The sequence below is a fragment of the Rhododendron vialii genome, chromosome 1a (genome assembly GCF_030253575.1).
Source record: "Rhododendron vialii isolate Sample 1 chromosome 1a, ASM3025357v1".
NCBI classification, from domain to species: Eukaryota; Viridiplantae; Streptophyta; class Magnoliopsida; order Ericales; family Ericaceae; genus Rhododendron; species Rhododendron vialii.
The window spans coordinates 45,652,444-45,778,000 of NC_080557.1; the positions used below are offsets into that span (position 1 = coordinate 45,652,444).

Here is a 125,557-nt window from a genome sequence, read left to right on the forward strand (position 1 = left end):
AAATTTGGTATAAGTTTTTGGATAAGGAGTAGATGGGGTTTTGGGTTATTTTTACTCAAATTTGAGTTTGAGTCAAGATTTGAGTAAAGAATGGAGATGCTCTTACAAACTTACACGCATACATTGAGATAAAAAGTGTTTACTGTGAACCCCAAGGGATTAGCTAAGCCATGTTCGCGTGTGGAACGACTATGGAAAGGACTGTAGGAATTAGTTCAAAGTGCGTATAAGCAGACAACTCGCATTACCCCAGAGCGTTACCCCAAGGAAAAAAGTGTCTAGTGTTTGTGAGAATCACCTTTCATGTTTGCATTCACGTTGACGTTAGATACGGAGAAATTATTATTTAAAGCTTCTATGTATAAATATTGATACACATTAGTAACATGAGGCATCCTTAACTCGAAGTAATTTGTCAATTTAGCTATGTATATCTGCGAATCACATAGTATATAAATAATAACAGAGCATATCATTTATGTATGCCTGTCTTTGTTTTGTGACGACATATAAAACTTCATGAAATTGTCCAGACAAAACTAACACAGCTCTTCATCAGAATGAACAAAACAAAAAAGAATTGAAATATTAGTATTTAGATGAATCATAACTGGTAAATCTTATGTCTGAAGCCGGGTTAAAGAAACAGCTACCATCTAACTCAAGGATCAGCCTTGAGTTCTTCGATAAGTCTCAACTCCTCGGCCCGCATTTTCAGCTCCAAAGATGCAGTGACATGCTCATTCACAGAGGCAAACCAGTTATCCTCCTAGGTCCTGTGTTTGCTAGAGTACGACTGGCAGATTGTTCGAGCAATTGTCAGAACGTAAAGTCCACAGTCGTATCCATTCGATTTGTGGCGTCGGGCACTCTAAGAAGCAAGGTTCAGCAGAAGGGGGACCCCGCCGATTTGGTTGGCTCTCTCTTGTCCTTCCATTTGGATTCGATGTGCCCATAAAACCCTTTAAAGCCTCAAATAGCTTCATGGCATTTAAGTTATTAACTCCTTCCACTTATCAAAAAAAAGTTATTAACTCCTTCCATGCTGTCATGATGTGATGCATTCGTGTTTCCTACCATAAGCCATCATACTCGGTGCCGCTCTCAGCCCCACCAAGATCATCGTTATCGTTAACTGTAAAAACTACAGTTTGACGTCTTCAGCACAGGCTTTGACACCGACGGTGGGACTAGTAGGATGTCTTCAGAGTCAAACAAGGAAGTCAGGTAACTGAAGTAGAATCCGAAAATCTGATCATCAGATAACAAGGTCCTTCCAAAAGGTCCAAATCCGTCCTCCTCAGAACAAAATCCTTGTAAGTAAGAACCTCTTCGTTGTCCTTGAGAGATGGGTCTACATGTAGATCAAATTACATATAAACAAATCGTAGATGCACAGAAACAAATAATGCTTCAAATAGTTCACCATTTCAGACATGCACGTAAACATTGTTAAGCTTAATCCATTCAAAAGAAAAGGAGTATGTGAATAAAAGAGCTGCATCAACTTACTGGATGGGGAAAACTAAAAAAAAAGTACAGTAACAAACGAGCAGCTCCAGCCCCAGTGTTGGAAAAAGAGAATTGACGATAACTTTGTTTTATATTGATGTTGTATTATTGTAACTTGTAACTCTAGCATGCCTATCAACTTGGTAACAGCATCTCCAATAGCCTCGTCGGAACCACCATCCTCGTCGGATTTATAGGTTTTGACGAGAAAAGGGTCTAAAAAGGGGAACCAACAGCCTCGTCGGAACCCTCGTCTCTTCCCCATTTGTTACAGTAACTCGTCATTGCCAATGAGCCACTGTAGCACTAGCTCTCTCTCTCTCTCTCTCTCAATGCCACTAGATCTGTGCCGTGAATCACTGCGTCGTCATCGCCCTCGCCGTTGTTGGCTCCGGCGAAGGTAAGCACAGATTTCCGGCGAGGTTTGTGATTGTATGCGTTTTGCGATTTTCTACGGGTTTTATGATTGTATGGTTGAATCAGCAAATTTTGTGATCTGTGATCGTATGGCTTGCACCAGTAATTTTGATAGGTTCTTCGGTGGGTTAAGTGATTGTGGGTTTGATTTTTGACTTTTTCGTTGGGTTTCTCGACTTCTGTGGGTTTGGTTTTGCAGACATTATTGTAGGTTTAGTTTTGTGTTATCTGTTTTTTTTTTTTTTTTTCAGAAAAGGTTTTTTGATATGGATAAGCATTTGCTTAGGCCGTTGGAAGAGATATGTATTTTGTAACTAGTTAAAGTAGAATTTTGGTGTTTCCGGTAGGCTATTTGCTTAGAATCATGTTGAGGCTATTGGAGATGCTCTAACCAAAAAACCTAAACTAATAAAGGAAGAAACATAGATATTAACCTAGTCTAAACAAAAAACACAAAATTGAAAAATAACATAACTAACAATAGCAACATCAACAAAAAGGAACAGTACGGTGGATGAAAATAATTCTTTCCCTTTTCAACACGATTGTATCATATTCTTCAAAAAAATCCTCTAGTCTTCTTTTAGGGCTACCAAAAAGGGATTTACAAATTACGCCTCAATCCAATCTAGATGAGATTTTAAGGGCCCAAAAATCCTCTGGTCTCAAGCCGAAGGGGATGATTATACGCGGAAGTCAAGGATTCTCAAGCTCAAATAAAAACGAACAGCAATTCAGTTTCTAAGGCCTTTTTCTGTAAAGATGTTACCGAAACGGTCCTTGTTCAAAGAAATGACACGATTGGTAAAAGAGGAAGCACTGGAGAAGAAAATTTGGGTTTTATCCATGCAGCACTCATCGACCAGAGTCATGGGTCAGAGAACCATATAGATTCAAATCTAAAGGGCCTAGTAGAACTGGCGTGAGAATTTCCAAAGGTATCCAAGCAAATGGGACAGTAATCCGAGTGATTGACAATATTTTCAAATTGGGATATGTATCATGTATCGTTTTTTTCATTTTATGAATTGTATCGAGATAAAAGTTAACAACAATTAATATAAAAGTTAAAAACAGTTATACCGAATAACACACTAAAAAGCTATTGCATATTTGAAAAAGTGGTTTTCAGGATGAAAATTTCTTAAGTTTCCCAAGTGGGGTATATTATAGGAGGTGTTATAGTGTCTTGACCAAGGGAAGAGGAGAAGAGAAGAGTCCTTATCTAATTGATGCACAACATGATATTTTCTCTATTTTAGCCCTAATGGATTGAGGTTGGGTTTAGAATGTGTTTGAATTCCGCTTTTTAAAATAAGGTCTGATTCTTAGGTCAATAAGTAATCGTAGGATTTTTATACAAAAATAATACGAGGTGGGACACATATAGTTTTTTTAGGGGATGATCGGAATGGTACAATACGTACCCTGTATCGTAGGCTTTTAACAATCATGCTAGTGAACACGAGGTAAACTAAGAACCCTAGTATTGGTGTACAGTTGTTGCCACAAAGGATTGCACCAAACCCTATCCAGCCGTTCTTTGATCAAGCCTCCCGTTGGCCGTTGTCCTCAAATTGGTCCATGTAAAACGGGGACCAGAGAACCCAAGATCCATCATATTACAGCCACAGGGGTTAAGACAGTCATTTAATTTACGAGCTCGAGAGTTTAGACTTCACCTCTCAATTCATTAGCCTAAGAACCACGTAAATTAATCATATACAGTGGTTAGACTTCACCTCTCTGTGTTGATCAGCCAATCCCCCAAGAGTCGAACTTACACCTACCTCCAGGATGAGAGCAAACTCCATGGCCAGTAAACAACCCTGGTGGTTGGGCAGTGGCTGCTGTACTGTATGCGCAGCTTAGGAATGGTCACATGAACACCCAATTTTTTATTTTGTTTAGAATACATGTAAAATTTATGAGCTAGCCTTCCTTTGAACACTTAACCAAAAATGAACACTCAATTCCACTCAATTCTAATAATCTTGAACACTCAGCCCAAAAATAAAGTCAGAGACATGGCATACACGTTTGATGTACAGAGGGAGTATATTTTGTTGTACTATGTATATAGATGCACTTTTATTTGAGAAGGTATATCCATATACTTCCTCCCTTCTATATTGACGGTTTCATACTCTCTCTCTCGCCATTTTTCAAATAAAAAAATCAATTATTTCCATGTATAATTTTTTGAATTTTTTCGCACGATTTTTCGTGATGGACTCTCAATATAGAATAAGGTGAGTAACATTCTAAGGGAGGTATCCAAAAGAATATTCCTTTTCTTGCCATCTCAACCCTTCATTTTCACATATTCAATGGTCTAAAATTATCCCTCCCACGACCTAACTACTCTGTATGTTTAATGGCAAAGTCATTCCTCCATATGTAAGCAATGAAAGCACTTTTTGGTAGGGCTGTAAACGAATCGAAAAGCTCGCAAGTTCGGCTCGGTTCTTGAGCTATTTAGAAGCCTACACGGGAAAAAAAGAGAGGTGTTAAAATGTTCAAGAAAATAAAAATGGAAGGTTATAGAAAGAGGGAAGTCCCCAAGCTACTAAAAGACTACAAAAAATGTAAAAAAGTTCAAGAAAGAAAAGGAAGCTTACTAAATGAGGGACAAAGAAGGGGGGAGAGTGTAGCAGTACAATTATTTTGACGCGTCTATAAATAGTACTTTGCCTCTTTCTTTTCTTTCCCACAAAAAATGCCCCCAATTCCTCTTCAAGGTGTGTTTCTTCTTCTCCTTTTCATCAGCCGCCTTTTCCTTTGCAGTAGCCTTTTTTCTCATACTTACTCATCTTCAGTATATAAGTTGAGAGTTACTCCTCCATTAGACCAAGTCTAATGGTTTGGCCATTTTGGCTTGAGCCATTTCCATTAAATGGCCATGAATAGTGTTATTTGGCCCAAAAAAAATAACAATGGTAGGGTTAATGGTGCATTGCCATTTGCAGGGTCATTTTTTTCAACAATTTCCCTTATATTATTTTCCTAATTAACTTTCACCAACTACGTGCCTCCATCTGCCCTTCTCCATCTATTGGGAAATTTGCTTGTTGAAGATCTGGGTCGTCTATTGTCAAGATGAACGGCCTGATGGGCCGCTCGACACCATTGCCAAGCGAGGTGCTTAGTAGTATCCTGGTCCTTTTTTGAGACATTCACTGTACATGGAAGGAGAAGTCAGACCAATAATAAATAAAGCCAGAGACAGACAAGACATTCATTTAGTGTACATGCACATAGGCGCATGTGAATAGATTTTGCAACTTTGCACATAGGCGCATGCATGTGACTAGGTTCTGCAACTTCAATTGTTGTTTGTAGAAATAAAGATGGAAGTTCAAAAGAATAGGATCCGGATCCTCTATGAGTATTTTCCTGTGAGACTTTTAATGTGGAGGTGCCAGCACATCAATGAGGAGATTCAAGGGCTGACAACAGCTCCTCCTCCTTGTTTTATGAAATGACACAGTTTCAGCTATTAATTGTCCGGAGGAGAGAAACCTTCAGTCTATCTTCTCCGTTACCTACAAATAGGAAATTTTCTTCTTTCCTATTCTACAGTTCTGTTGGCCCTCAATAGAGAGAAATCCCCAAAACCGCTTTCATCTTCTTCTTCTACATTTCATTCTCCTCGGCAAACGCCCCCATCAAAATCCTTCATTTATTCAGTTTCTTTTCAAATTAAAATTAGGGTTGTTGTTGTTCTTTCATTTTCCAATAATACAAACAAAAACTTCCAAATCATTAGTAAATCAAGTGAAGCAATGAAGTTGAAGAAGCAATTGGACATCGCAGTCTGATTCCTGATGTCCACCATCACCAGTATAATGGGTTTTGCAAATAAGATATTGTGTTTGTTTGTTGAGACAAAATATAAAAAAAGAAAACTGCAAGAACACACATGGAAAGCATGATAGTGTCACGAATTTTCCGGCTGAGGGGGAACGATTTTTTAGACTAAGAGGGAACAAGTTTATCGCAGTGGAATGGGCTGGCAATGGGAACTGGAAGACGTTGAACGGAGAAGATGACGGATTGTGGGTTTGTACCATTTTCTCTTTGTGATTTAGCCACTAAACGACGTCATCTGGTTACACAAGGAGAAGGAGCTGTTGTGAGCTCTTGAATGTCCTCATTACACAAGGAGAAGGAGCTGTTGTGAGCCCCCTTGGATGTCCTTATTAATGTGCTCACAAAATCTTCACAGAAAAAATCCTCATAGAAGATCCGGATCCGAATAGGATACTCCTACTCCAAAAGTGTGTTTACTCATTTGAGGAAATATTTGGTAGGTGACGTACCCATCTACAAGGTATTAACCTAACAATAAAGTATTACGTATGGCCAGCCAGAAAAAGTCTAGATGTATGAGGGAAAAATATTCAGCCAGAAAAAGTCTAGAGGTATAAGGGAAAAATATTCTATGCTGCTGGAGCATTGTTCCACCAGTTACAATAGTTTGTGGGTGTCGGGCATCTGTATGTAGTTAAAAGAGATCCGGGGATACTGCTAAACACCCATGTCAAACGGTGCCAAGCGGCATCCCCCATTTCAAGGGTGTTCGGACAAATAAGCCAAAGTGGCTTATTTTTTGTCCTTATTCAAGTTTTTTTTCATGACGAGAGGAATCTAAAAAGTATAAAATTTTGATCGAAATCCAATATTTTTTGAATAAAGACGAAAAAAGTGACTTATTGACTTATTTTTGTTTTTATGTGGGTTTGTTTGGCTTATTTTTTGCAGGAAAGCCAATGGCTTTTTTAGCCGAACAAGCCCTTAAAAGAGTGATCATATTTCTGCTACAGTACTCATTCATTTTGAATAATGGTAGTTCATTAAGATCAAAAGCCTTGACATGACTCGAATAGCATGACTCGAAAAGAAAATAAAAGGTTTGTGCACACAATTTATCAATCTTTATGCATTAATTTAAGTATATCAATTGCTTTTTAAAATTCTAAACAAGTCTAAAATTTTGCAGGGGAGTGCTATTTTTCTATCTGAAACATGATTTTGTAATGAATAATTATTGTGGAATACAAAATTGGTGCTTTTGAATTTTCCGTCAATTCTGTTGCAAAAGAATTCCCAGATTGAACTTGTAGGTACGACTTTAAATGAACCGAATAGCTTGCGAGTTCAGCTCGAAGCTCGAGTTTTCGGCTCATTCCACAAAAGCTCAGCTTGTTAAGAGAGACTCGTCTAGTAAATAACTAAGTTTGGCTCGAATCAAACTCGAGCTCAAATTTTTAACTTGTTTAGTAAACAAGCTAAGCTCGAACTCGACAAAGCTCGATTCGTTTACAACCCTACTAGTAGAATTCTTGATGGAATTCATTTACTACTCCCTACCAGTCCTTATGCTTGGTCGTTGGCCATTAAATGGGCATCAGAACCCACTGGTCGTGGGTTCGAGGATTGGTGAAATGTTGCTGTCATTTACTACATCATTCGTCCCATAATGTTCGTTCGGTCTACAAAATTATAACTTAAAAATGATACTACATTTTTTGCAAATTCGAAAGAATTTCAACAATTTACTAGATAACTCAAATATTTTTTTCCGAATGAAATGCATTATTTTCGAGTCATTGGTTCGCGGACCGGACAAATATATTTTGGGAGGGGGAGTATCATCTTCTTACCGTCTTACGAGGCCAAAACTATTCTAGAATTCGAGAAGGGAAAATGACAGCTAATGACGTGTTTTGATAGAAGTGAAGTAGGGTCGGTAGATATAGGCTTCTCTTTTATTGAATAACAATTAATACCCGCCAAAATTCTTAACAAGTATTAATTATCAAAACACGTCCCTGACCGTCATTTTCCCATTCAAGAAGTATGCAGATGGCAATCCCATCTCAACTCATTGAGGGACCAAAGATGTAATTAATTCTCAATTCACAGGACCAAACACTAAACAGGGGCCTTGGTGCAAACCTTGGGAGCTACTCCAAGTAATTTGGTGCAAACCTTGGGAGCTACTCCAAATAATTCAGTTTTGCTCCATGGTCCCCACAGAGTCGCAGACACAGCAATTATAAACCCACTCATCCCACACCACTCACTCTGCTCAGCCCGCTTCTCTACATAATAAAACTCAAGTTCAGGGCAAGAGGGCCAGATTACTGCATTTCTCTCTTTCGTTCTTGCATTTCATTGTTCCGAACACTCCCTCTTCACAATGAGTAAGCAGCAGCAAACGGATTTCTTGGGGCTGTATTGATCAGTCCTCCCTATATATACTATTAAAAGTTTGATGGTATCTGTTTGTAACATCCCAGAAAGTTCTCTTATTTTTATTTCAGTTGATTGATTGTTTTCTTTTTTGTTATTAACTTGCAAGTGAGAGGGGGCCGGCTACAAGGCGGAGTCGGTAGATAAAAAAAAAGCAACAGAGTTCATCGTCGGGTTCAAGGGCCCTTCCAGCAGTAACTTTTTCGTTTGAAACCTTGAAATTGTAAAATATTTTTTTCGTGTCTCAATTTTGTTACATTTTTTTATTTTTTATTTTTCCTGGTTTAGAGGTTACTGTGATACGTACAAATGGAGGATTCAAGTGGAATTGCCTGAGTATCTTTATCAGGCAAAGGGCCCCCGTTGTGTTTTTCAAAGACTCCATTTATCGTCTAAATATTGATGAGCAGTAAACACCTATAGTATTAGAGACAACACTATTTGTTAAACGAAAATTAACGTCTAATGCATTTATAGTATTGTTTCTCATACTAAAAGTTTTACTGCTTATCGATATTTAGACTATAAATGGAGTCTTTGAAAAACACAACGGGAGCCTTCATAGAATACTCACCATGCAATTTCACTTGCACCCTCCATTTGATAATTGTAAATGGAGTGTTTGAAAAACACAATAGGAAACCTTTTTGTAATTGCAAACGTCTTGACAAATCTTTTTGTGTACAGTACACATCCGCAGGTAACCGTATCATTAAATTCATGCACATTGGGTTGGTTGTAGAAGTTCATTTGTGTACAGATCATGATGTTTCATGAATATTTTATCGTGACTTGAATTCTTTCATGAAATGAGCAGGCGTCATTTCAAGGCATCAGCTACCTTTAATTTTAGTATTTAATTTTATAATCAGATGTTCGGGTTAGCGTGCGCATACTTCAACTAATTTCGAAGACATAGAATTAACGATCGAGCAAACCTCCAGTGGCCCAAAAAGTTCAAAATATATTGGTTTTTGTGAAACTTGAACTTGGGACTTCTTATGAACAAGCTCTTTAGTCGCGTTGTTATTTTCACTTGGCCAAACATTTTGTAGCTACCTTGATTTTCTTTCAACTCAAAATTGGGAATTCCGGGGTACCTTATTGTGAATGTGTACAAGTGTTTGTGTATTTATTTTATGTGTACTAAACTTATTGAAATTGGATAGTTAAAGTGGTAATTCCATATTCAATCATTCTACAATCACGAACACTTAGAGCAGCTCTAGTCTTCACCCATTTTTTTCTTCATATTTGAGTTAAATTTTGAGTAAAAACTCATTTTGAATGAACACATCTCTATTCATCAAGCCCAAATTCCCTACACCCAAACCCAAATCCCCTAGGGCTCCCTTTTCAAACATTTGCACTAGCTTCGAAGCCCTCATTGAAGCCCCACAGACCCGACCGCCACTTAAGACCCCATTGACGACGCCTCACCACCACTGAAACCCTCACCGTCTCTCTCTCCCCTTCTTCACAGCTCAAACCCCAAACGCTGGGGAGGCTCTGCAACTCTGGCGAAGCTCGGCACCAGCTCCGACGAAGTTTGCAACTCCGTCAAAGCTTTACACTGTTTCCGGCGAAGCTCTGTGATCGGCTCCTTCACAGTTCATACCAAGTACAACTCTCTCTCTCTCTAACTAGCCGTTGGAAATGGGTCGAGGCAAAAATTATCCCAGATTTGGAGGAAAGAATGGGTAAAACCCAAAAATAGGAAGGATTTGGGTCATGATTGGAGATGAGTTTATGAGGTTTTTGCCCAAATTTTAAATCTAGGAAATGATTTGAGTCAAGACTGGAGATTCTCTTAGAGCATCTCCAATCCAATACTCCATTTTTTTTCCTTCATTTCTTCATTTGAGAGTATTAAAATAATATATTTTATTGCAAAAGTGATTTTGAAGGAAATCTAACTCCAACCCAATACTCTATTTCTACTTTTATTTCTTTAAAAACTCATCCCAAATCTCAAACTTTCCCACTTTCCTTCCAAAACTCAATTTTTCATTTTTCTAACTTCATTAAAAAAAATACTCAATATGGGTTTTATTTTGAAGATATTGTACATATCTTTTGATTGGTACCAATTTTATAAAGGATTAGTGTATCAAAACTAAATTGATGAACAAAATGGGATTTGGTGAGGGTGAATAGTGAAATGGAGGAGATCCTCCATTTTTTTCTCCATCCTCCATATTTAGAGTACCAAACTTGATCCTCTCAAATGGAGGAGAAAATAGAGAATGGGTTGAAATAGTATTTCCTCCAAAAATGATCCTCTCAAATGGAGAAATAGAGAAATGAAAGATGCATTGGAGATGCTCTTACCCACACATTTATACCAACTCACTCACGTTTACATTGAGACTCACACGCATTACACCTCTATTGCGTGTGAGCACCTGAAAACGTGAGTGTGTGTAAAGTATTTGTGTGGTTGAATAACAATTGGTCCATATTTTACCCTTTTAACAGGTGGCGTTTCCTGATCTTCCCTTCTAATGTTTCTTCTTCTTTTTTTTTTTTATCAGACCTCTAATGTTTCTCGATCTGTACCAAAAACAACACACCTTCTTCTTCGACGGACTCCTCAAGCTCTGCACTTTCCACTTCCTAGCTACAGATTTTGTTCACCTCAGTACTTCTGAGTTCTTTTGCTTCAAACTCCTTCTGGGTATCTCGGCTTCTCCCTCCCCTTCACCTCTTTCGATATATCTCGTACTGCAATTTAGGGCTCTCTCTTTCTCTCACGTTTCTTTGACATGGGTTTGGACTTCCAAGGGAATAGACCACTTTTTTGTCTGGTATTTGGATCCAATCGGGTGAGTCTTGGATTTGGGTTTAATTTGTTCTCTCTTTTATGAATTTGTGTACTTATAGTCTTATAATCTTAAGGATCAATAGTAGTCGCCAATTTTTCGTACTAGAAAGATTAGGGTGAATTAGCTTACATGGGTTGTTGGGTTGGTGTTGCTTTCTGTTACTTTGATCAGGAGTCTTGCCAATTTGGATTCTTTCAAGCTTTGGGGAATATCCAATTAACAAACTGTTGAAAAGTTGGGTTGTTAGGTTAGTGTTGCTTTGGGTTGTTTCCATTCTTGCTCTCTTTCTGTTGTAAGTTCCCCAGTTTCGTGCACTTTTGGGTGCAATAGTTACACTTGGTTCATATCTCCCAATACCAAAGTTAAAAGACTTTTTGTCCTTTCTATGCTTGCATTGCGAAATTTCTGTACTGATGGATAGCAGGCCTACAATGCTTGGCCCTAAGGGCCTAATAAAGAAACACGAATTCGTAAGAACTATTATCCAATGTCTCTACTCTTTAGACTATAAGAAATCAGCTGTTTCTTTGGAACTGGAGTCCGGTATTTCATGCAAATCTATGGACTTTGGATTGCTTGAATCCCACATTCTGAATGGGAATTGGGATGCTTGCATTGACGCCCTTTACGGGCTTAACGAGTTAACAGATGAAACAAGAGATTCGGCTTTGTTTCTTGTGTGTAGACAAAGATTGTTGGAGTGTTTGATTCACGGGGATGATTCCTCGGCACTATCAGTGCTAAGGAAACAGGTTTCTGCATTACACATGGGAAGAGAGAAGGTGCACGACCTTGCTTTTGGACTGTTTTCGCTAAAGGAGATGGGATTGGGTAAGGTTGATGGCGAGGTTATTATTGAACTCAGGAAGAAGTTGTTGAGTGAAATGGAAAAATTGCTTCCACCTCCTTTGACACTTCCAGAAAGAAGATTGGAACATCTGGTGGAAATGGCTGTTAGTGGTCAAATTGATTCATGCATGTACCATAACTTAGTTGATCCGGTACCACTCTACGAGGATCATCGATGCGGTCGAGATCAGATTCCTACAGAAACCACCCAGGTGAAATTCATAGCTAACTATGTTATGAATAGAAACTCCTGCTTTACCTTTCAAAGCTTCCCATACATCTGTTATTTTGATATCCATACATACACTGTGTTGATATGGATTTAAGGACATGCTTAAAACGTATACGAATTGTGTACAACTTAGTTTTATTGGATTTGTAGGATCAGTGCTTGGAGTGTTTGCAATCCAAGCTGCTGTTTGCATATCTTTAGATTGAAAGGACAAATCCTTAATGTGCCTAATCAGCCATCCTGCCAGATTCATGGTTTCCAAATAGGCTTTTTGTACTATGATTTTGAAGATGATGATAACTCTTAATTCTGTTGACTGTCAGCTTGGTAGGAAAGGCTGGCGACTTACTTTTCTACTAAACTTGGTTGTTGATGGCTGTTCTGTTTAACATGGAGAGCATGCCTGTCATGTGTGAGCAACTCTGCTTTGCGTTTGGTCCTCCTCTAATTTATCTATTTTTGAACTCTACATTTCCATGTGTTTGGTTCTTCAAATTCATGTGTTCTAAGTTCCTCACGTTATACAAACCAAAACAATTAGGTTAGGAGTGGGATGGAGAGTTTTAGATCCTGTGCTTGCGAGGTATCTAGTGTCGACTGGAGAAATTACGGTCTTATGTGCAGTTGTGAACTGCTTATGGTATACTGCTTGTAATTTTTTGGAACTGTTCCTTCTCGTACTCCAATTAAGTTCTTGTTGTCAGGGGTTGCATACAGTTAGGGATTCAAGTTTCATGGATTTGAATTTGAATGGGGTGTTACTGTTGTAAATCCTAGGAAATACGTGTATTGAATTGATAATGGAAGTTTTGTTTCTTTTGCTATCCTGCTTTTAGTTATACATCCTACTCCTGGATACATTGTTCCAGATCTTGACTGACCATAAGAACGAAGTTTGGTTCGTCCAGTTTTCCAACAACGGGGAATACTTGGCGTCGTCATCAAGTGATTGCACAGCCATCATATGGAAGGTACTATTTGATCACACCTTTCGGCTATGTGCATAAGAACTGTGAAACAAGTTTTGTGTGATTACTTTTGTGGTTTCCTGTGATAAGACTGTTATTTATAACAGTTGATCATGTATGTTACTTGTACTCCAGGCGTTTTTTGGCAATGGAAAATGTTCTCTATTAGGATCTGGTAAAAAATTCACCTCTTTTTTCTAGGTGGATAGGATAGAATTAATGAAAATATGCAGTAGAAACACCAAAAAGCTAGTCCTCTTAAGATCTCAATACAGCAGTTTTTTTCCATCATGAAAAACTCAATTACCTCTCTCTGAGGTGAAGAATCTGATTCAATTATCGTGGGTTTGTTGTAAACCTAAACCATCAAAAGTTTTGTCTGAATTCTTTGTTTAAGATTCTCTTACTTACTCTGAGGTTGATGAAATCTTTTATGCTTCATTAGTTTTTACTGATTTCCATTTTGCATTAGTTTTGTTTTTCATTTTTTTTGAACATGTTTTGTTTTCATTTGCTGTATTACTATATGTATGTGTACATAACTGATAACCATCTAAAGTTTCTGATCATTATAAATACATATTATCTTTGCATATATGGAGTTTCTGAATACTTTGTTTGAATTGATTCTAAATATATTGATTACTCTGGCTTGGGCATCAATACATTAGCGTCCTGTATGCATCACTTTAGTGAGAGAAGCGCCTATAAATATCAAATGCTGAGAACCCCTATGTTTAAAGGTAAATTAATCGCACTTAACTAACTAGGATGAAATATTGGATAATGCTCATGATGTGGTACATTTATGAAATGCCAGTTGCACAGTCATATTATTCCATAGAGCATTGGGTTGGACATTTCTATTCAAGTTTAATTGCAGACCATATCATGACTCCTATTCTCTTAACCCATTCAATTTCTACGATTACAAAGCAGATTGAGCATTTATTTATTGTGCTTAACATATTGTTACATGCATTACAACTTTTTGGTGATATCCTCAATTTGAGCCAGTGTCTGGGCTGAAGATCCATTCTGGAACATCTGTTTTGTGCCTCTTATACAAGGCTTAGCCTGTATTTTGAGTTGTGAAGTGGACTCTTTGTTGTTGACTGTCTGAGCTTAGAATTGGGTTCACCCTTTTGAGAGATTTATTGGCGTATTCATTCATTTTATGTGTTGACATACGCCACTTATAGGAGACTGACAGTTGCTCCATATTTTTCATTACTCTTTTCGCTTGTTCAGGAAGTAAAAACTTCTTAACCAAGCACTCTGGGAAGTTGGACACTTAATCTTTTAGTGGCTTGAGTGGCTCCAATTGCCAATTCAGGTGAGGTGTGAATGTTCAGCTTGATAACTCGGACTGATAGGTTCCACATGTGGAGAAATTTAGTGATGCTTGAATTTTTTTTTCATTGCATTATACCTAAGTCCGAGTCTCCCACATGATTTGCCAAAACATAATGTTTATGACCTCAAGTAACCGTGATTGTTAGTTGTTTTAATGTTTTAACCATGCGTACGAATTAGAAGTAGGCATCTTTCGGAATTATATCATCCTTAATCGGAAGCATGATCAAATTCAATGGAGCTGGGTTTAGACCTACTCCTATCTAATACCCATCAAGTAAATCAGAAATGGCTGGATTTATTAACTCACTGGTTTTTGACTAAACCACTCAAAGCGGTTTGTGGTCTAACCATCATGGGATATCAATGGTTTTTTGTTAAGTGGATCAACTTTCTTTTGGAAGGTTAGATTTCAATTTCTTATTAATATGCATGCACACATTGGAATCGAGTGTTGGGCTCGTGCTTTGTACAACTTATCTGCTTTTCCACTTTTGGAACCGCATCTTTTTTCGATAAGTCAGCACCTCAAGATCTCTGCATTTTTTTTGTTCAAGGTGCTGGAAGATGGTAAGTTGACGTTGAAACACACACTACGGAGCCACCACAACGCAGTGTCTTTTGTTTCATGGAGCCCTGATGACACAATGTTGCTCACATGCGGAAACGTGGAAGTCCTGAAATTATGGGACGTGGAATCAGGTACATGCAAGCACACCTTTGGGGGCCATGGGTTCATGGTTAGCTCATGTGCCTGGTTCCCTGATTCAAAGCGACTCGTCTGTGGAAGCTCCGACGCAGAAAAGGGCATCTACATGTGGGACCGTGAGGGTAATGAGATCAAGGCATGGAAAGGGACCCGGATGCCAAAGGTTTTGGATCTTGCCGTGACACCAGATGGAGAAAATCTCATCAGCATATTTTTTGACAAGGAAATTCGGATACTAAATGTGACCACGAATACTGAGCGAGTCATCTCCGAGAAACACGCTATCACGTCCCTTTCCGTATCTGGGGATAGTAAGTTCCTCATAGTTAACCTTAGCAGCCAAGAGATCCACATGTGGGATGTTGATGGGAAATGGGTGGAACCCTTGAAGTATACCGGCCACAAGCAAGAAAAGTATGTTATCCGGTCCTGCTTTGGTGGGTTGAATAGCACATTTATTGCCAGCGGCAGTGAGAATTCACAGGTGATTTCCAAAATCCCCGCTCCCCAACCTGTTTGGTTACATCTTTCAGATTCAGTTTTGCAGAAAGTTCATTTTTACTTTAACAGATTCTGAAACATGATTTTCAGAAATCATTTTTCCTGAATACTACGACGTTGTAAATACGATGAGTGATTTTTAAAGTAGAAATGTTACTCAAAATGAATCCAAGCCCATAATGTTGCTTCTTGGCAGGTCTACATCTGGAACCGACGAAGCCCTACTCCGATTGAGGTCCTATCGGGCCACAAAATGACCGTGAACTGTGTGAGCTGGAACCGTAAGAGGCCTCATATGTTAGCATCGGCGAGCGATGATCAAACCATCCGTATATGGGGACCAAGCTTTTCAAAGAAGATGGCATGAGAGAAAAGGAAATGGAAATGCCATTCTTACGCTTTGTATATACTTTTTCTTCCCTCTTATTTTCCTTCTTTCGGTAAATTTGTAAATATGTGGCTTCCGGTTTGTTTATAGATTCCAAATTTTGAAACCTCTCTCCTTTGTAAATCACTGGTTTTTCCCACTCTCTCCCCCTCTGTAAGTTGGCCTATTTTTTGAAGTCTGAGGTAGTGTTTCCAGAAAATCTTACACTCAAATAAGCTTTGAGCAAGCATGTTTAACTTTCTGGATTTTGAGCCACTGCTAACATGCACATGATTTGTGGAGAGTACTATGCCAATTTCAATAGCTGTAGTGATCCAGTTTATCCTTACTCTCTTCGTCCCTGCACATAATGGTGGGTGGTGGGAACTCGACGGCATGTTGTTTTGGAATAATGGTGGGCGGGGGGACTTAACGGCAGCATTTTTGTTTAGAGGATATAGAAGCCGGATATGGACTACACCTGGATATAGAAAGCCTCAAACTGTCGTAAGAATCACTCTTTTTTTGGGTCTCCGATGTCAATTGAAGCGTTGCATGGAAGTCAATCCAAGCAAACCAGATTCTTCTTCCTTGATTCTACCTAGTTAAAATTGCTACTAAAATCGTATTTTTAAAAAAAAAAAAAATTGGCTAGTTATTTGGTGAGTTACTGTAGCATGTTAAAGAAGCTAGCCTTTTTGTTGAGGCTGTCGGAGTTTCATTTTTGTCTACTGGTCGTCTAAGTACCTAAAAGAAAGTCGTTTTAGCTGTCTCTTGGTTGGATTAATAATGTGATTGTTGTTGAATTTTGAAGTACTCGGAAGCGCACGAATCGTACCGATAGTATAATTCTGCAAGAGCAAGGTCGACCCCATAGGAACTTGTGATTGTTTCTAGTCTAGGAAAACTAAATAAGCCTAAATTGATTGAACCTTAACCTAGTTGATAAAATTTGTGATTTGTTTTATGGAACTAAAATTAAAGCAAACAATAAAAATAAGTAAACAATGACTAAATTATGAGAAAATTAAAGTTTCTTTAAAGGAAAACAAAATCTTTTCTGATTTTGCTTCCGTAATAATGTCAACCACTACCCAATAAAGAATAATAGTCAATAGATTTCCTGATTGTATAATATAATTAGGTACTGTATATATGACTGTGATCAAACACTAGTATTTTTAGTCCCACCACAAACGTGCAGTCCGTCCAAATATTAGCTGCCTTCATATTTTCTACCAATATTATTACTAATTTCGTCGGCCCGAATGCTTCGCATGAGTTTTTCTTAATTATTTTTTCAAAGAAAAATCCAACTCTAGGATTTCCTAGTATTCAATCAGGCCACAACCGACCCTCCACTTCTTGAGTTAATTTGATCGGCCAACCATGGATAATCCCGCAGGCTCAAATTATGGGCTCGACGTATGGATCACCTTAACACTATTCACGAATCAATGACCGGAGTATTTATCATGATCATTTTTCTTCTTGCATGTTAACAATCCAACGTAAATGAACAAAACAATAATAACCATAGCTAAATATGCACAATTAAGAACCGACGACACACGCGTCAATAATTTGTGCTTATCAATGACCGTCTTTTTCGTTGTGAAAAATAAAAAATAAAAAGTCATTTTAGCCAGGCCGTTAGAGCTTAAGTTTGTTCTCACCATTGCCATTAAATCAACTCAAGTGTGAGTCTCACACGAGATCGAATTCTGTCACCTCTTTGGACGGCTGCTTAACAGATGGGTTGATGCTTGACCCAAAGTGCAACAATTCGAAATGCGTCGGCAAAACTGGTACAAAATTATAGGGGTGAAAAATGTGATTTGACATTTTTAAGCTCCAATTATTTTGACAAAATGACCAAAAAGCATAATAGAGTCCCATTGGCTACTCTCATCTCTCTCTCTCTCTCTCTCTCTCTCTCTCTCTCTCTCCCTGGGTTGTGGTTTGCAGTCTCATCTCATATCAATGGCTACTCAAGGTCAGGTCATCACGTGCAAAGGTATTACTCCTCCTCCACATCTCTCCGCATAGATTACACGCATTTCATCAATCTATTCAATCTCTGCTTGCAATCACACCCTAAAGTTGGATATACTTGTGATTTTTTACTATTTGGTTACGATTGCAATGGAAAAGCTGCGGTTGCTTGGGAACCGAATAAGCCGCTGGTGATTGAAGACGTCCAGGTGGCGCCGCCGCAAGCCGGCGAAGTCCGAATCCAGATCTTGTTCACTGCGCTCTGTCACACCGATGCTTATACTTGGAGTGGCAAGGTATGTTTGTTTAGGCTGCGTTTGGGATCCCTCAAAATTCCTGTTTTTTGGGTTTTTGGAGAAAGATGTGGAGATAAAAGAAACGGGCCAGCATATTCATGGCCAATACGTTGTTGTGACATAAGTAAGCAGTTATTATTGTATATAACCTCGCTAATTGATCTTTACGGTGCTTCCTCCATCGGTTACTTTTGCTGAAATAGACGTGACAACAGATTTTCCGCGGTGTTTTAGTGGAGAAAGACTGGTATTAGCGAGCTATCATAGAGGCAGATCAAAATAGTTGTACTTATATAGAAGTTATTATCCCTTGAATTTATGCAGAACAATTCTTTTTCACACTCTTTGGGCTGAGTGTGATCTCATTTATGGATGTAATTGCATGAGAATGACCCGCTCCTGCCTTGTACAATACTGTCCACTTTGGCCGCCCAAGCTCCATGGACTTCCCACTAGCCAGTAGGTCACCAATCCCAGCATTGCTGCACGCTTAACTGTGAAGTTCCAATGAGCTTTGACGCCCTCACGGTTTTAAAAGGCCTTGTACAAAATAGGGGCATCATCTGTTATATATAATACTGAACTTTGCATTCACCAAGCGATGTGAGACCCGTGACCACCCATCCAGACGTCTATACTCTCCTCCGGATAGCCAAGCCCCAACCTGGCTATGGGGCGTCGCAACATATCTTATATCTTTAGTCTATTGGATGATTATTGCACAAATTAGGAATTATTTGTGTATGGAGTTTGGAATACGAAGTCAATGTTGTTATCAGTCTCTCTGGAAATAACTTTATTAATTAGAGAGAGGGGATCTTAATTCATGGCATGTGTTGTCTTTTGGGAATTGTGCTGCATCCATTGGCTGCATTGAGCTAGCGTTTGTTTAGTTTGGGGCACCCCAAAAGAGCTCCTACAGCGCTAGGCCGAGGGTTGCTGTGGGTTTAACAAGATGTTTGGGGGTGATCCGTGATCCACTTTTGTAGGGGTTTCAGTCAGATGGCATTAGAGAATAGGGATGGAGAAGGGGGAACTTGACCAAGAACTGATAGAATGAATGGTATGCTGGTAGTGTTGTGGTAGTTTTATGGCTACTGAATATTTTTAGTGATCACAATGCGAAGAAGAATATATGCATTCTGGTCAATTTCCACCTAACATGTGTGTTTGCGTACATCTTTAATTCTAGTGCCTGTCGTCCCTCCCTTCTTTTTATCTGGTTCAGATCTGTAGGATTTTATCTTTTCCATTTGCTTCTAAATTGTCAATTTGGTAGTCTGAGATGGGAAATAAATATCACAGGATCCTGAGGGTCTTTTTCCATGTATTCTTGGTCATGAAGCTGCTGGGTATGTACTTGACGTATCTCACTTCAGATTTTTGAAATAGTGGTGTCTTTGGTACTTGATGTTTAGTATATGGTTGAAATCTTTTGATAACAGGATTGTAGAGAGTGTTGGTGAAGGTGTAACTGAAGTTCAGCCTGGAGACCATGTCATACCTTGCTACCAAGCAGAATGCAAGGAGTGTAAGTTCTGTAAATCCGGAAAGACAAACCTTTGTGGCAAAGTTAGGGGTGCCACTGGAGTTGGAGTCATGATGACTGATCGCAAGAGTCGTTTCTCAGTCAATGGAACTCCCATTTATCATTTTATGGGAACTTCAACATTCAGTCAGTATACTGTTGTCCATGATGTTAGTGTTGCAAAGATTGATCTAAAAGCCCCATTGGACAAAGTTTGCCTTCTTGGTTGTGGTGTTCCGACAGGTAAACAACTGTTTTGCTTTTGAATGTAATGGTTTTATTGGTAGTGTCAAGTGTGTCATTGTTTTAGTTGATTAAGTGGATTTCTATATATTATTGTGTAACTTGTTGGAGCTTAACATGACTCAAAATAAAGTCCAAGTTAGTAGTAGTAGTGTACATGGTTCTTTATACTCTCAAGATCACCCATGTAGACTTTCATTGTGGGGAGTGCTACAATATCTCCAGCCTCACACCCTCGCGAGAGATCAAGCACTAGAGTCCCCGTGGTATTTCACGGGTCATTCATAGTCACCATGATATTTCACGGTCTTTTCCTTGGTGGCCACACAAAGTCCCAACCCTACTCGATCGTGTGCATGTGTTGCTCCAATATCATCTGTAAGTAACGTGTTGAAGCCTAATCAGATGGCCCAATCTGTTTAAGCCCGAGTTACTTGTAGTATTTTACATGGTTCCTTACATTCCTAATATCACCCATGTAGACTTTCGATGTGGGACAGAGTTTATTATAGGTTTTAATTCTTGTAGGGTTATTTTTTGAATGTTGTCTATAGAAAAATGTATGCCCCACTTTACTATTAACTGCATGGTAATGGTTTGTCTCCTGTCTTAAGTTGATAGGCTCATAGTTAAATAGCCTTTCTCGTGCCTATGACGGTAAACTGAAAATCGAATGCCAGGAGATTACTGAAAAGTGATTCATAACAATTTGGTTCGTCTATTCTATTTCCTGCTAAGTTTATGAAGAACAAGTCTATTAGCTGAAGCACCAACCATGACAGAGTATGAGCATTTTTTCCGTTGCAATATTTTACTTGTTTGTTGGTGCTTATGTGAATGGAAGAATTCTAAAAAACTTGGTTTTGCGGAAGATAATGGCATACTGTTGTCTCTTGTGGAGGACTGGAGGTGATAGAAAAATTGATATTAGTCAGATTTCACTCAAGACAAGAAAATTTTTCTGGTGGTATGTCTTTTGCTGATATATTGTCCTAGACAAAGTAGAGTGTGCGTTAAGCATTGATTGGTCAATGTGACAATGTGTCTGTTGGCGTTCTGTCTTTGTTTATATTGTCTTCTCCATTGATATCCACCGAGTTTTGGGGCTTGATTTTGTCAAGACAAAATCTGATGATTACTTCACGTCGTACTTTCTTATGCAGAAATGTGAAAACAATGATTTGTTTTGTTTATCCGTTGTGTTCCATTTCAACTGCTTTTCATGTTCCTAATGCCTCTACTTTTTTGAGTCTTTTGATTCCTAATTTAAGTTCCACCATTCACTTCTTGTAAATGTTTTGTTTCTGTTTAGTTGGATTTGTTACCTATTTTGTTGTTTCTCAGGCCTTGGAGCAGTTTGGAACACTGCAAAAGTAGAACCCGGTTCCATTGTTGCTGTTTTTGGTCTTGGGACCGTCGGTCTTGCAGTTAGTACTTTGACCTAACCATCTAGTCATATGTTCCTATACTGGCTAATTGTACTTATATGACAAAAAGTAATACTTATATCACTTCATAGGTGGCAGAGGGTGCAAAAGCAGCTGGTGCTTCACGTGTTATTGGTGTCGATATTGACAGAAAAAAGTTTGATGTTGGTATGGCTCCACCTCCATCTCTACTTCCACATGGTTTTTTGATGTTGACATTTAAGATTGGAGTGATCCATGACAATATATCTATGTTGTCGTCAAAACAAATCCTTTGTGCTAAACCTACAGACTACAGTCATATTGTTGTTGGGACTTGGGGGGCTCTACTCACATTGCTGCTGAAATTCAAGATCAGTTGATCTCCTTGTATGGAATATCTGGCAATTGATGCCTAGCAAGGGAAAAAGAGAAATGGGAAGGAGTTTGGTCATAATGTTAGTACCGCTCTGTTGAGGATTATTGTGCTTGTGTTATCATATGTTACTGTGAATGAGTATAATATCATCTAATGGACACACCCTTGCCATTTCAGAGAGAGGGTATTTACACAATCAACTTCTTGTGTTAATTTGCTTTCATCACTTAGAGTCTGAAACGGACCATTTGGACCAATAACCAAATAGCTGATGTTAGTGGGTCAGCTGAATATCAAGTCAATCCTATGAAAAGGAACATTATATTAGGGTTGGTAATGGCGGGTGGTGGTCAAACATGTGTGCCTGAGGGTCAGCTGAATACCAGGACAGTCCTATGGAAAGGAATGGTATATCATGGTTGTTCTTTGCAGGTTGGTGGTCAAACACGTGTTCATCTTGCTCACTGTCGTGGAATATTGTGATTTGCAGCTAAGAATTTCGGAGTCACGGAATTTGTGAATCCAAAAGAGCATGACAAACCAATACAGCAGGTTATTGTTGACCTTACGGATGGTGGCGTTGACTACAGTTTTGAGTGCATTGGAAATGTCTCTGTAATGAGATCTGCCTTGGAGTGTTGTCACAAGGTAAGTTGTCCTGAATTGGTGACTCTTGTCGCAATTTCACATTGCTGCAGCCACAAACAGATCTGATTTTGTCAAAACAAACTTCAGGGATGGGGTACCTCTGTTATTGTGGGCGTTGCTGCTTCCGGTCAAGAGATAAGCACTCGTCCTTTCCAGTTGGTGACTGGCCGTGTTTGGAAAGGAACAGCATTTGGTGGTTTCAAGAGCCGTTCACAGGTGCCTTGGCTTGTGGAGAAGTACATGAAGAAGGTAAGAAAGTGCGCACATTTAGACTAAAAGGAAAAAAAAAAAAAAAAGGAATCCGCACATCGGGTGTGTTTGGAACATGGGGAAAGGAAAATAAAATACTCTTTTTCCTTCTTTTGCTTGATTCCTAATGTGAAAAGAAGGGAAAATTCAAACCACATGAGATGTAAAATAACGTTCCTTCTTGTTTTCCTTGCTGTTTTTCCCCTTCTTTTTGACTTTAAAACCAAACAAGGTTAAGTGAATTTTCCTCAACTTCCCTTTCTCTTTTGTGCGTAACCACACAAAAGAAAATAATACACATTCGTTTCCAAATCCAACATTATGTACAATTTCAGTTTTTGCCTTAAACTAATTTATGCTGTTACTGAAATCTCTTTGTTCATATGACAGGAAATCAAGGTGGACGAATACATCACCCACAACTTGGCTCTTGAAGAGATCAACAAAGCATTTGATTTGATGCATGAAGGGGGTTGTCTTCGCTGCGTCCTGAAGGTGCAAGCATAAGATGATCCATGCAGTCCTACCACCTATCAGAATCCATAATCCCTGGAATCGCCTTTTGTTGTGGAAAATCAATTTCTATATGCTTTCTGTAAGCATGGTTGGGGATGGTTTTCCAGAATTCATCGTTTGCATCACTAGTAGGATTATGTGTTACAGTATCTATTTGTGCTTATATTTAGCAACTACGGGCTCTGTGCGTATGATGTTACTGGAAGGATTTTGCTTTGGGTGATCTGCATTCAAACATAAGTTTGATTTGAGTTTTTTCTAATGTAATTTTTGAGTGTTTCAAATCGTTGGTAAACAACATATCTCAACTTGAAATGCATCAAGGTTCAAAATTGAAATTGAATAGTCCAAAGATTCGAGCCCGTTCCAGAACGTGAAAAAAGTCCTTATTTTTTAAGAAGGCAATTTCAAGCTCAAATATTATGGACTTATTGAAATTTAAAAATATGCAATATGGATCTTGTTTTAAAGAACTCATCGAGATTTTTTATACGATGCAAAAAAAATTGAAAATATATTTTTCATTTACATTATTTTTGAGTTTGAAAATGTGAAATAAGCTACTTATTTTTGAAGAATGTGGACATGGTGGACCGTCCCCTCAACAATTTTAAAAAATGCTATTATCACATGAAATCTTTTAATTTACCCTCAAACTATATCTGTCCGCCACCACTAGTTTTTTTATTTTTTTTTCATGATTTATTTTGTTGTATCCTAACTCTTTAGTCATCTGACTCTGTTTATAAAGAAGTTCAAAACTAAATTTACTAGAATAATTGAAATATCTAGAAACTCAGGGTGTGAATTGAAAAAGAAATCTAAATTACATACTTTGGCTAGCATCAACTACAAACTCTATTTTTATCATAACAAAATTTATTTTTCCAACAAGAAAAGCAAGATGGCAACGAAGATCAAATGGAGTGACTTGTTCTTAGCACAGGTTTCGATCTTGGGACATCTATACATCACTTAAAATCGAAGATATTTGTTGTATTCTATGTGCATATGAGAAATATAGTTTATTACATAATTTTAGCAAGCTATTTTGATATTTTAAATCGAAACTGTTCATAGTATAGTTCATTGTTCCATTTTGTTTTTGGTATCTTTAAAATTCTAGCTCCGTCCCAAATTTATCACATAACCGATGCAATTCTTTCCGTGCTTATAAACGATTGAACAATTTCATGAATCAATCAAGTCCTCAAGTTGGTTTCACAACCCCGAGCCATGAACTAAAAAAGTAGAACCGGCTAGGCATTATCCCATATAACCGTGGAGAGATCTCGGGCCTGTGGAAGCAACCAGAAGCTCTCAAAGTTGCTACTCAATAAATGAGGGCCAGTGTTAGGTTCAGCCTACCTCACTCTTTTTTGTATTCTGGCCCAATTTCAAAAACCCAGATCCTTAACTTACTAGGCGGGGGTATCAGCTGGGTTAGGGGTGGGAATTTCCGACACGAAGTTAGCAGGTCTGGATCAGTTATTTTTTACACGAAACACGAATATGGCACGACACGATGAGGCCTGCACTCGTCCTTTCTTGTTGATTACTGGCCGTGTTTGGAAAGGAACTGTGTTTGGTGGTTTCAAGAGCCGTTCACAGGTGCCTTGGCTTGTGGAGAAGTACATGAAAGGGTAAATCAACTCACTACTCATGTTTACTAATTGAAATTTGCTAAATGAACAATTTGATTTCGTGCATAAATTAGGGTTCAAGTAAATAAAAATTTCGCAGAATTGTAGATGAATCTACGAAAGTCAAAAACAATTTGTTTGTGTAAGTCCCAAACTCACATTGATATAGTACAAGTGCCTAGGCCCTGGGGGACACCGCATATGTACCAAAACAAAACGCCAAACAGCCCTGAACAAGCCTATCATTTCTTCCTGTCTTTCTCCCACTGTTTGTGCTCAATCTTTTCTGATTCTGTCAAAGAAAATCCCAGAGTTTCTTCTTAACCCACATTGACATTTCTTCATCGACGCCTAATCTATAGATCCTGACTCCATGTCACAATATGTACCGAGTATGTCATTTCTGAGTTCTCTCTATTCATTTAACAGGAAATCAAGATCGATGAATACATCACTCATAATTCGACTCTCGAAGAGATCAACAAAGCGTTCGATTTGCTGCATCAAGCCAGTTGTCTCCGCTGTGTGCACAAGATGCACGCGTGAGATGATTGGTCCTACCGCGCCTGTCTTGGTACGTAATCGCCGAGTTGCTTTTTTTTGTATGGGAGCCTTTCTTTTTTTCTTTTTGGGTGCTGGAAAAAGTAAAGTGCATGTTTATAGGAGTAGCTGAGAACTTGGGGGTGGTTTGTATATCCAGTCTCTGCATATCCTTTGAAAGGATTTTGTACATGCAACTGGTTCTATGTTAAATATAAGACGAATCCTCCCTGATGTATCTGAATATTCACACAAACACGTCCTTGAAGCCACACAAGCAGACGACAAAATATACCAAGAAAACCATGTCCAGTTGGCCGAAAACAATTCCTCAGTAACTCTAATTTCTGCCACTAGAAGAAGAAACTGCCAATTCCAGTTCTATTTCCAACTGTAAACATCAGCTACTAGCAACAAATTTGTTGGCTAAAAACAAGGTACTGCCGAAAAGTTACTACATGGGTTCTCCTACTCTTTGAGAATAACTAAATCAAAGCATTGGATATACCTCAAGAAAAAGAACTCGTCAGAGTTGATTAGCCTGGAATAAGTGGAAAGAGACTGACATTTGGGTCTTCATCGATTACATTACATGAAAAGCACTGGTGCTGCACATCCACGAAATGCAAATTTGTGCGCCTTACGAGAACATGTAGAGGTGAACCCTAATCATGTAAAGAAGGGATTGCATCTCAACTCTTTACTGAGCAAAAAAGTAGGGTTGCGAGCTTTGCATGCATCAGACATTTCCAGGAGGTCTAGAAATCAAGGAAGAAACCCGTATCTACAGGAGCAGGTTCAGGAGAGTATAAATTCAATCCAGAAGGCTCCGAAACTTCGAGAGCCCCCAAGGAAGGCTGATACTCCAGCATCCAACCGTCAACTAGGAAATCCAGTGAGCCTGGATTTGTCTTTACAGGAATTTGGGGATCAAACTCTCCACTTAGGACTTGGGAATTATCTGGCAAATATTGTTTGTTACTCTGGCCTGTATGGGGGATCGAACTTGTATCAACCTCTGAAAACTCTTGATCCAGAGCACCAAAATCCTCATTCACTTGTTGGAAACTAACTTGCATATCATTTACGGCAGGAATGGGCTGACTATACACTTGTGTTTGAGAAGGCACGGAATTCACAAAGACGCTGGACATGTTTTGATGGGATGGGGGAGGATCAAACTCTGCATTTAGGACTTGGGAATTATCTGGCAAATATTGTTCGTTACTCTGGCCTGTACGGGGGATCAAATTTGTATAAACCTCTGAAAACTGTTGATCCAGAGCACCAAAATCCTCATTCACTTGTTGGAAACTAACATGCATATCATTTACGGCAGGAATGGGCTGACTATACACTTGTGTTTGAGAAGGCACAGAATTCACAAAGAAGCTGGACATGTTTTGATGGGATGGGGGAGGATCAAACTCTGCACTTAGGACTTGGGAATTATATGGCAAATATTGTTTGTTACTCTGGCCTGTACGGGGGATCGAACTTGTATCAACCTCTGAAAACTGTTGATCAAGAGCACTAAAATCCTCATTCACTTGTTGGAAACCAACATGCATATCATTTATGGCAGGAATGGGCTGACTATACACTTGTACTTGAGAAGGCACAGAATTCAAACCAACTTGCATATCATTTACGGCAGGAATGGTATGACCATACACTTGTATTTGAGAAGGCACAGAATTCACAAAGACGCTGGACATGTTTTGATGGGATGTGAGGTGATATGCATTTCGATTCGAAGTCGTTCTATTGGGAAAACCTTGCCACCTGGAGGGGTTTTTATCATTTGAAGCTGCTGCACCAGATGCATTTCTGCAGTGTTGAGTTAGGAAATCGTTGTAGAATGAGCCATACCCAGATCGATTAGTTGTCAAAGCAACCCCTGATCCTGCCCTTTTGAATGCTTTTCGGGAATTGATAACATGAGGCCCTAAATTGCCAGAATCATGCCTTGGGTCCCCTTGAATGAAATCATTTCGCGCACTAAGCAAGTGCTGAGAGACCAAATGCGGCTGGAATTTGTTTCTGGACAAAACATGAGCATACTGTTGACTTCTGCCTTCACTTGTGATATTTGGGATGCCAAAACTTGTAGATGTCGTGCAAGCACGGATTGTGGCTGGCCTGAAGATCTGATGGAGGGCCGCAGGATCAGGTGGCAGCAATGTGAGTGTTGGGCATTGGTTTTGTTGTGGTAGTGCTGACGGAGAAGTATCAGGAAGTTTATGAACTGGCAGTGGAGCTTTATCACCTTGTTTAGAATATTGCCTTTGAGATATCCAGAACTCATCTTTGTCATTAGCATGACAATGGTCAATACTGGAAGTGCCATTGCCCCAATGGACACAGGGAGCAAGCGAGTCACAAACATAACAGTGGCACTGAAATTTACCAAAATGCAGATTTCAAAAGACAAAATGCTTACAAGGAACTGCAATACACCCCAGTGACTGTTGGCATGTGGTGCAAACTCGAAGAGGGTGAAGTTACCTGGTGACAATGCCTGTCATGTGGACTGGAAGTAAATGGGAAGTTAGCACATAGGTGGCGTGAATGAGGGTAATCTCTGCAAGCAATCTGTGATCACAGCAGAAACAAAGAACAAACCAAATATAAATTACGAGAAATTTCGTAAATAAGATGAGCAGCAAGGTTGGGTGTGAAATATTCAAACACAGAGAATGGCCAATTTATGTAGTGGCGTCAATGCATATTAATTTATTTGGATTCAATATGATGCAGTTGGGCCAAGATATACGCATCTTGAGAATAATTTTTGGCTTCTACCGCTAAGATGCATGGGAATTTCAGTTGATCTTCATCTGTTCTTATAGTCGCAATGAAGAGTTATTCAGATGTGGATTTCGAAATTGACCAATTAACCACAGAGCCTAATAAAAAATAAGTCCTCCTACAGCTACACATGAATTTGTTTTATACCCTTGAAATGAATCTTTCATGTGAGCCTCCAAGTTTCTTAAGATTTATAATCGTGCATTGTACCTTCGAATATGAAGCAAATGATGCAGCATTGATGCCACTAGACAATCTTGCCCTGAAAATAAATACATCATATAAGAACAGTCGTAGTTCAGGCTTTGCTCGACAAGCACCTTGGAATTTTAGCTGATTTCATTATTATCAAAGTATGTAGAAATTTGATTTATTACTTAAAAGTGGGTCAACAATATTTCTCTAACGTTTAGTCATCCAAGATAGTAATAACTTCCCCAATGGCTGCATATGAAGCACATATCCTTGCCAAATCATCTTTGAAGTGTTCTATTCAAGATCTTCAATTTTGCTGTTGTACATTTTGACCTTTGACTGAAGTTGTTTTAAATTCAATAGAATCAGCCAGAACAACGAGCATAACCATTACACAAGTCAAATTTGGAAAACAGGCCCAATTAAGTTATCCGGTATGACAAGCACATGCTTTGCCCCAATCGAAATTGTTGGGAGTCTGGGACCAGAAAAAGGCAAAATAAAAAAGAAGACATCATCACCATCCCTTTCCATGAAGGAGAAAAGCTAGATCCACCCACTAAGACAGATAAAAAGAAGGTTTGCTGCATAACTAAGTACCTAATTAACAAAGCAAAAGGCAACAGGGAAGTGCATACGCTTTCCACATCAGCAAATGACTTTTGCTCCACTAATTGTTGAAACAACAAATTACCAAATATCTAACCAAAAAGAAATAAACAAATTAATAAATCAACGGGTTCGAGTCGCGTAAACAACCTCTCTGCTCGCAGGGGTAAGGTTGCGTACGTCAACCTTTTCCCAAACCACCATTGCCCCGCAATGGCAGGAGCCTCATGCACTGGGTTTGCCCCTTTATCTTCATAGAGACAGGGAGTTGTATACATCCACTCCGGCCAATGAACTCAACTAATATTAAATCCAATTTGGGTTTACCTTCCGAGATAATCGATAAAAAGTATTCTCTAAAATAGCACCCATCGTCTGGACCATATTAAAACCCAAACAAAGAAAGATATCATTACGGATCAAAAAAAAAAGAAAGAAAGATATCATTTTTCTAATCAACAAGTGTGAGCCGTATATACACTCGATTACACAGTTAGCGAGTTGGCAAACCTCGTAAAAATCTCTAGGGCCTCTTTCAGTTGTAAGAAAAGGATTAGAGAAGATGGGAAAATCAACTTTTTCATTGGGCAAAATAGGTCTTGCCAAAATAAAGAAATTTTAATTTTCCTGTAAAATTTCTTGTCAAGAGAACACATACAGAAAAATAAATTCTATTTTCCTTCACTTCATCACACTTCACTTTCCATGCGAATCTATTTCGCATACAACATTCCGGACATGACAACTGAATGGAGCCTAGGTTTTGGATTTTTTTTTATTATTTATTGTTCTTCGCGTTTTGTGTGTTTCTTGGTATGACCAATTCCTCAACAATAATAACACATCGTATTCACACAATCAAAATAATCTCACAATAACAACTACTGATTTCCACTACCTGTCCTTTCACGCCAACAACGAGCAAGTCATCCGATTCACCAGCTGCATTTCCCTCGACCACATCCACCTTCTCTGGATCGCCATCCAAAACCACACAGTCATCCTCCAAACCTTCCGCCGCCGACCTCTCCTTAGGGTTTAGCAAACCGTCTCCCGGTCTCTCGACCTCTTCGACAAGCTCCGATATCCAGTCGTAATCATCGTCGTCGCCTCCTTCGTCTGAACTTATATCGACTACCAATGGCCCCGAATCCATCACAAATCACTCCCCTAGGGTTTTGAATCCTTCATGTGCTTCCGGAGGGATGAAACCGATGGTTTGCATGCGGAAAAAATCAAGGGTTTTTGGTCTGAAACAGCAACGAGTTCGCCTGTGGAATGAATCCGATCGAGTTCTTGGAGGAAAATGGGCCACGGTTTACGGGTCTATTTGAAACTTGAGGGGAAAAAAGGAAAGTGAGTGGAAATTTCAAAACAGGAAAATTCTTCCCTTATTTGGTTTGGGAGGGAATAATGTCAGATTGTGTGTCAGTCGAAAGAAGACGATGCAGAGACTCCTACGAGAGATTGATTTTTCAGCGCCCGAGCGAATATATCTTACGTGATATCTTGTTCGGCTCATTCTAGCCATTCGATGCGCTTTTGGACGGTTCAGATTGAAACTCTCTTTTTCCTCTCGCCCAACACTTTCTCTCTCTTTTTTCTCTTTCCAAATCTTAGCCGTTTAAACACGTAATGGACGGTTCGGATGTGCAAGCGGGCATCACGTGATACCCGCTCGGCACTGAAAATTTTTCCCTCCCACAAGAGATTGGAGTCGTGAATAAAGTCATTTGCGGAACTGAACGATCTTAATCGTCCGTTTTGATATTGGATGGTTCAAATTTTAATAAAAAAATTTTAAATTTTTTTTTATTAACATTCAAACCGTCTAAAACATTTTTAAACGATTGTGATTAACTTCATAAACACTTTTTCACGGAAAACTCCGTAAAATACAGTTTTTCCCCACCTACGGATGAGTAGCCTAAATGCCTAATGCATCAATATCATGGATTTTTTTGTCTTTGGTTCAATGATACTGCGAATTGAGATGTCAATCCGTGATGCATTGGTTTTTTTTTTTTTTTTTTTGGGGTAAACAAAGTGATGCATTAGTTTGTCTTTGGTTCTGTCAATAATGAGTCATGGACGTGTTCATACGGGCACATCCAGTGCTAAATGGTCCATTTTGATCCATTTTATGGCTAGGATTGGCTAAGAAAAAACCAACGGTCTAGGTTAAGCCACATTTTTCATTCTCTTTCCACGACATCAGTAACCCAACTCATTTAGTTTTCCGGTTTAGCCTCTTAAAAAATAAGTACTTATTAGTAATTTTCAAGTTTAAAAATAATAAATTTACTGAAATCAAAAAATATGTAATAGTGATCTTGTTTCATAATTCTCATCGAGATCTATCAAACCCTGCAAAAAAAATTATAAATTTATTTTCATAAGCCTATTATTTTTTAAATTTAAAAATATGTCCCTATTTTTTAATTACTTATTTGAGAAAATGAAACTGGTACTCTCCTGAATGACGGATCAGCTAAGAACTTCACTTTGCGTGCCAATTAATTCGTATGGATAGTATACAGATCATCACGTGGGGCCCACATCGGAGTTCCATACCATTAATCAATATCGTTAATTAATTTTAAATTTTTTATAAAAATGTCCTCGCAAAAAAATAAGCTCAATCAAATAACAATAAGTACTTAATCTAATCTTTTCAATTTTTCGTTCAAAGCTCAAGATCTTAACATCTGAATGAAAAATTAAAAGATTAGATTAAGTAATTATTGATATTTGATTGAGCTTATTTTTTTTAAGGCCACTTGAAAAAGTATTTAAATACTAATCAACAATTTGGATTATTCGTATAGAACCCCAAAGTAGGTCCTGCTTGATGATCTGTATACTATCGATACAAGACTAATTGGTACGCAAAGTGGAATTCTTTGCTGATCTGGCATTCAGAGAGTAAAATGGGGGTGTTTGGGAACAACGTTGGATTACTGTTGTCGTGGAAAGAGAATGTAAAATTGGGGTGTTTCGGAACTCCATTTTCTCATTTTACATTTTCACTTTTTCATTTTGGGTGTTTGGCACCCCATTATGAGAATAGATTTTTTATTTTTTGGTTTGGAGGCAAAAACCCAGAAACAGGTCTAGAGGTGTTTTTTCACATTTTTGCATTTTTCCATTTTGTGGTCAATTACCAAAATACCCACTTTCCTCCCTTCATTTTCGACAAAGTAATAAAGACAAAGGGAAATATGGTAAAAATCCAACCCATAATTCATTTTCAACAATCATCTACCAAATACTACAATATTTCAAAATACATTCTGCACAAATCTCTCAAACACTCCTACCATACATAAAATACATTCTGGTCATAATCCAAAAGGCCAAAAAACTAAAAAACTGAAAATGAAAAGTCAAAAAATAGGTTCCCAAACACCCCAAATGTGGCTTAACCTGACCGTTGGTTTTTTCTTGGCCAATCCGGGCCATGAAATGGACCATTCAACACTGGATGTGATCCGTTCGTCCATACGGGCGCTGTATGAAAATCTCGTTCCGACGATCTATACAATCACGTCATCCGAAAGGTCGAGAACACGGAAACGCGCGACAGACTCCGTATCTGTATGAACATGATGATGATCCTATTTTCGTGAGAACATTTCGGTGAAGATGTGACACATCACGATTTCATTGTTAGAATGTGCTCACTGCATGATACTTTTAAAAAAATGCAATACATTCTTACAATAAATTGGTGATATGTCACATGATGATTAACTAAACAGGTCTGGTATAGTTCAGAAAAAGAATTCATGAAACGGTATAGGAAAGAAAATTAAACGATCCAAATCCAATTCAAGTGAATTTGGACTGTCCAATTTTCTTTCCTGAATCGATTCATGGATCCTAGATTCTATCATTTTGTTACCAAAAGATTAGTGGGAAATACGATATTAAAAAAAAGTTCGGAGTACTATTGGTGAGAAAAGTTAGAGGGGAGAGAGTTTTGTCGTCTTGGTGGTGTCTGACTTGGTTGAGTGTGTAATGGAGATCATTATTATTATTTTTTTGAACGGCGAAGAAAAAATTTATTAAAAAAAGAAGAGAATGAGGAGGACAAAAAAGAGAAGTCCTCGTTGGCAAGAAGCCAACAAAGAAAATACCCAGTGGGCCTAGCCCAGAACACCTAAAAGGTCTATACAGGTAAAAATATAACATAAAGGCCTACAAGTACCCTGTAACCCAAATACAACTATGAAGCCCAAAATGAGACCTAACCCAAACCCTAAACAACAAGGCCCACGCCCAGATAACCGGCCCATAGACAACATAGGCCAACCCGAACGTAACGGAGACCAGCCCATAGACAACATAGGCCAGCCAAACAACCCCTAAACAGAAGCAAACCCAAGTCGCCGCCTTCATCCACTGCCAAGCCGCAGGCCCAAGATGTGCGCCAAGATAGTCCGAAACCGCCACCGGAACCCGGGGAACCAGCCCCTGTTGTTGCCCCAACGGTGGATCAAAACTACCACCACCACAGCCCACCACCAGTCGCCACCTCCATTGGAGCCCATCTAAATCCCATCGATCCACCCAAAACATCCAGCCTCCCACACCACCCAACACCAGCGACGACCACCGTCGTGCTTAGCCGCCAAGCCGCCAACACCGAACCCTCCCAGTCCGCCAAACCTGATGCCGCCCACCTACAAGAGCATAACCACCCCACCGCCATACCCCGCCACCATCCCAGCAACCCAATCGAAACACGACACCCCACCTCCAAGAAAAAAACACAAAACCAAAACAGAAAAATAACAGCGCCACCACCCTCCACCACCACCACCGGCCGCCAACTTCACACCACCGATCGACCCCTCAAAGACCCCAGAAAGCAAATCTGCAAGAGACGACAGACACCACGAAAGAGCACACCTAGCCGTTAGGCCCAAAATCAAGAGACCCTATGTAACACCTCGATATTTTAAACGAATATCGGCAGCATAAATTATTATTTTCCGAAAAAGATTTCTTTAGTTAACCAAATAAACACGGAAGTATTAACATAGGGATTTCTTTATTTCAACTCAAATTGAAAATACAAAACTTTTATTCAAAGGTAAATATTGGTCTGACAAGCATTGAGCCGACTTTTCATAGAAGATACTGATTCAAAAAAAAAAATTTATTTAACCTTAATAAAATCTGGCAATTTATTGAAATAACTTCAGAGCGACTCTAGTCTTGATACAGATCCCAAGCATACTCGGTCTCCGCCCCTCGTATTCTTCCTGTGTCAAACTGCTCCACCATTGAATCCTGCATACTCTGGCAAATTGATCGCCAAAGCAACCGATTTATCATGATACAAACGTATCCGAGAGTGATAATTCACTCAGTAGAATAAGCCTAACCTTACCAACCCCTTACTTTACAGCTAAGCAGCTTTATCACAATTCATATGAAAATTTCATAATAGAACTACAAGCATTAAATAAATAAATTCATTAGCAAGCCTTTAATTTAATTTATTTTGAATCTCACATTTCATAATCATACTTGCACCATAGAATCCATCACTTTTTCAAACTCAAAATTTCGTTGAACATATTTCAAACGTTCAGCTACCTTCAATATCACGGGGTATTAGTAGACTATCCACACAATTCTTGGTCCATCAGGCTGCCCTTAAGGTTCTGCTAGGCTACCCTCAATACCTGAGGTCCTGTCAGGCTACCCCTGAGATCCTGCTTGGCCACCCTCACAATTCTAGGTCCATCAGGCTGCCCTCAAGGTCCTGCTAGGCTACCCTTCATACCTGAGGTCCTGCCAGGCTACCCCTGAGGTCCTGCTTGGCCACCCTAGCTACACTGGGTCTTTCAGGCTACCCTCAAGGTCCTGCCAGGCTACCCTCAATACCTGAGGTCCTGCTAGGCTACCCCTGAGGTTCTGCTAAGCCCACAACTTTCATCTATTTTTCCTTTTTCATTAACCATAACAACGTCTACATAATTTCTCATTGAAATCACCAAACGAATCTAAGTCCGACTCAACAATACAACAATCATGAATCCATAGTAACATAATCAGTAAACATGATATATTTTAATGGGAAAGTAAACATAGCAATTGGTACTGTGCGAATAAGTAAAGCACGTGGAGTTTTATGATTGGGCCAATGCCCTTAATTTATTAAATAAATGAGAAATTTTATCAAACAAATAATTTAACTAGCAATCCTTCATCATTCTATTTATTTATTATAAGAATCATATTCAATTAACACTAAACCAAGGCAACTCATTTATTTTCATTATCGTTCATATATAACACGTAAGTTAAAACCACCCAAACACATCTCTTATGGCCAAAATTATAAATTCAAGAAGTCCAGGGGAATAACTGTAATTGTTTTGCCATTTTTTTTACTTCCAGCGGGTACCCAAAAAAACGTGAACAGTGTTCACGCCCGTGAACAGTGTTCACGCCCGTGAACAGTGTTCACGCCCGTGAACAGTGAACAGTGAACAGTGCATTCTCGGAAAAACTGGGTTTTATTCGTTCGATTCCAATTTCAATTCTTTTCGATTCTAATCATAAAAACTAACATCATAGTACCTTAATATACTCAGGGAAGGCAGGGGAGGGATTATAATACCTTTAATCCGGATAAGGCGATTCGGTGGAGTCCGGTGGGTTTTCGTTTGGTGGCGAAAGATTGATATTCTAGCAGTAACTTAGGGCTGGAATAACTTGACCAAACATCTGCCATTTTGGATGATTCTTGTGTCTCTCACGAAGATCTTGAAACGCTCTACGACTTTCATGAAGAAGTCTAAGCCCGAAAACCACTCTAAGTAGTAGAAAAATGGAAGTTTAGAAGGATCGCTAAATCTGCCTGGAAATCAGAATCCGAGAATTTTACCTAATTTTGAATGGCGATAACTCTATCAATTATTGACCGTTTTGGGCGATTCTTGGGTCGAAATTGAAGCTCTCGACGCCCTCTACAACTTTCGTGAAGAAACTTAGGCCTAAAAACGACAGCAACTACGAGGAAACAGGCTGTGAATAGAGGGACGTGATATGGACGAAAATCGAATTCCTCTTTTCTTCTTTTTTTTGTTTTTGTAGAGGACTAGGAGTGTTGTATTGTGAGAGAGGAGAGAGGTATTTATAGAGGAGAAGTATAGGGGTGGTGGAATTCGGGAGGAGAGAGAGATATAGTTTCAATAGAATTCTAATTAGTGTTTAGATACGAAGGATAAGGGATGAATGTATATCTCTAAAGTATAATATGTTTTGAATACGAATTTTTTTTTTGTAATATCAAATATAAACATAATAATGTAATTTAATTAATAAATCTAACTAATTATTGAATTAGTTTTAACATTTCAAATTTGTATTAAAAAAAAATAGGGCAAAAATCCGGGTCGTTACACCCTAGATGTGAATCCCGATGGTGAAGACCCTTGCGATACGCCACCACCACCCACTGTCCGTCCTGGCCGTTAGGCGCAAAACCGTACTCCCCCAGATGTGGAGCACGGCGGCAGAAGAGATGGGAGATGAAAGCGAAGGCAGAAGAAGGCGGAACCGGTAGATACTCGGAGAGGTGATGCACTGAGGGTTAGAGGAGGAAAAAGAGGAGAGGAAACACCCGGGGGGAGGATGGAGGAGGCGCCTCTTAGTCGGCTGAAAGTTGTAGAGAAAGAGAGAGTAAAGTTGTAGAGAGAGTATATGATCATAAGTGTAATGGAGATCATACTTTAATGAAATTTGTCGTGTTTTATTGTTTTACTAGTGTTAGTCTGTATCTACAGCACTATGCATCACAGTTGAAAGGGGATGACAATTGTGTGATTTAGGTGAAATCATGGGCACTTAACTAGGAAGTGGGAGGATGCACTACAGCCTTTAGATTAAATGAATCTAAGCCGTTCCAACAACTCGTCCCCACACCCCTTCTATTTTATAATAGACATATATATATATATACTCCTAGGAGTAGTAGGCAATTCCAGTAATTTTTTAGAGATTATATGTGTATGGCAAATAAGAATCAATAATTTTAGATATACTAGCACTGCAAAACCAACCGTAACCGTTTACATGGTATGCTTGCTTGATAATGGAAAAATAATCACTTTAAAACTAAAACTACTCTCTATATTGTTATTTCGTTATCAAGTCTAAAGTGGTTGTTCTTATATTATCAATAATCATGTTAGGTCCTGTTTGATAACAGTAATAGATGATTGAGATTCGTAAAGAGATGATATTAGAATTGGGATTGGTAATGAGATTGGATTGGTAAGGAGATGGGATTGGTGATGAGTATGTTTGTTTGAGATGATGTGATGAGATTATTAATATCGTGTTTGTTTCACATGAGATGAGATTGAATTGATAGTTTAATTTTCGTTTTTGCCCCTCCCCCTAAAACAACACACGCACTGAAAAATAAAAAAATACAATACCCACAGGAAAAAAACCCAACACGCGCGCGCGTGCACACACTACCCCAACCCCAGCACACATAGGAAAAGTTTTAGCAGTGGTGGGTTGTAGGTATTTTGGTCATTTAAGCAAGGATAGGACGGTAATTTCGTATGGCTTGGGTATGGACTAGACTATGAATACCAAGTGTGAGAGGGTATTGTGAATCCCTCCTAATACCCACCTTGCTAGTTCTAAGGACTAATAATTTCAACCCATTTTGAATTACCAAACACAGTATTAATAATCGATTGGGATTGGATTGGTGATTCACCAATCCTAACCTCTGGAGGTTTATCAAACGGGCCCTTAGTGTGGTAATGTGGTGTAGTATTATGTCGCTAACATTAGTAAATAAGAATTTGGGAAAATTTTAAAATGACACCTGAACTTTTACCAAAATGTCACAGAAATACTTGAACTTAAGTTTATTTCAATTAAACACCTGGACTTACAAAATTCCCAAATCTTGGTCCTTGTCGTTATAATCCATAAATTTTGTTCACAAAAGTGATGACGCTGCATATTTCTCTCTTTAAGTGCCCCAATTGCACATGATAGGAAGTCTAAAAGATACACACAATCAAAACCCCTCTCCCCTCGCCTATATTTCCCCTTTTTCTTTATCTCTATCTCTCTTGCAAATCCAGAACAAAAACCCATAAACCTGTAAACCCATAAACCAAATCGATCAAAATTAAAAGAAACTTGGCTACGATGCCCATCTCAGAATCCATTGATGGCCCCGTCCTCAGTCATCAACAAGCGCCTCCGCCGCTCCCGCTGATCAACCTTACAGGTGAGTTTGAGTTTGCAGGCAAGTTTTTCGCTCGCGCCGCTCCTCTGTTTACCGGTGGGAAGGTTGGGAATTTTCAAAGAAAGCAGATACTAGTCTTACGAAGATTTGGTTTGCTATTCTAGCTATTGTCATTTGGTGGTGGTGATTACACGTGAGTGACATGAAGTTCGGGCTCGGGTTTTGAATTTTGTTCCTTTCCCATGAGATATGATTAAAGGATTTGTTCCATTCTCATTTACACATATCCTGTGGGAACAAAAAGAGATCAGAATAAGAAAACCTAACGAATATCAGAGAGAGGTGGGAGAAGGGAAAGAGAGGCGAGGAGAAAGAGAGGGGAGGAGTTTTGATTATGTGTATCTTTTAGACTTCATATCATGTGCAATTGGGTCATTTAACAGGAGAAATATGCCACGTCATCATTTTTGTGAACAAATTGGATGGAGTATAACGGCAGGGGCCTAGATTTGGAGATTTTGTAAGTCCAGGTGTTTAATTGAAAAAAAACTTATATTTAAGTGCTTCTATAACATTTGAGTGAAAGTTCAGGGGCCATTTTATAATTTTTCCTAAGAATTTACTAATCATATACGAATACGTGGTGCAAATGTTCCCCCCAACCCAACCCTTCAAGCAGGGGAAAAAAAATACGCCTTTCGCTAAAATCCACTCAGAAACAACCCCTCCTCCTCCTCCTCACGTACAGTTTAGGAGGGGAAACACATCAAGCCCTCCCTCATATTATCACCCTCTCCAAACCCTGACTACAGATTTCAGTTTATTTCAGTGACTCGGGAACATTCTACAGAACATGTAAGTTTTGTATATATGCATTTGCGTACGTAATTAGTAGAACCCACTCACTGCTTTTTCCGCTGAAATGGTGGTACTGGTGTCTGTGATGTTTCGGACATACCCCCCCTTCTTCTTGTTTTTGTTTTGTTGATTTTTCGTTGGCCTGCTGGGTTTGAAATATGTAAGTTTGTATATCTGCATTTGTGTTGGTAGAATCGAGTCACTGCCTTTGCAATTGAATGGGTGCATGATGTTTCGGATATACCCATTTTGATTAGTTGTTGATTTTCTTTGGGGCTGTCGGATTTGAAAATCGTATCAGGGAGGGTGGGTTGAAGCCAATGGACGCGGAACAATTGCGAGAGAATGCTCACAAGATGGTAGATTTCATTGCTGATTACTACAAGAACATTGAGAGCTTCCCAGTTCTCAGCCAAGTTCAGGTTTTACCAATCTCACCCACCCCCTCTTTCCCTTCCTTATATTTATTTCTTTATTATGACTATCGACTTACTTTTGTCTTTTGATTAATTGGATTGGTTGGTACATACAACATTAAGAACTGACGGAGGATTTTAACGTTGGGTGAGCGAAAAATAGTACCAAAAAGTTATCATGGATATAAATTGATACGAAAGTATAGTTATACATAATTATAGATGCATACAATCCTACAGGCTAAAGGAAGACGATTATTGAATTTAAAAAAAAAAATTGGATGGGTGAGTGTTAGATTTTTGTAAGAAAAAACATTACCAAACCAACCCAAACCAAGCCTTATGTCCCAATCATATAAGAAAACATTGGACGGGCAAAATAATACAATTTTGACGCTTTTGAGAAAAAAATTCTTCGGAAATTTTGAAACTTGGATAGGACGGTATAGGTTCATTCCCCATTTGTGTACCATATGTGAAAGTTGATTTCAAAAGGAAATGAATTAAGTATATTCATGTGACCATGGACTCTCTTTTCCTTACTTCTGTGGGTTTCTTTGTTCCAGTGGTTACTTTTTCTTTTCAAGTAGTTGGATTAAAGATGTAAACTTAGTATCCGTTTCTATTATATGTTATTGTGTATGTTTATGCTTGTGGATTTCTTTTTTGAGAATCTTTATTGGTGTCTATTGTAGTTTATAAACAAGGCATACTAAATGGAAACAGAAAAGGTAGAAATCGAAAACGTAGCCTATTGCTTTTTCTCTCAACTGGAAATAGGGGTTTGCAAATGTAGTGCATGCCATTTTCACATGTACCAACTTGCAATTTGTATATAAGGTTATTGTCAGTATATTTTTGGTCTCCCAGGAAATAAATTTCAACTCTTTAAGGTGAGTTCTTTCGTGGTTATGTTTGTGCTATCAGTTCACTTTTCATTAGTAGCTTTAAAAAATTGAACTTTTTTCACAGCCTGGGTATCTGCATAAACTTCTGCCAGTTTCCGCACCAAACCAGCCGGAATCATTGCAAGATGTTCTTGATGGTGAGTTTCTGAATCTCGTGTATTATGTCAAATTCTGTAATCGAGTGAAATAAAAGGACAAACAAGAAGTTAAAGAGAAAAGTACTATCAATGTATAAATGTAAATTTTTATTGTAAATGCAGATGTGCAGACAAAGATCTTGCCAGGGGTAACCCATTGGCAAAGCCCGGATTATTTTGCGTATTTTCCCTCCAACAGCAGTGTCGCTGGATTTTTGGGAGAAATGCTCAGTGCTGGTATTAACATGGTGGGCTTTAGTTGGATTACTTCTCCTGCTGCAACGGAACTTGAAATGATTGTTCTTGATTGGCTAGCAAAACTACTTAAGCTTCCTGATGATTTCCTTTCAACAGGTAAACTTTGCAATACCTAAAGTTCATTCTTCTAGGAAGTAGGAAGCTACAGCTGTTGGGCAGATGAAAAGATGGAATTTTTTTCTCTTCTTGATGATTAATGTCATTCAAGCTAAGGTGCTTAATACAATTGTTATTTGTTACAGAGAAGGGAAAACATGCTTTGAATTATTTAGACAATGTATATTCGAACATAGCTTTGTAGAAACTCATTCCAATGTGTTCTATTCCTTGCCCCTTCCTCTTTCTAAAAGAGCTCTACTAGTTTCTCTGTTGGAACCTTGTTTCAGGACAAGGTGGTGGGGTGATACAGGGAACAGCAAGTGAAGCTGCTCTTGTTGTGCTACTGGCTGCTCGTGATAAAGTTCTGAGAACGGTTGGAAAGGATGCCATTGGAAAGCTTGTAGCTTATGCATCTGATCAAACACATTCGTCTCTGCAGAAAGCCTGCCAGGTGAAAATGCAAATTCATCAGTTTTTATATTGTCTTTCATTTGCCACCACCATTTTTTTATATACCAATAGCAAAAAATTATCTTTCTGTCTTTGATTTAGTTTTAGGGGTAGCCTGGTAGAATTAACGTAGATAACTGGGCCATGGTATAGCTAATTAGCTATAATCCTACAACCTAAATTAACCACAGTTAAGTGCTTCAAATATTCCTGTCAGTTGCCTTGAAAGGACGATTGCTTTGTGTGGGTATATGCTTGCTTCCTAGTCATTGCGTCGAGGTTAATGCCACAACTTATTATTCCTGTTTACCGTATGTTTGAAGTATATTGTTTGTGGCAGATTGGCGGGATTCACCCAGAGAATTGTAGGCTGCTGAAGACGGATAAGTCCACTGAATATGCTCTTTCTCCTGAATCACTAAGTGCAGCAATATCACATGACATCGCCGTTGGCCTAATCCCTTTTTTCTTATGCGGAACTGTAAGTGTGTGTTGTGTTAGTACTCCTTCCATATCGTTGCTGCATACGTATCTTTATATTGTTTTGGTTAGCTAAAGAAGCCTTGCTCACATACTTGCAGGTTGGTACTACTTCATCAACTGCTGTGGATCCTTTGCCTGCACTGGGACAGATCACCAAGGTAAGAATTGTTGTGAACTACGTAATCAGCTTGAGATGGTAGAGTACTAGAGTCGTCGTTTCCTTTCCTTCTTTTTTGTTCTGTTATCCCCCTCTTCTCCTGGATAAAGCTCCAAGTACAAATGCAAAAAAAAGATTAACTTTTGTAGTGTATTACTGACTCAGTTGCTAATAGTTGAAAGAGGAACTTTACTTTTCCTTATAGTGTTACTTGTAGGTTTAAGTTGTCAATTTATACCGTTTCATAGAAATTCTCATTGGCAGTGTTTTTATGCAAAAAATCTTACAAGCCTTTGCCTGTTAGAATAGGAATACTTCCTTTAGTGGTCTTGTTTGGTCGCCATGTGTTGAATTCATGTATGCGCCGTGTACTTTACTCATGAATGATGAAAGGATGAAGGTTCTCTGATTAATGCAGAGTAATGGAATGTGGTTTCATGTGGATGCTGCGTATGCTGGAAGTGCTTGTATATGTCCAGAATATAGACACTATATTGATGGCATTGAAGAAGCTGACTCGTTTAATACGAATGCTCATAAATGGTTTCTCACGAACTTCGATTGTTCAGCTCTCTGGGTAAAGGTATGCCATTATGCACTTGATGCACGTCTACATGCTACCATTGTGCCTTCATACCCTACAAAAACTAACATAGAAGCAAATAAAAGTGGTCAATATCAAAGCCTCATGTATTCTAATGTCATCTTCTTTCCAACAGGACAGGAATGCTCTGATTCAGTCACTCTCAACGAATCCAGAATTTCTGAGAAATAAAGTAAGCCTCCTGCCATACTGTGTCAGTGTGTTTATCAGAGGTCATTTGTGGTGAAAGCTCTTAAACAGGAACAGACATGGTTTTCTTTTCACACATGGATAAAGACTGTTTCACATGTTTACCCCTTAGAAACTTCAATAGCAAGTGTAATGATGCGTCTGTAAGTCTAATGCTTCTGACATAGCCTGGACCCTGGGGAGAAGTTTTCTCAAGATACCCATATCTGCTCAGTTTTCTGTGAATTAAAATTTTCCATTTTTGTAATGTTGATGCCTATATGTTGACCTGATTAGAACCCAACCTACGTTGAATATATCTTTTTGATTGTTGGGCCAAAAAGCTTTGGCCGTTCTCCATGTTCACCAATTTCTGATAAATTGACAAACTGGTAAATTACTTATGTTATGTGGATCATTCATGTTCCAGGCCTCTGAAGCAAACTTGGTTGTGGATTACAAAGACTGGCAAATCCCTTTGGGCCGCAGGTTCAGGTGTGCTGTCAGACATTGCAAAAAAGTGTCTTAAACTCAACTAAGCCGGCTGTTATGTGTTACATATATGACTGGTTCAGTGATATCTTCAAGTTCATGTTAAACCAAATTTTCACAGAGTCACCAACTGAAATAGATAATTAACACCTTGTTTAATCCACTCCTGCTAGACAGGTCACTGAAGTTATGGATGGTACTAAGACTTTATGGTTTGGAAAATCTGCAATCTTACATAAGGAACCATATTGCATTGGCTAAACACTTTGAAGAACTCATTTCTCAAGACCCAAGATTTCAGGTATCACTTCAGAGTTTTGTTTGTTAACTATCTTAATTAGTTCTTAAGGGGAGCATATCAATCTTTTTCTTAACCTTAGTGCCCCTCATTACTTTGGCTTATTTGTTTAAGGTTTTGGGAGAGTGTTATCTTTTTAGGAGCTTACTTTCACTTCAAACATGCAACTGACAGATTTGGCTGTCGTTATGGGTGCTCCACCTGTTTAACTAATGGACAAAAGGAATTGCCCACCACTGAGCTGCAAAACCCTAGATTTAGAAAATTATGTTTCTCTTACTGGTGTGGCACTAGCTCAAGTAATGGGATGGTTCCTTCTTCTTTTTTAATTCAATTCTGTTGTTCTGCTTATTTTTTATTTTTTATTTTTGGTCTCTTCTACTTTCTAAGTTCTTTTATGTACCGTGCATGCGTTAGAAAATCTTCTGCGTTAACATTTCGGAGAGCCATACTATAGTATAGTTTCATCCAAGGAATATCACTGTGTTGTGTGATTTATTGTCATGTGGTAGGAGACATTCTAACACAGACAAAAATCTACAAGCACGGACCAAAAGAGACTGAATTGTGACCCATTCTGGTAGTCTTATTGTCAATAGTACTGGCTTAAATGCAGCCTGGTCCTGGCAGTGTGATAAGCCTACCAGCAAGAGACCTGGTTTTCTGAAAGAAATCTTCATATTGACATCAAGCCAAGTACTTATGTTTCATATCGACAGCACGTAGAGGACAAATAACTTATTTTTTCTTGGCAATTGTTGTTTTGGCTTAGACACTATAATTGACCTGTGCAGGTTGTTGCCCCAAGGAAGTTCTCGTTGGTTTGTTTTTGCCTTCTGCCTCCCCATGACAAGGAAGATTGTGCTAACAAACTAAACGCTGACTTACTGGATGCTGTTAACTCAACTGGGAAATTATTCATCTCGCACACAGTATGCTTATTTTTTATGCTATGTTTTTCTTCCTTGAGAAAACTGTAAATGATACTTCTTCCGGTGTTACAACTGACTAAAAGAATGAATTTAACAACTTTCATGTGGTTGTGATACTCGAGTTGAGTTTGCTTGCTTGTGACAAATTTATGCAGGTTCTATCCAGTAAGTACACACTACGTTTTGCGGTAGGAGCTCCATTGACAGAAGAAAGGCATGTTAATGAAGCATTGAAGGTTTTACAAGACAAGGCCACTTCCCTGCTACAAACTTTGTGAAGTAAGTTGATTATTTGGTGTGATATGTTATTTGACGACATTGTTTACTTCATAAGGACACCACTCTTTAAAATTGTTTTTGAAAGCAATTCTTCAGCCAAATTTGTGCAGTCATTCATTTGGTACATGATTGGGTTGCTATGGAGATACTTTTGTCCATTGTCAAATGTATAGTTTGTTGACAAACTTGAATCACAATAAAACATTCTGTTTATTGACTGCAGAAGTACTTGACCGTTTCTTGCTCTTATTTAATAGTAATCTCTATTTGGAGTTTACATTTCCCCGATTTGGACCTGTGAAAAAAAATTCAAAGGGAAAGACAAACTAGTAGTTTTGGATTCCCATTGAGCATAGATCCTTTCCAAAATATCCCATCAAGCTTTGTAAGGTAGGATGGCCTTAAAATTACTTCCGTGTATACATGAAGTTTTTAAGATATCCTTTAAGCATATCCAAAAGGTATCATTTTTCCTCATCGTAACAAACCAATTGCTTTTGATATTGTAGCAACTGCAAGCAAATATCTGCGTCAGTTGATTTTCAAAAGAATCATTTACCTGATAAGTATCAAACAGCACAAGGGGACAGAATTGATTAGTAGAAACCCAAGAACCTAGTTTTCAGGAATCACCAAAGGATATTATTCAAGAACATTAAACGGGAGCTTTTGTTGACAGCAGTGTATCTTTGAGCCTTCCAAATGCTACATAAAGGCATGCCTTTTTTAAAGTGGGAGTTCTGTGAATAATTTAGGAGAATCTGATTCCCGAGTCCTTGAAGTATTTCTGAGAAGAAGGAGCCGTATTGGGATATGCTTTGTTGCAGTTTCATTTTCCATTCAACATTGCAAAGAACACTAGGGTGACGTCACCTGCAACTCGTTATATTCCTACCCAGAATATGTTTTTGTGCAACTTTATGTAGGAATTCATGTTCACAACATCTCCGAAGTTGTAACTTGATGTGATGATAAGGGCTAGTGGCGTTAGCCTTGTTACACAGGTTTGAGACATGGAATTACCTTGTTGAGAGAAAAAAATTGTGTAGGATTGTCCATGTTTTATTTCTTAATTAAGAGCCTAGGGTAATGCGGGAATACACATCTTTGCTTTCAATTGTGAAAGTGTTTTTAAGAACAAAACTAAAATCAAATGGTTCTTTTTTACCTTGAGAAGTTAGATGTCTTTTTGTGGAGGATACTAGGGTATGGATTTAAACTTCTGACTAAAAAAAGTTGACAGTCTTTCTTCCTTGTGTGTCTTCCCAAGGCTTTGGTGAAAGGGTTGGATTGGATTCCAAGTGCCAACAACAGCAAAGACCAACTCTCATAATGATCAATACAGGGAAAGGGTTTGGGATCCTCTATTTGCCAATATTTATGATCTCCCGCTCGTAGTGCATTTCCAGTCACACGATATAGTTGGAATCCCGACACAGAACCCTGTGGATACCGAAAATTATGGGATGGTGTCACGGTGGACTCCTGGTCGAGGAAAATGGCTTCAGCATGCTCATGCCTCATGTTGCAAATCCATTCTTAAAGTTGCATCATATGTAGCTTTGAAGGAGGATTATCAAAAGATCAGCTTTGATCCTAGAAGATCACGGTTCCTTCGAAGGGTAAATGGTGATGTGATCTCCAGTCCAATGGTGGGTTGAATATCCTGGGAACAATACCTTGATTGCACCATTTGCAGGTGCTCATTCTTTGTGGATGAGCATATCTGATCTTATTGTGCACACTTTCTGCAGCAGTGGTCCGTAGGAGCTACTTTAATCAGAATGTATAGTACATGCATATGGTGCATATCAAGCAACAAAAAGGAGTGGAAATCCAAGCATCTTGTTTTCCAAGAATCACCAAAAGTATATTATTCAAAAAGCAATTGATTTCCGCTCTCCCCTCTGTACCATTCGCTCTCCTCTTTTTGTTTTTATTCATGTGAATTTACTACATAATCCCTTGATATGTGAAAAAGTGAACTGATGAAAAGGTAAGATGGTAATTTCACTTGAATAACAACAAATGAAGTGCGGATGGTAAGAATAAGAGTGCGAAAATCACTAGCCTGTTCGAAACCATAAAGCAAGCTGTGTTTGGATCTTTTTTTGAAAAAATAAATAAATAAAACTTAAAAAATACTTATTATTCCTATTTTTAATCATTACTCTTCATTTATTATCTCGATCTCAAATCATTATTATCATTTCTTTCTTTATCTCTCTCCAGTCATTATTCCTACTTTCTATCATTATTTTCATAAAAAATTTCTCAAAAATTCATCTAAACACAACATTAGTTTTTCTTGGGAAAATGTGCCTTTGGGCCTTCCAAATGCTACATAAAAAGACATGCCCTTTAAAAGTGGTCTTGTGACTCTTGTCCATGAATAAGTGACAAAAGAATATGGACCCCCCAAGTCCTGCAAGAATCTAGCCTATATTTTCCACTGGACATTTTTCCAGACGCCACTTGAGTGAAGTTACTTAACCTGCAACTCGCTAATTTTCCTACCGAAAATAGGTTATTGGTTAATAATAATAGGCATCTCTGAGGTGGTTATACGGTGTAATGACGAGTGTTATCCGCGCTTTATAGTATAGGTTTTAAGGGGAGAAGTATGATTACACCAAATATAAAAAGTCAGGCACGAGAACCGCCCTTAAGATAAATTGAAGGCTCTGGTGCAATTTTTAGTTTGAATTATGGAGTAATTGTCCTCGAAAGTCTAATTTATTCTGATGCAAATAGTTCATGTTGTATCAAAATTTGTACGATTATGTCTTAAGATTCGCATGGAGAGAGATTCCACATTTAAAAGTGGTAAATGTGTTGATGAGATCTCCACATCCAAAAAAGTTGATTGAATATCGTTAAGAACTATACCTTGGTCACAACCACTTGAGATTAAATTCCTTGTGGATGGGCATCTCATATTGTGCACAAGAAGGGTACATTTGAATGAACTTGAAAATCATTTTAGTACATTTACTGAATATGCCTATCCTAATACAAAGAATAAAATATTAGAAGTATCTCCAAGATAAAAGAAGAGGTTAAAAAGAATGGGGATTTAAGAAAATGGTTATATTCTTGATATATTCTGTTGGTATTTTCCAATATATTCTTTACCTGGGGCCAGTTAATGGACTACATAGTCATATCACATGCAATGGACAGATAACAAAATTTACTATTAGTTTTTTTTTTTTTTTTTAAATTTACTCTTATATTTTTTTTTTAACGGTAAAAGGTGTCTGGGCCAATTAACTCTCACAACTTCAAATGCTTTTTAGGCCTGTAAATACCACGACATCATTTAAGCTTGATTCCATTATGGATCCGACGAGAAGCAATGCCCCAAAACCCTGAGGGATTGATCTATGGTCAAGGTTTGGGATTTAGAGGTTTACCCCCTCTTAAGATCTCAAGTTTGAAACCTTTCAGATGCTATCGACTATTTGGGGGTCAGTCTATACAGAGCAAAAGTTTCGGCTCCATAAGTGAACGGAGAGATTGAGCCTCCAAAATTAGTCAAAGTGCGTATAAACTATTCCGAGAACCTGCTTTATTGAAAAAATACTTTGTCGCGAATGAACCCATTGTTCAATGAACTTGCACCTTGTGTTATGCTTTTCTGGTCGTATATAACTTTTTCTTTTTTTTTAAAGGTTTTGTTACCCAAAATTGCTTGGGGTACAGCACTTGTACATCACCTTAAAATGGGTCCCACACAAATATTTCAAGCTTCTCAATTTCTTCAAAAAAAATTTTTTGAAGAATCCTCGTAAAAAATCAGCTCAGACGGATATCAACAAATGCTTGTGGTCCATGCATTATTTTTTTTGTCCACCGGTATCCGGCTGAACTGAGTTTTCTCAGAGACCCTTTAAAAAAAATTCTGAACCAATTAACTGGCTCAGATCATTTATTCGTGTGGAAACTCAAAGTGGTCCCACACAAGATGACGTTCAAATGTGGTACACAAAAGTGTTGTATTCATAGCAGGACTCTGTTACCCGAATGATGTGGAAGCAAGGGAGACCGCTTCCTTTGTCAATTAGTTGGCGGCAGATTTTGACTTTTTAATGACACATGCTTTTTAATAACAAATGCTAGTAGTAATACTTTTGACCACATACTCTGGAGTTATTGTGGTCTTATTATTTAAGTAGTGTTTAGATTAAAGAAAATGTGAGATTACGTCCAAGACGGACGCTAGGGGGCTGCTGTTCCTGAAATTCGGGGCCCACTCCGGTCTCGTTTCGATGATCGGAAGCGTTCATTACGTAGAGCTCGTCGAGTAGAAAAACTATGCAGAAAATCAGCTTCATTGGATATCATTAAGTGCCTGATCGGAACCTTTTTATCTTGAAAAGAATGGATCCGAAACACTGAATCAAATCCACTGTAACCCATGGACCGAGAGTTATATGGGTTCCGATCGGGCACTTAATGATATCCAATTAAGTTGATTTTTTGTATAGTTGTTATACTCGACGAGCTCTACGAAGTGAACGCTTCCCATCATTGGAGCGAGACCGGAGTGGGCCCGAATTCAGGGACAGCAGCCCCCCACCGTCCTTGGAACCAGAGCATCTTAGAATATTACTATCTGAAACAGAATCTAAAAACACCATTTTGTACAAATATGTTTTTATGTGGATTGTATTTTGTTATTATTTTCAACAATATGTAATGCCACGTTGACATGTTCTGTCCAAAATTTTTGGAACTTGCTTTGTTTGTAGCATCACTCGTAGCATTCTTGAACATGTAGAGCAGTAGACACGTAAAAGTCATAAAGAATGTAACACAATGGAATGGAATGACCAGCCACCTCTTCTTCTTTTTTTTGTTGGTAAAACCCCTTTCCCCTCTTGTATTATAACCAAAGTTGTCAATCCCGTACCGGCCAGCGTACCGTTTTCACTACTGGAATGGTACATACTGGTACCGGGCTATATCTCAGTACCGTTCCGGATTTACTGCAATTAATATTTTATATATATTTAATATATATCTACCAGGTTGCAAAACTATTTTCGTGAAACAAATGACAACAAAAAATTATCTAAAAAGACTCAAAACAAAGTTATGAAACAGATCAAGATTCCATCGTGATCTTAAAAAATCATCTATAAGCCCATAAGTTTCTTTTAATTAGTTTAGAGCCACAACTTATGTCATAAAAAAAGAAGAAGAGAGATAAAGTAATTTTGTACCGTCCGGAACACTGGAAAATGTCCGAAACAAACCTATATCATTCGGTACATCAGGTATTGGCCGGAACAGGCTGGTATTTCACAACTTTGATTATAACCATGCAACAACAAAAGAGAAACATGTGAGTGCTTTGTGAAAATGAGCGAGGGGAAGAGAGAAACCCATCAACGAATACCTGTAGATATATATATTCTCCAATATATCCGAGGTAAATTACAAGAGAAAAGGTATACATACGCTTGTAATTGTGTCAATCACTCTTTGAGTACACTTAGGTGAAGTGTCAATGTGATAGTTTTGCACATCTAATCGTTCTATTTAAAAAATATCACGTGATTTGTCTAAACAAGCCACGCGTGATTTCTAATCATAAAACATATGTGGATAATAAAATGATCTTATTGAAATTTTGTGAAATTGAAATTTTGTGAAAGCGCTAAGAGTTGATTTGGATAAAATAAAGTATTATTGAGCATTTTTTTAAATATCTAAGCACATGCCCATGGATGCAAAGTGTATTTACCTAACTAGAGCCTTTCAAAAAATAAATAAAAAGTACTCCTATTTACCTAACTAAAGCCGTTCAAGGAAATAAACCTAACTATACTCAACGAGAGTGGGCAATTTTCATTGGAACTCCTTTTATCAGAAAGTAGAAGCAGCCAAAGTTGGTAAGTGGGGTTCTTATATCACGAAATGTTATAATCTATAACATATTAAAAGAAAATTGATTTATACATTGAGAATAAATTCTTTACACCGCCGGTGTAAATATTTATTTCTTCCAAATCAATTACATCTCGTTACGTTGCAAAACAGTGTCCCAATCAATAAAACATGGCGACGTGGAGAAAACAAATGTCTACACCGGCGGTGCAAAGAATTTAATCTCTTCTGCATTCCCCTACTTGATGCAAACATTCTTCTTCTTTTTTTATCTTTTAGTGGGTGAATTTACGAAACAATTCCTGCATGCGTACACTTTTTTACAAAATTCAGGTACACTTCCGTAAATTCATCCGCTAAAAGACGAGAAAAAGAGAGATGGGAAAGTGTAGAAATTAATTTCCTTATTTGAAATAAATCACGTGGCTATAATTAACCCTACGTACGTTGTAAAAATCTAAAAAATGAACCTTTACATCTGTCGTGGGTTGAGATGAAATGGTAATGGAATCTCAATTGTACTCAAATTTCTATATTTATCTTCATGCATTAAAGTCATACTCCACTAATCTTGATTAATTAGTATAAAATTAGTTTGGTTGAGAAGGAGTTCTCCAGTCATAAAGCTTATATGGTACTGTCAACACGAGGAACACACCCATGGGTTAAGCAGTCAATGTCATAAAATTGATAAATTTTTAAATATAATTTAATTTAAATGCACCAATTGCTATCAAATCTCTAAAGTATTGATAAAATCGGTACTTTATTTTTGGTATTGATCTCCACGCTTAGTTGAGATGAACGTAAATTTGCTCGGACACACTTATTGTAGAAAATAATGTTACTATTCATAATTATTAACACTGTAATAAATCAAATTTATTTTAAACAAAAATATTTCGACATTAAAAACAGATGAATATATGCTAAAAAAAAGCACAAAGATTGTTGTCATGCCATCACACTCCTATACACGTCACATTTCCACCTCCTGGAATCACAACTTCTTAAAAAAAGGGGACTTCTTTTTTTTTGAAACACAGTCAATTCAAAAGGGGACTTTCTGAGAGACAGCTAAACAGACCATTTTCTCTCTCTAAAACTCCCCACTCTTTTTTTTTTTTTATCAGAAAAAAGGGTGGGAGGGGGCAACCAGCGTAGCAACCCCCTTGGGCGTGACCATAGGGGCTCCCTACCCGCTGTGGAATGTCCGGTTTGAGCCATAGCTACTGTCCGGAAAGACAGACCGTCACCACAGCACCACCTAGGTACAAGTGGGCATAATGCTTTATCCCCCACCCCTTGCCACTTGACAAGGCTCGAAACCGAGACCTTGCCTGTGGATGAGGGGCACCTGCCCACCAGGCTACCACCCTCGGTGGTAAAACCCCCCACTCTCTCTCCGCAAAACATACACGGATTGATGGTCGGTATAGTGCAGTACTACAGGCGCATTACACCGGGCTACACTACAGCACTCACAATAAGCACCCACAATAAGCAGGGCAGTTCCAAGGGTTTTTTTAAATTTCTTTTTGGTAAAGAAATCAGCACTGTTGGTCGGCGAACGATGAATTTGCTTTTTACACAATTGATGATGTTTAATTCATAGAGTGACATCAGATTAAAAAATAATAATTTCTTATGAATTTTCTAATTTATGTGTAACAGAATTGATGAGGGGAATTGAGGAACACATAACTTGATTCGGACACCTCTATAAGGGTCGGGGAGAATAAAATTAGGCAGGACAACTGGGGAACCCACGTAGAAAATCATTTAAACCATTTATGGAACCATTCCCAGATCCCAAACATGATCACATCAATTGATTATTAGACATAGATTAGCGGATGGTAATATTCTTTCCGTTACTTTCTACAATATTCTTGTTTTCGGTTATTCTTTCTCTCTCTCTACAAACAATTCTCTCTCTCTCTCTCTCCAAACAAAATTTACCTCCGTGATAGACATTTGTTCCTATATAAAGGCACCAAATTTCAGTGATCTCAAGAACTGAATTCCAGCTCACCTTGCATTCAGCAAAGCTGAGCTGCAAAGGTTCACCCATTTCAATTCCACTCCCATACGGCACTGTAACCGACCTCATATTATATGCACTACTATAAGGTAGAAAAAGGTACATTAAATTGCAATCATTTTTTCATTTTTTCGCAATCATATTTCTGTCCAACACGTATGTATGTTTGGAGGAATGTACATAATAATGGACCATTCTCTCCTCTCTCTCTTGTTGGTAGTTGTCTAGTACAGTAGGGGAGGTGTTCAATTTTTTTCTCTCTCTCTCTAAAAGCAGCTTATTGCTGCTTCTGTTGTCTTTCCTTCTCTATCTTGCAGAATCGTCCCGGCAACCTCCACCGCCTTGGTTAAAGATTTCCCAAGAAAATACCAATACCCAGGTCAGGGTTTTCACGTTTTTTTTGGATTTATCGTATTGGGTTTTTCTCAGATTTCAATTTCACGCTCTCTCTTTGTCCCCTTCTGTTCTCTGTGGAAAGAGACAGGGATAGAGGAGAGAGGGAGAGAGAGAGAAAGGATACACTCTATCTCTTCCTTCGTATTCCGTGTTGCATTTGATGATAAAGGAAAAAAAACCAACCTTTTTGTTTTCATGCGCAATGTGTCTGCAGATTCTCCACCCAACAAACACCACCCATCACCAGATGGTGAAATGCCCTTGTAATGATCCGATCCGTATTGCCTAAATACTCGATCACTTCTCCAAATCGCCGACTCTAATAACCTTTTCCACCTTAAAAGATTAATTCCTAGTATGGATGTGAGCCTCTTGTTCAGTGAATTCTCCACTTTATGGTCACAGACTCTGCCGTATCTGGCTACGCGAAATCGTTTGTGGGAGTTTCATGACATACCCATATTGGAACTAGCATCAATTTGCATAAACTTCACACTGTTCCTCGTGTTCCTCTTCATTGTATCGGCTCGGCAGATATCGGTTTGTGTTGGTCGAGTTCGGGTTTTCAAGGAGGATTCCAATGTGAATTCGAGTCCAGTACACCGCGGCGGTGATGGTGAATTCCGGAGTATCGAAATCGGTACTGGATTTAAGGTTTCACTCATTTGTTGCTTCTATGTGTTGTTTTTACAAGTGCTGGTTTTAGGTTTTGATGGGGTTGGTTTGTTGAGAAATGCCTCACGTGGGGAGGCTACAAATTGGATCCTTTTTATTTTACCTGCATCTCAGGGTTTAGCTTGGTTTGTGCTTAGCTTTTCAGCCCTATATTGTAAATTCAATGCCTCTGAGAAGTACCCATTTTTGTTGAGGGTTTGGTGGGTTGTGTCTTTTATCATTTGTTTGTGTACTTTGTACAATGATGGGAAAGAATTGCTAACTGAAGGTTCAAAACCCTTGAGTTCTCAAATTTTGGCAAACTTGGTAGCAACCCCAGCCCTTGGTTTCCTCTGTTTTGTTGCCATTAGGGGTACCACGGGTATAAAAGTATGTCGGAACTCTGATCTTCAAGAGCCATTGTTGCCTGAAGAAGACGCAGGGTGTCTTAAGGTTACTCCTTATAGTGGAGCAGGGTTCTTTAGTTTGGCCACACTTTCCTGGTTAAACCCACTACTTTCAGTTGGTGCAAAGAGACCACTTGAGCTAAAGGACATTCCACTTCTTGCACCGAAAGATCGGTCCAAGGCTAATTATAAGATTTTGAAAGTGAATTGGGAGAAGTTGAAGGCCGAAAATCTTCAGAAGCAGCCTTCTTTAGGTCTGGCCATTCTCAAGTCTTTTTGGAAGGAGGCAGCGTGTAATGCGATTTTCGCCGGGCTGAATACCTTTGTTTCTTATGTGGGTCCGTATATGATTAGCTACTTTGTGGATTACTTAGCAGGAAATGAGACCACCCCCCATGAAGGCTATATTCTTGCTGGTATATTCTTCACAGCAAAGTTGGTGGAGACCTTAACAACTCGGCATTGGTATCTTGGGGTTGACATTTTAGGAATGCACGTGAGATCAGCTCTGACGGCAATGGTATATCGAAAGGGGCTCAGACTCTCAAGCTTGGCCAAGCAAAGTCACACAAGTGGGGAGATAGTTAACTACATGGCGGTTGACGTTCAGAGAGTGGGGGACTACTCTTGGTATCTCCATGACATTTGGATGCTTCCTCTGCAAATCATCCTTGCCCTAGCCATTCTGTATAAGAATGTTGGGATTGCTTCTGTTGCAACTTTGATAGCCACCATTATCTCGATTGTTGCAACTGTCCCGTTGGCTAGGGTGCAGGAAAATTATCAAGACAAGTTAATGGCTGCCAAAGATGATAGGATGAGGAAGACTTCCGAGTGTCTTAGGAACATGAGGATTCTCAAGCTACAAGCTTGGGAGGATAGATATCGAGTGAAGCTGGAGGAAATGCGGAGCGTGGAATTTAAGTGGCTCCAAAAATCTCTTTACTCTCAGGCTTTTATTACGTTCATCTTTTGGAGCTCCCCTATATTTGTTTCGGCTGTGACTTTTGCTACGTCCATATTGTTGGGGGGTCAGCTTACGACAGGTGGCGTTCTTTCTGCTCTGGCAACTTTCAGGATTCTTCAAGAACCACTTAGGAATTTTCCTGACCTGGTGTCTATGATGGCCCAAACAAAAGTGTCTCTTGATCGGATTGCTGGATTTCTACTGGAGGAAGAGTTGCAAGCAGATGCAACTGTGGTTTTAGCAAGAGGCATCACAAATGTGGCAATAGAAATTAAGGATGGAAAGTTCAGTTGGGATCCTCCCTCAGGTTCGAAGCCAACCTTATCTGATATCCAGTTGAAGGTGGAGAGGGGGATGCGTGTGGCTGTTTGTGGCACTGTTGGCTCTGGGAAATCGAGCTTTCTTTCTTGCATCCTTGGTGAGATTCCGAAAATCTCTGGCGAAGTAAGTCATAGTTTTGTTCTATAAATTTGCTTACTCTAGTTCCAATTTTCTATTCTTTATGGCCTTGTTTGTTTGATTGGACCAATAGTGAAGTGGTATATAATCCCATTGGATAAGTAATCTCTTTGGATGAATGGTGAAGAGAATACTCAATACCACATCCCCCATGGTTTTGCATACCATGTTTTGTGGGATTTCATACCCAACGGATATTAATCCTGACTTCAAAAGTTCTATGTGGTCCTAATGGATTTACAGTTCAACCTGATGCTTTAATCCAAACAATCAAACAGGGCCATAAGGTCATTTTTCTCCGGGACTAAAGATTATGACATTATCTATGGTTGCATGTGTGTCTAGGTTAGGATATGTGGTTCTGCTGCTTATGTATCTCAATCAGCTTGGATACAATCGGGAAATATCGAAGAAAATGTACTTTTTGGTAGCCCAATGGATAAGGCAAAGTACAAGAGTGTCATCCATGCATGTTCACTGAAAAAGGATCTTGAACTTTTCTCACATGGAGATCAAACCATCATTGGTGACAGAGGCATTAATCTGAGTGGTGGGCAGAAGCAACGTGTGCAGCTTGCCAGGGCGCTTTATCAAGATGCAGACATTTATTTACTTGACGATCCCTTTAGTGCTGTTGATGCACACACTGGGTCCGAACTATTCAAGGTTGGTATTTTACTTCTTGTGTCATCCACTTGGCAGTTGAATGAATGGAGTTTGGCTAAACATTTTACATGGACCTGCAGGAATTCATAATGACAGCGCTAGCCGCGAAGACTGTGATTTTCGTAACCCACCAAGTTGAATTTTTGCCTGCTGCTGATATGATACTGGTATGGATTCATCTTTTAGTCTATACTTCGTATGGTATGTCGTAGAAGATTTATGGTGATATGGACTTTTTGTGACGTGTAAACTCTGATTATAGCATGGTTGCCTTTTTCTATACAAAAAAGTTACTACATACAAGTTATTTCGAAGGGAATTCTCTACGTTGGTTATTTAAGTTATTGATTTAAAGGTGCATATCTGAATTGCTTTTATTGGTCTTTGCCCCATTCTGTGTTTGGTAAATTTTGATTCAGGGACATTTAAGTTAGTTTAGTTTTCTGCCTTATTACATGTTGGATGGACAGGTCAGTTGTAAATTGTTGTATCTATTATTAACTCGAGGATTTCACATGCACACACACACATAAAGGAGGTAAAATATCAGCTTAGCTTCTAGAAATGCTTAGCGAGACATTATTGGTCTTTGAAATCATAGCAAACCAAAATGTAAGAGGAATTTACCCCCCAAAATGTGCAGGAAAGGTAACAGCACCAAAATGCCTGGCAATGGTTATGGTGTTATGGGACCATTTAAATTATGAACCACTTTAGTATTAAGCCCAATGCAGTCGCCTGCTGCACTGAACCATGAAACTCTCAAATTTCTGTCCTTTTTTTGGCATGAAGAGTTTCTGAGAGTGAGAACTGAGGACATGAATTGAAACTTTTATGTAGTTTCTCTCTAAATACACATCTTTGATTTTGCAGGTTTTAAAGGAAGGCCGTATTGTTCAGGCTGGGAAATACGATGAACTTTTGCAGGCAGGAACTGATTTCAAAGCTTTAGTGTCAGCTCACCATGAAGCAATTGAATCAATGGATATTCCCAACCACTCATCTGAAGATTCTGATGGAAGCAATCCTCGTGATGCATCTGTTGTATTTGGTAAAAGATGTGATTCCATTGGAAACAATATTGTCAGTTTGGTGAAGGAAGTGAAAGAGGGTTTATCAGCTCAAGACCAGAAAGCAATTAAGGAGAAAAAGAAAGCGAAACGTTCAAGGAAAAAGCAGCTTGTTCAGGAAGAGGAGAGGGAGAGGGGAAAAGTTAGCATGAAAGTGTACTTATCGTACATGGCTGCGGCATATAAAGGGTTATTGATCCCACTCATCATTCTTGCACAAATACTATTTCAGGTGCTTCAAATAGCTAGTAATTGGTGGATGGCTTGGGCAAATCCGCAGACACCAGGGGACAAACCTAGAGCGAGTAGTATGCTCCTCCTTGTTGTTTACATGGCTCTTGCTTTTGGGAGCTCTTGCTTTATATTTATGAGGGCTGTACTTGTTGCTACATTTGGTCTAGCAGCTGCGCAAAAATTGTTTCTTAAAATGCTGTTATCCGTGTTTCGGGCACCAATGTCGTTCTTTGACTCCACTCCAGCTGGAAGGATCTTGAATCGTGTAAGTTAATTGCTCTCGCTAAAAGATCTGCCCTCACCTACTGCTGGCATTTTGCTTCTGGCTCAACTCCTTTCACGTAATATCAAATCGTTTAATCATTGAAATTGGTTTTGACTGAACAGGTTTCAGTTGATCAAAGTGTGGTTGATCTTGATATTCCATTTAGACTAGGTGGGTTTGCTTCAACAACAATCCAGCTTCTTGGTATAGTCGGTGTAATGACACAAGTTACCTGGCAAATCTTGTTTCTTGTCATTCCAATGGCCATTGCTTGCTTGTGGATGCAGGTGACTAATGATCTCCTGGCTTAAATTTTACTTGTAATTTGGTTAGATAACTTTCAGCATACATTTTCATCTTACTACCAGTATTGTCTCTGCAAAACATTTTCTACCCTACTTGCATTGTATTTGTTAACCAGCTTCGCAAAAGCAACCATTGCGTTTTCCTTTATCGTGTTTTTACCTTCTTTTCTACTTGAAAGCTTCGTAATGTTTACCACAATGGACTCTAGCTTTTTTGATTCATATTATGTCTAACACTAAGTTTTTCACTCTTCATAGTATTCCCCAAAATGCCTGTTAACACCCTGTATTTTTTTTTGGCCTAACCCCTAAACTAATTAGTACATGTCATGCAAAAAGTTTACGGAATAAAAGTGTAAGGCATGAAAGATCAGAGAAAAAGGAATCCGTCTTAGAAGTTCATAGTCGCCGCATTGACTTGAATAATCTAGCCACCTCACCAACTTTTCCAAAGCCATGTCTTTTCTGGATTTCTGAGCTAGTTCTAGTAAAACTTTATTGACAAAAATGACTTTATCCCTAAGATCGTTGCGCTTCTAAAACCACATTGGAGTGAAGGTTGCAACTTGCAATGTGGAAAACACAAAAACCGACATTCTTATGTCCTCCTATATTGAACAACTAACAAGGCTATTGCATCGAAGTCTCTTTTTAGTTCATCGTCGGAGAGGTGCAAGTGTGATCAATGTATATTCTACTCTTTTCACCTAATCGTTTAAACTTCTAATGCTATTCTGAGGGGCCCGAAATTTGAATTGAACTGCTAAATTGTAAACTGGGAATATATACCTGACTAAATTTCAATGCGCAAGTGCAGAAATATTACATGGCTTCATCGAGGGAACTGGTCCGCATTGTTAGCATCCAGAAATCTCCAATCATCCATCTTTTCGGTGAGTCGATTTCTGGGGCAGCCACAATTAGAGGATTTGGGCAAGAAAAGCGGTTTATGAAGAGGAACCTATATCTTCTTGATTGTTTTGCTCGTCCATTCTTTTGTAGTCTTGCAGCCATTGAGTGGCTATGCCTCCGGATGGAGTTACTCTCGACCTTTGTATTTGCTTTTTGCATGGTTTTGCTTGTGAGCTTCCCTCACGGAAGTATTGATCCAAGTAAGTTGAAACTTATGCCACTACGTAACATTGGTGCTTTATACTCGTTAGGAATTCCACATGATGTTTTATGTTGTGTGCTCACGGAAGTGTTGCTGATTAGTTACTAAAAAGGTGGTACTCCTGACTCACTTTGAAATTAACCGAGGAATTAGGACAAGCTATTAAAGTCGGAAGAAAAATGGAGTTTATGTTTGTCCCAAACATGTTCTTTTTGTGATATAGTTTCGGGAGGTCGGAATAAGTGAGTAATTCTCTGGAAGTTGAATTTTTTGTCCTAGATAATATCAGCATCACAGAGCTAGTATGGATGGGTGAAATTTGTTCTGATAAACCACAAGCGTTAACTTTATGACATGTGAGAAACTTAATACAACTGGATTGGTGGACCCATTGTAGACATAAGTTCTAGAACTCATCATTTGGTGTATGTAGTAAAATAAAAGAGGAAAGACAAAGTAAGTTTTTAAATTGTTATGCAATGCTCAGATTTTCTGCGTGATGTTTCTGATCAAGGTGTTTCTGTTATGAAGGCATGGCAGGCCTGGCTGTGACATATGGCCTTAATTTGAATGCACGGCTATCACGGTGGATTCTTAGCTTTTGCAAGCTTGAAAACAAAATTATTTCTGTAGAAAGAATTGATCAGTACTGCCAAATCCCTAGTGAAGCTCCACCAATTATTGACGGTTCTCGTCCACCATGTTCATGGCCAGAGAATGGAGCAATTGAGCTGATTGATTTAAAGGTATGCAGTCCACTTCCGCCTTTTAGTCATTTCTTGATTCTGCTTCTATGGAGTGTTAACATGGAAACTCCTACTATTTGGTGGGATCACACCATTTGCTTGATGCCTGCTGCACACATCTTTAATCCCTTCGTTTTCTCCTTTATACGTCGTTTGGTGGGTTCACATGATTATAGAGTCGGAAATCTTCGTGTCGAGTAGAGAATTTGGGACTTGCACCTTACTTGAAGTCGGCATAGTATTTCCATGAAGCTACAACGAACAGTTGTTAACCAAATATATGCGATACCGAAGTTTGGATTCTGGTTAATGGTTATGTTTTGCAATTACAATTGAAGACAAATAATGACTCTTTAGCAATGTACCTGTTATACAGGTTAATATGATGGCTATGTAGAAGAAAATAAGACGCTAATATGATGTTTACCCTAATTCTTTAGGTTCGTTACAAGGAGAATCTTCCTTTAGTGCTTTACGGCGTTACCTGCTCATTTCCTGGTGGAAAGAAGATTGGAATTGTAGGGCGTACTGGAAGTGGTAAATCTACTTTGATCCAGGCATTATTCAGATTGATTGAACCCTCCCATGGCAGAATCATTATAGACAATATTGATATTTCAACGATCGGTCTTCATGACCTTCGTAGCCGTTTGAGTATCATACCCCAAGATCCAACCTTATTTGAGGGGACTATTAGGGGCAATCTTGATCCTCTCCAAGAACACTCTGATCAAGAAATTTGGCAGGTAATTCAACTTGCTTAGCTTTTTCTTTCTTCATTCAGGTGTCCACAAGCATGCTAGAAAATTTCTTAGTTTTGATTAGTAAACATGTAACAACATGACTTTTGGATCCAATGTTAAATTTGTGAAATATGTAGCAAAAAGCAAGTTTAATTATTCCCAAATCACATGTGATTCTTGTTCTGTAACTAAAATTTCTCCTCTAATTCAGTCATGTTTATGCTCTTTTCCTTGGTTCCTTTTATAAGTTCAGGCCAAACTTAAGTTGTCAAAACATGGGTTTCGAGTGTTTTTTCCTTTTTCTGCCCGTTTATTGTGTTGGCATTGTGGTAACCAGAACAGACTCACGTAGTATATGCCCATTTGTCACTTTTGGTCTTCCTTGTGACTGTATTGTGATTTGGGACAGGCACTTGATAAATCTCAGCTGGGAGAGATAGTTCGCCAGAAAGAGCAAAAGCTTGATACACCAGGTATCTATGCTAATTATTTTAGCCATAATTTTAAGCTCTACTAATACAACTAGAGGCTTTCCTGTGAGCATTGGCACCCAATCAACAAACTGTATTTGTCTGAAACTTGTAGTTGTTGAGAATGGAGATAATTGGAGCGTTGGGCAGCGGCAACTGGTTGCCTTGGGCCGAGCTTTACTTAAACAGGCAAGGATTTTGGTTCTTGATGAAGCAACTGCTTCAGTTGATTCAGCCACGGATAATCTTATACAGAAGATCATCCGAACCGAGTTTAGGGACTGCACTGTGTGCACTATTGCTCATCGTATCCCAACTGTTATTGACAGCGATCTGGTTCTGGTCCTCAGTGATGGTGAGTAATTCTTCATTTCTTTCCTTCAATTTAGTATACATATATTGTTGCTGCAATTCTATAAGACTTCTCCTGAAGAACTTTACCCTTATTATGCATTTAGACAATGGCCCATTTATTTTTGTTTTCTGTTTCTGAAGCGATTCCACAGTCATTAAATGAATGCAAGTATAGTATAACACGATACCAACTCACTGGGGGTATAAACAACTGTCATTCCAGCCTTAAGCCCTTCGCATATATACTTCAAGGGGTCTATAGATGACGTAGAATGACCTTTGGGGCAAGTATTAATGAAGAACCACAAAATGGATTCTAAAACCACAGTAGAAATAATAGTGGTTAGGAAATTTAAAAAGAAGATTAAGAAAACAAATTGGTTTTTTTTTTTTTTAACTTTCAGTGGTGCAGTTGGCAGTTGTTCTTTACTATATTTGCCAATCCCTATGAAGTAACTACATGCATCCTTGGAGAAAAACAGAGCTGCAAACGCTTCCAGCCAACATTGGAGGGCTACGAATAGTTAAGTTTCTAGTGCAAATTAGGACATCGTCAAAGACCTAAAACCAACTTTTCACAACCCTATTCGTTGGGATTTGCAAGTATAGACAAGATATATTTCATTTGAGAAATACATCAAAGCTGAAAATGGCCCTTGTATTTCTGCAGGTATATCTGTTTGAAAAAAAGAAAAAAGAGAGGTGTATCACCTCACATACCCAATTTTTTTTTTGTCTGAACTAAAGCAGTTGTAGGGGATCACTATTATCTAAGGGGACAACTTAACATGAGTTTGGTTTGGAACTTTTGAATTCTTGATTCAAATGTGCATTGGATATGGAGTGTTAGAGAACATATGGCAGACAATACCCTGAGGAACTTCACTTAGTGCGATATTGCTTATTATATGATCATATATATCCCGTCACTATTAGTACAGTCACACAAACGGGGCCTTAAAAGTCCAAAAATGCTCAATAGTCTGCTCGAGCATGGCAGCATGCCCCCCATCTGTTCATGAGACTCATAAGTTTGCTTTTGAGCTTGTAAAAAACAGCTCCTACTGTTCCATTCTCCCCAAATTAGTATGCTCATCAAACTCAGTTTTGGCTTTTTGCAGGTCGAGTTGCAGAGTTTGATACTCCAGCACGATTATTAGAGGACAAATCTTCCATGTTTCTCAAGTTGGTTTCCGAGTACTCGTCTAGATCTAGTGGCATACCAGATTTTTGAACGTGATGGGGTGCCCGAGAATCTTCAACGAGTACAAGCAAGAAGACCCAAGAACCATCCGGAAAATGAGCTGGCCACTGCTGCGCTGCTTCAGTCATCAAATCGACGAGAGGGAAAGTGGTCAAGAACCAAGTGGAAATAGTTTCAAGCTCAAGTGATTACAAGATAATTTCCCCCCTTTTTAAGTGCTATGGGGGAGTTCATAAGCTGGCCTTTTCTGTATAACTCAAATAAGTTGGGCCAGCAGAGGGATACTAATCACACGGCATGGAAATGGGGCATGGCAATTTGTAATTTGTGGATAATAAACTAGGTTCTAATTTTTATTAGCTTCTTGTAGAACGTTAGACGTTTCATGCTTAATTAACTGTTTCGACTAGTGGAATTGAGGAAATATGCTTTTTACCGTTCTGCATTGCTTCCAATGCAAGTTTTGTTCTGTCGCGATGTTGCTGATTTTCTCGATTTGACCTTCGAGCGGATAGAATTGGTAGTGATTCTGGTGGTTTTGTTTTAGTTTTTTTCTATTTGTACAGGGTTGAGTATTTGGTTTTGCAATATAATGCTAGGAGTAGTGATTAGAAGAACACTAGGAGTATCGGGTACACATTCAAGGCAGAAGAGAGTGCGATGATTGGCTATACACGGACTTATTCGTTCCGTGTAAAAGCACTTTGGAAAGTAGGATTTGAAAATCTATCAACCAAACTTGCGCGAGATTCAACGACAGAAGCTATCAAGCTAATAGTCCCAAGGGGGCTACTTATACGGTTTGTTGAGTAGAACATGTTCAGAAAAAACTTAGATTGATCAGATATCAATAGCCTCTTGGTTGGTTAAATCTATCCTATCATGTGATTACTAATGTTCAAAGGACAATAGCAGAATTTAAAAGAAAAATTTAAACTTTATAAAATGAACGGTCCAGATCATAATAATAAGATCCCAGTGAAACACACCAAATTGCACTGGGGAGTAGGGACCCGTTATCCATCAATTCTACACTGCTTTAGATGATTTCCAGTTCCTGGTCAAAAGCGACCCTCCTATGCATAAAATTGCTGTACATTTCTAGCGAGCAAACGCGAATGGTCACCTGATTCACCTAGCAATAGGGGTATTGGGTACGCGTTGAAGGCAGAAGCTTAGTCTCATGATTCTTCAAAATGGCTTACACTCGCGCTTTTAATCCTCATACTTACGAATTTTAGTTATTTTGGAGGTTCTTAAGAGAGACTTTCAAGCTCCCGCACTCGCACCTACATTCCTGCAGCCGAGCCACTAATAGACCCGACTGCGCAATCCAAACCTCGGGGGAGACTAGCACAACAACCCACCGCCATGACCCCCACTTAAGTTATGGTTTGTCTCCGGGGAGAATTGAACTCTACGTGCAGGTTCGTCCTTACCATGTTTACAACCTATGGGTGGGTCGCACTGACGTTCTTGTAAAACTTATAAGTCTGAAACTTATTTTTGATACTTTTCGTAACTTTTTATTTAGCTTTTCGTCGTAATTTTTAGAGTTAATCGTTTGCCTAGACAAAACAAATCGAAAAAAGTATAAAAAATATAAACCGGTCTTGAAAAAATTAAATAAAATGACATTTTAGACAAATGAGACAGTTGTTTGATACTTTTTCGTTTTTAGTAAACTTTCTTTTTTACTTTTCGTCGTAATTTTGTACTTTTTAGACTTCTCTCGTCAATACAAATGATTAATAAAAAAATATGATGCAAATTTAACAAAAATTTTAAAAAACCCCCGAACAAAATACACTGAAACAAAGAAAAAAATAGAAGAAAAATAGAGTAAGTTTGGAGGCAGCCGAAGTCCGTAGTCTACAGTACCCAACGCAAAATCTAAACCCTCCGGCGCAGATTAGCACATTGCCTCATCGACGCAATTCGTCCCCAATTCGCATAACCCGCCATTTCTCTCTCTCTCTCGCTCTCTCTCTCCTCCGATTGAGAACGATGCAGGCCGTTTCGAGGCGATTAGGGCACCAAAACTTGATTCCTTGTCGCTCAATTTCTTCTCTCAAGTCCTTGTACCCGCTCCATGACGATCGTAATCCACCCTTCTCTTCTACATTTTCAGTTTCCCTCATTTCTAGGTTTTTCATTTCGTTATGTCAACTACGTGTTACGATCCTAACCAGCTGGATCTTTTGGCTGCAGATTATGGCGCTCATCACCCGCGGTTTGCGTCTAACATTGCAACTAAAGGTATTGGGCATCTAGTTCGCAAGGGCACTGGTGGAAGATCATCTGTTAGGTTTTACTCTCTCACTCATATTCTCCGCTGAAATTTACGTTTAATTGGTTTTGAAACGTTGTTAGATCCAGTCTAGTTTTTCTTCGATTATTATGTCCATTGTAGATAGGGCTGCAAAAGGTTCACCGAGGTGATCGCGAGCAGCTCGAAGCTTTGATCGTTTTAAGCTCGTTTAGTTAAATGACTCGAGCTCGAGTTAGTTGGAACTCGGCTCAATTATGACAGCTCAGCTCGTTGGAGAGGCTTGGCTCATTTAAAGAGACCGAGCTTGAACACCTTAGTAATAAATGAGCCAAGCTCGAGCTCGATTATTTGGGCTCGACTCAAGCTAGACTAGATTGAACGAGCCAAGCTCGAACACATCAAAGATTGACTTGGCTCGGGTCGTTTGCAACTCTAAGTGGAGATACTGAATTAGCCGTATGTGGAACTGGGTTGTGAATTTTAACTGGCATTGTCTGTCTGTCTTAAAATAGGGTACTAATTTAGTTTGACAACGGTAGTGGAATTGTTTTCAATTTCTATCACTTTAGGTCAGGTTTATCATAATAGTCATACATATACTCTGATGTATGTAATTGGTTTTTGTGTATTATGGCTTTCAGTCAACAATGGGCAGTAAAAATTAATGAAGTACGAGCTAGTATTGAAGTTCTAAGTAGTTTTAAGAAGGAAGTATTATTTGCATTCTTTGGTTGTAAATAGAAGGGTATGCCCTTTTGACATTTGTTCTCCTTCCTTTTGTCAATGCTTGGTTACCACACAAAAAAAGGTAGTAGCTGCAAAAGGCACCATCTCACACATGCTGGATGCAAGACAATCTTATCTTTCAAGACTAGGCTCACCTGTAAAATCAGGAAATCAAAACAGGGCACAAAAACTTTTCTGAATGCCAAAAGTGAATAAGTGAGATGCATGTGCTGAAGATGATTTTAATCTGTTATGGGGAAACGAAACCAATAAACGGACTACACAAGTGCTCTATCTGCTAAATAGATGAGCAAGCTTCAGAGTTTCTATTGTTTTAAAGCTGTAACTCACTAACTTGTCATCAACCCATTTCGAATACTTGTGCAATTTGTCTGGCAGTGGTATCATTTCTGCAGTTTTTGGAGCTACCGGGTTTCTTGGGCGCTATCTTGTTCAGCGGCTTGGTGAGTTGAATCTTTATTCTCTCTCATTTCGTAACTTGCTGAAAAGTCATTTGTAGGGTTCGTGAAAAAATCAAAAAATATGATATAATATATTGTTCCTATGGAATGATCTCCGCTGTGCGTCCAGTAGTCTCTGAACCATCTCTCATGGTTGGGTTCTGTATCAATAACAGGTCTCCTAAGAAAGTTCTTACCCAACTTCCCAATTGGTGATTGGTTTTTGTTTTTTCCAAGAGTTGGTGATACAGTATTTTTTAGGTAAATATGAGAAATTTGCATGCTTCATTTGGACCCAAATCTACTTAAGTGAAGAAGAAAAGAACAGAACCAAGGGCTATATAGCCTATGACATGGTTCTATTCATACACAGACTGTATACCCTGGAGCTAAGGTTTCCTGCCAAATCTTACCTGTATCATACTGGTGGAAAGGATGCAATCTGATAGATTTTGCAGTGCTTGGGGCTCTTTTTTTATTTTATTTTAAAGAATATAAAGTACTTGAGAAAAAGAACATAACTTAGGTGTGAAGAGTCCCAGACTGCCAATTAGACTTATGCAATATACATAAGAAGTGGAAGTGGGCAGAAGTGCTTCATGGAGTGACTGAGTTGGGCATCTAGTTTCTTCTCTTGCAATACGTTTGAGCAATGTTCTAAATGCCGCTTGGCGCTAGTAGGGCGGAGACCCACCTCCAAGCGCCAAGCCGCCTAGGCGCCACCAAAATTCGGTTTTTTTTTTTTTTTTTAACAAACCATTATCCAATTAAACTATATTCTATGTATCCATAATACAAGTTCAAAGTTCTACATAACCATAATGCAAAGTTTAATGTACAAACCCAAATGAAATTAAGTAGTAGCAACTAGCAAATAAGTTGAATAAGACAATAAGTAGAAATAAACGAGATCGGAGATCCCTAATGCCAAGTTAAAAGTTCATCTCCTTTCTTTAACTCTTCTCCTCCATACCCTTCCAAAACTTGATCTACATTAGTTTAATACTATACATTTTAGGCCGCCAAAGGCATCCAAAGACGTCAATGATGCCGCCAAGCCCCGCCAAGACCGCCTAGGCGGCCGCCAAACACCGCCAAACCTCCCTGGGTGCCAAATCAAACGCCAAGGGGTATTGGCGTGGCGGCAGGGTACCTCCAAGCGCCTAGGCGGCCTCGGCGGCCGCCATTTAGAACACTGCATTTGAGATTTGGGCATTGTCTTCTCCATTTTTATTTTTTCAAGGAAGAATAGGGGCTGCGGATTGAAAGTGGAGAGGCTGGTAAGAACACAGGGAAAGAAGCTGGGAGTGGTTAAGTGGCACAACTTCTTGGGCAATGCATGTTATAGTTTTTGATCTAATGCACTGGACCGTAATGATTTCTTGTTCGCGTCTATGCTAAGAGGAAGTTCACGTGCTGACTAATGAAAGTTCGTCTAAGGAAGAGAAAATGGGGCTGATAAGGAAAGAAAGGGAGCAAAAGATAGTCCAGTTTTAGGAAGATTGGAATGCCTGGAATAGAAAGTTGAGAGTAACTACTCAATTTCTTTGTGTAAAATGCTACAATCAGCTTTCTAGTTTTTACCACATTTTGTTATAGTTTTGTGTTGGAAACAAATCTTGCATGGACGTTAGTATGGACGATTTGCGTGTTTAGATGTTATAGTGGGTGGAGATTACTCAGGAAACCAGTTTCTTACTTGATAAAATATAGACATACATTTTTGTCATAACAAACGGAAAGTTGAATATTCATTAAACAACTTCAGTGTGTGAGCTTGTTTTTTTGAAAGTGACTGTTTGTACTCTAAACTAATGCTAATAATTCACTTTCAGCTAAAATGGGGTCTCAAGTGTTGGTTCCTTTTCGAGGTTCTGAGGATTCTCATCGTCATCTCAAATTGATGGGTGATTTGGGACAGGTAAAATGGAACATGACTTTTTATTCTCAAGCCCCCTCCACCACCACACATACACTCTCACTCTCACTCTCACGCTCACTTACAAAACACACACAAACAAAAGTAAGATGACGAAAATGATGTTTTAATGCGTGGATGCTGTATCCAGTGCTTCATTGTTTGCTCTTATTCGGGGCTTCTTATAATTTGTTACAGATAGTCCCAATGAAGTACAACCCAATGGATGAAAATTCAATCAAGGCTGTAATGGCAAAGGCAAATGTTGTTATTAATCTTATTGGTATCCAGTCTTCGTCCATCATTTTTCCTATCAGTAATATAGTTTGATTAAAACATCTAGCTAACTGTTGTTTTCCTTGTTGATAGGAAGGGAATATGAGACTCGAAATTATAGCTTTGAGGAAGTGAACCACTTTATGGCCGAAAAACTTGCAGTGGTAGGTTCCTGTGCTCTTTTTTTTTTTTTTTGACCTATGTATTTGTTGTGTCGTTCTTACTCCCGCTAGTATATGGTTTTTACGACATTGATATGAGATTGAGCAAAGGTCCATTGACATTGTTGTCTTTTGGCCGTTGATTTGCGATGGTATTAGAAATACATGCTTTCTAATAGCAAGAGGAGGATAATTGTGGAATTGTTGTCTTTTGGCCGTTGATTTGCAATGGTATTAGAAATACATGCTTTCTAATAGCAAGAGGAGGATAATCGTGGAATCACACATCAAGTCCCATGGGCTTCACTTCTGGAGTAGTCAATTTGATGACCAGAAACATCCAAATTCATATCCCTAGGGTCAGAGTGGTTGGAACATGCACAATCACCAAGTATAGAAATTAGTGACCTTTGTTTTCCCTCAGGGGGCTGATCTAGTGCATTTAAGGGTTCAACATTTATATGTGCAGATTGCCAAGGAACACGGTGGTATCATGAGATTTGTACAAGTCTCTTGCTTGGGGGCATCTCCATCATCTCCTTCCAGAATGCTAAAAGCTAAAGCTGCTGCTGAGGAAGCTATCTTGCGGGACTTACCAGAGGTGAGATACATTAGTGTTAACTTTTGAACCAACTGTTTTCCCCCCTTTAGGCTTGCTGATGATTTAGCTTGATAAATTGTCTTGTAAATGTTATCTGTAACAAATTTGAACCAAATATATGTACCCTCTTTGCTCAGAGAATTAATTGCGTCCCCCATATTTTGCCATATCCACTGGAAAATGGAAAAGTCTTATTTTCTGCTTTTATCCCATGGAAACAATTCCAGTACGGAAAAAACCCTTAAATATGAAACCCAAAAAAGATTCTTGCCACCCTCCTCCCCCCCTCCCTCCTCTTGTCTGGGTGCCAACCACTGCCACCACTCAACTCCACTCCATTTGTGGGTTTTAAGACTTGTCAAAAATGACATTTTGGGGTTCTAAGAACATATCTTTGCTATGACCTTTTGAAAAGAGTTTGGAGTTCTGCTTTATAGTTACCATTATAGGTATCTGTTTTGTCCCGATTGATTCCGAGAACCTCATAGCTGGCTGATTATGGCTTCTGGAAACGCAACCTCAGTGTATTACTTATGAGTTATGAAGCGCCTGAGTAGAAGGGACATGCTTTCCATTCATGCGAATCTGATCATAGCCAAATAAAACAGTAGATCAAGCTCTCCCTGAAATAGAGAATATAGTGGCTGGTATACCTGGGGTCATACTGGTTAGAAGACTTAAGTTGAATCTTAAACATATGGGAAAGGGATGCGATCAATTTGAAGAAGAAGAAGATAGTCTGCTGGTTTGCTGCTGGCAGTTGTTGAAAGATCTCTTTAAAGAGTTGATGTTAACTGCATTGATTTTGGTTCAGTGTTGCAAAATGCCATATCTATAATTGTGAACTTGTTTGTAGATACTATAATGGTGCTTTGAGAGGGGGCTTACTGACATACTTCCATTGTTAGGCCACAATAATGAGACCTGCAGGAATGATAGGTACAGAAGATCGGATTTTAAATACTTGGGCACACTTTGTGAAAAACTATGGCTTCCTTCCACTGATTGGGGATGGATCTACCAAGTATGTCTTCATAATTTTTTTATTTTTTATTTTTATTTTAAATTGAGAAGCAGTATGTCTTCATAATCTATTAACAGAGGTTTCTATGAAGTCAAATACAACACTTGAGAATAAGAAACTTCAGTTTTTGTTTCCTTATCAGAATTTTATGTGGATAAGTTTCTGATATAATTGACTTTGCAGAATTCAACCTGTATACGTGGTTGATGTTGCATCGGCAATTATTGCGGCCTTAAAAGACGACGGCACAAGTATGGGGAAAGTGTATGAACTTGGCGGGCCAGACGTTTTCAGTGTGCATCAACTGGTGATTTTCTTCTTTTGTCTCTTTGTCCTAACAAAGTTGTTGCAGTCAGATGGAGTGGACTTTTACTGATTTCAAGGTTGGTGCAGGCAGAGATTATGTTTGACAAGATCCGCGAATGGCCTCACTATGTGAAAGTTCCTTTCCCTATTGCTAAGGTAAGGATTGGCCAGACACCTTATAAATTGTTGTAGCTCTCTATGAACATATTTCAATTTTGTCAGTTTTGTGATTGTTAAGTCCCAACAAACTGCGAGTTCGAGGATCATATCCTCTGGGCCTCTATAAGCTCGTAGGCTTCTGGTGAAATCCCCAGTATGAATTTGCAATGCTAATGAGTTTTTTTTCCCCTTCCAAAAAGGGTGCATCTTGGTTTTCTCAGATGAAAGTGCAGGTTTTTACTTTATATCATTATTAAAAAATATGGCAGACTTGCTGATATAATCGAAGATGAGACGACTTATCAAATAAAATAAAGCAACGTCAATGTAACTTTTGAAAATCCCATCCTGTTTGACGCTTAAATAGGAAAAGAAAATGATTTACCTTTCTCAAAAGTGCAGATCTACGGGTTACAACTCAAAGTCATGTCAGATGTCTTTAACCTCCTATTTGACAAGACATCCTCTTTTCTTTATTTGCAAATCAACTTGTCACCTTACTCATGAAAAAAAGGAGATCATTACAGGTTCTGTTCATGACTGTGTCAACCTTAGGTTTGGATGTTCTCATTTTTTGGGCCGTTGTCATATAGGTCTTGGTTACTACTTCAACACCAGCAGGTTTCTAAGATTTTTGTGGACCATTTTTTATTAATGTGAAGTTTGTTTTACTGATTTCAGGGGATTGCAATGCCTCGAGAGATATTTCTCAATAAAGTTCCCTTTCCACTGCCTACTCCCGCTATATTCAATCTTGATCAGATCAATGCCCTTACTCAAGATACGGTTGTGTCACCTGATGGTTAGTGCAACATAGTTCAAGCTCTAAACGTGCTCAACGTTTTTTCAATAACATCTGCAATTTAAGTTGTATATGCACATTTTACACCTGTAATTTTGTTGCGTGTTTTGCAGCCTTAACATTTAATGATCTTGGTATTGTGCCCCATAAGCTGAAGGGATATCCCATTGAGTTTCTTATCCAGTACCGCAAAGGCGGACCAAATTATGGCTCTACCGTCAGCGAAAAAGTGTCTCCAGATGCATATCCATAGGGTTATTTGGTTTGTTAATTCTGGATTTTTTCCCTCCAAACTGACATCCAGCTGGCTTCTTTGAAGCAGGTTTGTTTTACCTCAATTCATCTTTACGATAACAAATTCTGGTGCAAAACTTGTGCTTTTGTCCATTCATGAAATGTAATGTTTTCGTTATCTCAAAAACCGTGGTTCATTATTGCTACTTTAAAATTCAGTCGGCCAGATGATTGGAACCTTGGTTTACATATTTACGGAAGCGCTGCCTTTTTGAACCGTAGGTTTTGAAGTACCTGTTTCGTTGGATCAAAGCTGGAAATAATAAAGATACAGAGGGTCCTTCAATGACTGCATTGTATAATTTTGAGGGAACTCTGGTCACTCTTGTTCTAAGAAAGTGGTCTGAGTTGTCTTCATCCTTGGTTTAAGCCGAGGAATCATTTGTATTTGTCTATGCGAGTTTTTCTATGTTCTACATATATAACATTGTTTTTCGCTGCCTGATAGATTTTTATGTTCTAAAGTCATTCTAACTGGGTTTTACAGCTGCTTTGCCTGGTTGGAATTATCAGGAATAGGTTTTTCAATCATTTGTCATTAGTCTGCAATTCAAATGAACATGTTGAGAATATCACAGCTTGCTTTTTCTCTTTAAAGTGAAAAGTCCAGGGGACCAGACCAGCCTGTAGTGAAGTAGAAGTTGGGGTTGAGCTCATGCTGTTGGTTCTCTGGATTTGGTTTTCATTGCATTCCATAGGGAATATAGCTTTACTTGTAGTTGCAGGAAAGTATTCGGGACGCTTTCTATAAGTAGAGAATCTACCATCATTCTGAGACAAACTCCACCATGAAAAACTCTGGTCTTCGCAAACAAGAGGAAGAAGCTGCAACTACCGATCTACTGAAATCAATCAATCATCTCATGTCCAAACTGGGCGGCAACCAATCTTTTGAACGCATCAATCTGGGAGGAAAGAATGTTGGCGCGGCAATGACCGTGCGATGCGGCTCTTGTGGTAAGTCAGCCAATAGTTGTAACATAAACATTTACATCAATAACAATGTTCAGGGTGTGAACAACTCACTCTTGCTGGGTAGTGAGGTGAGAGTGGGAGATCCCGGAGTCTGCTTATCTATGAGAGGCATCGAGACGGGTAAGGGATTTGCGGAAGTGAACAAGAAAAGAAAGGGTTTCAGGCTACGGTTTATTGGGATGTTTTCGCTTGTGGTCATTTCTATTTTGCTGTTGCTGTCTTTGTTAGAAGTCTTGTCTTTTAGCCTACGAAACGGAAAATTTGCCCCTCATAGTTTCCTGATACCTTGTTAGCGTCAGTTTTGAGATTATTCCATGGCTTCAAATAAATCAGTTTTGGTTCCCATCTCTCTCTCTCTCTCTCTCACGGACACACACTCATAAATTGAGTAGTACAATAGTTGCCATTTCCAGTGAAACAATAGCATCTCTCAATGAGAGAGAGAGAGAGAGAGTTCAGTTGGTGGTCAAGATTTTAGGGTGCCAGTGACGGTTCCACAAATGTCGGGTGGTGAGGAGGTCAGTGCCTAGCCACTCACTCAATCTACGATTTATGAGGTGGTAACCCCAACCCCTAGACACGATCCACCCAACGCCTCCCTCTACCCGACCACTACCTTTAAAGGCATGTTTGGCTGGTTTTTTCTGTCTCAAGACTCTCAACAGTTCTCTTCTATAGGGATAGTACGGTACATGAAAAGAAAACATGAAAGGATCCATGAAACTGGAATGAACGGTTCAGATTCACGTTGCGATGGAAGAGGGAACTAAGTTAGGAATTAGGAATTTTTTTCTTTTTTTATAATTAGGCATCCGGCGTCAGCTTGCGTACATCTCGACTAATCTTAGAAGACTAATTCCACCGTGAATTTCCTCTCACTAGTGTCTGGCAATAAGGTCGGCTAGATCCCCTGCAGTCGTTTCGGCTAGATCCCCCGCAATCCTCAACGACGGCGTTAGCTCCGCCGTGATTCTTTTTCCCCTGGGTGTTTATATATACTCGTAGTAGTATTTTTTCCCAGAACATTCCCCCTGGATTTTTCATAATTTTTTTTTGTTAACTTCTCCCTATGTGTTTGTATCCTCCTTTTAATGCACATGGCATTAGAAATATGAATCATCCCCACTAGCCAATTGGAATCTAATCACTCTGACACTTCTTAAACCCAGGTGGTGGATCTCACATCTTTTAATGGAGTATGGCTCACCAGTATTTTATAAGGGGAGAAAAAAATTGATAAAAATTGTAATTTATTTATTATGCTGGGTCACTTGGGTTTTTTAATTGGAACCAGCATAAAGGTTGCCTCTTACTCTGGAAGCGTGGAGGAGAGGATAACCAGGCGTAGTTAGCAGCACTTGTGACGAATCCTAAAAGAGATCAAGAGATGAAATTCGGAAGGACTTGTTAACATTCCTATTTTATCTCTTAAACATAACATCAACTGACGTAAAACTAGAAGAGATTATTCTTCGCGTATAGGGGAACAAATGGGTGTGGTAGTTTTTTACATAGATCAATTATAAGAAAAGAGTGTATTTAAAAAGGAATGGAGTCCTAAATTAATGTGTTTTTTAAACGAGTCCTAAATTAACATTTGATAATCCTTTATTCAAAACCGTATCCAAATGACAAGAGACATTTTTCTTTTAAATACTCGGTCCAACGTGTACACAATAAAGTTAAAAATTCATGACCCAAAAAAAAGAATACATAAATACTAAGTATTATTTTAAAATTCTATCGCCATGCCCATCAGTTGCTTCCATTGTTGCAAGTTAAAGTGAAGAAGAGAAAATGTGGAATTTCTTTTCAAAATGATTCTGTTTGATAACTTATCTTCTTTTTTTTCAATCGATAGATCGAAGAGATCATTTTACATTAAATATGAAATACAGAATACAACTCCGGGACACTATATTAATTGTGAGAGTCCATGAAATAACCAAGCCCAACAACTCAACTAATACAAGAAACAAGCCCATTATAGGATAGAAACAAAGAAATAAAGAAAAATCCCATTATAGAGAAGAACACCCATACGCAGGTGGGGAGACTCGAACTCCTTACCTCCTAGAAAGATGCAAGAATTCTGAACAACTGAGCTAGCCCCAGTTAGTTGATGTCTTTTCCAATCACCACAATTCGATCAAAATACCATAAGCATTATTTACTTAACAGTAGGGCCATGTTTGATAAATGTGTTAGACCTTAGGATAGGATTGCTAATCCCATGGGGTTCCTAACTCTTTGTTTGGTTGACAAACTAAGGATGGGATTGAGAAGAGCATGGGATTAGTAATCCCACACTTTACTAATACCATGGGGTACTAGGTATTACCAATCCTATGCCAAGCTCCCTCCTACAAAATGATCACCTTGCCCATGGTTTTTTAACTCAATACCAATAATACCCTCCATTGGTTGAAAGAAATTAATAAGGTGTTTGGTAGTTGCCAACAAAAAAATTTCCTCTTCTTTTAGCTGGTACGAATTGGTTTTGTGCGGACTTGGAGAGTTCAACCATTGCTATCTAATATTCATAGTAGACTATGAAGCTTCATTGAAAAGTGGGTTCAACTACATTTCTAGGGCCACCATTTTGTATAAATAGGACCAATCCTCCATCTCATTTCCAGATCTAATTGGATATTGAGTTTTCTTTTCTATTTTGATTGCACAATATCAATGGCATGATGAGATTGGAGCGAGGAGGAGGAGCAATAGTTGCTCCTATGGCTTTCGAGTCTTTTGGTAAAAAAATGTATGCTGGTGGTTGTCCAAAAATTGATTGGATGAAAAAAAATTGCAAATTCGTGAGCCGGTCTTCCATGCAATTTCATAGGTTTTCACCCGTGGGTATAATTGGAAAATGTAATTTGTATCCTATCCCTTGGTGTTCCAATCAAACAAATGATTCGGATTGGTAATCACAATCCCATGACTTAATCCTTACACAATCAAACACCCACTTGGGATTACACTCAGTATTACTAATCTCATTTCCTTACTAATCTCATCTAATCCAACACATTTATCAAACAGGGCCTAGAAGTATTATTTTCAGTTCAACTTCGTTTTTGATATGCTTCATCCCCCTGCATTGGTATGCTAGTCTGGTTAGCAGAAAGTCTATCCCACCGCTCATGTTTCACCACTCTCTCCTCAATTTTTGGATGGTCCAAATTTAAAAAAAAAAAAACTCTTCCAGGAAAGACTTTCAAAATCCGAACCATTAATTGCCACAACGGACGATCATATTGAGCTAAGAGGTGGGGGAAACGGTGGGGTAGTCTTTGCTGGTTTGTTAGACATCGTGTTGACCACCTTCATTATTATCTATAAAGTTATCGTCATCAAATTTTCACTTGTTTTTGGTGCTCTATTCCGATCTACTATTAAGACTTTCAATTTCTTTGAGCGTCAGTAGACATCAAATGTATTTTAACCACAAATTTTTCAAAAAAAATTAACCAAATTTTAATCGCAATTATGCCTATTTAATTTGAAGTAACGAATTAAGGTCAAATTAGATACATGTAATTAACTCTCTCTTTCGTTATTTGACCTTTATTTATTGACATTAATTTAGGTATAGCGGTGAACTTCAAAGATGTAACTCCAAAGGAATTGATACAATTTGTTCATTTTTAAGGTTTTAGGTGGTTAACTCGTTAATTTTTCTCTAATCCTCCACTGATGGATACAATATTGACCACAAACAAAACCTCTAATGGAGTGAATTCATATGGAACTCTCTCCCGACTTGAATTAAAACCCTGCTAGTATATAGTGAAATTGATCTCTCCCGCTAATTAATGTACGCGTTAACCCGTATGGGCTCTTAATACGGAGGGAGTATTTATTTCATCTAAGGAATTTCTTGCTCTTTTGAAGAAAAAAAAAACTCGTATGAACTCTTGAGTTTGAAAAAAATAAGGAACTTACGTGTGACGCGCTACATTTACCTAATCCAGTGAAGACTATGAAAGCAAAGTTATTGATAGTTCAACAATCCTACAACCACGCGGCACACACAAACACTTACACAGATTACTTACAATAGAGGTGGGTCTTACACGCTGTTACCCAAATTATGCAACCTAGAGGGGGGGTGAATAGGATTGCTAGTAATAATCACCGATAAAAATTTATCTCTAACAATATATGCAAACAATAAGTATGCAATCAAAATAGAGAGATAGAGAGATAGAACCCGTTTATAGTGGTTCGGTCCGGATTTGTCCACGGTCCGGCCCTACTCCACTTCTCCTCAAGCAATTACTTGAAGGTTCCACTAATCTTTAAAAGATTACAACTTGTAAGTCTTGCGGGTGCTTACAAAAACCGAACGCCTCTAGCTTTCCCAAGGAGCTAGCACAACCGCAAGAGTTTTCTCCGAAAACCGCTCAAAAACAATAACACCCAAATTCCAACCCGAATTTGGTCTTCTAAGCTTTCAAGTGTTTGACTCAAACACTCGCTTAGGAATTACAAGAATGTGAAGAAGGTATGAAAATTATCGCTCACGACTTGTACAAATTTTCTCTCAAGAAAAATATGAAAGTGGAAGAACAATGAGAATTTTTGGCTTTGATCTTTTGAGAAATTGCTCTTGCAATAATATGGAATGTTGTAGCTTGTGTGTGTCTTCTCATTAATGAGTTCTTGATGCCTTATATAGCCATCCATATGCTTCCTAGCCGTTGGAACTAGCCGTTGGAACTAGCCGTTGCAACTAGCCGTTGGAACTAGCCGTTGGAACTAGCCCTTAGAACTAGCCGTTAGAACTAGCCGTTGGAACTAGCCGTTAACAGAGTGGTCATCCGGGTGGTCGTCCGATGGTTTCCGGTTGTCACAGCTTTCTGTTCAGACAGTCGGCTTGTCAGCCGGTTCGTCAACCTGTGGCTCACAATTTCATCTAAATAAATTCGTTAAAGCATGTATTGAGCTCAATAAAGTCTTTGTAAATATAAATCATGAATCCAAGAGACTTTATGCTATATTTCAAGGTCACGAAAATATTTAGTTCGGGAATCGACTTTTCGATAATTTTGTATTTGCCGAATAAAAATATCATTGAATTAATCATCAAAATAATTAATAGAGATGCATATAAAATAACAATCTCCCCCTTTTTGATGATGACACAAAATGATAGTTTTTATGCAAGTAGGAGTTATGCCAATCTCCCCCTTAATACATGCACCAAAGCAGTTATCTATGATCAACGAGTAATAGCAATAATCAACAGATCATAGCAAGCAATTTTTTAAATCAACAGATCATAGCGAGCAATTTTTTAAATTAGCCCACAACGGACAACGGTTAAAAATATTAAAAATGGCAAGATAGATCAATTAAAACTTGGCTTTTTCTCCCCCTGTGACATCATAAAAAAAAACTAAAAAGAGAAAAACAATAGGGCCATGGTTCCAGCACCATGCCGCTCTTGCCCTGTAGCACTCTATCTTCGTTCATCTAAAGCTTGGCGTCTTTGATTTTCGTATTCTCGAATAATGGCTGCTACAGCGGCAGCTACAATGCCAATCCAATACCACAGAGTATCCACATTTACATTCCACCCGAACCATGGTGGTATTCTTATTGTAAGTAACGCACACAGCAGAATGAAGATAAAGAGTTGCATCCAAATGGTTTGGATAAACAACCTGAACTCTGCTCGTTCGGCATCTCTTTCGTAAAACTCAAACGGTAACCCTTGCGGTAAGTTTGCCATTGCTCGATTTGGAAGGATAGAGATTTGGAGAGATTTAGGCCGAGAGAGAAGGAGAGATAGATAGATGAAGAGATAGAGATTGTGTTGTTGAATTTATAAAGTATGAGAGAAGTGTTTGGGGATGCGATAGAGATGCGGCGCCGAATAGAGATAGGATAGGGGATGCGGCCGAATTGTTTGAAATTTGAGATTGAGGATAGGGGATGCGGCGCCGATTAGGACAAGAATAGGGGAAGAAAATTGTGTTCGGATATCCGGCTGACAAATGCAGGTTAAGTCCAGAAAACGTTTAAGAGGAGTAGCATTAAAGACCATAAAACTGTTTTTTTTTTTTGCATACCAAACACAGGAAAATGAAACATATGATAAAATGTTTGAAGGGTGATTTCTTTATCAAGATCATTTGTACTCTCCATCAAGTATGATATTTACGAATTCAATCAACTCAACATTGAATCCAAAAAAAAACTTTTGACATCAAGAACACGAAACTTTTTCATAAATGATTAGACATGCCGAGTTCTCGTCGAATGAAACAAAATTGTTCTTCACCAAGGGGTTTTGTGAAAATGTCCGCCAATTGCTTGTCGGTACTAATAAAGTTAAGTTCAATATCCCCTTTTTGAACATGATCTCTTATAAAATGATGTCTAATCTCAATATGTTTTGTTCGAGAATGTTGAATCGGATTCTTGGTTAAGCTAATTGCACTAGTATTATCACATTTAATAGGAATATGATCATATTGCAAATTGAAATCCTCCATTTGTTGTTTGATCCACAATATTTGGGCACAACAACTTCCGGCCGCTACATATTCTGCCTCGGCGGTAGATAGAGCTACGGAATTTTGTTTCTTGCTATGCCAAGACACTAGAGAGTGCCCTAGAAATTGGCAAGTCCCACTTGTACTTTTACGATCAACTTTGAAACCTCCAAAATCCGCATCCGAATAACCAATTAAATCAAATGCAACTCCACGTGGATAAAACAATCCTAAGTCATGAGAACCGGCAACATATTTAAAAATACGTTTAATAGCTTTTAAATGCGATTCTTTAGGACATGATTGAAATCTAGCACACATGCAAACACTAAACATTATATCCGGTCTACTTGCCGTGAGATAAAGTAATGAGCCGATCATACCTCGATACATCTTTTCATTGACGGCCTTACCATTCTCATCTTTGTCTAGCTTAGTTGATATGCTCATTGGTGTGCTCGTTGGCTTTGATCCTTCCATGCCAAACTTCTTAATAAGTTCTTTCGCATACTTGGCTTGGTTGATTATGATCCCCTCATTAGTTTGCTTGATTTGAAGTCCGAGGAAGAAGTTAAGCTCCCCCATCATGCTCATTTCAAACTCACCTTGCATACACTTAGCAAACTCTTTGCACATATTATCATTAGTGGCACCAAAGACAATATCATCAACATATATTTGAATAATGAGCATATCTTTACCTTTGGCTTTAATGAAAAGAGTAGTATCAATTTTTCCACGAGTAAAGCCATTGTCAAGCAAGAATGAACTAAGTCTATCATACCATGCACGTGGTGCTTGCTTCAAACCATATAGAGCTTTTGAGAGTTTAAAAACATGATCGGGGTATACATGATCTTCAAAGCCGGGAGGTTGTTTGACATAAACTTCCTCATTTATGAACCCATTCAAAAATGCACTTTTCACATTTATTTGATAAAGCTTGAAATTTTTGAAAGATGCAAAGGCAAGTAATATGCGAATAGCCTCTAATCTAGCTACCGGTGCAAAAGTTTCTTCAAAATCAATACCTTCTTCTTGATTATAACCTTGAGCAACAAGTCTAGCTTTATTCCTAACAATATTTCCGGATTCATCTAGCTTGTTACGAAAAACCCATTTAGTACCTATAATAGTGTGATCAAGAGGCTTAGGTACTAATGCCCAAACTTTATTCCTTTCAAATTGATTTAACTCATCTTGCATGGCCAAAATCCAATTTTCATCATCTTGAGCTTCCGGAAAGTTTTTAGGCTCAATTTGAGAAACAAAAGCTTGATTTTCACAAAAATTTCTATGAGACGAGCGAGTGGTTACCCCTTTCGAAACTTCTCCAAGAATCAAGTCCTTTGGATGGTTTTGCACGAATCTCCAATCCTTGGAAAGATCTTGGTTGTCTCCCATGGCATCTTGAGGTTGATTAATAACTTCATCTTCTTTGATTTGAAAGCTTTCTACTTGAGTATCACCATCAACTTTTTCTTGAATTGTCAAGTCATGAATCTCATGTGTAATTTCTAAGTCATCATTATCAACAACATCCTTAGTAGCACAAGGATTAGATTCATCAAAGGAAACGTGAATAGATTCTTCAACAAGATTAGTGCGCTTATTATAAATTCTATATGCTTTGCTAGTAAGAGAATAACCAATAAAGATGCCTTCATCCGATTTTGAATCAAATTTACCCAAGTCATCTTTTCCATTGTTTAATACATAACATTTACAACCGAAAGCATGAAAGTAATTAATGTTGGGTATTCTACCATTCCAAAGCTCATAAGGAGTTTTCTTGAGGATAGGCATAATTAAAACTCGATTCAAAATATAGCATGAGGTATTAACGGCTTCCGCCCAAAAATATTTTGGCAAAGAGTTTTCACAAAGCATAGTGCGGGCCATTTCTTCCAAAGTACGATTCTTTCTCTCAACTACTCCATTTTGTTGAGGAGTACGAGGTACAGAAAAGTTATGACCAATACCATGTTCATCACAAAACTTTTCATATAAAGAATTGTCAAGTTCTTTTCCATGATCCGTACGAATGTTAGAAATAACAAATCCTTTTTCATTTTAAACTCTTCTACAAAGTTTAGTGAAATTAGGATAAGCCTCATTCTTATGAGCTAGGAACATCACCCATGTATATCTAGAGAAATCATCAACAACAACAAGACAATAATAGTTTCCACAAAGATTTGGAGAGCGAGTTGGTCCAAACAAATCCATATGAAGTAATTGCAAAGGTCTAGTAGTTGAAACAACATTTTTGGACTTAAAAGAAACCTTGGTTTGTTTTCCTTGTTGGCAAGGACCACAAAGTCTATCTTTTTCAAATTTGATTTTAGGAAGACCTTTTACCAAATTTTTTCTAGAGAGTTTTGAAATAGCATCCATACTTGCATGTCCTAGGCGCCTATGCCAAAGCCAACTATTTTCACTCAAAGCGGAAAAACATTTTATATCACAATTACTTAAATCATTGAGATTAAAAACATATACATTTTCAAGTCTTTGTCCAACGAAGAGTGTCTTGTTGCTTTTGACATTTTCAATGATACATTTGGATTTTTCAAAGATAACACGATTTCCTCTATCACATAATTGACTTATGCTAAGAAGATTGTGTTTTAAACCACTAACAAGTAAAACATCTTCAATAATAGGAGAATTACCTATATCACCGATTCCTATGATTTTACCTTTGTTGTTGTCTCCAAATGTGACATGTCCACCATCTTTAGGCGAAAGAGAATTGAAAGCCCTCTTGTCACCGGTCATGTGTCTTGAACATCCACTATCAAGGTACCAACTACCTTCCTTGAGAGAACTTTTGAAGCATACCTACAATAGCACATCAATTCTTGACTTTTGGTACCCAAATCATCTTGGGTCCTTGAAGGTTAACATTGATACGGTTCTTAGGAACCCAAACCTTTTTTGCATCAGAAGATGAGTATCCTTTCATAGGACATGTAGGAGAAATATGACCAATTTTACCACAATAATGACATGTCAATTTAGAATGGTTAGAAGGAGGAACATCTTTTCCAAAAAGATTTTTGTGTTGAGTGGGATTATAACCAATTCCGGCCTTGTGAAAAGAAACCATTTGTTTTCCAAGAAGAATGTCTAAACTTTCTTTTCCATTAGTGAGTTTTGAAAGAGAATTAGTTAAATCATCAATTTGTTTTTCTAAAGGTTCGTTTTTGGAAGTATCCTTCAAATACTCTTTTTCTTTTGCCAAAGAGGTTCTTAAACTTTCATTTTCTTCCTCCAAAATATCTTTCTCTTCAATTAAATCATCCATTTCTAGTGAGAGATCTTTAGCAACCTTTTTAAGAAATTTGTTTTTAGAAACAACTTTTTCAAATTCTACTTTCAACTCTTTATAGGCAATAAACAATTCATCAAAGGAATAGGATGAGTCGAGATCTACCTCGTTTTCTTCGATGGCCATGAAACACAAGTTAGCGACCTCTTGTTGCTCATCGTCCTCATCGGAGCTACTATCGTCACTATTGTCCCATGTGGCCATCATAGCTCTCCTTTTGTCCTTCTTTGAATATTTTTTGGCATATGGACATTCACTTTTGATGTGGCCGGGCTTCTTGCACTCGTAGCAAATGATTGGATCCTTTTTGCTACTTTCTTCTTTGCCTCCATCTTTTCTTGAAAATCCTCTACCTTTGCGAGATGCTCTATTTTTGAGGAGTTTCTTGAACGTTTTTGTGATGAGCGCCATTTCATCATCCTCACTTTCGTTGCTTGAATCCTCCTTGCTTTTTGATTTGCTTGTTGTACTTTTGAAGGCAAGATCCTTAACTTTCTTCTCTTTTTCACCCTTGAGGTTGTGATGCATTTCCTCCGTCATGAGAGATCCCATGAGCTTGTCCATCGTGTATTTTGAGAAATCTTTGGATTGTAGGATGATGGAGGTGGTAGTGTCCCAATTGGTTGGCATGGAACGGAGCACCTTCCTTGTCATTTCGGATTGACTGTAAATCTTTCCAAGAGCTTTTAAACCGTTAGTAATACTAGCAAATCTAGCAAACATTTGAGATATAGATTCATCCGGTTTCATTTTGAAGAGCTCATAGCTATGCACAAGAATATCAATTTTGGACTCCTTAACTTGACTATCTCCTTCATGTGACATTTCTAACTTATCCCATATTTCTTTAGCCGATTCACATGCGGAAACACAATCATATTCATTGGGAGTAATAGCACAAAAAAGAAGGTTCATAGCTCTATAGTTCTTTTCTATTGAAGCCTTTTCCGAATGACTCCACTCATTATCTGATTTAGGCATAGTCTCTTCCCCAACTTTCTTAGTAGGAATAATGGGACCATTTTTGATAATTTTCCATAGATCATAATCCGTGGATTGAATAAAGATCATCATTCTATTTTTCCAATGAGAGTAATTTTCTCCGGTGAACAAGGGAGGTCTATTGGACGATTGACCTTCGATACAAGAAACATTACTAGTGGTTGCCATGGATCTTAACTCTTAGATGGTTAAATCTACAAACAAGAGCCGAGGCTCTGATACCAATTGTTACCCAAATTATGCAACCTAGAGGGGGGGTGAATAGGATTGCTAGTAATAATCACCGATAAAAATTTATCTCTAACAATATATGCAAACAATAAGTATGCAATCAAAATAGAGAGATAGAGAGATAGAACCCGTTTATAGTGGTTCGGTCCGGATTTGTCCACGGTCCGGCCCTACTCCACTTCTCCTCAAGCAATTACTTGAAGGTTCCACTAATCTTTAAAAGATTACAACTTGTAAGTCTTGCGGGTGCTTACAAAAACCGAACGCCTCTAGCTTTCCCAAGGAGCTAGCATAACCGCAAGAGTTTTCTCCGAAAACCGCTCAAAAACAATAACACCCAAATTCCAACCCGAATTTGGTCTTCTAAGCTTTCAAGTGTTTGACTCAAACACTCGCTTAGGAATTACAAGTATGTGAAGAAGGTATGAAAATTATCGCTCACGACTTGTACAAATTTTCTCTCAAGAAAAATATGAAAGTGGAAGAACAATGAGAATTTTTGGCTTTGATCTTTTGAGAAATTGCTCTTGCAATAATATGGAATGTTGTAGCTTGTGTGTGTCTTCTCATTAATGAGTTCTTGATGCCTTATATAGCCATCCATATGCTTCCTAGCCGTTGGAACTAGCCGTTCGAACTAGCCGTTCGAACTAGCCGTTCGAACTAGCCGTTAACAGAGTGGTCATCCGGGTGGTCGTCCGATGGTTTCCGGTTGTCACAGCTTTCTGTTCAGACAGCCGGCTTGTCAGCCGGTTCGTCAACCTGTGGCTCACAATTTCATCTAAATAAATTCGTTAAAGCATGTATTGAGCTCAATAAAGTCTTTGTAAATATAAATCATGAATCCAAGAGACTTTATGCTATATTTCAAGGTCACGAAAATATTTAGTTCGGGAATCGACTTTTCGATAATTTTGTATTTGCCGAATAAAAATATCATTGAATTAATCATCAAAATAATTAATAGAGATGCATATAAAATAACACACGCTAAAGTTGCACCTGCTCACACTCACTCGCAATAGAGGTGGGTACCACTCACAATGGAGACGTATGTCCAGTTGTATGTGATCCATCTCCGTTATTCGCAAGGAAGATTTGCAGGGAACCACACAAGGAAAAACGCAATTGGATCCATTCTGGGTCTTACAAAAATCTAGAAAAATATCCATAAATTTTAGAATATTATTTTATGGGGCCCTATAAAAAATCAGCTCCAATGGACATCGGTCTGTTTTGATCCTACCGTGTACTTATTATTGATCTGAACAGTTCACCTTATAGACTCCACATAATAGCATATCCATTCAAAAAATAAACTTGATAGGACATTGACAGAAGTATCAAAAATTGAATTTTGCTTTTTAAAATGGATACTTTATCTTTATTATTATTGACATAAATCAGATCGTCCATTTTATAAAACCAAAATTCAAATTTTGATATATCTAACGACTTTCGATGAAGATGATTTTTTGCATGACAATATTACACTGCGAGTCTTATAGTATAAACGGTTCATATTACAATAATAAACGCTTAATGAGGCCCATAATATACAGTAGTAGAAAACTATGATTTTACACCAACGGTGCATAAAATTTATTTCTCATAAAAAAAATCTCCCAAAATCACTCCCACAAATTACGCCATTTAAAGGAACGGTTACATCGTCATCACAGGGTCCCACGTGGCACCTAGTCCTTTCCTTAAATTCTTCGGCAAATTTCATTCCAACTCCCTTACAGTATTTTTTTTTCCGTTCCTGAGGACAGATATCATGAGAAATGACAAAGAATCCCCTTGTGAATTCCATGTGTGTTCCACTGATGCGCCAAATTGACAATTTTTTGTCCGAACACGTGATGGAATGGAATGAGCCAAAGTGGCTTGTATCTAAAAAGACTAAAAATTCACAATTTTTTTTAATAGGATTATTCTAACTTTTGTCTGAGGGGTGTAAGATAATAAATAAAAGGTACATTTGATATCCGAGAAAAGTCTATCTATTGATATTTGTGAAAGTGTAGCAAAACCGTTTTTAATAATAAACAGTGATTAAAAATTATCAATTCTCACTTATTTTGAATCAAAATGGCTGCTTTTAACCTGTTGAAAAAAGTTATTTTGATAAAAGGGTTAATATTACTATCGGGCCAAAAAGTTTTTTTAAATTATTTGTTTTAATATAAAAAGAATGAACTAGTCAATATAAACTACTTTTTCGACTAGTTCCATCATGTATTTAACCGAACAGTTTTTGGTTGGATGTCCATGAAATGAGCATGGAAACCACAAAGAATTTTATTGCTCATTTCTGATACTATGAAGTCTGTATTTGTCATTAAGAAAAACTTCAGGGGTGTCATTTAAAATTGTTCAATTTCTTTTTCTTTGCTACCGACACAAACAGCCCCGGCGCACCGTGCTATCTTACGCTTCCTTCTCACTGGCCACTGCTCGCTTATATACCCCTTCGTCTCTCCCTCTCTCTCCCTCTCCCTCTCCCTCTCTCTCTTCTCATTTAAGGTGTTCTGGAAACATCTTCCCACAAAGCTACTAATTTAATCGTTCACTCTCTCTCCCTGCGACTGTAAGTACAGTAGTGCTTATTATTTTCATCAATGGATGCTCCATCCTCGTTTATATAATCCTCGTTTAGTTTCTTTCGAAACGCATGCCTGAAAGTCTCGCGGGAGATCGGACCAAACGGATTGATATCTCGCGATTCGCGCCACTATTTCATTATCAATGCGTACGGATTTCGTTTATCTCACCGCTTTCGTTCAGATTCCAGTTGTTTAACTCTTAATTATCTGGTCCCTTTCATGTCTGTTCGCGATTCGAATGCGTTACAATTGACTCGTCCTTTGACCGATCTGATATTTACCGTACTACCCTTTTAGAACTGAGGTAAAAAGGTTTGGGTTTTGCTGAGAGTTCATAAATGAAATTAGGGTTTTTGGTGGTGGTGTCGGTGGTCTTGTTGTTTAGTATCTGCTCTCCGCTATCAATCCTCGTTCTGTGCTTGCTCTCTCAATCGGGAATTTTAGTAGTTTGAGATATTTTGGAAGAGCTTTCATGCTCGCGCTCATACACGCATGTGCGCATTATGTGACTTAGGATGAGACGCCGCTCGCCGACAAGCTCTCCAGCTGAGAATATGGAGAAGGGGGCTGCTAAAAATCATCGGTCTCGGATATGTATGTTGGCATCTTTATCGGCTTTTTTCTGGTTATTGTTGTTGTACTTCCATTTTGTTGTTCTAGGAGGTAATACAGTTGATGATTCTTCACTAGTGGATCGCATTTCTGCTAGTTCTGAGTCGATCAATACCCACCCTAGCGATTCCCAATCAACGCCTATTAGTCGGCGTAACAATGCCCAACCAGACCCTGGTAGTCCGCGTAGCAACGCCCAATCCACCCCTATGAGTCGGCCTAGCAATGCCCTTCCAATGCCTGCGAATCCACCACCAACCATTACCGAGCCGAAAGCAGAGAACTTCCCATTTCTGCGGGCATTAAGAACCATAGAGAACAAGAGTGATCCGTGCGGTGGGAGATACATATATGTCCATGACCTTCCTCCTAGGTTCAATGAAGATATGCTCAAGGAGTGTAAGAGTCTGAATATTTGGGCAAATATGTGTAAGTTCACTACGAATTGCGGGCTTGGGCCCCCGCTGGAAAACGTTGAAGGGGTATTCTCAGATAGCGGATGGTATGCAACAAATCAATTTGCAGTCGATTTGATTTTTACTAACCGAATGAAGCAGTATGAGTGCTTGACTCGTGATTCTTCTCTTGCTGCTGCTATTTTTGTACCCTTTTACGCGGGATTTGATATTGCACGGTATCTTTGGGGGTATAATACGTCTACGAGGGATGCTGCTTCTCTTGCTTTGGTCGATTGGTTAATGAAGAAGCCGGAGTGGAGCATTATGGGAGGAAAAGATCATTTTCTTGTTGCTGGAAGGATTACTTGGGACTTTAGAAGGTTAAGCGATGAAGATTCGGATTGGGGTAACAAGCTTCTATTTTTACCAGCTGCAAAGAATATGTCCATGCTTGTGGTAGAATCAAGCCCCTGGAATGCGAATGATTTCGGCATTCCATACCCCACATACTTTCATCCGGCAAAGGATGCTGATGTGTTCATTTGGCAGGACAGAATGAGGAAACTGGAGCGGAAATGGCTCTTCTCTTTTGCCGGGGCCCCACGCCCTGGTAACCCTAAATCTATTCGGGGGCAAATCATCAATGAGTGCAAGAAATCCAATGTTTGCAAGCTGCTGGAATGCGATTTTGGGGAGAGCAAGTGTCATTCTCCAAGCAGTATAATGAAGATGTTTCAGAGCTCCCTTTTCTGCTTACAACCTCAAGGTGATTCGTACACAAGGAGATCTGCTTTTGATTCGATATTGGCGGGTTGCATACCTGTCTTCTTCCATCCTGGTTCAGCTTACACACAATACACTTGGCATCTTCCTAAAAATTATTCGAAGTATTCGGTGTTCATTCCAGAGGATGATATTCGGAAGAGGAATATTACAATCGAGCAAAGGCTGAGTCAAATTTCTCCCGAGGAGGTGAAGATAATGAGGGAGGAGGTCATAAGTCTCATCCCCAGCCTTATATACGCAGATCCCCGCTCTAAACTGGAGACCCTAAAAGATGCATTTGATGTAGCTGTGCAGGCTGTTATTAACAAAGTTACTAAGATGAGGAGAGACATTATTGACGGTCGCACAGATGATGATTTTATTGAGGAGCTCAGTTGGAAATATGCTTTGTTAGAGGAAGGGCAGTACGTGGGTCTTCACGAATGGGATCCTTTTTTCTCGAAACCCAAAGGTGGCAATGTGGAGTCCAAGGATATATCTGCAGAAGCAGCGAAAAATTCTTGGAAGAGTGAGCAAAGAATACATTCATGACTTGGCCTGCAAAGTTTTGTCGATTTCAAGTTCTAAAGCCTAGTGAATGTGGGCTGGAGCTTAAAATAGGATGCCATGCCCTGAGAGGTGGCATGCACAATCTTGTCCTAACCTGAAGCATAGGATACATACGAATGTATGCATTTTCTGCTTCTAGCATAATCAGGTGCTTGGTCCGCTTCATTTTGATTTGTCATTTGTAGTCATTCTTTGTATTGTGTCTGATATATAGATGCTGCCACATAGTTAAACATAAATTTTGTCTATTGGATGCTGTTTTGCAAAGAAGTATTAATTGAAGTAGTAATGAGCTTTCGTATCTTTCAAGCATTTGTTTCCTTCTTGTGCAAAACCTTGGATAATTACCATACTACTTGTGGGTGCAATTGTCATTGCAGATCCACCCAACCATCTTATTTTGTGGTGCTTGTTGTATGGAATCAGATGTAGCTCTCTCTCTCTCTCTTCTGTATGCGTGGATTTTGGAAACCAAGGGCTCAAGGCCATATTTTGTGCCCTGTTACAGAGTTATTCAGATAATTTTGAGCCAACTGCTGGCAGTTTGTAATATTGATTTGTGTAGAGTTCATATAAACATTTGTCATAGATTAGGTAATTGAAGAAGAAAAAGGACACAGAGTAACTCTGAAAGTTAGAAGAGCTCTGAGAAACGTTTGCATATCGTCACAATCAAACTAAAGCATATACAGAGTAGCATGTTTTGATCAGCAACTGAAATACTTAGCTCTGGATAGTGAACTTTTTTTAGTTCAAGTCTCTCTTCTGGTGTCTAATCTGGGGGTATTTAGTATAGTCAAATATGATAATATGTTGGTCCCCATTAAGATCATGGCTGGACATTTTACAGAAATTACACTTCTCATATTGTTAAATTGTGACCTATACCATTTGAGAAGTGATGAAATGTATGCCGGACCAAAGTAAAATAGGTATGCATTTCCCCAACTACAGAACCTTTACTCTAGGAAGCGTTGGAACCACGTGGATTGTCTACCTGCATCGATTTCGTTCTTAGTTTTAAGAAGTTTGTACTGCGGTACACAAGCAGGAGTTTATAAGGGCAGTTGCCGGTCCGTGGTTTGTTATGCGATGGCTCCATTTTGAGGTCTTTAGTAAGCTGCCGAATGAGTTTGTGGGAAGATCCTCATTAGGTTCAGTTGAGTTCACTTTTCTGAATCTCCCATCAGACAATTGGGAAAGAGAAGCGTTGTTCTGCCTTGCACTTTTTCCTCAGCAGGATCTTGAAAGAATCCTATCATTGGATACTTGTTATGGAACATCCCTGCCCTTTTTGTGCAACTAGCTCATGACTGAGTAGGCAATTCTGGAACCACCTGTGCTGCCTTTGTTGCTAGGGCATATGAGACTTTCCTGGAAGGTCATGGTTCAAACGTCAAGAGTTAGACTAACGGTTAATATCCGTTTATCTTCCCCTCTGAGGTTGCTCCCAGAATTTAAGCCTGGTAATCACCTGTTATTTGCGACCCGGATGACTCCGAGTGAAACCGGGCAATTAACTTGGGGCAATGCCCTACAATTTTCAGCTAGTTGGATTGTGAGAGAGCTTCTTGAGGTGCTTGTTTAACTGTAATTATAGTATAAATCGAAGTACACTCATAATCACAAAAGAAAAGTCGAGGCACAAATAACCAACACAATCAACTGAGGCCACGAATAGGGCTGACAAACGAGCCGGACAGTAAATTGTTCAAGCTTGATTTGAGAATTTAAAGAATTCCAAAATTATATTCAGACTTGACTCTATCAGGCTAATCAATTTGAAACTGTTCAAGCTTGATTTGAGAATTTAAAGAATTCCAAAATTATATTCAGACTTGACTCTATCAGGCTAATCAATTTGAAACGAGCTTTAATCGAGCCGGAGCCGGTTACGAGTTAATCGAGTAGTTTGATTTTTTTTCAAAAATTGAAAAGGCCAAATAGTATATATTGTTCAAGCTTAGTTTGAAAATTTAACAAGCTTCAAAAAACCGTTTGAGCTTAGTTTATTTACGCAACACACTGATAGTGAACGAGTTTTCATCAAACGAACACAAGCTCAAAGTCAATCTGAGTGGTTCGTTTATCAACTTTAGTTTGGCCAAGTTTATCCTGGCCTCTATCGACCGGGTAAGAAATGAAAATGTGTTTCAGTGAAGCACAAGGTGCACGTGCCAAGCGGAGCTCTGTACTTGAAACTGAAGAGCGTCTGAATAAATGCACTTTAATGAACCATCAAACCATAGAAGAAGACTCTTTAGATGAAACTGAAGACAGACACTTGGTCACAAAATCTCTCTTTCAAAATGTTATGCGCTCTCAATCCTCGCACTACGCTCGTAATTTTAATTATCGCTCTCGTAAATTTTAGTAGTTTGAAATATATTTCCAAAAAGCTTTTACGCTCCTGCACGCGCATATAAATTATGTGATTTAGGACAAACAGACACCCATGTGGGAAACAAAGATTCATGGCCAGGCCGTAAACGAGCTGAGCTTTGTCGAGCTTGAGCTCAGGTTGTTTACTAAACGAGCAAAAAACTTGAGCTCGAGCCTAATGAGCCGAGCCCTTAACAAGCCGAACTTAGTCATTTACTAAACGAGCCGAGCCTCCCTTTACGAGCCGAGCTTTTGTCGAATCCGCTCGGCTCGTTTACTAAACGAGCCAAAAACTCGAGCTCAAGCTCGGCTCGGACGTTAACGAGCCGAGCTCACAAGTTGCTTGGTTCATTTACCACCCTATTTGGGCTAAATGAACCCTATTTGGGCTTGCACACAACGGCTACATAGGTTTCTTATACCCCAACTAGAGAAATCATTTAAACCCAACCAAAACATCCCCGTGAAAAGCCCAAGACCGCCTGCACTTCAGCTCCTCCAAGAATCTCTCTCTCTCTCTCTCTCTCTCTCTCTAAACAAAGAATCCTCGTGATGAAGAGCTCTTAAATTTCACGAGTTTCATCTTTTCTGCTGAACCCATATTTTGAATTCTCTCCAACACCTTCAAATACCCCCCCCAATCCATACCCAAAAGCATGCCTCAAAAACCAACCACAATTTTACTACTAGTACCATGGAAACCAAAACCCAACTCTTTTTGGCCACCTTTCTCCTCTCCTTCGTTTCCCTGCATGCTCAAAACCTCCAAACCTACATAATCCAACTCCACCCACAAGCAATGCCAAACTCTTTCTACTCCTCCAAGCTTCAATGGCACCTCTCTCTCCTCGAACGATTTGTTTCGTCCCAAGAAGAAAACCCTTCTTCTTCTAGACTTCTGTATTCCTACCACTCCTCCATGGAAGGGTTCGCGGCTCGTCTATCTGAACTGGAGCTCGAGTCATTGCGTAATTTTCGCGATGTCATAGCTATTAGACCAGACCGTCGACTTGATACCCACACGACTTACTCTTACAAGTTCTTGGGACTAAACCCAACCAGTCCAGGTGCCTGGGTCAAGTCCGGGTTTGGTCGTGGGTCAATAATTGGAGTACTTGACACCGGAATATGGCCTGAAAGCCCGAGCTTCGACGACAGTTTGATGCCTCCGGCTCCCAGGAAATGGAGAGGGATTTGCCAAGAAGGCCAAAACTTCACTACCTCAAATTGCAACAACAAAATCATAGGCGCAAGGTTCTTCAGCAAAGGCCACAGTGTGGCTTCATCCTCACCATCACCCAACACCGTCATTGAATATGCGTCGGCTCGCGATTCACATGGACATGGGACCCACACTTCATCCACAGCCGGTGGGGCTCGAGTTCCAATGGCGAGCGTGCTCGGGAATGGAGCCGGTGTGGCCCGCGGGATTGCCCCCGGGGCCCACATAGCCGTGTACAAAGTCTGCTGGTTCAGTGGCTGTTACAGCTCTGATATACTGGCTGCGATGGACGCAGCCATCAGAGACGGGGTCGACATTCTCTCTCTCTCTCTAGGTGGCTTCCCATTACCGTTATACGAAGACAGCATTGCCATTGGGAGTTTTCGAGCAATGGAGCACGGAATATCCGTTATTTGCGCGGCAGGAAACAACGGTCCTATTCAAAACTCGGTCGCCAACGAGGCTCCATGGATTTCCACCATAGGCGCTAGCACACTGGATAGGAGATTTCCCGCCATAGTCCGAATGGGAAACGGGAAAATGCTGTACGGAGAATCCATGTACCCGGTAAAGAGAATTCCAAGTTATGAGAAAGAACTCGACCTTATCTACGTAACTGGTGGGGAGAGAGGAAGTGAGTTTTGCCTTAGCGGGTCTCTTCCAAAGGCGAAAGTTCGCGGGAAAATGGTGGTTTGTGATAGAGGAGTAAATGGGAGGGCTGAGAAAGGCCAGGTCGTGAAAGAAGCTGGTGGTGCTGCGATGGTTTTGGCCAACACGGCTATAAATCTGGAGGAAGACTCGGTCGATGTGCATGTCCTTCCAGCAACTTTGATTGGATTCGACGAATCAGTAGAGCTAAAGAGTTATATGAACTCTACTAGGAAGCCCAGAGCCAGAATTCTATTTGGAGGAACACAGGTTGGGAAATCTAGAGCACCAGCAGTAGCTCAGTTTTCATCAAGGGGACCAAGTTTTTCCAACCCTTCTATTCTCAAACCGGATGTGATTGCTCCCGGAGTCAATATCATCGCTGCGTGGCCTCAAAACCTGGGCCCCACGGGCCTTCCGGGAGATTCTAGAAGGGTGAACTTCACCGTCATGTCGGGGACTTCCATGGCGTGTCCCCATGTCAGTGGAATTGCTGCTTTAGTCCACTCTGCTCATCCCAAATGGTCGGCGGCAGCTGTTAAATCCGCAATCATGACAACAGCAGATGTTAATGATCATTTTGGAAAGCCGATTATGGATGGAGACAAACCCGCTGGAGTTTTTGCAACCGGAGCTGGACAAGTGAACCCAGAAAAAGCCGTGAATCCGGGATTGATATATGATATCCAGCCGGATGAGTATGTTACTCATCTCTGCACTTTAGGATACACAAGTCCAGAAATCTTCACTACTACTCATCGGAACGTGAGTTGCCATGGAATTTTACAGAAGAACAGAGGGTTTAGCCTCAACTACCCTTCTGTGTCTGTCATTTTCAAGCGTGGGGTGGTGAGGAAGATGATTAAGAGGCGGTTGACTAACGTGGGGAGTCCTAATTCCATCTACTCTGTGGAAGTGGTGGCGCCTGAGGGAGTCGAGGTGAGAGTTAAACCACGACGACTGGTATTCAGACATGTCAACCAGAGCTTGAGCTACATCGCTTTGTTTATACCGAGGAACAGAACGCGATCTGACACTACGAACTTTGCTCAAGGGCATTTGACATGGGTGGAATCCAACAATGGTCTAAACAGGGTTAGAAGCCCTGTCTCTGTGACATGGGAATCTAAGAGAGGCTATGGCAGTGGCGGTAGCAAAAACAAGTAGTCATTTCCACTTATTCTGGCTTTTCATTTTCAGGAAGGTTTAATTAATGAAGATCTGAGGATCTTGTGTTTTAGTTTTAGAACTGGACTTCATGTCTTCATCATTTGATGAAGACAGGAGGATTCAACTTAACATTCTATCAGACATGGTTTTTTTTTCCCCCTAGTGCAAGAGGATTATCTGTTTTTCTTTCTCAACAATCCTGTTATCACTCTTTCCTCAAATTAATACAGTATTACAGACACAACCCTATAAAACCTAACAACCGTAACAGCACAAGAATACAGAACAGCTTGCAGATAGAATCGCCATGTGCAGTTCTATTCGGTACGAAATATCTTGCTGATAGAATCCCCATGTACAGTTTCTGCTACGAACATATATGCATATATAGATACATAGATATACTGAGAAATCAAAGAGCTAACAATGAACAAGATTGATTGAAACAGGACCCCCATAAGAGGGAGGATTTGGTACACATCAGCTCTACAAGGATATCAGCTATGTTGTTCAAAATTTTCGTTTTTACCCAATACAATCAAAGTAAAACTACTGTAGTGGAAAATGAAAGTGGAGGAGTGGAAGGGAAGGATATACATTCCTCATTTCTTGACGAACTGCAACCCGTTCACATTAGCATATCTCTCCATGAACCTCATGAATCGATCCCACTCCCTTGGAGTCCTCATCACATACTTTGCTTCAATTCGAGAAGGCTTTCCATTGACAAACTTGGCACTTACATCAACTGACTGAAGAACCCCTTCCTCATCGATCATGTAGAAGCCAGTGATATCACCTACTTCACCCGATGAGTCAAAGACTGAGGGTTGCTCAAAGCTGAATATAGCCATTCCGTTAGTTCCATCCTTTGATTTGGTTAGCTTCACATCTGGGATTGTTTGTTCATCGGTTCCTTGAATGAACTGAATTGTTGGTTTGACCATCATTGTTATACCGAGTCTTCGAACTTGAGAACTTCTTCGTTGGGTGCAATATGTATTTTGCAGGCGGAGAGGTTGACCACTGAACGAGGACTGTGTACTTCGATGAACAGCCCCAAGGCCCCCAACTGCCATGCCTATGCAACAAGAGAAAACATAATTATACTTGGAGCTGTATTTATCATCACTAAGTACACAGCCAATATGACCTACTTAACAGTCTGTATGAATATCAAGTACTTTATAATATTGACATAGAGCCAAGGTCTTAGCTACACTCATTTGAGTGAGTTCCATGAACCCACTGGATTTTGCCTTTGTTTGAGGATACATTTGGCGTTATCTGAAAATTTTGGGAAGTTCCTACAAGATGACACCAGTGAAAGTTCAGGGTAAAAACCAAACTAAGGGGTCAATCTAAGAAAATTGAAACTTAAGTAGGGTATACGGTATACCAGACTTTAATGTTGTTTGCAAGAATCAAATGAATCTTATTCCTGTATACCTCTCATAAAAGGAAATTCTAATCTACAACGGGTACCACAAAAACATTCCAACAATTGCAAGCTCAAATTACTCCTGTATACCAGTTTTTTTTTTCTTGTCAATAAAATTAGTGTTTTTTTAAACTCAATTACCCACATTTGTGTTCATCTTTAATGGGTTTTCAGAGTTCTCCACAGGTACAAGTCCCAAAGCTTCAGCTAACCAAAATTGTCAATTTCAAAAAACATAACATGCTTCAACAAGACACATAGCTGTACCATTGTGAATGCTATTAAAAACCTAGTTTTTACCACTAATTTTCATTATATCACCAAATGTACCCCAACTCCCAGATGATTAATGAACCTCTCAAGCAAGAACAAAGACCCATTTCAATATCCTTACGTTTCTGCTCATTTATACTCCAATTATTACACAACACCCAAAAGTTTTCCGAAATTACCAACCAGTTCTGTTCATCTACATTGAAAAGTTGAACAACTTAGAAAATGAAAGAGTACCTGAAAGAAAGGGAGTCTGGCGAGGACAGTGAGAAACTGGGGAAGAAAATGCGAGAGAATGCAGTGCAGCCATTGTAGTGAGAGAGAATGAGAGAGAGAGAGAGAGTAGTTCAGAGAGAGAAAGAGAGATAAATAGGTAGTTGATGTGGTATTGGACATTTTTGTGGGTGTGTAATAACGATAGCCATTCACTTCCAACTTTCTTAGATTTTCAATCGACTGGCTGATGAGAGAGATTGTCACACTGGACTAAGACTCTAAGAGCTGGCTTAATGGGCTCAAAAGTGTTAATGGGCCCAACGTTTGATAGCAAAGACACTTTACTTGGACATGTGGCAAGGGAAATGGTTGGGCTTAGGGCTTGCTTAGTGGGCTCGGAAGCCATTTCAAGACCTCTGCCACGAATAACTTGATTGAAATGGATCATAACCATGATGGTACAAATGTAGTGGCTACTCCCATGCACATGGGCAGGGTTCGATTTTCGTAAGCTTTTATTCCCCTCCCCAAGTCCTCTACGATAGAGTAAATTAGGATTAACTAATGACAAAAAAAAAAAACTGTCTAAGTGCTATGAGTAAGGCACTACATTCTATTTTTCTTCTTTCTTTTTGAGTTTTATTTTTTTCGGGAATATGATTCCGAAATTGTTTAGATTTGTTCATCGGAACAATATTCAAGGGTTGCGGGTGTATTAAACGATTTGATGCTCATAATTTTTTGAGGCAGATATATAACATCTCAAAACCGTAGATAACTTTTCATCATGAAGCAAACTCTTGTTCACGAATTTTGGAGACATCTAGTATATCCCAAAGATTTCCCTACATATTGATTTGATCCACTACTCATTCATGTACCAATATGTTATTACCATATATAATCAAAATATGCCATTACCATGGCTATTATTCCTATCTCTCTCAATCATGCAAATTGTAATGGTGGTTTGTGCTGTGTCCATGTGTCTTGGCATAAAAGCCATGTGGGGACACGTATTTTCCCAATTTCCATCCCCATGCCCCCTTCTATTCCCAAAGGAACTTTCTTTCATTACCATATGAACACAATAAAATACTGCTACATGTTACATACATGCATTTCCCTCTCTCTCTCTCCCTTCTCTCTCTCTCATAATAATAAGAAGGAGAAGGAGAAGGCAAGGCAGGTCCATCCCCAGGAAGCTGCTTCTGGTTTTCAACTGCACATGGCCTCCAATATTTTCAATATCCATCATCCACTTTTGAAAACAGGGTAGTGACACAAGACATTCACCTCCAAACCCAACCCCACATGGGTGCATGTGAAAACAGGCAGTTTATTCTCCTAAACAAATAGGGAATGTAATTGTGAAGTACACATTTTCTAGGGGGGTAGGGCGGTTGGTAGGGTCCAAACCCATGGTTGATAATTGTCCATCACTTTCCTCCATTTCAATTGGGTACTCCATAATAAACAAATACTCCCACATGAAGGAAAAGGAATTATTACAGAGCCAATTTGATGATCCCATTAGTTGAAGGTAAAGAGGACTGCCCTAAATTTTAAAGGATTACCATGACTTATCAGTCGTTTGGCTTGTCCCCTTGTCAGTTTACTGCCATAATTGAAATGGGGAGAACCCCGTTCTGCTAAGAAAAATAAATACTAATTATTTTTTAAATTAAAGGTGATGTATTACAAGAGAATGATCTGTCTCGTAAAATGAAAAATAAGTACTTAAAATTTAAGAACCTCGAACGGGATTGGAAACATATTCCTGGTGCAGAGGTCACCCCTTTAAAAGGGAAAGGTTCCTTGTACTCTGTCATATATGAAGGGAAAAAACATAGTTACATACTCGCTATCTAATACGGAAATGACCCAACACACGTACACGCAATCGCGTGAGAATAAATCAAGCAAGAAAGAAAGAACACTTGCCATAAGGTAATGAGATACATTCACGGTTCACACCAATTTTCACAGTGTATCAAAAGAAAACAAGCGTACAATTACATCCGTTGCGTATAACGCATTACATCCTTGAGGTCATCATCAACTCTCGTAGTAGGTCGAACTTCGGCATAGTTCACAAAGTGACAAACCAAGACTGAACCGGATTTCGCAAACCCTACACTATCAGCAATAATCAAGTGCATAGAGTTGCATCACAAACTCTGATGTATTGCTTGATATCTTAATGGTGGGGTCCCCATAATTAAGCACCTATAACCCTGATCAATTGAGTTGTCTTGAGTCATAATTCATGAATCTTTGTCATACTTGCAAGTTACACTTTAGTAGGAGAAAAGAAACTAAGGATGAAATCCAAATCATTTTGAGCATGCAGCTTTTTGGGCTCCACATGGCCTGGTTGCTAAAAGAACCTTTAACAAGACTAAAGGGTGAATTGCTTCATAAGTGTCTAATCTATAAAGCAGTATAACCATGCTTTGTATTCTGAAAGATGACGAAGCAAAAAAAAAACTTCAGTGCTTCAAAACTATACTTCAGTTAAAAAAAACAGTAAGAATTAAGACCACAGGGATATGCATAATCAAAACTGTAAACAATACAAACATATTGTCCATACACAGAGATGACCATGCCAACAAGGGTATTGTAGGTAATCTTGATTAAATTATGAAATATTCATATTTCAATTCTCATACTGCCAAGTTTAATTACCGTCCTACATTCTTCTTCAAAATAACTCGTTTACCGTCCCGAATTCTTCTTCAGAATGCGGTATGGCAACGTTGCATTCTCATGGCGCGACATGAGCCTCATCTAAAAGTGAATTTTTCTACGAAAATATCCGGTAATATTCTCTAAAACCAAAAATAAAATAAAAAAGGAGAAAACCCAGGAGCAAGAATTCTATTCTTCTTACCCACTTAAAGTTGACCATGAGAGAGGAAGAAGAAACAAGGAATCACCAGTAAGAAACATTATTCTCTCCATGTTTATTGTGGGAGTCAAATTCAGAAAAGTCCAAAAAATTCCAGGCCATTTCTTGCATATTACAAGCTGTTGGAGAAACCCAAGATCCCACGAGCTCTCCCAAAAAAAACTAATCCCCATACAACAATAATGCTAATCATTTATTAATTCTGCAAAACCAATCATACCATTTTCTCCCCATTAGTACCTCTCATATAACACACCCTCTGACACCCTCTCTCTCTCCTCCCCATCTCTCTCCCCATTTCCAATGGTGGGAAAAAAAAACTAAGAGATTACTAACAAAGATCGATGCAGCAGAAGAAGAACAACAATATGAAGTTCTTTCAAACACAGTTCTTGTTCTTGTTTTTCTGTTTCTTCTGCTGTTGCATTGAGAGATCTTTTTCGGCCGATGAAACGTCTATTCTACTATCGATAAAAGCAGGCCTAGTTGATCCGTCGGATCAGCTAGGGAATTGGAAGTTGCCAGCCAATGGCAACGGGAACGCTTCAGTCCAATGTGGTTGGACCGGAGTGTCCTGCAACTCTGATGGAGAAGTCGAAGTACTCGACCTCTCCCGCATGAATCTAAGCGGCATTGTCTCGGACGAGATACAAAACCTGGAGTCTCTCACTTCTCTCAACATTTGCTGCAATGCGTTTTCATCATCTCTGCCGAAATCCTTCTCAAGTTTCACCAAATTGCAGAGTCTTGACTTGAGTCAGAACAACTTCGTTGATGCCTTTCCAGTGGGCATTGGGATGGCAGCAGGGTTGACAACACTGAATGTTTCCAGCAACAATTTCTCAGGAGAAATCCCGGAGGATTTCGGAAACGCAACGTCTCTCCAGATTCTTGATCTGAGAGGGAATTTCTTCGAAGGAACGATTCCGGGCTCTTTCAAAAACTTGGGGACATTGAAGTTTCTTGGGCTTTCTGGGAATAATCTTACAGGCCAATTGCCACCGGAGTTAGGCCAGATTTCCTCACTCGAGACTATGATTCTCGGGTACAACGAATTCGAAGGCGAAATCCCAGCTGAGTTTGGTAATCTTACCAATCTCAAGTACCTTGATTTGTCAGTTGGCAATCTTGGTGGGTCCATTCCAGCTGAACTTGGAAAGCTAGAGGTGCTAAACACACTTTTGTTGTACAACAACGATTTTGAAGGGGCAATTCCACCAGATATTGGAAACATCACTTTGTTACAGATTCTGGATCTCTCTGACAACAATTTGTCTGAAGAAATCCCACCTGAGATTTCTCAGCTGATAAATCTGCAGCTCCTAAACCTGATGGGCAACCAATTCTCAGGCTCAATCCCTTCTGGATTGGGTGACTTGACTCAACTAACAGTCCTTGAGCTATGGAACAATACCCTTACCGGCCCTTTACCGCCTAATCTTGGCCAGAATTCACCCCTCCAGTGGTTGGACGTATCGTCCAATTCGCTTTCCGGTCAAATCCCGGCTACATTATGTGGTGGAGGTAACCTCACTAAACTGATCCTCTTCAACAATGATTTCTCCGGTCCAATTCCTACTGCATTGTCTGCTTGTACATCCCTTGTCCGTGTTAGAATGCAAAACAATCTTCTTTCTGGTACAATCCCAGTTGGTTTTGGCAAACTTGGGAAGCTTCAGAGGTTAGAATTGGCTAATAACAGTCTCACAGGCCAAATCCCAAGTGACATTTCTACTTCTACTTCACTTTCTTTCATTGATTTCTCCCAAAACCACCTCCAGTCTTCTCTTCCTCCCTCCATCCTTTCCATTCCCAATCTCCAAAACTTCTTGGCATCCAATAACAACTTAGTAGGAGAAATCCCAGATCAGTTTCAAGACTGCCCTTCACTCGCGGTGCTTGATCTCTCCTCTAACCACTTCACAGGAAGCATTCCCGCGAGCATTGCTTCCTGTGAGAAATTGGTCACTTTGAATCTCCATAGCAATCAATTAACCGGACCAATCCCAGTAGAAATCGCATTGATGCCCACATTATCCGTTCTTGATCTATCCAACAATTCTCTGACCGGTGGATTACCCGAAAACTTTGGCAACTCTCCTGCCTTAGAAGTGCTCAATGTTTCTTACAACAACCTAGAGGGTCTTGTTCCTTCCAACGGTATGCTCAGGACAATAAACCCCAATGACCTTATCGGCAATGCTGGTCTCTGCGGTGGGGTCTTACCCCCTTGCTCCCAAAACTCAATCTATAGGGAAAAGAGTTTGCACGCTAAACACATTGTTGCAGGATGGGTCATAGCCATCGCATCGCTTTTGGCTTTCGCGTTGGCAGTTTTAGGTGGTCAATCTCTATACAAGAGGTGGTACTTAGATGGGTGTTGCTTCGAGGAAAGGTTTGAAATGGGGAAAGGACAGTGGCCTTGGAGATTACTGGCATTCCAGAGGCTTGGGTTCACCAGCGACGATATTTTAGAGTGCATCGAGGATTCGAATGTGGTTGGAACGGGTGCGACTGGGGTTGTTTACAAGGCAGATTTACGACGACTGAATACAGTTGTGGCAGTTAAAAAGTTGTGGAAATCGGGGACAGATATCGAACTGGGGACAAGCGATGATCTTGTTGGGGAAGTGAATGTCCTTGGGAGGTTAAGGCATCGGAATATTGTGAGATTATTGGGATTTCTTCACAATGATTCTCAATCAATGATAGTCTACGAGTATATGCCGAATGGAAGCCTTGGTTCAGCTTTACATGGAAAGCAAGGAGGGAGGATGCTTGTGGATTGGGTTTTGAGATACAACATAGCAGTTGGAGTAGCTCAAGGGCTCGCATATCTCCATCACGACTGCCACCCTGCGGTCCTCCACCGGGATGTCAAGTCAAATAACATATTGCTCGACGCGAATCTTGAAGCGAGGATTGCAGATTTCGGATTGGCGAGGATGTTGGTTAGAAAGAATGAGACAGTTTCTGTGGTTGCTGGATCCTACGGATACATAGCCCCTGGTGAGTTCCTAGTTTTGCTAAATCTTTTCCTAAGTTCTTTCATCTATTTCGTGTCAACTAATAACTATACAAAATGTTCTTTAGAAAATGTTTTAAGATTTTTCCTACCACTTGATTCTTTTGGACAATTTCTAGTAATCTAAAACAGCCTAAGCTACAAAAATATAGACTTTTTTTCAGATGTCTCGAATAGTAAAGATGGACATACAAATTGAGACAAGGGAGTAACAAAACTGATTATTTCATTGGAGATATATTAACAGTGCTGAATTTGAATGATTCTTGGCAGAATACGGATATACGTTGAAAGTGGACGAGAAGAGCGATATATACAGCTACGGAGTTGTTCTGATGGAGCTTCTAACGGGTAAACACCCGTTGGATCCTAAGTTTGCAGAATCTGGTGACATAGTTGAATGGATTCGGAGGATGATTCGAGAAAACAAATCTCTGGAAGAAACACTGGACCCTATCGTTGGAAATTGCAAACATGTTCAGGAAGAGATGCTTTTGGTTCTTCGGATAGCGCTTCTTTGTACAGCCAAGCTTCCGAAAGACAGGCCATCCATGAGGGATGTCATAACCATGCTTGGAGAGGCAAAGCCTCGAAGAAAAAGCAGTAGCACCGGTGCCATAGGAAATGCTGTTGACAAAGAAAAGCCGGTCTTTACCACATCACCAGTAAATGGCCTAATGTAAGAACAGGACACCAGATCAGTTAATTTGAAGCATAGGTAACACGAGGTCGCAATCAGTGCACAAGGTCCGGGAAAGATGACAGTAGGCGGCGTAACGTCACTCTCGTGTGAACATCCTAATTCTTGCGATCGTCACAACGTTGTGACGGACAACACTTACCATCGTTTCAGGTCATGACCTGTTGATAATAGAGTCACTCCTGAGTGTTTTAATTCTTCTTCTTCTGTACGTACAAGTTTCTTTGTTTAATCTGTAATCCCTTTTTCCCAAGTTTTGTTGTTTCATCTTTCTTTCTTTTGTTGTACAAGCAAATATATTTAAGCTAAATACAAAACCACCTTATTGTACCTACTGTAGAATTACAACAATGGAATTTTCAGTTGCCCTGTTCGTTCGTGTTTCTTTTCTTTTACGCACGATTCTCTACTGGGGAAAAAAAATTCGAAGCCTACAGTTCCCCTGCATCTCATGCTTGCATTCAGATGACCCAAGAACCTGAGAAAAAAAGAAGCCTATCCGTTAATGAGACTGCAGTTTTTGATGGTACCTAGTGTTGAATAACTTGATATAAACTGGTAGGCTTATTTCGTAACAACTTGAGTTTTTGGTACAGTTGGTGATGCAACATGTTATTAGGCTTTATGGGAGATTGATTCATTCAATCACGGCAGGGGAGCTAGTCAAAATAGAAAAACTCACATCTGGGGTTCGAGCTCTATCTCCAGATCAATATTGAGTTCCACTACACCTAGGAATCAACCGCGCGAAAACTCTCTCGGCATTTTCTCCATGTTTGCTTCATACTTTGTCTCCATTTGCATGTTTCTCTCTGGCCAAACGTTTACATCTCCAAATGCAAGATAGAGGCACACATGAAAAAGGGGCTAGGATAGTTCGCTAAAAAAAAAATTGGCTGCTATTGAGACGATGATTTAGCATCAGCGAACATACTCACATAATCACATCTCATGTTTCAAAGGCAAGAAGCTACACTAATGAAAACCCCATGCCCAGATCAACTAGAACTGCAACCTTGCCAGGGAAGATACAGCAACTGAAGCTGTATACTCAACTTTCAATACCTTCTGGATAAGATGGTCTTGTCCGTTGGATTTCCAGATATTACTCATCATCAGAATAAATAAACAACACAGATTGATTGTAAGTTGATATATAATCTCTCAGGGTAAAAGAGAGTCTCAGCCAGTATAACATGCAAAAGTGCATCTCGATAGTTACCAACACACAAAAACTGCAATTACAGGGTATTGAGGGTGACAGAAACGAAAAACATCATAAAGGAGACCGTAAACTTCTAAAATAGAGAAAGACAACAGATTTGCAACATAAGGAACCATTTCATAGACAAACCATGTGAACTTTCTTTCCATTAACAAGGACAAAAGAATCCATTTCGGGTGCAGCAAACCTCATCAACAAAAGCATCCCGTACATACAACAGAACGCAGCTTTTGTTAAGTATATGCATATGTAACATAGATTACTAAGATGCTGGTCACGTCCACAGACAAAAGGCTCTCCCAGAGGATGGGTGAAAAATACTGCGGAGAAAAGCAACCAAAAAAAAGAAGATTCCCAAGAAACATATCAACCATAGAGGATCAGTCATTACTTCAACAAAATGCTTATGGACCATGCAGTATCTCTCGTTTTCTCCTGTGTGTATTCCATTCTTCAAGTGTGGGGTTATGTTCGTCTTACTAAATGAGTAGGGAAACCAGTCTAGATGGGCTTACTTTCCCTCCCATTCCGTTCTTGGAAGCTCGACCCTTCAAAATAGAAATGACAAAATAATTAGTATAAAGATCTATGTCGTACTATAAAGAATGACATTGTTTGCTAGACATCAACATACCAAGTCCATTAGCCTCAGATGTCCTCATGATTCTAAGCCTCTTCACAGAACTAATAAACATCCTGAATACAAATAACAATTGAAAAGTGTCAAAACAGACTTGAGTCTGGTTAAAGTGCTCAAAACTGAAAGAGTGAGTACGTGTGAAGTTTCTAAGAAGTCACTTAAACAGGTAGTGTGAGGGAAAAATCTTTCAAAATTTGGAAACATTTATATCTTCACTTATTTCCATGTTTGATGGGGGCACTAATAGAATTTATTTGTTTACCCACTGTTCCTTGTCATGAAGTTTCAATCCCCTTATATCACAAGTAAAACACCAAAAGTATATCAATATTACACAAATTATCAGTGGAACACACCGTTAACTCCCTTCAGATTCTGCCAAAAAATCTATATTCCAGATGATGGAAGACTCGTATTGAGTTGATGGTCTAGTGCACAAGGTTCTTACAGTGAGGGATCGGTTGATAACTTTGGGATAACAAAAGGGCACCTACAAATTCGTCGCATTTTCCTAGACATATTGGACTACGCGAATCCTCGAAGGACTTTAAAGACAGAACATACAACCAGCAATGATATCTGCAGCAACGATGTAATAGTAGACTGTCATATTGTACACGTTGATCAATCAATACTCCTACACACTATGTATCTAGATTAGAGCACATGAGTTAAATTCATTAGCTGATCACATAGAACTCCTATAGTCATCGATCACTATAGTGTTTATAAATGAGCTGAAGAGACCTACCTCCATGGAACATCGCCCACAAGCATCCAATCTCCCTCTTTGTCTTCATAAGTGAGCACAAAGTCAGATGATCCGTCCAATAACTTTGAGGCTGGTCTCGTTGCTTCTGTCATTGCTTCATACTCCCCCTTGCTTGGTCCTAATCACGCAGAAATTGTCATTATCACTCACAACAAAGACACACAAAGTCTACACAGGGACAAGTAAAACATCAAACTGTATCAAGTTCCCGAGACTCAATCAAGATATCATCCTCAGAAAGATACTTCAAAAGGTTTGGCATTTACGTCAAACACAAACTGTGCAGCAGCAAATTTCAAAGAATCATGAATTTGATCACCTTCATCCTATCTTATGAAAAGTCATTGTATATTAACCCTGTGTTGAGAGTCTTTGCACATATGCAAATGCAAGCAAATCAAACATTTTGCTGGCCATTGTAAAATGACTCAACTTTCAGCACTAGCACAGCTGGTAACTTTCTTTTTGTTAATGAATAAAGCTACAAGCATGCTAAACTGCTAAGAGTCACGTTTCTTGAAAGCCCTACCATGAAATTGCAGAACCTAGAAATCTATCCTCAAGGAAGTTGTCTTAATGACGAAGCATTTGAGGCTACAAATATCAACATCCAACATCTAATAAACTCTCCTTGACCTAATCTTTCTTTTCCCTTCTAATGGAAGTTTATATGGGCTCCGGGGGAAGGTAGAGGTAGAGAGGAGGGCTTGAATTTAGTGAACAAATTTAATCAAACGAATCAAAATAAATAACCACTGAAATTCTGACCAAAATATGAGGGAGTACAACAACTCACGTCTCAAACCACCAGTTGTGGTAGGTCCACAAAACATGTGCTCCAATGCTTGTGCTAATGTTTCATAACAGCTATGAGCATTCAGATCCACCTTTCTTCCAATTGGAAATCCATCCATGTTCACCTTCACAAATGGTGAATTCCTCGGCTGTCCTTTCTCCTTAACAGTGCTGTTGTTCTTTTGGTTTCCGCTCTTAGTCATGTCCACCCCACCATTCTTGCTTGAATTTTTCTCAACCTTGGCGTGAAATGCTTCAGTGGTAGGTAATTTTGCTTGGTTGACCAAGCTGTTCATTCTATAAGCTCTTATAGGAGGCCATCCCACAACTTGACTGCTTCAACAATCACATGATAAGGGGAAAATTCCATGAGGCAAGAAACTAATGGCAACAATTTAGTGGCTACAATCAAGTCAACTTGACAAATAAGTATATAAGAAATAGTAAGAAAAACAGGTCCAACATCAGCAGATTACCAAGTATGCAAAAATTAAAAGGAAACTGATTGTAGTCGTAGGAAAGAAATACGATAAAATGAAGCTCATCAGTCACTCTGAAAATTTCGGACTTAGAAATTACTGCAAATATCAAATAACCAAGCCCTGATGATAACCTCGAACTAGCTGGAAGTTCCAGGGGTTTTACAAAATAGAAGCAATGTGAATCTACTAAATCCAGAACTATCACTATTTTATCATTCGGATGTTCATTCCAGGTGAGGTGATGGTACTTGTTTGTCAATCGTTTCCCAAATTGCCTATTCATTAGAGCAAAGGCACCATGCATACACTTTTTGCAGTATACTGGGTGAATACTAGTGGTTTAGCAGACGTTTAAGAGGACACTGCAAAAAAATAAAAACTAAGGCACAGATTTTATGGTTCGTAATTGATTAATTGATTAAAACCCTTCAAATGCAAGTACAATTGTAGATCCCATCCTCCACAAGTAGTGATTCAACTTTCACATCACCCTTGCCATCAGGTAAGGGAATTCTAGGCGACAAACCATCATATTTTCCCTTCCAAATTTTCGAACAATACTGCAGTCATATGATGCAAGACAGATGGTATTGTCAATAATATGAAGGCCTAACAAGGTGCAGTTAAACTTCTAGCACCAAATGTGTTAGAACCTGTGACTCATATGTTAATATGAAGAGATACTAATAAGTTCTTGTTCAGTTGATTGAATAAGAAGATTGAATAAGAAACGACAGCCGCTCTCGCTCCCATTTGGATGTACCCGGTATTGGGGAATCACGTATATTCTGTGTGTTGATTTCTTTACTGTTTTCTATTCACATATCGTGTGTGTGGCCCGCTAGAATCACATAGAACCTCAGCAGTTCATGGAAGGGAACCCACCCTTGGCAGATTCAGAGAAATGTAAGCACATAAATGGAGAAATGACTTTTTCCACTTAAATCCTTTTATTTGGTAGTATATAGGGTCTGGGGTATCTTTTTCCCGGAGTCTAACTCCTCAGCATCCCAATTCTAACTCATTGACAGAACTCAAATTGCATTAAATATTAAGGAGAGGCCTCATTATTGTTCTTTACTAATGGAAAATTCCTTAATGATGATTTATTTTCAATCAGCTGAACAAAGAATAAATCAAAAAGAGAACCAGAAAAGGAAACAAAAGGTACACCTTATCTCTGGAATCAGATTCCACAGCAACTATACACTCCTAATAATAACTGAAAATGAAAACTAAGAAAAATAATAAAGGCAGGCAGGGTGAAATAGAAAAGAAAAAGAAGGCAGGATTAGGCAAAAACATTTAGGGCTGCAAAAGACTTAATTTAGAGCTCTTCGCAAGCAGCTCAGGGCTTGGCTCGGTAGTAAATGAGTCGAGCTTGATTTTTAAGCTCGCCTAGTAAAAGAGTCAAACTTGAGTTAAGTTGTAACTCAGGTTTGTTTGTAGAGGTTCGGCGCAAAACAAACATGTAAACTAGCTTGGCTCGAACACCTCCATACTAAATGAGCCAAGCTCGAGCTCGACTCGTGCCCGGGCAGAGCTTGAGCTAGGCTAGTTTTGAACGAGCCAAGCTTGAAACTTCAAAGCTCGGCTCGGCTTGGGTCATTTGCAGCCCTAAATTTTAAGATTCCAGAAAAACAAGCCTCATAAATGCAACCGAAATCCATCAAAACATAAATCAGGGGCAAACAAGCATAAACCAATGATCTATCAGGGTAAAAACCCATAAAAAGGAAAAAAGGAAAAGAACTGCAAAAACCCATAAAAAGGAAAAGAACAGCAAGAAATTGAAATTACCTAGAATCAGCAGTTCTCTTGGTTCCGGTGGGGAAACTAACTTTGGTCATGGAAGAAGACGATGATGAAGACGACAAGGAGGACGGAGACTTACTACAAGGGAAATCTTTAGCCGTCAAAATCCTCCCATATTGGCCCCATGTTCCTCCGTCCGAGTTCACAGCCTGCTTAGCTTTCAACCCACCGCCGCCGCCGAGGCTCAGCCCAAGACCCAACTCAAGCTCAGAATCATTCGGGTCCGAGGAAGATTCCTCGGAGCTCAAACCCAGGTTGTCCTCCTTCGACACTGTCGACGCCGACCCACCTCCGCCGCCGCCGCCGGAGGAGGAAATACCCAGTATACCCAGATCACCTTCCATCACGAATCGCCAGGAAAACTAGGAAATTTTTCAAGAATCAGAAGGAGAAGGGATGAAGAGGGTTTGTTGTTTTTTGTGGGTTTATTAGTTTTTGTTGGGTCTGGTTGGTAAATAGGAGATGAGAAAAGAGAAAAGAGGAAAGGAAAGGGGAAAGGTAGGTGTGGTGGTGGTGGGGGGAAGAGTGATTATGGTTGAAGGGGGTGGGGCCCAGGTGTCGGGTTTGTGGGCGTCACTCGCATCATCGGTTTCTCCAGCCGTCCCTACAAGTAGTACTACTCCCTAACAAGAGTACTCAACAGTGGTGTTGGTGGGGAATACTGGACTGGACTTTGAGCTTAACAGTGGAGCTTTTCTTGGCTACTGCCATTATTAGTGTAGCTAAGCTAGGTAGGCCTCTGTTTGCTGGCAATCCTTTCTTGTTTCGTCTTTTTCATTTCTGGTTTTCTGGCAATTAAGGGTGATTGTACCCATTGCATTATTCATTAGTACTTTAGTACTCAGTACTATGGTTGTATGATATTTTCATTCATTTTCTCGGCTTGAAATTGTAGTTGACCTTGAACTTTAAAAATAATCAGAGCGAGGGCGGTAAACAAGTCAAAAATTTGAGTTTGAGTTCGGCTCGAGCCTTGACGAACATAGACCTTAATAAGCCAAACATAGTTATTTATAGAGTACTAAATGAGCCTTTTTAATTAAGTCGAGCCTCTCTTAAAGAACTAAGCTTTTGCCGAACAAGCTAAATGAGCAACAACTTTAGCTTGGCTCTTATAATAAACGCATTGAGTAGAGCGTTAACAAGCTGAGCCGAATTCACGAGCTGCTCAGCTCATTTATAGCCCTAATCAGAGCTAATTGGGGCTTACCGTCCCACTTTGAAAATGTTATTGTACATTGCTTCTTCTTTTTTTTTGTCCCGTAATCTCAAATTAATTTATGTACATCTTGAATAAATTTTGGGACCCGAATTCTACTGGCCATTTGTGAGGAGCCCCACTAACACCTAAAGGGCAAGTGTAGTATACGCGTACCTCTAAGTAAACACAACAAAATGATACATTTGTATTGGGCAAATTTCACTGACCTCCCCTGAGGTTTCTGACACGAACAGAAACCTCCCTGAGGTTTCTGAAATGACATTGCCCTCCCCTCCTTTACCCGACAATACCAAAGGACCCCCCTGCTGTTACCTTTCCGTTAGAAAATGGATGGAAAAGGTGATGTTGTACTATACTTTTTACAATACCTCTACTACTCTCATCAGACTCTCTACCCCTCTCATTTATAAAATATAAAATACAAACATCTCTACACTTTGTGCTCATTTTACTTTGAGATTTTGTCCTTATTTAAAAGGATTCATATTTGTTAATTTTCTGTCAAACTCTTGTGAATTATTGGTTCGTCTTGATAAGAGGAATTGAAAAAAGTAAAAAATTAAGACTTTTACCAAATATTTTGAGAAATTCAATATTTTGGGTAAAAGTAATAAATTTATACTCTTTTGATTCCTCTCGTTGAGACAAACCAATAATCCACAAAAATTTAACACAAAACTAGCAAATACGAAAAAAATTCAAATATGAACAAAAATCAAAAGGCCTAAAAAACCCCACAAACAAGCTCGCACGAAAAAAAATTTGTGGGTTTGTTTGTGGGATTTTTAGGCTTTTTAGTTTTTGTTCATATTCAATTTTTTCATGCAGGCTTGTTTGTGGGATTTTTAGGCTTTTTGATTTTTGTTCATATTTGAATTTTTTTCGTATTTGCTAGTTTTGCGTTAAATTTTTATGGATTATTGGTTTGTCTCAACGAGAGGAATCAAAAGAGTATAAATTTATTACTTTTACCCAAAATATTGAATTTCTCAAAATATTTGGTAAAAGTCTTAATTTTTTACTTTTTTCAATTCCTCTTATCAAGACGAACCAATAATTCACAAGAGTTTGACAGAAAATTAACAAATATGAAATCCTTTTAAATAAGGACAAAATCTCAAAGTGAAATGAGCACAAAGTGTAGAGATGTTTGTATTTTATATTTTATAAATGAGAGGGGTAGAGAGTCTGATGAGAGTAGTAGAGGTATTGTAAAAAATATAGTACAACATCACCTTTTCCATCCATTTTCTAACGGAAAGGTAACGGCAGGGGGGTCCATTGGTATTGTCGGGTAAAGGAGGGGAGGGCAGTGTCATTTCAGAAACCTCAGGGGAGGTTTCTGTTCGTGTCAGAAACCTCAGGGGAGGTCAGTGAAATTTGCCCATTTGTATTACATTCTTATAGTAGTTGCCAAATATATATCCATTTTTTAGGCTTTCTTATGTACTTGAGGTTGAGGTCGATAATTCTTTATGTATGTGGACATAAGATTACCTACAGAAAGGATTATAAATGTGAATTATACTAAAACTCTGTCATTGAAAGTACACAGATGGACAATAAATTAAGTGGTCGCAAACGATTAGTCAAAATCATTACTCGTGCACATAGATGATGTCAATACGCTGGTAAATCTTTATTGTGATTATATTTAATTCATCAACTAATGTGATTCATCCAAACTTGAGGGGGACCACACGAGCTTTGAAAGAATTATAACCGTATCATGTAAGGAAACGATAGAATAGTACAATTAATAGACTATTATTGACCGATCATTGTTAATTTCTTTCTCTATTAATTACTTTCATGCTTAATTTACTCACATCAACGATAATACCTACTATATTTTCGTAATAATTGAATTCGCATGATAAGATGCGAAACCTACCGATATTGACTCATTCGGTAATCTTGCTTAATTGACTCATTCGGTAATCTTGTTTATGTGTTTATCTTGCTTATTTACTTATTCTACGTCTGAATCTAGACAAATAAATCCGTGGGTGCTGTAGTGCGCCCCGTGTGGTGCGTTGTACAACAATCAATCTCATTAATCAACAGTTTAAATTAAAAACAAACTCTTCCAAACAGCGCATTACACGGGGTGCACTACGGACTTATTTACCCAAGAAAGAAGAAAAAAAATGGGGTGAAGCCCAGCCCAGCCCAACTTGACCCTGAGATCGGTGGGTAAAATAGAGCAGTGCTACGTGCACAGCAGCTGCTACACAACAGCTGTGCACAGATCTCATTTTCTTCCGTCTCGGGTAGCGCAAAGATGATCGGAGCCGCTCATGTTGTTCAAAATATGTCGTTTAAGGTCTCTGTAAAAAATGAGCTTCGTTCGATATCGTTAGAAGCGTTAAAAAAACACCCAAAATCACTTCAGAATTTAGGCCTAAATTCTGAAGTGATTTTGGGTGTTTTTTTAACGCCTCTAACGATATCGAATGAAGCTTATTATTTACAAAGACCTTAAACAATATATTTTGAACAAAATGAACGGCTCCGATCATCTTTGCGCGACCCGAGGCGGGAGAAAACGGGGTCTGTGCACAGCTGCTGTGTAGCAACTGCTGTGCACGTAGCTTTTCTGGGTAAAATAACATATCGCGAGAATTTAAACTTTGTTTGAGTAGACAGGACAGGTTGGGGCCCACGAGTCGCTTTGCTCCAGAACGACAAGCCGACAAAGGTGGGACCCAAAGTTTACAGGGCTCAACGACGTTGGAGGTAGGGCCACGTGGAATTTGACAAAGTCAAGAAGAGAGACAAGGAGTAGTAAACATCAATCTTTTCCTTTTACTTTCGTTTTTAATTTTCCTAACTACTATTTTTGTTGAATTTGCTACTTGAGGAATACATTCCCTCACATTGATAAAACAATTTGCGATAGACGTTGCAATAGACCTTTCACTCGTGAAAAGTTGTTCACCCTTTTTTTAAAATATTTCACGGTGTTTTCGGATCAATTTGCGCACACCTCGGGCTAATTCCTATAATTCTTCACAGTCGTTTCACACGTTTATGCATGGTAGAACTGCAAATGAATTAAGCAGCTCGCTAGCTTGGCTCGTTAACACTGCTCTCGATCGAGCTCGAGTTTTCAGCTCAATTAGTAAATGAGCCGAGTGGAAGGCTCGTTCGAAAAAAGCTCAGCTCGAGAAGGGAGGTTCGGCTCGATTAAAAAGACTCATTTAGTAAATGACTAAACTCTACTAGTTAAGGGCTCGAGCTCAAGTTTTTTGAACGAGTCAAACTTGAGCTTGAGAAAACTTGGCTTGGCTCGACTCATTGACAGCCCTACGATGAGGTAAGGTGGAATTACTAACAAGAAGAATAAAGACCTTTGAAATAAGCAAACTCTTCCCCAAGCCAAGATCACTTGAACAACCCCTTTGGGTTGCTTACCCAATTATTGCGTAGGGCACATTGATTAAAGCAATAGTAGTAGATTGCAATATTAGACCTACCACTCGTGAAAAATTGTTCACCCAATTATTACGTTGGACAGTAAAAACGGACTTATTAAAATGGAGAAATATATATAGGCTCATTTAGTTTCAAAAGTTAAACAGTAATTTTTTTTATTTATCTTTATTTAATTTTTTTCGCATTTGCTAGCTTTGAATCAAACTTTTGTAACTTATTAATTCGTCTCAGCGAGAGGAATCAAAAAAATAAAAAATTTTGATCGAAACTCATAATTTAAAAAAAAAAGAATAAGTAAAAAAAAACTGTCTTATTGACTTATTTTTGTCTTTATTAAAAAAATTATGAGTTTCGATAAAAAAAAATTTACTTTTCCGATTCATTTTATCGAGACGAATCAATAAATCACAAAAATTTGACGCAAAACAAACAAATACAAAAAATATATTCAAATAACAACAAAAAAAAATAATGCTGTGTTTGCTTCTCTTTTTGAAAAATATTTTTCAAAAAATTCCCTTTATTTTTAATTATTTCTTTCTCTATCTCTCCACACTTATTATCTCTACTATTTTTTCAATTTTTTTTAAAAAAAAATGTTCCAAACAAAGCGTAAGTCACTCTCATTTTCAATCAAAACTCACTTGTGCTCAATGACGATTTTGTCATGTAATTTTACATAAGACGTAAAACGAACGTCATCATGATGTTATAACAGTTCCAGTTCATAGGTATGGATGTGTATTTAACACCTGCCATAGAGAAACGATGGAGGCGGCAAATCCCACACTATGACTAGATTTTTTATATTAAAAAATAACCCGCAATAACTTTGATTTACCACAAATATGTGATCTAACCTAACTCTGGGATTTGAAGTAAACAAAAAAACAAAAAAAACCTAACTCTAGATAGTAAGATGGGTTGTATATATATAGCCTAAGAGACCTTTAGCGTAACGGTATAAGGAGTGCACCGTGCACTTAAGCCTACCCAACAAAAATAAAATTGGCATTTACAATTTTAAAAAGAAAGAAACTTACTTACCCGTCCATTTGCTCAATCAATGGCTGAGATGTATTTTTAACTTTTCGAATCATTCAAAACACTTTTAAACGCCCGCAATTTTGCACCGTAAATCTTTTTTACACGGGATGCTCCCTAAAGATTTTCTCATTCAAAAAAGGATGTAGATCCATAAACAAAACAAAAAAAAATTGGGGAGGGTAGTACTAGCAGGTCTATTTTTTCTAGATCGTCAACGGCGTAAGCCGCTGTCCGGCACAAGAGGGGACAGACCGCCCTTTGGCTTTTGCGAAGGAAAATACTTTCTGTTCTGCATATAGAGAAGCATGGCCCACCAAAAGGATACGGAGTCATAATTAGATACGGCCAGAATATCATCATAATCCCTGCGCCCACCACCCCACTCTCCTCGTCCTTTGCTAACTTTTATGGATAACGGGGAGGATAGAAGGGTGGTGTTGTTCCCTCCGGTTCATTTTTAATTTTTCGGCTATTTTTCGAGCACATTTTGATGATCGGTTCTGTTCATTTTGTAGATAACCATACAAGAGATCGTGTTCATCGGATTACATTAAGTACATGATCGGCACACGTCAATATTGAAGAAAAACAAAAACTAGATCCAAAAATACACTGAATCGCAGCCCAATTTTTATTTTTATTTTTGCAATTTTCACGTGTGCCGATCATATATTTACTGAAATCCAATTAACACAATTTTTGATATGATTACTGTTCTCGCCGAGATCTACAAAGTAAACGAAGCCGATCATCAAAGTGTGCTAAAAAATAGCTGAAAAATTAAAAACGAACCGGAGTGAACACCACCACTCCTCCTATCCTCGGTATACATAAAAGTTTCTCGTCCTTCTCGTTTAAACTCTCTTTTCAGAACCGACAACTTTAAAGAAAACATACTTTGGCGTAAATAAAAACAAGATAATATATACTTTAGCCAGTAACAAGATAATGTTGATTTTTACCATTTTTTTAATTACAATTAATAAAAAGCCCACATATATAGAATTTAGTATTCGCGATCCATGACATGCAATTGGGCATTACGACACACTGTAATTAATTGGGTATGCAAGATAATACGATAGATACCAAAACATCAACGTTTACAATATTTAACTTAATGATCCCTATAAAAAAAATTCTTAATAAACTGAAAAAAAAAAACGGTGACAAATCTCAATCAACATGATGACAACCAACACTAATGATTGATTTTTTTTAAAAAAAACACGAATATACAAATAAGAGTGAAACCACCGATGCTGAAGGATGAAATGAACAACGCCAATCAACAAATAAGGCGCAATTAAAGTATACGAGAAGACTATTTGACTCGGGAAAAAATCTAATGGCGTTGATTAATAATGGTAGCTTAGAATAGTCAAGGAAATGTACGTGCCGAGATAGCATATACAGGTGATGTTGTGCACATAAAAATTACTAATGCATTTACACTGAGAACGAGTCGCGATCAAACATGACAAGAATGAACAAAAATATTCTCCACCACTCTTGAACTTAAACACTATCACCAATAATAAGTGATGCTGGACATAATGGACAAATGGATGGTACAATAATTTGTCAAAATGATAAACTGGGATTGAAATGGTAAATTTTATACGTGATCGTGTATACAAATACCTGCATTGTTGATCTATTCACGATTTAACTTCAAGAGGATATAAAGATCGGTTTTTAACACGAGCAGATCCCCGTATTTGTTTGAGAAGCTCAATCAGATCTCCTCCGGGCCTGACGCGTTGGATCGGCCTCTAAGGCAGGAAGGGGCAGAACCATACCCTAAATTATCAATCAACGGCTTAGATTATCCTCCATTTCTAAGGATGGTAGCCTCGGATGCTAGGGTCACCTATTCACAGGCCAAATCTCAAGGAAAGTCTCCTGGAAAATGAGACAGGGAAGCAGAGGCTCCAAAGTGAAGAGCAATAGAACACCCAAAAACTCAAATCTGAGACCACAACAACAAATACAATACAAGGGCCAATAAGCCCAAGAACTTCAATACTCGAAGAAGTCCCACTTTTTAAGCTCGTCTAAACACAAGATATTCATTAATCTTCCACCGAAAAATGATTTTGAGGCACCAGCCCCTACGTATCTCTATTATTTTCAAATGGCATAAGCAGTGATCGCGTGAAGAGAATGAATGGATGAACAAATGACTACAAGCAGGCGGTCGCATTTATACAAACTAAGCAGTTCAAAACAATCATCTATAGCCAACTAGGTCAAAGTAGTCGGCTAATTACTGCTCTTTCCCAACCGAAACCCAGAAAAAATAAGCTCGTGTAGCTGTGAAAAAGTTTGTTATTATCTATAAACTTCCGAACCAGTTCCGGCTATTGAAACATATAACATTGACAAAAAGACAAGATCGGTATCAGATGTGAAATAAGCGCATCGCTCAGGACAAATGGTCATATAGCAGAATTTATGCCAACAAGCAGGTCAAACATGGAGCTTCTGCCTAGTACCAACGCAAGATTGGTTGAATGAAAACCTGTATGAAAAGGCAGAGCAACATAAGTACCATTCTCAAATGTAGTCCTAACTAGTTCGATGACTTCACTTCTTCTCTAACGACTGCTGATTCTGGAGACCTGCAATCAATGCATGCTACGGTAGCTGGAGAAGGGATGTTGTCCAAAAGATTAATTCGGAACGTTCTCTGTTTCTCTTCATTTGAGGGAACATGAAGCAGAGCTTCCATGACAAGGACTTCCCAATCACGCGGAAGTAAGAATGAATACCAGGTGTCATCTGTTTGTGATAGAGCACACGGTCACAAAAGATTGAAGCATGTTACTAAATCAATGGATATAGACAAGTATTGCCCCGTAAATCAATGCATGCACCCAACAAAACAATGCGTATACCAATTATAATTTTCATGCAACAGGAGTTACCAGTGGGCAAGTTCCACGCAATCTCTCGATATGCAATCTATTAGGTTTGGAGTCAACATTATTTACATTAAGCATTTAGGATTTGCATGTATAATCATGTAGCAAGACTTAAAACAATGGTAGCACAAGACTACAAGAGGAAGGTACAGACCTCCAGTACGAATTGCCTTAAATTGAACGGTTCCAGTGCCTTGTGGTCCAGAAACAGGAAATGTGCAAGATACAGAATGTCTCCTATGAGCAACTGCAAGTGATGCATTGTACCAAGGACCTCTTACAATCGGCTCCCCAATGGCATCTATAATTGCCTGGTTTTTACTGGCTCTCTCCATGGCCTTGCTGAGCAACATACAGCAACGGTGAGGAAAAAAATAAGACAATTACATTCATGCAACATAATTAACACAGATCTCACATGTCTCGTGACTGAAGCTAGGGATGGGGCAAAAGATGAGTGAACTTTTCTTCATCTCTGTAACTTTCATATTCTAAAGAATAGAGTTCAGACATTATGTCTACAAATATGCAACTCATGCAAGAATACTAAATTTACAATTGTTACTCTCCAGCATATCAATTTCACCCTATTAAGCACAAGGTAAAGTTAAACAAGAGTCATGAAGAGAAGATGACAAAGAAAACTAAAATCCGAGCTTTTGCTGGATCTTGGCACGCAAGTGGAGAGAACTACTTCCAACCCTTTTGCAATCCAAGCAAGCCATTGTACATCAACACCTTAGCTAAAGGGTAGTCTAATGTTCATAAGAAGCAAGGAAAACTTAGAAGTCCACATGCAACTTCAGAATTGAGCGAAGTGAAATAAAAATATACCTATGAAACGGAAATGAAAGGCCACTTATGAAAAGTATCATGGTCATAACTCATAAGGATTGTCAGAGCAACCCAAAATAACCAGGACAAAGTTACAAGGCCTTGTAAACATAGTTTGGATGAGCCGGTAAGGAAAAGAAAACAAAGTTTGGACGAATAACCAAAGAAGTCCTCTATGTTTGAGCCTGCCTGTTAATTGTGCATTTGAAAAAGTTGTGGGTCTCACATTCTTCTTGGCATGGACTCCTGATGATCTTTTTCTAGAGGGTGAAGAAACCATTTTACCCAACCGAAACGTGAAGAACCCATGGCAGTTAAAGATTTCTCCACAGTGAACATGTAGGACTAAGGGGAGGGCTAGACCAAAACTGACTCTAGAGACGGTAGTTCAAAAGAATCTAGGTTTTTTGCATAGGATGAAATATGACGCCCTTGACAACACTCAATGGAGAAAACGGATTCATGTAGCCAACCCCAATTGACTGGGACTTCAGGCTCGGTTTGGTTAGTATGGTGAGCATGCAAGACAGTCTTTTATGGAAGTCAACTAAGATATTATATAACCAATATGACTCTCCTAGATGGTATTGCAAATCAACTAGAGTGCAGAACGTTCTGTCAACTTGTGATGACTTTAAAAGTAAATATCACGCTCCTTCAAGCCCAACACTAAGGAAATTTCTGAGAACCAAACTCGTCCATACACGAAACAGATGTAAATCGCACAAGAGTCAGCAGTTCAATCATCTACGAGACATTGTTCTGCATCCATAAAACATGCCATTCACAAGTTCTGAATAAAGAAACACCCACCATACAATAATTGAGCAGTTGAATCCATTATACCACATTCTTATGTATCTATCAAATGCGCCATTTTCAAGATGGATTGGAAATCAATTAAAGTACAAATTGTTTTGTCTACTCTTGACGAATTCAAAAATTAAAGTACTACTCTGCTTCAATCCCGACTCTAAGCAAAAATTTTGAGAGAGGACAGGAAATAGCCCTTCACCCTTTAGCAACTAACAACTTAGAATCTCTTGGTTCAGATGGGAATGCATCTGTTTCAAACATGTCCATTAGCTAGAAGGCGTTTCTATGTATCTATAAAACAGTTCATTCCCAAGTTGTGTAAAAAACAAATTCAATCATAAGATAGTTCAATCAATTAGAAGACATTGTTAGGTATCTATCAAATGACGTGCTCTCAAGTTCTGATTTCAATAAATGTGGTCATGCGTTAATCCAGAAGTTCATTCCCTAGTTCTGTAAAAACAAATTCGATCTTATGATAGTTCAGCAGTTCAATCAATCAGATCTTACTGTTGGGTATCTATCGAATGACGCATTGTCAAGTTCTGATTTCAATCAATTCGGTTGTCCGATAATTCAGCAGTTGAATCCATTGCAAGACATTCTTACGTATCTATCAAACGCGTCATTCTCAAGGTACGACTAAACCAAACTCAATATGCTCAAGAACAATCATGCGCAAACGCACCTGCTACACCCATGATAAATGTAAAGGTCGTTGAGTGCACTCAAAGCAACGCCACCAGTGAGGCAGATCAAGGCGCCGGAAACCACTCTGCGGCCCCATGGACTGCTCTTGGGTTCCTCCGCCGACTTTGCCAAACTGCTTACACACGAAGCGGAATTCTGTCACAATACATTCTCGCTATGCTATTTCCTACTAAAAAACTATTGTTCATGAGAAATTGAGATCATTAGGGCTCTCAATCAGCCCTTGTATTGATTTAAGTTACGATAGAGATTATTACCTTGACAGCTGCGATGTTGGAGTTCTCTTCAGGAAGGAGATTAGCCTCTTCCCTAGCATCTTTCCGTCTCTCTCTCTCTCTCTGTGTAAAGTGGAACCCTAACGGCCCAGGTAGTTAGGCCGCCTCTCAATTTTCAAGTGTTAATAATGTGGACTCGTAAAGACGGTTAAGGGCAAATTACACTATCTCGGAACGTGTTATTGTCTAATCCTCTTTTAAGTCCTAAAACTTTAAGTATTTTCTTAATTTAGATATTAAAGGAGTGGGTCTTATCAATTTGGTCCATTTGACACTATGGCTTGCCCATTAACTAATGGGTACCACTGGCGACTTTGTTTGCAGGCTGCAGCATCTTTTTTCAGCCTTATAGTTTTCCAATCTCCTTTTTTGACATTTTAGATGATTGTTAATTGTATTGCAAACATATGGAGTGTTTTTCCTTACTTTATTTTACGAGGATAATATTCCATATAGAACGGTACATAATGATTAAGAAAGAAACATTGAAAGGTGCACAAGTATTGTTGTATATGCGACTATAATTCAACAAACAAAATGTAAGGACAACAACTTTATTATTGTCATATAAACTTTTCAGATTTAATACATCGTTTTGGGCGGCCGCCCTACGACCCTGTAGTGCACACCTCGCCCGCATTACAGGACCCCCGAATCCTAGGAAACAGGGTTATTTCTTCATTCTAATGGCCCCGAATCCTAGGAAACAGGGTTATTTCTTCATTCTAATGGTTGATCTGGCTCACTAAGGAAGAAAGACTTGCTGGATTTAGACATTTTACAGGCTGCACGGTTATCAGCTACCATGCCATACGGCAAAACCTTTGAAGAAAATGTTGCAAACGAAAAAGTGAAGGAAAAGAAGAATAATCAAATGTACATATAAAGTAGTACAATTTACAACAACTTAATATCATCACAACAAAATTCAAGACGTATTTTTACTCCTCTCCCGCCATTAAAGCTCATCTTCAATCTACAGAGAATCTGTTCTCAATTCGCTAGCAATCCGGGAAGAAACCCCCTTGCATTTCGACTTCTTCCACATAAATTCCGAATATGCTCACTCAACTATACAGATATCTTCGCCGTTCCTAATAAATAAGATCAACTCTAGTGAAACAACCCGCAAGTACTACTGATGTTCGACTTCTCCCACTTCCTACTCACTCGGCTTCGCAAGAGACTTCACCATCCTAATTCCGAAACCATGCCTGTTTTCAAACCAATAAGAGCAGGACTACTAACACAGGGTAGCAGCAAGACTGACCAACTTTTGTGATGTTCTGTCCCGTTTGATGCAAGCATCACAGTACATCGAGAATCAAACAAATAAACTAGGATCTTTCATCACCTTCCCAGTTGTTCTTTTCCTTCGGCCCAGTAGGACCGTTCTCCCCATACAGCTCTACCGGTAACTTGTCAAAAATATTCTCCACTGAATTTCGAAGCGCCAATGGTAAACGATTGATGATCTTACCTAGCTCAGCTCTCGAATCGTACACGACAGTCGGACCCCATTTTCTCATAAACTGCAACCAACATGGCTCTCTAACAATCCCTTCTCCTAGATACTCTGCTGCCATGATCTCGTAACGGGTGCTCGAATCAACATAGTAATTACTACGAGCAGCATCATTCCTCACTCCAATCCCAAGCTTTGCGGACCCCTGGATGTAGCTACCCGGATGAGGAAAACTGGCATGACCGTTTTTAGATGAGTAAATTATAGCTTTATTCCCCTCTATGAACTCTAAATCAGAAGCATCCATCCAATTCCCTCCGCTGTGTTGTGAAAAATACACACTCCAAAGCTCCCCAGTGAAGTTGCTTATTCGGAGTGTGAAATGCTCCCAATCACACACATGTTGTCCAATCTTGCTAAGGGTTCGGTTCATTACTCCAACCTTCAGGGTAGCAGGCCCATTAAAGGGACAAAATACCCACATTACAATATCGGTGAAAGTCCCGCCTAAAGCCGGCTTCAAATGGACATAGAGGACTGCACTTTCTAAATCTCCCTTCTTGACGCTCTCTCTTCTGTCATCACTAGGTAGATCTATCCAGTAAGCCCCGTCATTTGACCCGCCACCTGGCAAATTCGAGCCTCCAGCATCAATTGCCTCGCCAACTGACTCCCCACTTCTGCATAACAAGGCACCATTTTTGAAGAACCATGAAACAGAAGATGGCAAATAAACCTCATCGGGATGGAAGAAAATCGTGGGACCGTAGTGCCTTATGAGCGCATGACCCTGATCCATATTCGGCATTGCTTGTAGAGTGGGACTTAAGTTCTTCAAACATGAAGGTAGCTCTCCTTCAGAACTCCAATAGCTAGTGCAGAAAAAAGTCCCCGCGGATACACCTTTCCCATTCAGTCCCCTATCAGAGGGCCTGGTGGTCCAGACTCGAAAGGCTAAGTCTGGAAAGCTATTATTGGAATCCAGCATTAGTCTATAGTTCTCGCATTTATCTGTTAGATCAGCTCGAACACATCTAAATTCTTCTAATTCAGGCTTGTCTGGCTTGATAGTGACCACAAATCCCAAGGCTTTATATCCTTCGGGTGACATGGGTAACCAGAAGAAACCACATCCAACAAAATCTTCCTCATTCCCATCTTTTGAACTCCAGGCTAATGCATAATCAAGGGGCTTGAGAAGAGCCGGTGGCTTGTCTTGGTTCCAAATGCATGAATATTCGGATTCAGGCGAAGTCGCTTCACGTGCGGCAAGTACAAACCCTCTTAAAGGCTGGTCATTAGATTGACAGTAGTCACCAAGTCTAAAAAACCCATTTGGTATTCCTACAGGTTTATAAAAAGTAACACCTTTTCTCTTGTCCTGAGGAAAATTGTACTCCCAAATAAACTCAAACTTGGTGATTTCGACGACTTCTATTTCTCCCAAACTTATTCTTCCAGTGGCAAAACCTTTACCTGAGAATTCAAAGGAAAAAACTCATCAGTGAGAAGCATCAGATAGATAAGTAAATGCCAGAAGACCAACAAAATTGAGCAGTAAAAAGCCAAAATTTTCTATCTACCTACAAGTGACAGAAATTACTCTTCTAACATTCTTAAATCAATCTCCAAGATGAACCTGGTAGCAACCAAGCATTATCACATCATCCTGAAGAAATTCTTTTCATGACCCCCCGGAACATAAAATGTCCCATTCCCCTCTTCCATATTTGAAAGGCAGATAACTACGAGCCTAAAATTTACCAACTACTCCTTAACCAACAATTAAAGTGACTACACAGTTATCGATCCAATAAAGAACCTACAGTACTGAAAATTCAATCCAACAAACAAGAGATCCTGAGCTATTTCTCTAGGAATTAAACAGGACAAAGTTACAATGGAAAAGGATAGATGACGAGGTTTGGAAACACCAAGACCAGATGGTTCCCTAGTGGTACAAAATTCCCATTTGTCGTTCTGAAGTTTCTATATGGACGAAATTCACAAACCAAAATTCCAGATGATTCCCATTGTTACGAAGGTTAGAAACTTTTGGATTGTGCAAAACTATCAATAGTAAAAACTGAAAGTAAGACGATCATATCGTTGAGCTTTCCCCACGAAAGCCTTTCATCTTTCATCATGTCTTGCGCAACTTGCCCCCTTTTCAAGTTAATGGTTGCCTCATCAATAGTTCCACATGAAACTCTGGTAGTAGTAGAACAAGTCAAAGTCACTGAAATATAAGCACAATAATGGCTAATTGTGTTGATCAGAAAAAACGCAACCGGTGGATATCCTTTTCACACCAGTTTCTCGTACATAACTTGGAGGGACAACAAACCCAAAAAAAAAAAAAAAATGCAGCCACCATGCACAAGTGTAAATAGTCAATCAAATTCAACACAACAAGAGAGGAAAAAACCAAGCTTTGTCGGAACAATAAAAGAAAGACAATTGCTGAAAACCTTTCAAACTAGGTAATTTGACCGAGAGACGGGTGCTAATTGCCTATCAAGCCAAATGAGCCGAGATGGTTGATCAAGCTTGATTTGAAAATCTAATGAATTTCAAAATATATTGAGCTTAGATTGTTTACGAGATGAGCCCATATCAAACGGGCTTTAATCAAGCTAAACATCAGCGAATCTCTAGCAAATTGAATTTATACATTTCAAGCCGAACGAGCCAAGGTATTATGTTGTCAAAGTTTCAGCAAAAAAAGATCGTCATACCTTGAGGCCATGTGGGAATTGGAACCGGCAGAGAGAATGCGTCGTTCTCTGTAGGTAACAGATTCGGTACCCTGCTCCAATGGAAACACTGGCACCCAAACATCATCCGACCAATCTCTCTCTCTCTCTCTCTCTCTCTCTCTCTCTCTCTCTCTCTCTCAAAAACGAACCTGTCATTCTCTCTCCATGTCAAATTTCATGATTTTGAATCTTTGATGATACAGTAGTTCACGTTTGTCTCCTGTGATAATTACACCGACATACCCCTATTTAGTTGAAATCACACTATAGGTCCTCTTTTCTTTAAAATATAATCGCTGAACCCCATGTCAAGAACGCCGTTTAATGCAACGGTGTGCTTATTACCATTATAGCCTCCTTTTAATTACAGTACTTTATTAACTGTAATCTCGAGTAATCAGGCTTGGTTGGACGAGTTATAGACTTTAGGCCATGTTTGATAAGTGAGTTAGGAGTTGGGATAGGATTGTTAATCTTGTTGTCCCTTTTAACTCTTTGTTTGATCGCACAATAGTGGTTGGGATTAGTAATACCATGGGATTTCCAATCCTCCCAATTCATGGGATTATCAATACCACCTCCCACTAGGTATTACTAATCCTATCCCAATCTCTGTGATGCAAAATGACCTCCTTACCCATGCTATTTTCTCAAATCCCAAACGTCAATTTCCCATAACAAAAGACATCAATACTAGGATGCCTTCAAGTACGAGGAAATAAAATAATTACTAAAGCGTAGTTTCATAATTATTCAACATTGATCAATTATGCCATTGCAACGTTGAAAAGAAATTTCACAATGAGGGAAATGCATCGTGGGTTTTTGCTCAATAAGTCTCTGGAAGCAACAAAGGCATTTGAACATTCATCATAAGATAAAATGAAGAAAACATTAAATGGAAAGCAGCACAAGAGTTGATGTACTCAATTAAGATATAGTCAAGCAAAAATCCAGTTCACCAATTTTTCCAAGTAATATCAAAAACTTAACAAGCATTGATAAGCTAGTCTACATGCCCAAGCTTAATGAAGCAGTAAAAAAAAGCTAAAATAACTCGTAAGACACCATGAAGGCAAGATAATGCCACCTAGACACTAGAACTTAGCACACTAAAACAAGAAGAAATCAAGTAAAAAAAACCATCCTCGCCATCAACTGCCTTGTCCACATGCGCCTCTCCCTCGGAACCTTGACCGGATGGTTCCATTTGTCGCAGCTCCTTATTGTACAAAATTGAAGCAATTGCAAGACACGAGATATACAAAAGAAAGTTTCTTTAATTAGGTTGTATCAAGAAAAGATTGGTATTCAGGACCCACTAAATATTATTAAAAATATTTCTTTAACTAAGTCAAATGTTTGTTGCGCGGGAGAGACTAATTTCAGTCACTTGTGAGGTTTGAGTCTCAACTTTGGAGTAACTGTAAGGTTTGAAGTGTATCTCTCTTTTTTGATAAGAAGGTTTGAAGTGTATCTTAATCTAAAGAAAAGTACAGCAATCTACCTGAGATTGGGG

General features: G+C 39.0%; 14 protein-coding genes across 27 annotated transcripts; 9 read left to right on the forward strand and 5 right to left on the reverse strand.

Annotated features, from left to right (window-relative positions):
• The first annotated feature begins 9,858 nt into the window (after positions 1-9,858).
• LOC131320753 (WD repeat-containing protein WDS homolog) lies at positions 9,859-16,253 on the forward strand. 3 transcript variants are annotated; one of them, XM_058351604.1, is made up of 4 exons: positions 9,859-12,073; positions 12,963-13,064; positions 14,975-15,610; positions 15,824-16,253. In XM_058351604.1, exons 1-4 carry the CDS (start codon positions 11,426-11,428, stop codon positions 15,992-15,994), a joined length of 1,557 nt encoding a protein of 518 aa, XP_058207587.1. In that variant the 5' UTR covers positions 9,859-11,425; the 3' UTR covers positions 15,995-16,253. The 3 variants fall into 3 exon arrangements, with proteins under 3 accessions (XP_058207587.1, XP_058207578.1, XP_058207592.1); XM_058351595.1 differs by having other exon boundaries at positions 10,694-12,073; positions 12,930-13,064; XM_058351609.1 differs by lacking the exon at positions 12,963-13,064 and having other exon boundaries at positions 10,694-12,073.
• Positions 16,254-17,877: 1,624 nt separating this feature from the next.
• On the forward strand, positions 17,878-23,538 carry LOC131320781 (alcohol dehydrogenase class-3). The gene is made up of 9 exons (XM_058351628.1): positions 17,878-18,011; positions 18,149-18,285; positions 19,591-19,637; positions 19,731-20,056; positions 21,401-21,483; positions 21,576-21,651; positions 22,332-22,489; positions 22,577-22,738; positions 23,129-23,538. The coding sequence occupies exons 1-9, from the start codon at positions 17,978-17,980 to the stop codon at positions 23,243-23,245; spliced, it is 1,140 nt and encodes a 379-aa protein (XP_058207611.1). The 5' UTR covers positions 17,878-17,977; the 3' UTR covers positions 23,246-23,538.
• Positions 23,539-25,699: 2,161 nt separating this feature from the next.
• LOC131320770 (uncharacterized) lies at positions 25,700-30,492 on the reverse strand. The gene is made up of 3 exons (XM_058351616.1): positions 29,951-30,492; positions 27,946-28,032; positions 25,700-27,836 (listed from the first exon to the last, which is right to left on the reverse strand). Exons 1-3 carry the CDS (start codon positions 30,206-30,208, stop codon positions 26,196-26,198), a joined length of 1,986 nt encoding a protein of 661 aa, XP_058207599.1. The 5' UTR covers positions 30,209-30,492; the 3' UTR covers positions 25,700-26,195.
• An 8,458-nt stretch (positions 30,493-38,950) lies between these two features.
• LOC131320787 (phenylacetaldehyde synthase) lies at positions 38,951-46,730 on the forward strand. 6 transcript variants are annotated; one of them, XR_009198355.1, is made up of 15 exons: positions 38,961-39,145; positions 39,450-39,570; positions 40,537-40,609; positions 40,733-40,963; positions 41,254-41,417; positions 41,757-41,897; positions 41,998-42,057; positions 42,475-42,639; positions 42,776-42,832; positions 43,259-43,323; positions 43,498-43,621; positions 44,413-44,550; positions 44,706-44,829; positions 46,100-46,485; positions 46,551-46,730. XR_009198355.1 is itself a non-coding variant. In XM_058351654.1 (14 exons), coding segments are annotated over exons 1-13 (1,464 nt in total). In that variant the 5' UTR covers positions 38,951-39,143; the 3' UTR covers position 44,829; positions 46,100-46,730. The 6 variants fall into 6 exon arrangements, 5 of the variants coding, with proteins under 5 accessions (XP_058207637.1, XP_058207631.1, XP_058207649.1 ...); XM_058351654.1 differs by having other exon boundaries at positions 38,951-39,145; positions 46,100-46,730; XM_058351666.1 differs by having other exon boundaries at positions 46,073-46,730.
• A 5,974-nt stretch (positions 46,731-52,704) lies between these two features.
• On the forward strand, positions 52,705-63,263 carry LOC131320811 (ABC transporter C family member 5-like). 5 transcript variants are annotated; one of them, XM_058351693.1, is made up of 13 exons: positions 52,705-52,857; positions 53,086-53,147; positions 53,379-55,636; positions 55,997-56,317; positions 56,398-56,484; positions 57,191-57,886; positions 58,009-58,173; positions 59,009-59,303; positions 59,837-60,051; positions 60,492-60,797; positions 61,204-61,267; positions 61,380-61,619; positions 62,740-63,263. In XM_058351693.1, the coding sequence occupies exons 3-13, from the start codon at positions 53,522-53,524 to the stop codon at positions 62,850-62,852; spliced, it is 4,617 nt and encodes a 1,538-aa protein (XP_058207676.1). In that variant the 5' UTR covers positions 52,705-52,857; positions 53,086-53,147; positions 53,379-53,521; the 3' UTR covers positions 62,853-63,263. The 5 variants fall into 5 exon arrangements, with proteins under 5 accessions (XP_058207676.1, XP_058207683.1, XP_058207697.1 ...); XM_058351714.1 differs by having other exon boundaries at positions 52,706-52,867; XM_058351700.1 differs by having other exon boundaries at positions 53,086-55,636.
• Positions 63,264-64,643: 1,380 nt separating this feature from the next.
• Positions 64,644-72,350, forward strand: LOC131320836 (NADH dehydrogenase [ubiquinone] 1 alpha subcomplex subunit 9, mitochondrial). 2 transcript variants are annotated; one of them, XR_009198367.1, is made up of 13 exons: positions 64,644-64,923; positions 65,034-65,130; positions 66,220-66,284; positions 68,117-68,202; positions 68,398-68,482; positions 68,569-68,639; positions 69,106-69,237; positions 70,146-70,261; positions 70,445-70,568; positions 70,655-70,723; positions 71,408-71,528; positions 71,642-71,850; positions 72,045-72,350. XR_009198367.1 is itself a non-coding variant. In XM_058351727.1 (12 exons), exons 1-12 carry the CDS (start codon positions 64,830-64,832, stop codon positions 71,779-71,781), a joined length of 1,200 nt encoding a protein of 399 aa, XP_058207710.1. In that variant the 5' UTR covers positions 64,656-64,829; the 3' UTR covers positions 71,782-72,350. The 2 variants fall into 2 exon arrangements, 1 of the variants encoding a protein (XP_058207710.1); XM_058351727.1 differs by having other exon boundaries at positions 64,656-64,923; positions 71,642-72,350.
• Positions 72,351-72,498: 148 nt separating this feature from the next.
• On the forward strand, positions 72,499-73,140 carry LOC131320844 (uncharacterized). Its single transcript, XM_058351738.1, has one exon. The coding sequence runs from the start codon at positions 72,611-72,613 to the stop codon at positions 73,088-73,090; it is 480 nt and encodes a 159-aa protein (XP_058207721.1). The 5' UTR covers positions 72,499-72,610; the 3' UTR covers positions 73,091-73,140.
• Positions 73,141-86,371: 13,231 nt separating this feature from the next.
• LOC131320853 (xyloglucan galactosyltransferase MUR3) lies at positions 86,372-89,125 on the forward strand. The gene has a single exon (XM_058351749.1). It carries the CDS (start codon positions 86,995-86,997, stop codon positions 88,804-88,806), a length of 1,812 nt encoding a protein of 603 aa, XP_058207732.1. The 5' UTR covers positions 86,372-86,994; the 3' UTR covers positions 88,807-89,125.
• Positions 89,126-91,868: 2,743 nt separating this feature from the next.
• On the forward strand, positions 91,869-95,321 carry LOC131320865 (subtilisin-like protease SBT1.2). The gene has a single exon (XM_058351752.1). It carries the CDS (start codon positions 91,901-91,903, stop codon positions 94,241-94,243), a length of 2,343 nt encoding a protein of 780 aa, XP_058207735.1. The 5' UTR covers positions 91,869-91,900; the 3' UTR covers positions 94,244-95,321.
• On the reverse strand, positions 94,668-96,420 carry LOC131320874 (photosystem II reaction center PSB28 protein, chloroplastic). The gene is made up of 2 exons (XM_058351766.1): positions 96,198-96,420; positions 94,668-95,327 (listed from the first exon to the last, which is right to left on the reverse strand). Exons 1-2 carry the CDS (start codon positions 96,268-96,270, stop codon positions 94,849-94,851), a joined length of 552 nt encoding a protein of 183 aa, XP_058207749.1. The 5' UTR covers positions 96,271-96,420; the 3' UTR covers positions 94,668-94,848.
• Positions 96,421-99,079: 2,659 nt separating this feature from the next.
• Positions 99,080-103,193, forward strand: LOC131320880 (MDIS1-interacting receptor like kinase 1). The gene is made up of 2 exons (XM_058351778.1): positions 99,080-102,099; positions 102,389-103,193. The coding sequence occupies exons 1-2, from the start codon at positions 99,435-99,437 to the stop codon at positions 102,796-102,798; spliced, it is 3,075 nt and encodes a 1,024-aa protein (XP_058207761.1). The 5' UTR covers positions 99,080-99,434; the 3' UTR covers positions 102,799-103,193.
• Positions 103,194-104,155: 962 nt separating this feature from the next.
• Positions 104,156-109,321, reverse strand: LOC131320888 (auxin-responsive protein IAA13). 2 transcript variants are annotated; one of them, XM_058351790.1, is made up of 5 exons: positions 108,530-109,321; positions 106,249-106,583; positions 105,432-105,570; positions 104,675-104,736; positions 104,156-104,588 (listed from the first exon to the last, which is right to left on the reverse strand). In XM_058351790.1, exons 1-5 carry the CDS (start codon positions 108,886-108,888, stop codon positions 104,542-104,544), a joined length of 942 nt encoding a protein of 313 aa, XP_058207773.1. In that variant the 5' UTR covers positions 108,889-109,321; the 3' UTR covers positions 104,156-104,541. The 2 variants fall into 2 exon arrangements, with proteins under 2 accessions (XP_058207773.1, XP_058207780.1); XM_058351797.1 differs by having other exon boundaries at positions 106,249-106,580; positions 108,530-109,316.
• A 7,243-nt stretch (positions 109,322-116,564) lies between these two features.
• Positions 116,565-119,924, reverse strand: LOC131320900 (uncharacterized). The gene is made up of 4 exons (XM_058351808.1): positions 119,797-119,924; positions 119,517-119,651; positions 117,333-117,520; positions 116,565-117,035 (listed from the first exon to the last, which is right to left on the reverse strand). Exons 1-4 carry the CDS (start codon positions 119,853-119,855, stop codon positions 116,827-116,829), a joined length of 591 nt encoding a protein of 196 aa, XP_058207791.1. The 5' UTR covers positions 119,856-119,924; the 3' UTR covers positions 116,565-116,826.
• A 741-nt stretch (positions 119,925-120,665) lies between these two features.
• LOC131320906 (hypothetical protein At1g04090-like) lies at positions 120,666-124,207 on the reverse strand. The gene is made up of 2 exons (XM_058351818.1): positions 124,018-124,207; positions 120,666-122,755 (listed from the first exon to the last, which is right to left on the reverse strand). The coding sequence occupies exons 1-2, from the start codon at positions 124,121-124,123 to the stop codon at positions 121,152-121,154; spliced, it is 1,710 nt and encodes a 569-aa protein (XP_058207801.1). The 5' UTR covers positions 124,124-124,207; the 3' UTR covers positions 120,666-121,151.
• Positions 124,208-125,557: the final 1,350 nt, after the last annotated feature.

Coding starts and splice junctions, on each gene's coding strand:
- LOC131320753 (XM_058351595.1), top strand. CDS start 11,426: ATGGATAGCAGGCCTACAATGCTTGGCCCTAAGGGCCTAATAAAGAAA. Junction 12,074..12,929: donor TTCCTACAGAAACCACCCAG/GTGAAATTCATA, acceptor TCCTGCTTTTAG/TTATACATCCTACTCCTGGA. Junction 15,611..15,823: donor GCGGCAGTGAGAATTCACAG/GTGATTTCCAAA, acceptor GCTTCTTGGCAG/GTCTACATCTGGAACCGACG.
- LOC131320781 (XM_058351628.1), top strand. CDS start 17,978: ATGGCTACTCAAGGTCAGGTCATCACGTGCAAAG. Junction 18,012..18,148: donor TCAGGTCATCACGTGCAAAG/GTATTACTCCTC, acceptor GCAATGGAAAAG/CTGCGGTTGCTTGGGAACCG. Junction 19,638..19,730: donor CTTGGTCATGAAGCTGCTGG/GTATGTACTTGA, acceptor TTTTGATAACAG/GATTGTAGAGAGTGTTGGTG.
- LOC131320770 (XM_058351616.1), bottom strand. CDS start 30,208: ATGGATTCGGGGCCATTGGTAGTCGATATAAGTTCAGACGAAGGAGGC. Junction 28,033..29,950: donor TTGTTGGCGTGAAAGGACAG/GTAGTGGAAATC, acceptor CTGTGATCACAG/ATTGCTTGCAGAGATTACCC. Junction 27,837..27,945: donor ATGACAGGCATTGTCACCAG/GTAACTTCACCC, acceptor GGTAAATTTCAG/TGCCACTGTTATGTTTGTGA.
- LOC131320787 (XM_058351654.1), top strand. Junction 42,058..42,474: donor CACTGGGACAGATCACCAAG/GTAAGAATTGTT, acceptor TGATTAATGCAG/AGTAATGGAATGTGGTTTCA. Junction 42,640..42,775: donor GTTCAGCTCTCTGGGTAAAG/GTATGCCATTAT, acceptor TCTTTCCAACAG/GACAGGAATGCTCTGATTCA.
- LOC131320811 (XM_058351700.1), top strand. CDS start 53,522: ATGGATGTGAGCCTCTTGTTCAGTGAATTCTCCACTTTATGGTCACAG. Junction 55,637..55,996: donor TTCCGAAAATCTCTGGCGAA/GTAAGTCATAGT, acceptor ATGTGTGTCTAG/GTTAGGATATGTGGTTCTGC. Junction 61,268..61,379: donor GCAAAAGCTTGATACACCAG/GTATCTATGCTA, acceptor TGAAACTTGTAG/TTGTTGAGAATGGAGATAAT.
- LOC131320836 (XM_058351727.1), top strand. CDS start 64,830: ATGCAGGCCGTTTCGAGGCGATTAGGGCACCAAAACTTGATTCCTTGT. Junction 68,483..68,568: donor TGTTGTTATTAATCTTATTG/GTATCCAGTCTT, acceptor CCTTGTTGATAG/GAAGGGAATATGAGACTCGA. Junction 68,640..69,105: donor TGGCCGAAAAACTTGCAGTG/GTAGGTTCCTGT, acceptor TTATATGTGCAG/ATTGCCAAGGAACACGGTGG.
- LOC131320844 (XM_058351738.1), top strand. CDS start 72,611: ATGAAAAACTCTGGTCTTCGCAAACAAGAGGAAGAAGCTGCAACTACC.
- LOC131320853 (XM_058351749.1), top strand. CDS start 86,995: ATGAGACGCCGCTCGCCGACAAGCTCTCCAGCTGAGAATATGGAGAAG.
- LOC131320865 (XM_058351752.1), top strand. CDS start 91,901: ATGGAAACCAAAACCCAACTCTTTTTGGCCACCTTTCTCCTCTCCTTC.
- LOC131320874 (XM_058351766.1), bottom strand. CDS start 96,270: ATGGCTGCACTGCATTCTCTCGCATTTTCTTCCCCAGTTTCTCACTGT. Junction 95,328..96,197: donor CCAGACTCCCTTTCTTTCAG/GTACTCTTTCAT, acceptor CTTGTTGCATAG/GCATGGCAGTTGGGGGCCTT.
- LOC131320880 (XM_058351778.1), top strand. CDS start 99,435: ATGCAGCAGAAGAAGAACAACAATATGAAGTTCTTTCAAACACAGTTC. Junction 102,100..102,388: donor CTACGGATACATAGCCCCTG/GTGAGTTCCTAG, acceptor GATTCTTGGCAG/AATACGGATATACGTTGAAA.
- LOC131320888 (XM_058351790.1), bottom strand. CDS start 108,888: ATGGAAGGTGATCTGGGTATACTGGGTATTTCCTCCTCCGGCGGCGGC. Junction 105,571..106,248: donor CACAACTGGTGGTTTGAGAC/GTGAGTTGTTGT, acceptor CTGCGTGATTAG/GACCAAGCAAGGGGGAGTAT. Junction 104,737..105,431: donor GTGGGCGATGTTCCATGGAG/GTAGGTCTCTTC, acceptor ATTTGTATTCAG/GATGTTTATTAGTTCTGTGA.
- LOC131320900 (XM_058351808.1), bottom strand. CDS start 119,855: ATGCTAGGGAAGAGGCTAATCTCCTTCCTGAAGAGAACTCCAACATCG. Junction 119,652..119,796: donor CCAACATCGCAGCTGTCAAG/GTAATAATCTCT, acceptor GTGTGTAAGCAG/TTTGGCAAAGTCGGCGGAGG. Junction 117,521..119,516: donor ATTTATCATGGGTGTAGCAG/GTGCGTTTGCGC, acceptor TATGTTGCTCAG/CAAGGCCATGGAGAGAGCCA.
- LOC131320906 (XM_058351818.1), bottom strand. CDS start 124,123: ATGATGTTTGGGTGCCAGTGTTTCCATTGGAGCAGGGTACCGAATCTG. Junction 122,756..124,017: donor AATTCCCACATGGCCTCAAG/GTATGACGATCT, acceptor TTGAATTCTCAG/GTAAAGGTTTTGCCACTGGA.